General features: G+C 41.2%; 3 protein-coding genes across 10 annotated transcripts; 1 reads left to right on the top strand and 2 right to left on the bottom strand.

Moving 5' to 3' along the window:
• Positions 1 to 57,099: 57,099 nt before the first annotated feature.
• On the top strand, positions 57,100 to 104,725 carry BMAL1 (basic helix-loop-helix ARNT like 1). 5 transcript variants are annotated; one of them, XM_082283309.1, is made up of 19 exons: positions 57,100 to 57,123; positions 81,949 to 82,072; positions 82,758 to 82,905; positions 85,630 to 85,650; positions 86,546 to 86,584; positions 86,919 to 86,960; positions 87,520 to 87,677; positions 89,084 to 89,163; positions 90,171 to 90,263; positions 91,255 to 91,372; positions 93,426 to 93,575; positions 95,307 to 95,553; positions 98,629 to 98,735; positions 99,082 to 99,232; positions 99,813 to 99,901; positions 100,736 to 100,844; positions 102,491 to 102,584; positions 103,580 to 103,682; positions 104,199 to 104,725. In XM_082283309.1, exons 3-19 carry the CDS (start codon positions 82,766 to 82,768, stop codon positions 104,357 to 104,359), a joined length of 1,902 nt encoding a protein of 633 aa, XP_082139435.1. In that variant the 5' UTR covers positions 57,100 to 57,123; positions 81,949 to 82,072; positions 82,758 to 82,765; the 3' UTR covers positions 104,360 to 104,725. The 5 variants fall into 5 exon arrangements, with proteins under 5 accessions (XP_082139435.1, XP_082139437.1, XP_082139434.1 ...); XM_082283311.1 differs by having other exon boundaries at positions 57,105 to 57,127; positions 95,310 to 95,553; XM_082283308.1 differs by having other exon boundaries at positions 57,105 to 57,127.
• A 528-nt stretch (positions 104,726 to 105,253) lies between these two features.
• BTBD10 (BTB domain containing 10) lies at positions 105,254 to 134,024 on the bottom strand (the record flags this gene model as incomplete). 4 transcript variants are annotated; one of them, XM_082283905.1, is made up of 8 exons in its annotated part: positions 105,254 to 106,263; positions 108,729 to 108,839; positions 109,467 to 109,664; positions 110,664 to 110,784; positions 111,507 to 111,609; positions 113,234 to 113,519; positions 114,182 to 114,375; positions 133,953 to 134,024. In XM_082283905.1, 7 exons carry the CDS (start codon positions 114,333 to 114,335, stop codon positions 105,953 to 105,955), a joined length of 1,284 nt encoding a protein of 427 aa, XP_082140031.1. In that variant the 3' UTR covers positions 105,254 to 105,952. The 4 variants fall into 4 exon arrangements, with proteins under 4 accessions (XP_082140031.1, XP_082140032.1, XP_082140030.1 ...); XM_082283906.1 differs by lacking the exon at positions 133,953 to 134,024 and adding an exon at positions 133,744 to 133,877; XM_082283904.1 differs by lacking the exon at positions 133,953 to 134,024 and adding an exon at positions 126,703 to 126,803.
• A 4,388-nt stretch (positions 134,025 to 138,412) lies between these two features.
• On the bottom strand, positions 138,413 to 139,506 carry PTH (parathyroid hormone; the record flags this gene model as incomplete). The annotated part of the gene is made up of 2 exons (XM_082283018.1): positions 138,413 to 138,674; positions 139,421 to 139,506. 2 exons carry the CDS (start codon positions 139,504 to 139,506, stop codon positions 138,413 to 138,415), a joined length of 348 nt encoding a protein of 115 aa, XP_082139144.1.
• Between the last annotated feature and the right edge of the window lie 4,673 nt (positions 139,507 to 144,179).

Genomic DNA, 144,179 nt, shown 5'->3' with positions numbered 1-144,179 from the left:
CAGCGTTGTTGCCAAAAATTCACAGTTGCTTCAGATACTCAAGCCATGTGTTTGTCTGGTGGAGAATAACCATCCAAAGGGCAGAGCATGAATACAGCTGGAAACACAACAAACAAAAAGGATTCAAAATCACCCTCATAAAAAAAATAAAAATTATATGTTGCAGTAGTTACTACCATAGTAAAACACCCTTTCAGAGCTATAAAAACCTGTCTTCTGCATCTCTGCTCAAGTGAGAGTGTCCAAGTTTGCAAGTACAAGGCTCAAATAGGACTATCAGATGAAAGAGCACTTTTTCCCACTTGCTGTTAATTGCTCTGTACCTCCTCAGAACACAAATTTTGGAAGCATTTGATAAACAGCAGATGTTTTTTGTTTAAATTCACTTCGCTTCTATAAATCGAATTACATGATCCATTTTAACATAGAACTTTAGAAATATTTAGGTTGGAAAAGACCTCCAAGATAAGCAAGTCCAACCTTTAGCACCAACAGGTAGAAGTACATTTGTCTGTGGGCTATGAACAGTAAGATAATGCAATAGTGCTTCATCTCGTCGCACTCGTATTTATTTTTTAGCAGCAATTGTAGCCAGTGATTTAATCTTTCTATACCTTGTGTACACCCTCCTGAAAGAAAACACTTACTTTTCACTCATGTAAGAATCAGGACATGAATACCTGACTCATGTAGCATGAAGCTGTTGGCATTTGTCTCAGATGACTGGGTACAATCATGCTTCTGTGTACCTCCCTCTTCCCCCCGTACTTTTAAGATAATTTCTGCCCTGGCCTTCAAGGCAGTGCTGAAACCCACTGAGAACTTCAGTGAATATATTCTTTGAAAAGCTAGGGGTTTCCCTATGTGGTTCATGTTACGAATGGTTTGAGTGATACCCAAACACAAACCCCCAGGAGATTGCCTGGCATGGTTTCTTATACAGTATATAGCTCAAAAGTGCAGGAGCCCATATTGATTTCAGCTCAGCCAGGACTAATGAAATGGTGTGCATTGAAATTCCTGTGTACTGTACAGAGACAGGGTTATTGACCTGAAACTGGGGTTCTCAGGGAATGTCACAGCTGCTGCTCAGCACAGTGGCAGCTACACATTGCACAGCTCACCCCAAACCAGGGGAAATCCAAGCAGGGTTATGTGCTTTAATTGTACTCATCTCAGTGATGAGGGTGATTTCTTTTAATTCAGTAGGTACTGAGCACACTTCGAGCTGTTCCTCCTTTTCCCAACCTCCTGCAAGATCAACAGGAGCAAAAAATGAGACTGTATTGATAAACTCAACCCAGAGAGCAGTAACCTGGCATTTACAGCCCACAGCTCTCTGAAAATAACGCCACAGAAAGTCTACTCCAGAGTCCAAGAGGAAGGACAGGTTAGAAAAGGCAAGGCTACTAAATGTCAGGGACAAAACTCCACCAGAATGCTTAAAAAATGAACAAGGTAAACATTCAGACATTCTCTCACTATTAGTTCACTGTATGAAGCCAAAGCTAAGTCAACTTGTTAATAATTATGAATGTATTCAGAAATCTATTATTTAAAAGATATTTCTGGTGCCTTTTCATTCACTTATGAATTTTTATTCACTCAAAATCAAATAAATACAAAATTCACCAGAATTTCTTTTAGGAATGAAGACTTCTCATATTCAAATTCCCCATACTGCAGGAAGGAAAATAATTGTCAGCAACACAGATGTAATGAGAATTCTGAAATCCTTTCAGCTTTGTGACTGGGGCTGGAGGAGTATCATCTTCTATCTCTAAGATTCTGGAAAGTAAAGTGATATTTTGCCTTAAGGCTGGTGTAGGTATTTGTGTGCGAGGTGACACTTCCTTGAACAGGCCAAAGTAAAAACCCATATTTTGCAGAAAATGAAACTATAACCACCGAGGCGGAAAAGAATCTCACTGAGGGATGAAGTTGAGTAGTTCTTAAAAAAAAAAAAAATCTCCAAACAGTATGATCTCTCCAACAAATCCTAAAAAAAATGCAACTATAAGAACAACTTTTTCCAAACATCTCTAATCAAAATGAACTGAAAATCTGCTCTATCCAACAGAGATTTACAAGTGGAAGCCAGTTCCCCATCAGCGATCACTCACGTGCCCCCAGTGGTTTGGAGCACATCTGAAACCTGGCCTTTTTATTAATTCTAGAAAAAAAGTAAAGGGGAATAGAGCATATGCTTTCTCTTCAACTCTAATGACCCTTTAACAGACATATAAAGATACTAAAAGTTTGTAGGAGAAAGAGGAATAAATAACTTTAATTAAATTTATTCCATCGCAAGTGCAAAATTATCTCCGTATTCAACTTCTCACAGTCAACTCTCTCTATGTACAAAGAGCCTGGAACTGAGGACAAGCTAAAACATTTACTTACTCTCTTCTAATTTGCTCTCTGTTTAACAACCCTTCAGACAAGGTCTCCCCACATTTACACAATAGTCACCTGGATCTGCTTTCCTTCCAACAAGTTTCCACTTGTGGAGTTTTTACCAGTAAGCAACTTCGTCAAGGCCTGAAAGGTGCTGGAAGCCTTTCTCAAAAGGTCTTGGAACTCCATGGAGGTCTTGTCCTGAATCCCTTGGGTGAGCTCTGCTGTGCACACCAACAGGCCTGGTATCAATAAATCCATAAACACCACCACAAAAACCAACATTCTTTGCAGAAAGACAGGAGCGAGGCTCTCATAACCACATCTGTCAGCATTTGGCTTGTAAACAGCGACCAATTCAAATGAAAAATGAACACTGGCACCTTTCTGAAACCAACAGGCTGTGAGCTTATGAGAAATGCAGAGCAAATTAAGGATGAGCTCAAGCCCAATAATATTTCCAAAGAGAAATGAATCACTGAAAAACCCCACAGCAGGAAGAAAAAACAGAGCAACACTTTTTCATGAGAGTGAGTAACTGAGGCAAGTTTTGATAGTGTTACCAACTTCTGCAGCAAGAAATGCTAGGCCATGTTTGGAGAGCCCACTAAAGAAGCAACTGTATGCTGAAGCAGCAAAGTTATTTGTCTTAAAAAAAATTAACTGTAAGAGAAGGATGAGTACAATTTCCAAGAAAAATACTATGAGATCTACTACTGAAAAATAAGCCAGTTTGGTTTATGTATCCCTGTCACATCCTTCCATGATGTTCAGCAAAAATGACAGCAGCAGTGTTTTTCATTACACAAAACGTTGGGTTATTGGTGGTTTATTGTAAGAATTTGGAGGATTTTTGTTTCTCAGTTCCTCATAGGTCTGACTTCTTTTTCTCCTTGCTCATGAAGAGATTTGTTTCCTGAAAAGTCTTCAGAAAGCAGGCTAACTGAAAAGAGCTTGCATAAGTCCTAGGAAAACTACAGGCAATTACAGAAAATTGTAGCTGGTCATTCAGTCCATAACAAAAAAAGATATCAAAGCAGTCAGCCTAAACCAGTTATTATCCCTCTTATTGAAATATCCTGCAGCAAAGTCTATGAAATAATATCACATGGAGATATCCCTAGTGGTGCCAGCACTTTCTGATGCCATCTATAGACCAAGGAGGTTGGATGTTGTATTTTTTCACCGCCTGCATGCTCTGGAGACCAAGGTGTGAGGCTGCTCACCCCAGCTTCTGAAGCAGAGGGAAAGACAAAAAACCCCCTGTTCCCACACACTGGCTACATCACCCTGGGCTGAGCCACAAGCTCATGGAGTTTTCCTGCTCCCTCCCTCCATTCCTAGAGCTCCCAGCTATTTTATTTACACAGTTCATGCCAGCTGGGAAGTGACCGCTGCCTCGAAGGAAGCAGAAAGGTCAGGAACTCATTTCACATGAACCTCTGAGCCAGCACAGAGCAGAATCTTCTCAGTAGACACAAAGGAATGACAAGAGTTGGGGGAGAAAGAATGAGGCAGAAAGATTGGGGGGGGGGCATTAAAAATTAAGACACAACAGAGATAAAACAGCAGCGCAAATGAAGAAAAAAATTCACAGTTCAAAGGACAGCATGAATTAGAAAATGAATTGTGCTACAAGTAAACCCAGCTAGTCCGTGAAAATACGAGTTGTATGTGCTCACATCATAACAATGAAGAGATTGACTGACTCTAAGCTACTGAACACAGTAAACCACCATTATTCTAATTTTCTTCCAAGTTTTGACCAGCTTCTATCACTCTCAGAGGGATTTCTCCAGCAGCATCTTTACCTCCTATTTATGAATAGATGAACTTGTTCATGGAGCTCAGTATGTAAAAAACTAGATTGAACATGTTAGAGATCAACTCGAACTATATTTCCACTTACACAAGCAATGTATTTACTGAGTTTAAATGTGGGTATTTCCAGTCTTTCAGGATTGCAAGATGAAGGAGACAGGATTGTACATATTTATGCTTGTATTTATTAACCCTGCTTAAAAACAGTGTCCTAAGAGCCTGACAGATTTATTAGCTGTTTCTAGGAGCCTTACCACAGCCAAAGTGCTTCATGGCAGGCAGAGAGTCTACCTGTAGGCGGAGGGTTGTTTTGAGGAAGGTGTTGAACAGGTTAAGAGTGATACTGCTGTCTCTGTACAAACAGAACTAACCCTTGAAACCAAAGACACTTGTCTTTTCCTCACAAGGCCAGTATTTTAAGCCACAAATGCAACCATGGGACAAACCTCATAAGAGCCATCACCATTCAAACTGGCCCATGAAATAAAACTCATCCCACAGCAACAGTCCACAAAGTGGGAGTTTACGTGGGACTTGACGAAACACTTACAATCCTCTGCTTGACAACTCTTAAGAAGTTACTTTGAAAACCTCCCTTGCCCGTGCCTAAAAAGGAACAAAACCCCCCAAAACACCAAACCAAGACCAAAATAAACCCCAGCCCTTTTTTAAGCAGTACTAACACTATTATTTCCCACATCAGTGTGACTTGCCCAGAGATCACGAGGCAGCAGCTACATGAGAATGTAACGGAAGCGAAGAGAAGCTGTGCACAAAGCAAGATTAGGGAGAGTGACTAAAACCCGTGAGCTGTGCAATTAAAACGTTGACAGAGAGCTAAATCCCCCTAGCACCTTTCTCTTTTCCCATATCGCTCTTTCTCAGCAGAAAGCATTTCATTTAATCATCAAAGAGATTTTGGTGTTAAGACTTCAGCTGTCATTTTAGAAGTTAAGCCTTTTCAACTTACTTCATGATGTCAGTGATATTCCAAAAGAAACCTGCAATGCCATAAATGCTAAGTGTAATCTCATCACAAAACACACAAAGTAATCCTTGTTCCTACAATTGCTTTGCTGCCAAATAAAAAACACAGTCACAAAGAGTACAAGTGAATTAAATAATCTGAAAGATTCCCATTGAAGTTAGTACTGAAATTCCAGATATCACTTGTCCAGTTAAGGAAAAGGAATTTTCAGCCTCAAAACTTGATCAGAGAAGTGTGAGACTGCCTCTCTTTTAGCCAGTGATCTTAGAAACTAATGTTTTATGTCATTGACATGTGTCCTTTATCAATAGGGCAGAAGAATGCTACTGTTATATACAACAAATACACTTAATTTTCACATCTCTCTTTCAGGCTTGATTTCCTCCATGCAGATTCTGCTGCAAAGGCAGTTAGAGAGGAGAACGTCAGGAAACCTATTACTACTAGCTCTAAGTCTATCTCATTGAGGACCTCTTAAGTACTTCATACTAAAACTTCCTGACTGGTCTTGCATGACTTATTTTCTGCAGCTGGTGCTAAAATCCAGAACAGTCAGATCTGCATCCCTTCAAATATTTTTTGTCAAATACAGATCAGCCCAGTAAGCTCAGGCTTTCTAAGGCAGAATGTTTCTACAGAGGCACTTCAGCATCAGATTGTTCCTCACAGTATTGCAACTTCTCAAAAGTTTATTCTAAGCCTTATGGAATAACCTCTCTGTGCTACCAGACATGCTGCACTTACTGTAGGAGTGGGTTACTGTCACCCAGAGGTTTCAGTAGCTTTGTTGTGATGAGAAGCAGAGCTCTGTGAGGTGAGTGAGACTCAGAAATGAGTGTTCACTAACAAACTCCAGAATAGTATTTAGAGAGTAGAAAATTGTCCTGGTTTCAGCTAGGATAAATACAAGGTAAGGGGGAGAAGATGAGATTTTAAATGGAATTGTTAGCTACCAGAGCACACAAAGGATATTTCTCAGTGGTATCTGGTCTGTTTAGGAAGAAGGTGCTACTCAGCACCACGTTTGCAGAATCACACGTTGGAGCACAGATAGCCCAAGTAAATTTGCCATTTGCACGGACCCTTCTTCCTAAGGGGAGGAGTATTTTACAAACCCTGCAAGGGGGTTCAGGGTTTCAGCTTTTTGTATTACAATCTTAGCACAAACTAGCAAAAAGGAGAATCACCTCTGATTAGAGATACAGAATCTGTGATTTTTCCAAATTATAGAAAATTGCTTTAGCTGTCTACTGATCTTTCAATGCCCAAATACATAATTTAATGTATTATTCCCAAGAGGTATCATACTTGGCACACGACCATACTAGAGTGGAAATTTCCCAACATACTAGATTGTATCAACACAATTTGTCATTGAGCAATAATTCTTTGCATGCAAATACCTGGATAGACTCCAATCAAAACTGTGTAAAACTCTAAACTACAAACATTTTAATCTTGCAGGCTGATGTGGAATGTTAGACTCCTGGCCTAGGCCTCCCTCGTCAGCATGTGCATTGCAACCAGTTTGCCTGTTACTGTGTGACATTCATCATTAATGTTGTAAAGAGAGAAGAAAACCTCAGAAGGTTTTATTAAGATCTGCTTATCTAAAAGGAATAAACCAAAAACAACCACCACCATCAAAACCCAAACCAAAAATACTACAAGTTTTCATGGCCACGGCCCTAAATATATGGCAAATGCACAGCTGTTGAATTTATCCCAGCATTCTCTCCCAATGAACATGTGTTTTCAATCTGAGTTTTAAACATTTCCTTTTTCTTTACAGCTGTAAAACAATACTTTCTAATCAGAAGACGGTGGTAGAAAAGATATTCTATTTTTAAGACACGCTGGGAAAGTGAACTGGCTCAATCATCTGTGAGGACTGCCAGTGGTGCAATCCAAGATGACAACTTCAGTGTCAAAGTGTAAAAATGCTCACAATAACATTTAGCTAAGAATCTGGTTTATACCATCATCTCAAAATTTTTCCGTCTTTTTTAGATGCTGGAGCATCAATCATGACAACTTACTATTTAGAAAATGTTGAAGTTAGAACATTCAAAACTCCATAAGTGTGGGAACATCATCCAAAAAAAATTTTTTAGATAATATAAAACTAGAGCATCAATTGCTTTATTTACCACTGCATCTTCTCATTAGAACCTTCATCTGAAACTACAACACAGCTGGCTTCATCCAAAGTCCTGAAAATGTGTAATTCATTGCCTGTGAACTGGGGATTGGCTCACTGGGGACTCTTTCCACTGCAGCTTTTAAATAAGGATGTTAACTTTGTGGGCATTGAATGGCATCAGTGCCAAAGGGGAGCTGAGGTGCTCTCTGCTGCACCTGGAACTGACTCATGTTAACATAGACAAAACTTAATTTTTCAGCCTCAACTAGAACTGGCAAAATTCAGTGCTGCTCTACCAGCAGTAGGAAGCAGAGCAGGCAGGGGCAGTGTCACAGGGTGAAGAGAGAGGTGACGTGAAGCAGGGAGGGAAAAGACTCTTATGGGGCTTCTGGAGATCTGTGGGAAAGTAGAGGTGGAAGCAGCACCTGAACACTTCATGGGCACGAGAGCAAGGACAGACTTGACTGAAGATCCAAGTATGTATGTGGGTGGGGAAGGCAGCTGGGTGAAAGGAGGAGAGGGTTCCTAACAGAAAGGAGTCAGAAAGAAGAGCTGCCAGGTTGGCAGAAGAAGTGGTAGACAGGGAGGAAAGAATCTCTCTTCCTCTAGCTTACTGTTTCATGGGATACTATCAAAGCAAGGAGAGAAAGAAGAATACTGAAACTGTTGAGTCCTTCCCCAATTAATACACTTTCTTACACCACTTAAATATGTATATTTTTCATTCAGAAGTTAAAGATCAGATTCTTTATTATTCATAGTAATGGACATTTACAGTAATGAGGATGAACATTTATTGCAACTAAATTTTAAAAATACATGAAGTGTGTGTTTAAATTGTGGGGATTTTTTTTTTCTCATGTTTATCACATCATCTCACCCAAAGCCTTCCCAAGAAGAAAGCAAGAAAGCCCCCGCAAAGTTCATTCTCTTTCCTCAGCCGAGAACTTCCTGAGATAAAATGTATGTTACCTTCTCCTCTAATACATACACGAAAATTCCCTTTTCTTCCTCCCGGAAAAAGATCTCAGGTAAGCATTATTCTCTGCCAGCATTCCTGCACCCCTTGCTGTCCCCTGTCCGAGCTGTGCCAACATCCCTGGCACTGCCATCACCCCCAGGGCTGCGTGACAGCCGGCATGTCTGGCAGGGCACATGTCCCCAGCTCTGGCAGGCACAGCTATCTGATGGGGAACAGATTTTGTGTTCTGGGAGTATTTTTGGCCTGGATTTCCAGGGGCTGGGGAGTCTCTGGAGGGCTGGTGGGTTTTTTGTCTTTTGTGTTTGTTTTTTCTGGTTGTTTTTGTTTTTCAAACCTATCAGTATTTAGTATAAGCTCTAAATTGCTTCACCCCCCTCTCCTCCCCTTTCCAGTATGCCTCTAGAGGCAACAAGCCAGAAAAGAATGATCGTTAGCTGCGCAACAATGTCATGCCTTAACATGCTTCTCTGTAATTTATAGTTTAACCAGCAGTCCTGTAGCCTATATTTTTAAATCAGCCTTTCCTCTGCCAAATTAAAAAAAAAAAATTAAAAAAAAAATTTGTACATTTAAATTTTTAAATTTTGAACTAGTTTTTAATATCTGCCCAGGAATTTTATTAGATTTAACTTTATCAAAATAAAAAGGATTACAGGAACAAAGATGCTTATAAATACTTCCCTTACATAATTATGTAGGACAAAATTTATAAAAATAACTTTGCTCCTATTTTCAAGTGAACAGTCACAGGGTCAATAAAGAAAAAGAAATTCTAACTTCCTTGTCACTTTAGCTTAAAAGACAGAAGAGCTATTCTGAACTCAGTGAGAATCTGAGCAGCACCACTCCATGAGTTATTACAGCCAGATTCAGAACTAAATACTCCAGAACTCTGCCCACAATTATAATCTCCATTAATTCATATTTCTTGCATTAAAATAAACATGATTTCCCTGTAGGGGAGTCTAACATCTTTCATGTGGAAACTTCAGTATTTTGTTAGAGGATGGATCATTGAAGAGGAGACAATCTCTTAGGGTATCGTGTCTCTTAGTTTTACCCACCTAGTTCAAATTAATTACCTAGACTCCTTCTCAGGACATCCAGCAAGCTGTCAGACAAAGAGAATGCTAAACAAAAGCCACTCTTCCACTTTTCCTACAGTGCAGCCTTGCAGGTCTCCAGGACTGGAAAGCTCCCAAAGCTGGCAGAAGATGCTGCTTCCATGCTGACAATATAAGGCCTGATAATTGAATGAAGGGACCTGCCAGCCAGCTGATGGCAAGGGAAACTGTGCCATGTGACTCTCTCAGGGCAGCTTGATGACAGTAAGAGCTGGCCAGAGATGGCCATGCAGCTTAGGAGGAAAGACTTGATTTTGCTAAAATGCTAATGCAATAAAGTCCTCAAGATACCAGAAATTTATAACTCCCCTCTGCCAAGGTTTATATATTACGATTACTTTAACTGGCTCTTATTAGTCACAAATTTAATGAGTGACAGGACCCTCAAACTAAAAGCCCAGAAAGCTTTACCTTTTGCAGAAAACCCCAATGAAACCAAACAAAAACCCCCCCAAAAAGCCCAAACAAAATGAACACCACGTTTTAGCTCCCTACACTTCTCATGGAGAGCTGTCAGCTCTGTTTAGGCACTGAGACTCACCCCAAGACAAGGTAATGGCTTTCTTCTTAAAACTCTTCCATGACAAGAAAAATGTATTTACACACATAATTAAGGAAGAAGAAACAAGGTTTCTGGTAGATTTAATACACAGCAAAGCATGGCAAGATACAAATTCTCCATAGGAAAGCAGCTATTTGAACCGTCCTCTCCTTATTGATACGTTTGAAACAAATACAAGGAAGCATCAGACCTAAACTATGCCAGGCAAGAATAAAACTGCTTGTTACTTGTTTCTCAGAAAAGCATTTTGCTTGAAGCCTTGAACACAAGACTTCTTTGGGGTTTACGGGCATCACGTCATGGTCTCACCAGCGCAGTCTGTTTCTGGTGATGTCAGTGTTTTTGCAAGTGCTTATTAGGCAGGTTTTATCAATGGATTAAGAAGCAGCTCAGCTGCCAAGAGGAGCAAAATGAATTTTAGATCAAAGCACATAATCAACAGACATAACAGGTGACTAAGTACCATCTGTCAGCATCTCATTCTATGACACAGAAGGGGTACGTATATAAAAACAACGGTGCAGACATTATATACTTCCTCCCTCTTTTATTTTTTTTACTAGTATAATCACCTAGTGTCAGAGTTGAGCATGTGCCAGACAAATTAAGCCAGCCAGGGGCTAATACACAATACAGGCCAGGTCTGGAAGAATTTTCTTTTAAAATATTTGCGTTCCTGAACTGGCGTATCTTCTCTCAGAACATGGTGATGCTGACTTTTCTGAAATCCCCTGGTTTAGGCTTGTGCTGAAGGAATTGCCATTCCACCCTGAGACAGTCAGTTTGATTACTACAGATGCCAAATTGTTCTCTTTTATTTAAACTAGTGAGAGAAGAGCAATTCAGTATATTTTCCAAAATAAATAACATGAAAAATAAGTGCAAATTTTCAGGCTTTAGTGGGTAATAAAGATAAATCACTCAGCACAGGGTTGACATAAAAAAATGCTGCAGTTGCATAAAATCTTCTATTTATCTCATCTTGCAGATTAGAAAAGAAAATGGATTGGAAATGAGAAACAATAACAACTGTGTAAGTGTGAGTTTGGACGTTGCCACAAACAGTTCACTCATTCTCTTACAGCAGGGCATTCCCACACTGGAGATTTCTCCTATGACAGGTTTCTCAGCAATATCAGCCCTTAAACTCCAGTCTGCACCAGCAGCTCTCCAGACTGGGCAAGACTCCAAGGCAGTTTTGTTCCTGAAAGCCCTCAATTTCATCCCAAGGCGGGGGAGCACAGTGCTTTTCTAGCCCAAATATGCACTGACTTACAGCCTCCTCCTGAACAAACCCTGCTCCCTGCTCTCCAGGCCGAGCAGGACACCTCTGAAAACCCTGCTCAGAAGACCTTGCCTTAGGGGATTCTAGAGCATGTTATGGCAGAGATCTAATGGGAAGTCTAGACTCAGGCAACACTAGGAAAAATCCGACTAACTTCACCCAAGATTGTACTTTATGAGATGCTCAAACAAGAAAATGCAAGTCCAAGTTTACCACAGCAAAATGTTAAACTCCAAAAAGGAAAACTAAACAGGAGAAAGCAATGCTAGCTTGTACTTCCCAGTGAGATCCCCTTTTCCCCCAGGATCTTGTTCAGCCCAAGCTCTTAGCTGTGTAGCTCCACCTGTGAGGGTTTTCCTGAGCCACCTCTGTCCTTTGTTCTTATCCCTCACCCTCCTCTCCAGCTTGACATCCAAAGCAGGAGCCCCATTTTGTTGGTATTCCTGTTGCTGTACTTTGATGACGCAGAGGTCTTCTCTGGAAGCAGCTCTGATGATCACACCTCCATCTCCATTCCCATCTCCCACACCCTTCCACTCCACCTGCAGTTAAATGCCTTCTCCCCCTTCCCCTTCCAAAGAGTCAAAGTTGTCAGTGTCTAATGCAATGATACATCCGTGCCTGTCCAGTGAAACTGTTCAAAACAGCCTCAACTTTGTTCTCTCCCTGCCATACAGGTTGAGAGGGATTCCTAGCAGGAGCACACTGTCCTGCCCCTGGTCTGACATCACACAGCAAGGCTTAGTAAAACCCACTTCAGACACATGAACTCAAGTGTTTTCTCCCAGCCACCTTTCCTCGATTTTCTGTTGTCATTAGAGGCTCTTGCCATTACAGACAAGTATGCAAAAATTCATATTTTTGTATGAGTAATACTACAGACAAGCAGGCAAAATTTCATCAAGGTGCAGGAGACTTTTACAAAAGTACACATCCAGCTCGAAAAAGACACCTGAAATTTGTGTGGGAAGGCAAAGATTGAGCAGCTTTTGGTCTGCAGGGGGAAGCTGTCAGAGGATTCAGTTCCCTCTGCTTAAGAGCTTCACTTTGGGTTTCTGAGGGGAGGAAGGAAGATGGTGAAAAGGGCAAAGACAGCAGTAGGCATTTCATTGTAAGACAAAAAATCATCATGGAAAAGGCAAAGAGCCTCTTACAAACAGTGGCAAACACTGAGAACAGAATATTCCCATCAAAATGCAAAGCCACAGCAGGAGGACTGGAGGATGTTTCCTACTCAAATGTGAAAATCTCACTACAGATTTTGTAGCTCAGACCAGTCAAATTAAAAAATATAATCTTTTCCATATTGCTGGTAATTTACTGTGGTTGATATTATAATATACATTACTGTCTCAATTAACTTTTTTGAGTTTAATAAAACACCTTTTTGCAGTCTTATTTCCAGAAAAAATAAAATTAATATTCAGAAATTTGCAACAATTTTACCAATACACCTGCAGGTCAGTTTCCAAGATCTACTCTATAGTGAACAGAATATTCTGCTCATAAATACTTCCCCAATCCCCAAGAATTCCTTTCAAAACTAATTTACCTATTTTCCAAGCTAAAATAGAGTCAAATTGTAAAAGAATACTAGAAGAGTTTTAAGTTCTTCAGGCTGTTGGTCTACTTAAGAAATCTTGATTACTACAGGTAGAAAACCTCAGACTTCTGGATCTGGCAATAACTGTAAAAAATCAAGCAATTTACATTTCTTATAGTCTATACTAGTCTAAGATTATCTGTGATATTTTTCACTCCTTATTCACTCAGGCTACTGATCTACTACAGAAGATTGAGATGTAAAAGTCCAGCCTGCAAATTCAAAAAACCAGATTTCACACCCCTAACTTAACTCCCACTCTTACAAACCAGCTCCCTACCCCATTCATGAGCACTTTACACAGGTCCCTCCTCAGGCATGGAGGATGTTTTACACTCCAAATTAATCCTCTCCTGATCTGGATTAATTGCTGTGGGAGCTTGCAAGTCTTTCTGAACACATTTGGCCAGCTGTTCAGGCCCCAACAGTTTCCTTTATTTATTACTTAAAATTAAAAAGGAATGCCTGTCATGAATTAACCCTTTCCCTACTAAATCACAGTTTTCCCTGCTGTGTTCATTCTGTTTGTATCCTGCATATAGGTATTGCTAAGCAGACAAGCAGACGCTTGCATACATGCTGGGGGGCACACTGCATCAAATCAACTGTAAAATGAGGTTTATGTTTATGTAAACTTGGAATTTTAGATGGAAAGATGCCTTAGTAACGCATAGAAGAAGTGTCAAATCTAAGAAATAATCGTATTGAAAGTGGTTGAAACACTGAAAGAAGTCAAGATGTTTAACATTACCCATCTGCCTTTGAATCAACATTATTACACCATAGAAGAGCTCAAAGCTCTGGTTTCTGAAGTAGTTTTATGATTATTTGGGAATACTTAAGCTTAATGTGTCAAGAGGCCCCATTTTCCCAGTTGATGAAAAGCTAAGGATGTGTGACTGGCCTGTAGCCTCAGGCTGCAGGCACATGGCCTCTCCTGCCTCCAGACCACTCCTGATGCTGGAAAGGCTTTGCCTCTTAAGTTTTCCCTCACTGTTCCTCAGTGTTTTAATAGAGATTATGCCTTCCTCTCCCACTCTCCAATCACTGCAAGGTACTCAGTAAGAAAAAGCAACATGAAAACCTCAAAATTGAGTTAGATGGGTTCTCTTCCATCACACTGAGGTGACTTCTGGGTAATGGAAGTCTCAGTGATGTTAGACAAAAAGGAACTTGTTCAGTTAATATCTGTACTTTGTTCAGATATTTTTGAAAGTACTTTTTATATGATAGCAGAGGTGTCAGCAATTTGGGGAGCTGGCATAGGCAGCTACAGAGCAACTGTGTTGTAGCCTGATCATTGCTGCTCTTAAGGACAAAAGCCACAAGCCACTGGCCAAAAGTACATGAGGATTTCAAACCCAGAGCTGGAGCTGGACTCAGCTTCACATCATCACCACCATCCCCGAGGAGCAGTGGGGAGATACAAACAGTGGTAGAGAAAACCACAGAAAAGCTCTTTTGTCACATCACAAAAGACCAGGTACAGACATTCCCACTTTTCTACAGACTGCATGAAAACTCCTGCTTTATGAAAGACTTCCAGGAATAAAAACTGCACACACAAATGTATTTAATTCCCAGCTATTTTGAGGTGACTGAGCTCCTTCATGTTACGACAAGACAAGGATTGTGGTTTGTTTGTTTGTTTCAAAAAATTACTTTTGTCAGTTTCTGTCTGTAGGTCTCAAGCAGTAATTTTACATTTTTAGGTATCTAATCTTACATTTTCTCTCTTTCAAAAATCATCCCAGGTAAACATCAGCTGAAAGGGGACAGCAGAATGCCAAACTATCTCAAAAGTACTACAACATCCTTCTGCCAAGAATTAGCACTTCCATCACCATTCAATTGCAAAATCACTCCCTTAAAATGACCAGAGTCTCAGAAATTATGTTTTAATGGCCTTTTCTTCCATTGTAGCCACGTGTATTTTATCTGCCCTCCTACCACACATACTGTCTCACCCCCTGCAGTATCCTGGTTCCTGGCCAGCACATACATAGCTATGGAACTTATCACTGTTTGATATTAGAGCATTATAATTTAATTTTAAGAGCAGGCAACAATGCAAATATTTGCAAAGCAAACCAAGAACAGCTACAAATAAAATCAGAACATTTCAAAGAGGTGAACTTCTCTGTTCCATTCTAATCACAGAGAAGGCAGTAATTACAATAACTTTTTCACACCAAAGCAGTAACTGTTCAGAAAATCAGATATCCTTGCTATAATCTGAATTTTCTGGAGGCATTTTGGGCATCCCTCTGCTCTCAAACAATCCTTTTGTACCAGCAGTTCTCAAGCTGGTTCAGGTGAAGACACACAAGTGCTCTTGTCACCATTTTCCCATGTTTCACTCTTTTCTACAATACTCAAAGTAATACAAAAGTACTCAGTAGGTATGTCATCTTTCAGCGAAAATCTTGTTTTCATTCTCAGAACACTTCCAGAGCAGCTTCCAAGTACCAAAATAAAAAAAAAAAATCTTGTGTAAGAAAAATTGCAAATAACTTTATATGAATAAACCTACTAGAAAGGAACATTTTAAGCCAAAACCATGTTGCTGCAATATGATTGCAAAACAAAGCCAGCACACAGAATAATTGCAAGGCACTTACAAGGCTTCCAGGTGATGTAAATACAACTTTAAAAAAATCAAAATAGAGCACACATTCTTAAAAAATCAATAATATTATTATAGAAATTAATGATTTCCAAGTGCCAGCATTTTAAGCAAATGCTCATCTCTGCTGAATTTTCAGAGCTTGTATTGCAAACTGCTACTTCAAAATCAGAGTGTCTTTGTAAGGTTTGTTTGCCTGGATGGTACAGTGCCTACAGCTACTGTGCCATGGAACTGATGCTTTAAATAAAAAAATATGCAAGATCTCACATGGCCTTTTTGTTCTTGCAAATGTCACACTTCAGGGCTGTGTGTTTTATCACCCTACAATTATAATTTAGTTGAGGTTTTAATATTAGTTATCAGTTAAGCAGTGGAAACCCGATCACAATTATGTTCTCAGCAGTACTATCTCGACATTGTGTGCTCTAACTACTGCTTCCATTGTCTGCAAAACCACAATTCTTCCAAAATTTGTAACATCATCTGCCAGCTTCCTTGACTGGGTAACAACAAACGCACTGGCTCCAAGTACCTCAAATTCCTGCTTCCATTAAAGCCATGGAGCATTCTAAGTACATCTGCATGCTCCTAACCTAGCCAAGAAATTGGCCAGAATTATAAAAATGAAACACTTTAAAATGAAATTTTAAGCAGACAACTTTATTCTAAAAGGGGCCAAAAAGAACGTTTTAGGTTTTTTAAAACAAGGTCAGCACACTTTGTTTTTTAGCCTGCAAGTCAAATTACATGTATTCCCAATCAAGAATGTTTTAATTTTGTATTCTGACCTAGCCCTTGAGTGAGTATTAGTCCATAAATCAGAAGACACTGTCCAAAAAGAAGCACACCAGACAAGAGTGTATCTGGTATTCTCGGCAGCGCTGACCCTGAGGACTCTCACTGCTGAGTTACCCCAGGATCCTATTTGGCTGCTGCCCTTTCTCACCCACAAACACAAAATTTCTTCCTTTCATATTTAAAAGGACTAAAAACCTGGGGCTAAACATGGTTGTTGTTTGACCTCTCACACAATTTCCCCAATGAACTCACAAGGAAACAAACTTTCCCCACAATTCAGTGGGAAAAAAATAGAAGGAAGCTTTGATTTTATTTTTCCTGTGCAAAAGAAAAGAGTTACATTTCCAGAAGCACCAGTGGTACAGGCAGGATCACCACTGAGGACTCAATAAGTCAAATAAATCTCTGTAATATAATGATTAAGACATAGGATTGGGCTATCCTGACTGAGACACGTTGCTCCCTCCTGGCAGCAGTAAAGGGAAAGGGCTGGGTTCAAGTCCTGTGATCTAGAATTTGTACTTTCTTTCATAGATGAAGGGCTTGATTCCTTTACTCTTATTCACACTGAGCAGTACTCTTATTCTTCCAGGGGTTATTTGTAAACCAAGAAGGACAAAGGAATTAGAGTCACTAGGTGGCATAGACAAAAAAAGACACTTCAAAATGCTAGTTTTCTATGAGTAGATAAATTCAAACAAGGATTTTTGCCTTAAAGACAGTCCAGACAATACCTTTGGTAATTATTAATTGTGTCTTTCATGTGGAAGTGAACTCTGAAAACCAAACAGCAATTTAAATGCAAAAATTAAGTATTCCACTCTAGATAAGATCTTACTAGAGGGGGACTGGTTGACTTCTTACTATAATTTTTTTCTGTTTAACGAAGCCAGCCAAAGCCTCTTAAGTGCTCCCACTGTTGCTTTTTATAAAAATAAACCAGTCTGTTATCAGCACAGCAATGCTCCCAAGACAAATTGCACCACTAATCATCCTGTGCCAGGAAAACTTCCTGCTGCAGATGTACAATTAATCAGAGCAGAAGTTCTACCCAATCTTCAAGGAAAGGTATTTCATGTGTGGTTACCCTGTGCAGAGCAGCTCTGGCACGTACCCACAGGGCTGAGCACCAAAACCAGGAGTATTTGCCTTAACAGGGAGCTCTGTCCCAGATATTTAGCCCTGTTGGAATTATCTCCCTCTACAGGACATTCACTACAAACCACTTCTCAGAAAGGAGTAGGAACAAGGGAATTAACAGGGTTTAAAACCTTGATAGGAAATGGGTCTCACATACACGGCAGGATCAGGGGAATAAATGAAAAGGAAAAAAAAAAAATCTTAGTCTCCTTTATACCTTGTTAAGAATTATTTCCTTCCACAATAAATATTTTCTAACAATATAAGCAACTGAGTTGTTTGTAGTTTGGGGGTTTTCTTGTTTTATTTATTGGTAACTTTGACTTGGAATAATATTCAGCATACACCTTCTGAAAAGTCACAGATTTCTTAAGAACGTCCCAGGAAATCAAGGAGATTTCATTTTGTCCACGGAGTGATCTCAAACTGTAAAAAACTACGCATTTTCTCCAAAGCTGATCTGCTCTCTAGCACTTAGAAATAAGTAAGCACTCAGGCTCTTCAGTTCCAGTCAAGAAGCAAATCACAAAGAATGCAGCAAGCCCAAAACAAACACACATCCTAAGAGCTGAGTACACACACTGACTGCTCAACATACCTTGCAAGCACCCTAACAATTGTATTTTCTGGCACTGGCAGAATACACAGCGATGTTTCTGCGTGACTGTTGTAACTTGCTCTGTAGCTCTGTGCCAAAACCAGAAACGTGGTAATGACATTGAATAGGTAATTAGTAACTATTAAAGCAGTATACAAACTAGGGCGTAGCCGAGGTGCGAGCATCTGTCTAAGCCACCTGGAGCGATTTGGCTTCCTAACAAAGCCCCAGAGATGGTGGTGTCTCTGTAAAATTTTGTGTAAATCACTCGGACGGGCTATCAAAGGGTGAAACAAACCAGAATTTCATGTCAAATCCTATCACTCCAAAAATGCGAAGTAGGAGAACAATTTTATAGCTTTACTGCCCCTTAAAAAAACACTAACAAAGTCACACAAAATATAACACCGCTGTGGATGGGGTTTCAAGGAAAATGGGCTTAGCACCTTCTTTTTAATGTCAGGGACTTGAGGTACTCTGTAGACTTCTCCACTTTCAATTGAGACAGGAGGGGTGGGTAAAGTGGTATTTGTGTGTCCCCAAAAAACACACAAAGTTTGCTACCCTAGCCAGCAGCAGCAGCCCGGCCCCAGAGCCATCAACTTTTTTTCACTCCTTGGTACCAGCAGCTGCTGCAGAAAGGGGAATTCCACTTTCTTCCTCCTCCTCAATAGCAGTGGAATTTTCTTTGCTTCTCCCCAGCTCAAAGAGGGAAGAGGTAGAGATGACAAACTTTTGTGAACGTAACTCAATGTTTATGTGATATTAGAAGGGATATTTGCCATGTTCCAAGGGGATCAGTAGAGGATTGGTAATTGATGAATTCGTCACTGGTTAAGTCTCATAACAAACATTACCAGAAAAGAAATTTCCAGAGCTTGTTCATACTGGAGAATCTTTCTGTGCTTGAAGTAAGTTTGGGGACATAGTACTGCTCAAGGAGTAATAACAAACCAAGATACATTCATTGTTTCAATCACATGAAGACAAACCCAGACAGCCCTTGGAGCCTGAACATTCCCCTTCCACAAAACTGGATTGCCAATTACAGATCACAGAGCCTATCCTTGATCCACAGGCACACAACTGCACATCAGAATAAGATCAAGTAAACCAGCAAGTCAGGCCTTCCCAGTTGTAAGTAGGTCTCTGGATTCAAAGGATCCAAAAATAAAATCAAGCAGAAAGCTTTATGTGGACAGGGTACAAGGGCAGGAGGCAGGACTGTACCAAGCCTGGCAGGGAGGTTATGGGTTACAGAGCGAAGCTGTGGCACCAACACAGAGAGGTCCCCAGCTTGCAGCTCTCACTGCAAAGAGAAACATCTAAAATGCTGATGCTGACTTATCACGCGTATGGAAAGCTGAGGAGGTTGGAAGGGTATAACAATCTGAGCAGGCAAAACATTCAGAGGTTTATTCTGCAATGACTCATGAACAAACACTGGAGAACTCTCAAACAAAGTCAGGACTCGTTACCCCATATAAACTTTTTAGCACTACTATTTCCTGCACAACAGATTTTAGAGTTTGTTTTGAACTCTTTACAGCCCAGAAGTTATTCTAAAATGTACCTGAACAATCACAGCTCTACTACAGATCAACTACTGGCTTCTCACAAACTGTTTAATTTTCCAGCCCACTTCTTATTTTAATATAGTGCAAGCAATTATTCCAAAGAGGATCTATCTATCCATGAACACTTAACACAGCCATATGTCTGTGCTTGCACCTGAGCTACCCCAGCCTGTAGCAGCAGGGAGGCCACTTCAATGGAGCAAAGGGAAGTAGACCAACACAGTTACTAAGGGTTAGCTCTCAAACACCTCAGCACCCACAAAGATCTCAAATGCCTCCAGGTCTTCTCAAGGGCAGACAGCACTGAGAACATTGAGCAGACCTGAGGGATTGGATATATGTGCTAAAGATATCAAAAGTATCTGCTTAGCAACTCATACCCAGTTAAAGTAAAATTCTACTGCTTTTGGTTATTTCTAGCTGCCTTCTTGACCTACTAGCTACAGAAAAGGGCAAGAGCACAGCCAAACTGCCCCTACCTAAAGAGCTCTGCTGTGATGCTGTCTCTGCAATGTCCATATAAATCTGTGCTTCTGGCACAGCTAATGCTGTGTGGCCACTGCACAGACAGACATCAGGCCCAATTCCCACCCAGGCTGAAGGAGAAGTTCCCTCTGGCTGTCTACTTGCTTTCCATTGTGTATCTGCTGTAATTCTTGGGCCCAGCTGTGAGAGCAAGACAGGGGCTTTACCTGACCTCTGCTGGGGAGTCATAATGGCCCAGGGCTGGGAAAAACAGTAGAAATGGAGCTGTTGAGTTGTCTGGTTATTGCTTGCACTGAAGAGCCTTTGGTAAGAGCAGTGTTAAAGCCTGTGCAGTGTGAGGTGCCTGCTCTAGGCAGGAATTCCACTTCCTGTTCTCCCTCCTGTTCTCCCTACCCTTCTTGCCCCTCTCTATCCTATAATAGTCTATGCCAGAATCATCAAAGGCAGCTAACAAAGCTTTATTGCATGATAAAACTATGAAAATGGTAGCACTGCCTAAACTATCTCTTACACTAGGTTTTCTGATAAAAAGGGTACATAATTAGTGGCAGTAAAATTATTGGCTGTAGAAAAGCAAATAAGGCAGATCTTAGGTATTGGCAGGATTTTATACTGAAGAGAAACATCCTTTGCCATATCAGAACTTAAAACAAGGCAAAAATAGAGGTAAAGATTTTTCAAATAAGTAAACAATATAAATCAACTCCTGATTTCCAAATAACAGTACCCCCTGATACAGATTATGTACTTACTAAATGTAAAACACAGAAAAGAGGCAGAACACTGTCAGTTTGACAAGAAAGTTTCAGCAATGCTTAGAAGGAAATTGGTAGCTAAATCCATCTTGTATTCTACTCCTCATAGGTATGTCCAAGTCCATCAGAACAAACTGATGGCTTCTGAAGATCAGTCTGCATGAGGTACTACAATGCTGGATAACCATTTAAGCTGCTTGTGGCTCCAATTATAAAATGTTAGTTAGCTGTAATGGTTGGAGAGAATTTTACAGAAATATCTTTAACAGAATGTCAGGGAAAATGGACTCTTAGAATACTAACAATTTCCAGTTCACTGTGCCTTAAGAGAGTTCCTTCTCTGGTCCAGCTGAGAGAAAAACAGGCAGCACACCCCAGGTTTGGGTGTGCAGGAAGGTGAAGGGATAGTCTGTGCTAGGGAAGCCAGCACATTGCTTTTATTCTGTGCCAAATCCTCAAGGGCTTCTTTAAAATTCACCAACACAAAAAAAGCAGAGGGACATGAGTTCACAGCAAAAAGCCCCTCTCTCTGCTATCCCCACAGAGTCTTCTCTCTCTGCCAAATACATTATCACCCAAGATAACCACACGGCATTAAGTGCACCACAACACCTCAGCAAGAAGCAAGGTGTGTGTTTGCTTCACAGACAGCTCCTCTGGCACATTTCATTAGGGTTGTGGAGCTCTGAGCTACAAAGAGATATCATCAGTGCCAGGTGAAGAATCTCAAAGCCTTGAACTGCAGTCTAAATACCAACTGCTCTAAAGCAGTTCTCTGCTCTCTGCAGGTTTCTGTGGGAAAGCAGTGCTGTTTGAGGGAAGGGGCTGTTAGAAATTGCTGTTGGAGAGCCCACATGGAAGGCAGTGCCCTTTGTTTCACTCTCTTCTAACACAGAGCTCAGCAATATTGACTGACCATAAAAGCAGGCAGAGTCACAGTCAACATTGCTGTCAATGATGATAGGAACTAAATGATAAGCAGGAATATTGTCAAGATCCCCTTTCCCTTATAAGTGAGGCTCACTTCAGGTTGAAGTTTTGAAGATGCAATTGAATTTTTCTACAAGGGCATTAATTGTTTTAGTTCATAGGCAGCTTTTTATCACAGCAGTTTTTACACAGACATACAGCTTTTTTTTTCCCCCACCAGAGGATGACAAAGCAGTACAAAATTATTCAGATTACACACTGTAAGAAGTCAGTAGGCCAGACAGCTTAAGCCAATTTCCCAGCACTGCACAAAACAGCAGCAGTCAGGATCAGACCATGAGTCCTATTTCTGTTCCCTGCCCTATCTGCAAGGTTTGCTGCCTACAATATTAATAAGAAATGCCAGTTACAAAACACATTATCATCTTTGGCAGATGGCAGATGTACAGGGATCTTTCTCTAGCCAGCTGTGATGCAAACAGTAGGTCTATCTGAAACATCTTCAGTGTTGCTTCAAATGGGCATTATATTTCCTCAACAGTCCATAAAGGTTTGGGAAAACATGCTTTTCGAGCACCATGGCAGGTATAAAATGCAATGTGTCAGTAGTCTGTTGCTGTGTAAGACTTAGGGGCATTTTCCAAAGTCAGGGTAGCTGGGATCCCATATGGCACAGCCTTTGTAAGACACAAAAGCTTCTGCCAAAACACCCTGATCTAATGAACCACCAGCAGATAAGCTCCAGCACCTATTACAAACCTGTGAGAAAAATAAACTGTGATCCTGTTTTCCCTAATTGCCTTTAGTCCATGGAGTGAACTAGAAAAAGAAATCCATGCCAATCCAGCTAATAGTCAGAAAGTCTCCTCACACATTAAGACTGTAATATCAGTTTTTATGTTATTTCCCATGCTGCAGAGCCATGACGCATGGAAAACAAATGGTTTAGCACACACAGAGGATAACATGCTTAGACAGTGACAAGTAACATCAAAAAGAAGCAGCCTCTCCTTCTTTTCATGTGGCTCTGAGTAAAGCCCAGCAGATTTTCCCTCTTCTTCAACAGCAAAGTGTCTCCTTGCTTGCTGCTGCCCACACACTTAAGGAGTGGAATTAGCAGGACTGAAGGGATCCAGGAGACTTAAGGCCCCTGATGGCTTTGACTCACACAGTGGGGACACCAAAATTCCATCTGCCAGGGAATACCTGCACCCTGCTCTGCCTTTATCCCGCCCTCTCCTTCTGTGAGGTTCTTCCCACCCCTACTCGTTTTCTGTCAGGCAGATTTTCAAATGGCAAAATTGTCATGCCTAATTAAACTAGTAAGACTAAAATGGAAATGCAGTCAGAGAAGTGTTTCTGTGGAAGTAGTGCACTCCTACCATAAACTTCTGCTCTCTGTGCATTTAGTCTCATCTATTTACCTGGCTGCTTTGTCTCGTGTATCATTAACAGAACTGTTAATTAGTGCCCCAGGTCTGCAAGCAGTGTGAAGCAATTTTTGTGACTGGTACCTCCATCCTGTCTGATGTGTCTTTACTGCTGAAGGCTGCCCAACCTTGACTCCAGGTAACCAGAGCAAGTTTGCAGAGCTGGTAGATAAAGAACTTTTATGTGAAAATTGTAATCTGAAAGCAACACCCGGCATTGACAGAGGGCCTTTTAAAAAGTCACTTTTCTAAAATGGAATCTAGCCTACCACCACACATATTCAAAAGGAAAAGGAATGGTTCAGTGGGAACTTCTCCTAGAATAAGACCATGGATCACAGGAGTACTGAAAGAAGTTTATGGACACAAGTAAGCCACAACTTATCAGCTGTCTGCTGTTTCTACTGCATAGGCAACATAAAAACAATTACACCCAAGAGCACAAATTGAGGGGTTTTTTTGCAGGTGTTCATGAAAATATTTTATTTGCTACCTCTTCTGGAGTATTTCAAACAGAATGTAAACTTACGACCAGAATTACAAATTTTGCCTCAAGATTTCGAGGGCACACACAGCAGTTTTACTGATTACATGTGCTTTTTCAGAATGTCAAGAATGCATAGCAACACCTATCCTGCAATCTATTCATATCTCCCTGAAAAGATAATTGATTCATGTCTTGGAAAACATTTACAGACTGTAAACTATATGACAGCTGCAAGTTATTAAACACCAGAGCAGATGTGTCCTTCTCAAAGATGTATGACTGCAAATCAGATCTCTCTTGCTTTCCTGTGTCTAACACAGAGCTGAAAAGTGCTTGTGGAGTAAAACACAGCATACAACAGCTCCTATACACACCAGCAGATGACTTATTGTTGACTGAAATGAAACACAATCTAGGTCATACTGATGTGCCATGAACCACTCAAATACAGTGTTTCATATTGGCTTCAAATTTCTCACCTGCCAACTCAATAATTTAAGATGAAGCATAAGTCAATGTGGTCAGTGAAATAAGGAAAGAAATGAGGCAGTTGGGTATGGCATATTGACCAGAACCTATTTAGATGGGGGAGAAATAAGGGAGATTGGTTGGCAATGGATGAGGAGCCAGTAGCAAGAATGTGTTCTTGATGATAGGAAGACAGATGGACAGATGAAATGTGGTTAATTATTGCAGGTTCCAGGATTGAATCATAAAAGATGACCACAATTAAGTACTTAAGGGTAGGACAACAGTACCAATTGCAGGCAAGTTCCACAAACAATTTCAAATTAATACAAATTGAGGCATTTCCTCCAAGCAATATATACATTCATAAACAGGCATGTGTCTACATAGCTTCTTTGCTTCTCTACAGCTACAAAGAGCAGCATGGTTCAAAAATTCACCTTTCTGGCACGCAAAAAGTTCGTGTTTCAACATGTAGAATTCCAACTTTCAGAAAACAAATTTATGATTAATCTGAAAATACATGCACAAGACATAATATCTATATTAAATCAACTATGCTTATATTGAAAAGCTTTACATTTAAAATTTAATTAAAATGCTGATTTGTAAGGGATTTCCCCTAAATTAGTCAATAGGAATGAAAAACATCCAGAGTAGTAGTTCCTGTTTACTTAGACTTCTGGTATCATAGCACAGAATGGGGATGGCTACTCACTACATCAAACTTAAGTTTTTCCTCATAATTTACTGCCTAACATACCTTGGACTTAACGCTTTTCTTTTCTATGCCTACACCTAAATTACCAAATGGTCCAGGCTCATTTACTATTTGTATATTTGTCATTTTGTTTACCACAATGCAGGAGACCAGGATGACTCTTCCTCTGTGATTAGAAAGGAGTAGAATATGTTGAGACTGGACAGCACATTACACACAGGTACAATAGGCACACCAGCAAGCTGACTAATAAACAAGGAGGTTTAAAGATATAAGCAGTCAGAAATGTTTCTAGTGCTTTCTCAGCTTCAAAATACATCCTGTCTGAAGATGTCACATTTCCAGTTGTCCTTGCTCCGTGCAGGAAGGCCAGCCAGGCCCGGGGGGTGACAGCACAGCAGGCAGGGCAGTGGCCTCGCCAACACTGTCCCCACTGCTCAAACAGGGACAGCAAAGCAGGGCCAGCAGTGGGGACAGAGTTGGGCAAGAGTCCAGCTTGCCTGACAAGGTTGTAGCAGTGAGGCAGGTGCCAAGCCAGGAATCCAAAGCCCTGGTTTAAATGCAGCTCCTGAGCCAGCAGGCAGAGGTGTGAGGCTGGAGGCTACAGGTGAGGCTTCTCACAGCTCACAACGTGAGTGTTTCACAGCAGTCTAACTAAGAGTTATGTGGCAGTGCCACACCAGAGCTGACCTCAAACACAGGCATCTGAATGCATGGCATGGCAAGAAGTGGCTGCAGAGGAGTTGTATATCTAGGCCAGGTAACTCCCTGTGAGATGAACAGCACTTTGGGGGACAGAAACAGAAGAGAAGAAAATTTAAGATCCACTATGATGTGTTTTCCTTCTGTTACAGATACTCAAAAAAACCCCCACCAAAATATAACCACTAACCTAGATTTCATTTACCCAAATATAAAACTAATCCAATTCTATCCCTTTAGCCCTGCACTCTACTCTGAGAGCTTCTCTCTTTCTTTGCACTCATTTTTCCTCCCTCCCCAACTTCTTTCAGCTTATGAAGTCTCTGTTTTTGCCATGAAATGTAAGAGTGACAGAAAAAAAATAGAAAAAAGAGAACATTTCAGTTTAGTTCTGTAATGTCAGAAATTTTCTTCAAAAAGCCTGCACATGGCACTCAGTGCCATGGTGTGGTTGACACGCTGGTGATGGGTCATAGGTTGGCCTCAATGACTTCACAGGTCTTTGCCAACCTCATCGATCCTGTGGTTCTCTGATTTTGTGATTCTGCAACATAATCAAGAACAAGGCCCCATCTCTGTACATAAAGAGCATGCAGAGAGTTTGTCATGTGTGCCCCCAACAGAAGAATTTTCTCACTTTGCTAACCCCAACTTCAGTGCTAGCCAGGAAATAATGTTGTTTGAAATGGAATTAAGATGCACATAACATTCATAAAAGGATTTTCCTGCTGATTCTTTGGCATGATAGAAACTTTTTCCCAAATCACACTTGTAAACCCAGTGTCTTCCTGTAGAATCAATAACTTCTAAAATGGCTGCATCTCTTAACATATTTATCATTAGGGTATAAAAACCTTGCCTCCTTGCAATGCTATAGCATGCAAAACTGAGAATCAAATTATATTCTCATTTCTCTTCAAATACCTCACCTTGGCAGAAGTAAGTTGAACAGACATGGAATGTTAAACAGTGAATTAACCTGTAATTCCAGAAAAAGTGCTAGGGCAAAATTACATGTGCATTTGAGAAAAATAACATAAAATATCATTAAAAAAAAAAGGAAAATAAACTGAAAATTATTCTTTCAGTTAAAGATTTCAGTTGTTAAAATATATATTAGGAATTTAATGGAAAATCTTCATAATAGGACAAATGAAAAAACTAATAATAAAAAAAATAAATATGCAGAATTATGAGGCCAAGAAAAAAACATGTCTGAGTGTTTAAAATAATAAATAAGAGAGAATAATAAAGAGAGAAGAGGTAAAAAGTATCAGAAGTTTGATGTTTTTGAATATATTTACTCCATCTTGATTTACATTGAGAGAAATTAGCATATTTTATTTATTTAAAATACATTTCAAAAGATCGACAGAAAGAAAGAGATAACATTTTTCCTTAAGTTCTCTCCAAGGTAGTAATTAGTTACAATTACTAATTGTAACTAATTGCAGAACTAAATGTAACTAAATGCAGAAAGTTAGTCACAAAATTAACCTAAACTAAAATTGTGATGGGAGCTTTTCTAAAATGTTTGCCCTATTTTACCAAGCATCATTTCTGTGCTTGAAGCACTTCTTTCCAGTTTTAAAATTAGATCCAGCCCCTCCTACTACAAGCTTGCTATAGGAGTTCCAGTTGAAATAAACAATTATTAAATCAAATGAGCTTTAAAACTCTGGGAGTATGAAGAAAGAACACTTTCACTACCTGTAAATACCTTACATTGCAAAAAAAGGTTTCAAGGAAGGTATTAATGTGCTTTAGTCTAAATAAGGTACAGTTCAGTGCACTTTTATGTGCTGTAATACGATCACACATTTGGCAGCTACTGCATGAGGTTTTTATTCCCAGTCTAATTCAGCTCTCAGGTGCTCAGGAAGGCAGGATAGCAAACAGTACTCTTAGTAAATATTTTAATATTACAAGTACGTCACATGTGCTTGCAGGACACTTGGAATTGCTTTGGAGCCCAAAGGATAAGGCATCAGGGGTTGAGAGACACAGAAACATTGGAGCTTTACTCTTTCTCTAAATGTCTTAGGTGACAAATGTTGACAAAGATGAAGGCATCTATATTCTTATCTTCTATTCCCCTTCCCAAAACAATTATGTTTTCTTTATATACAGTCCTAAACCACTTTTTCTCCCAAAGGACAAAATTTTCTGCTGGCTTCTGTTTAACTCTTATTTCATCTAATACTTACTCTTAATATCCACTGCATAAAGTGCATTTGTACCATTACATGTGTTGAGCACAGTAGCTTTACATATATTCAAAGAATAGATTAAAAACTTACTGAGCTTTATAACAGGGCTTTTTAAAAAAAGCAGATTATACAGAAAGCCTCTCACCAGGGAACCCAGAAGAGACCCTGTGGTGTTTCCACACCCAGTCAATTAAAGGATTACTACTATTAAAAAACAAGTCTTTCTTCAGGACTATAGGTTTAAGCGCATTATCTGAAATTGGTAGGGATCATCTTTGCTTGTAAAATGCCAGTAGGCCTACTGACAGCAAATTCTGAGCTAGGCATCTTGGAGACCAGCACAAAAAGTCTGAGCAGCTTCTAAAATAAGACAAAACAGATTTTATACCAGCTTTTACTAGCACAGAAATGCAATTCCTGTATTTTGAGTTTTCTTTTGATAGGATCATTTTCCAGCAAACCCCTTCCATTTTCTCTTCAATGACTAAGAACTTGTGTCCAAATTGGAAAATAGATCTCATTTGCTGTGTCTAAGGCAATTGTTCCTAAAAAACCCCCCATTTATTTGGCTATCAAAACTGTGTGTGCACCACACAAAATATATTTATTTTTGCAGCTTTGATTTTACATAGGTCCAATCTGACACGAATTAAATGCCAGCAAGGTGTCCACTGTTTTTATATTATAGAATGTTGTGTGTGTTTTGCTAGCTAGAGGCCAATGGGTTAATAAAAATCAATCAGGCATGTTCAGAACAGAACAAATAATGTGTGTGTTACAAGGTGTGATTTAAGGCCTGCATGGCTGTTACCATGGCTGAGGACTGGGAAAAGGCAGAAAATAGGTGAATACATTAGGACAGACTGTTAGACAGAAAACATGTAACAGATAAATAGCAGAGATACATGCATACACACACTTCAGGCCCAGCCTCTGCCCTTAGTGATGTTAACCCAGCCCACAACAACACTTTTGGATTCATTGTGGCTCATAGACTGCCCAACCACAAACCAGAATTGCTATGGAATATGGTGCAATTTCTGTCTACAGCCACCTCTGGATTAAGTACTGTTTTAGGGCTCTCACAAACTTAATTGACTTAAGCAGTATTGCAAAAGGTAACAAATATGGTTGGCATTTGGCCTCTAACTGTCTACCATTCATTATTTCCTCACAAAGGTCAGAACTGAGGCTTTATACCTAAGAACAGCTGCAAGCAACACATTTTTGGGGGTGGGAAAGCTTCAGAGACAGGTTCTACAGCTTTATCTGAATGAATGAGTCCTGCACTGCCTCTTGATTTCATCAACTTGAGTGGAGACACTCAGCAATAGGGTTGTCCTAAAGATACTCCCTTTATATCAAGAAGGTAAGAGGAAAGTAGAACAAAACATACAAAAATAGATACACTTCAGGCAAAGAAATCAAGGTTCAAGCATTATTCATGGACATACCTCTCTCTCTGTTAAATGTGGTTCAGTAGCTGACAGGATCAAAAGTAGCTGTGATCTGGATGTGCCTGCATTTTGAGAAGAAAAGGAAAAAAAAGAGCAGACGGATGAAACAAAGTATTTAAGCAGCTTACTTTACAATAATACTAAATTTTTTCACTTGATGAGCAAATAGTGGATTAGTTATGAGTCCTGCCGTGGCAGGCAGCACCTACAGTCTTGACTAGCACAGAAAACATATTTAACTATACCTGAAAAGGTTAGATGAATTAAAGAAGTCAATTACAAAGGCTGGGACATACTTAGAGCCACCTTTGAAATAATATAACTACAGAAGTTTAAAAAAAAGAGGGAAAAAATGGGGTGCATGTAGGCTTAATTAATATCATTAAAAATTAGAATGATTTGCTCAGAAAGGCATTGATTTTATATACAGAGGTGAAGTATCTCAATGTTTATTATCATGCATAAGTTCCTTGTAGAATATATTTTATCATCCTTTATCCCCATAGCAGGGTCCTTCTACTTGTGCTTTTGAAGTCCTTTTATCTTGATTACAGAATACAGAATCACACAGCAAGCTCTTTGCTCCAGAAATACACAGTGTTAATGTAAGCTAAAGCAGTTAAAGTTCTTTAGTAAAGCTCACTGAAGTGAAGGGGATGTAAGACAAGAGGTGGGATTTAAAATTCTTCCATGACATACATAGTCCTAATACCTTTAATTTTCCTGATCAGCTTCAGACAGAGAACATCTGAATAACATTCAGGAGAGTTACTGGTCCTGATCATGCTGAACACAGCTGCTCACACAAAATACACAGGATCAAAGATTTCTGCGATGAGAATGTCTCATACTTTTAGAAATGGGGCAATTTTGGAACCTTTTCATCTGCAAATCGAAGAGCTATTTACATGACTTATCAATCTGCAGGGGCAAAGCTCAGCACTTTAGAAAGCACTACAATACCACATTTTTACCTTCACCTAACCCAGGCTGAGCTCTAAACCAATGTCTTTGGTTTTGTCAGCAGCCTCATTAGTGCAGCCACAGTAACAGAGTGGGCCATGAGCAGATCCTGTGATTCCAGGCCATCTGAAGCCATCTAATCACCACTCAACCTTGTTCCTAATTAATTCTCTCTGAACTTACACATTTACAACCTGCTTTTCTTGGTTAAGGATTTGTTACAAGAATCTGAACGCTTACCTGAAAAAAATGAATTAAATAAACTGTATCTACCTCTGTTTGTACAAAATTAATTCAGCAGGTTTTCAGTAGAAAACACTCTCCAATTAAGCAATGCAAGAGCTACCTCTGCTCCATCACACGAAACCTTATGCTATGCACACTAATATAATCTCTGGGACAAAATGGTTTAGTGCTTATGGTCACTTTTGGCTGCTAGAAAAAAGGTAATTTCTTACCTCAGGGTAAGAAATACACCTCCCCAACTCCAGGCATTTTCAGAAACAAGGGGGAATGCAGTGTCACTATCTAGAAAGAAAGAATGTGTTTATACCTTTACGCTAAACTGACCTACAAGCATTGTTTCCACTGCTTTTATCCAGTTTGCTCATGTTCCTGGCAAAAATGCAATCTAAAATGATTTCTAACTTCTCTACTCCACCCCCTGCAAAGTATCCACTTTATCTGAAAAATTAACTTATCATTAGATCTGTGGCAAATTCCCTCACAGATGGTCTTTCTTTATCTTTTCAATGCCTTAATTGGATTTTTATTTTGTGGTGATTAAGCTTAATAAGGTCCATTTCACAAGACGTCCTTCTTACAGGTATCCCATTGTCTAGAAATTTTGTTCTGAATTCCAAATATTCCTTCAGGAATGTTTCTTTAAATATGCTAAATTTGTATCCAAACGCTTTCTAATGCAGTTTTGCATACTCTCAGAATACAATAAAAACTTTGCAGATTATTAACAGACCTCATTTCTTAGTAATTAAACACATGGGAATGTTTATAGACAGCCTTTATCCCACCATTTTTATTGCCATGTTTTCCTTAATTTCTGCTTTCCATACTAACTCTTCATCCAATACTTATCTGCATATTTAAATTTCCAATTAATTTTTCTCTAGGCTTTTTCACAATTACAAGTTATCAGAAAACACTGACATACAGTAGTTTTACACTTGCAAATTAAATGCATCAAAATTTGCTCTGCCATACTAGTGATTAACCAAAATCAGTTTCTAGGATTATTTCATCCAGATTAAACAGAAATCTCAACTAAATTGCTTAAGAGAAGTTCAATGCAATTCCCTTTTCAAAATTAAATCAGAAGGGAAAGTTTAAGTTTATGCATCTGGGAAATAATTTCCTGAATCATGCAGTCATTGGTTAGAAAAAGAAATACATACTTAGGAATCACAGAATCACAGGATGGGTAAGGTTGGAAGGAATCACTGTGGGGCATCTGGTCCAATCTCCCTGGTCCTGCAGGATGAAAACTGAAACAATCTAGGAAGTTGCCATGACCCTATTTGGGAAATTTACTTCTACACATTGCTGTTTTGTGGTAGTACATGTGCTTCTAACAAAAATACTGTTGTTTTCTGTAATAATGCAATCTCCTTCATGATCCCTAGGACACCATGGCTTCCTTCTCCCAGCTTGCAATGAAGATAGTAAGAAATCTTCCACAGCAATCTAGGGCCACAAACTACTCCTTCCAGAAGCCTCCCACATTATCCCTTCCAAAGCTGTGTAACATACCAAATTCTAATAGGATTAGCTTGGTATCAACTGTAACATGAACTAATGAACATCTAATGAAGTAGCCCAAAGCCCCTGTGATACATAAGAAGATAATTAGGTAAGTTTCCCTTCCACTTGCTCATCACCCAAATACTTTGCCTCTTACAAAATTGTGGGATTTCACAGGCAAGCAGAAACTGAGGAGAGGGAGCTAGAAATAAAGGAAATCTGCAAATTATATAGAAACTATAGAAGCTGCTCATACTTCCTTGAAAATACTAATATTTGCCTATTTTAATCATTGGACACTTCCAGATCCTTGAAAATATAAACCTAATTCTCTTTCTCAGGTGAGATTTATGCCAGAATCCCCAAAAGGGCTTCAGTATTGTTCCATTCAATGCTGCAATGCCTAGTTGTACGTGTCCTGCAATGTAATGGAAATCAGCACTCGGAGACAGAGGAAATTGCATTAGGTGGACTGATATGGATGGGACATTCAGCTGCAGCACTCTCCTGGTAAGTTTTAGCACACAATACTGCAAGGGATGAGTTTCACCTAAGCCATAGGAGTACGGTGTATTTAACAAGAGCCACGTGACTTTAGTGCTGGTTGAATTCAGTGCCCTTTGGTAGTAGCCAAGAATTCTTTGGGAAGTGTTGTGTCAGGTTAGCACTGTTATTATCTAGTCAAACTGCAGCACAATTTAGAGGTTCCAATTAAGAAGGAATGAAAGGACAATGAAATAGCACTCGGGATTTTCAGTTAATACTCCATGTTAAATACCACAGGGGGAAATGTAAAGCTGCTTGCTGGAGACACTTGAAAGGGCCATAAAGATTGGCACTGCAGATGCCATATAGTCAGCAGTGCAAACAAATAGGAGATGGTAAGGTGCGGTCTAGAATGTTAAAGAAAATAATCCACAGTACAAGAGAGGGAACAATGGAACACCAGCATAACAAGATGAAAAATATTTTCAAAGATACATATGTTGCAAGCCAGTATTTGTTGAGACTAGAAGGAAGATGACTGGAGCTGTCAAGACATGAAATGATAAGGGCCTGAGTGAGAGTTCTGGTCATGTGAAGGGAAAACAAAGGCTGAATCAGACTGAGATTGAGCAGGAAGGAGCAAATGTACCATGTTAGCAACAGCAGAAAGAGAAAGAAAAATGAAAAGGCAGTGAAGTCTAGTGTGGAATAACGTGTATGGACATGTATGTACTGCCCTGATACCGTGGCATTTGAGGTAACAACATTTTAGAGTTCTCATTGGACTGGTAGTTTCATTTTCCTAAGCAGATACCCTTGGCAAAGCCAGGCTGAGAAGACAAATGAGGTGCTGGAAGGAGGCCGTGCAGCTGGTGCTGCAGGCACGAGATATCTCCTCAAGTGTTGTGAGGCGGGTTATTTTTTCTTCAGCAAATAATTTCATATTTTATGCAACTAAACAAAATTTAATACTTTTATTAAAAAAATGTTAGTAGAAGACAATTAGCCTGTATTTAATTTTCAAAAGTCTATCTTCTTTTCTGACTAGAAAGCTGTGTGCAGTTCAAAATAGTACTTTAATTCTTGACCCACTCTTTAATGATTCAGCGTTATCCCACTGATCAACTGTTTCATAACAATATGTTAAAACTTGGAGGAACGAAAACCTTAATGTTAAAAAACACTCACTCCAAAGGCTGTCTGGTCATTAAAGACTATTCTTCTGAAAGGAGAGGTCTTTGGCATTTTTCATTTAAAAAACCCCAAACATAAAATCAGTTCAGGGTCATTTGTAAAATCTGACTGAGGCTGAATGCATTAGGATCAACTTTTCCCCAGATGCTCCTGCATCAAGAAATGTGAAGGTACATCCATGTTTTCTTTGCATCTTTACTGATGATGACCCTAAACTCAAGTTTTGAGATGACTTTCAGATATAACATCTTTACAGAATCTGTGCAAGGATTATATTGACTAATGTGACAACGTGCTGGTCTTTGAAAGATTGGTGGGATAACTTTGGCAACCATGAAGCTTGTTGTTAATGAGAAATTAGAGGTTGTGAAATTTTAAAAAGGATGGTGAGCCCCAAACTGTTATTCATCAGCTACACCAGCTGGACAGGCAGTGGTGAGATAAATTTTTTAAGCAAAAAGCAAGCTGCAGCACATTCTGAGTCAAGAATTCATGGAGCAGTTGCACAATTCAGTTATACAGTATACAGTCAAGAGAAAATAAAATCAGAAGAAAGAAATACATAAATCCACCCAGGCAGAAACTGACTGGCTCTTTAATTGTCTTATGTTTAAAAGTTTTCTTACTGAAATTAATAGCTTCATACTCTCCACTAGTAAAAATATAATGCACAGAAGTGACAGGAAAAAGGCATGTCTTAAACTAGCCAGGATTATTCTACACAAATGTAACTAATCAAAAAAAAAAAAAAAAAAAAAAAAAAAAATCTGAGTTTTGTTCATTGCTCAAAATTTTGAACAAAAATAAAATGAAAATTTCAACCTGCCAAACACTATGACAGTGGGAATTTAGAAGTCACAGCATAAAATAGAGCTAGTGGCAGTAGCTGCCACCACTAAGACACTTTGGTGTTTTCCTAGCGGGCTAAGCTATTTTTTTTCATTATGAAACAATAGAATTGACATCACGTTGAACACACAAAACCCCCAGCACTTTCATAGAATCACTGACGGACAGGCTTCCAAGGACTGCAACGTTTTCCAGCAGCCTCCTCGTACTGACAGGAACAAGTGTGTAGACCGAGGAGCGGGTCTGATACAATTCAGAGACACTGTATGAGAACAGGCATTTAATTTAATCTGCAGACAATTACTGGCAAAGCTGCTTTTGTGCGTTGGGTTTAATTCCTGGGCTGTGAAGTCATGAAATGGTGCTCAGCAGAGCAGAAAGGTGAACACCATCCTGTTAAGTGAAAGCAAAGAGGCCATTTTACGGATGGCTCCATAAGCTGGCTAAAGCAGAGCCTGTGTCCCGAACAAAGGACACTGATTCCCAGCCACATTCCCTCCCAAACAACCCCAATCGCCAGCTGAAAAGTAACTTCACACAAACAATGGTTAAGCCTCTGACTTGTGGCTTGAAGCAATTTCTTTGTCAGACTTTGTCTGTGGACATAATTAGTTGTTTGCCAGGGAATTCCTTGGCACAGTCCATAGCCTAACATTTTTAAAACCAGAATGGATTTCCACTCATTGGGAAAGGGGGTCTAAAATACTTTATTGTCAGAAGCCATTAATTTAAGGATATAATTAATTGGAGAGAAAGTGCTCCTTGAAGGTATCGGGAACCAACTGGGTATGTGCCATTTCTGGGATGCTCACCAAGGGTTTCTATAAAAACAGAAAGAGGAAGTAGAATGTTAGCTATTTACTTGTACATTACACACCATTTATCAAGGTTGCTCTAAGCCCTAGATTTGCATAATGATGTGTGGCACTGGGCCATGCCTGGTACCTGGAAAACCTTGGTGACTTTCCTTAGCTTGCAGAAACAGGAAAACGGGCCCTTGATTGCAGCGAGTATGTCTGGATCTGAAGCACACGTCGAGCAGTTCTTTTTTATTTTGGGCTTGTGCAGGTATAACCTGAGAACGTGGCAAAACATATGGCAGAAATTTCAGGGACATTTGTGGCTGAAATTTGGAGCAGGGCAGAGGGGAGTTTTGGAGTTTTGCCCCAGGGGATGCTGCTGCAGTCCCTGTGCTGGTCTCAGGGGCAGGATGCAGATCTGTGCTGCTGTCAGGGCTGTGACTGTTCACCTGCCGACACAAACTTCCCAGAGCAGTCACCTGAAAACCCACGGGTTCTTGTGGAATAAGAGCGCACCAGAAACTCCAGACTAGCAGCAGAGCCTGCACTTGTCTTTAGGATCTCGTCCTTGGTAATCACACCTGCAAACGACTGTGAAACTGAAGATACTGCCCAGGTGGTCTGCTGGGTAAATGGGACACAGAACCACAGAATCACAGAGTCACAGAATCACAGAGTCACAGAGTCACAGAGTCACAGAATGCATTGAGTTGGAAGAGACATTTAAGGGCCCATGGGCACGGACACTTCCCACCATCCCAAGTTTCTCCAAGCCCCATCCAACTGGCCTTGAACACTTCCAGGGATGGGGCAGCCACAGCTCCTCTGGAGAAACTCTTCCAGGGCCTCACCACTCTCACAGGGAAGAATTTCTTCCTAATATCTCATCTAAACCTACTCTCTTTCAGTTTAAAGCCATTCCCCCGCGTCCTGTCACCACAGTTCCTGATACCTACATGTGGTGCCAGCTACACCCATTGACAGTGTATTAGTAGCTGATAAATATATTCAAATGAAGAGAGAAAAAAATTGAAAATACAGAAAATAATAAAACCAGGAACATAAGATATGAACAGATTTCAAGCATAAGACATCGAGATAATTATTATGGCAAAACATAAATAATTTTATTATGACTCATATTTTTAACTTTCTGTTAAAAAAAAAAAAAAGCTGGAGAATTACCCTTTTAGCTAAATGTTTTAAAATAATTCCATATAATTATTTTTCAGTAAATGTTACTAATCAGGAACATGTGTGCCAATATTCAAGGTCTGCATCTGGCAGTAAAATCAGATGTAAAGGCTGACTACGAAACTCCTGATTTCACAAAACCAGTGAAGAAGTTGCTTTCTGCATTTCTCGAGATAAAATCAAAAAAATTGTACATGCAAGCATAGAGCCTTCAACACAACACAGTTGCATACAGAATGCTTACATTCACTAAGCATTAAAAGCAATTTAATACTTCCCTCCAATCACTAGACCAGACAGAACTGAACATTCCCAAAGAGTTAAAAAAAATCACGTTATTCTGATAATGACAGATACAATTTTTAAAGATCAAATACAAAAATTACAATGTAAATCATACTTAATCAACTTTCTAAATAAAAGTCATCAAAAAGTAAAAGCAAGGTCATTAATTTTTAAATCATATTTGAATAAGTAAAACCAGAGACAAGGCAACATCTTCAGCAGTTTGGAATCCAGCATCCATAAAATACACAATCCATACTTATAGCAATAATTACATTTGGCTTTTATTAAAGTAAGTAATACTTGGTATAAAAATGCTAGAGAATCCAGATGAAAAATTTATTATAAAAAATTAATGGAATTATTTAGGTTTGTAAAAGCATCAAACTCAGAAAAGCTATTTACTGTTCATAGCATGAATGTTTTATATATTATGTAGTGCACATACTATATAATTGAGTTTCAGTTTTTATTTTATTCATAGCCTTTAAAAATATGCTTAAACATTAAAGTAAATATGAACTGTATGATTCATTGAGAATCATCTAAATAACTAAAAAACATTGCATAACTATTTCTAAGATTTGGCCATCCCCAATCAGATGACAACACAATTTGGTTCTATTGTTTTACCCTTACTTTGAATGCCTGTACTTTCAAAGACAAAGAATTGACTCAAGGAAGTTACCCCAAAATAAAGAGAAGAACAACTTGAAGGCAATTATATGAAACTATTAATTCTTCAAATATTGGTACATAGGATTTTCAGAACAAATTGAGTGACTTGGAGCAAAAATCTCCACTATTTAGGTAAGTTAGATTTGAAAGGTAGAAACTTTCTATACGATTTCATACGACTCCACAATACTATTTCATGCAGCTTAGATGGGAAGTTAAATTCTAACCTTCTGTCTCTGTGTAAAACATAAAGATCACATTTTATTCCAGTTTATCAGTCTGAAAATGGACTCTACCATCCAGACAGTGAAGCTGGAAAAGTTTCTAAGTGCTACCATTTTTCCCCAGTAAAGACAGTGTAAAATTATTCAGCAGTGGAGAAATTAATGTACAATGCTCCAGTACCAATTCCAGATAGATTTCAGCATTCCTGCTCAGTTCTTGAGTACAAAAGTAACTCCCCAGTATTCAGGCAGGCAGAGGCCAAAATAAGACATACTGCTGGTAAACAGCTAGCATAAATATTAATCACAGAAACAACAAGATTAAAACCAAAAAGATTTAGCATCTGTCTGTTGCTGACAAAAAGAACAACAGTTCATGACTTTTAAAAATTGAAATCAACATTTCATTTACAAGTACTTACATAGAGCTCTAAATTGAGCACATTAACCAGATTGCAAAGTGCTAACTTACTTCTCCAGTGAATAAACAATGGAGTTAGTCAAGCTGCCAATCCTTTTCCCTAAAACAGGAATATCATATATGAGGCACCACACTCCTTACAAGCTTTCATTTCTCTCCTGCCAGGTTCATTTTGTCATTATCTATTTTGTTAACTGGCTCCATGCAGTGTCCTGGATGGAGCAGCAGCAGCAGAAGAAAGAATGTCAAAGTAGAATTGACCAACCTAAGTTTCCAACAAACAACAGAAAGTGCAACTTAACAGAATTGGTCCATTTTACGTTCACATCTCATCCCATCCATAAGCTCCAGCCCAGCAGAAACTGGTGGATCTGCCCAAAAATGGACAAACACTGCAGAGCAGAGGAGTGTGAGCACACAAACAATGAGAGAGGGGGAGTCAACAAGACTGGAGAAAGTGGAAACAAAGGCTAAGTGAAGAAGGAAACAGAATGAACTACCTTCCTCTACCACTGCAGACCAACAGAATTCTCCATCGTGGGCTTCACCTACTCCATGCAAATTAACCTGGGAACTCCAAAAACCTCTTGGCTTTTTTTTTTTTTTTTTGTAGCTGGTAAGGCGTTGCCAGTTGGGCACAATAATTTCCTTTTGTTTCATAAACATCACACTATCAGCGCCCTTCAAAAGCTTTATATTTTTACCTTAACTTCCATGAAACCAGAGCTGTCCTAAACCAGCAAACCTCTAAGCAGCTTACCCCTCAAAAATGCATGCATGAATACTGTCTCAAGCTGGAAACAATGCCAGCTTGGAAATCAGAACACCTGATCTCCACTGGAGAGATGGTGTGGATGAGTATAAATTGTGAGAGGTGATACTTCAGCAGGCAGAATTACAGATAGTCATGAGCAAATGATGACAGAAGGTGCAGCACCCAAGGGTTTTCGAGCTCCTTTAAACTCTTAGAAAATTTTCATCCTTGCAACTCTTAATGAATTGGGAACTGAACAGGGCATCTTGCCTTTGAAAATGCAAGGCTAAGAACCGTCCACAAAATTAAGATATAAATAATTTCCCAGTTCATGTCAAAAATGTAGCACTTCAAGAAGCAACATATCAAGTTACATATAATCCACAGCTTCAGAAATTCAACTCAAGTAAAACTCAGTAAGCCAAAAAAAGGAAGCTCTTAAAGGAAAGTTTTCTAGATACAGTAGATATGGATTCTTTGTTTAGCTACAGAATAATACAGAAATTTCCTAGAACTCCAGCAGAACAAACTATTGTTTTTAGAAGTAGCAGAAATACGTAGGTAGAATTCTGATCTTTCTTAAACATGCTAGAAGTTCATAAACAGGGAGATGCAAACAATGATCTCTAGCAGTAGTACATCTATTTGTTTTCAAGATACGAGAATAAAGGGTCCTATTACAGAAACATTCTTTTCCTCCCAAAGAAGAAAATAATTGATATTTTCCTGTGACAACGGACAACACCAGCTACTGTCTATTGTCCACTTATTTGAATCAGTTCTTGAGAGTCCCTGATGGAAATTCAGGAAGAAAAATCCTCTCTAAATATAACCTGCATTAGGTTTGCAGCAGTATTGAATATGGTCCCTGTATTTGAGAATAAGCCCTGCAATTTCCATTCAGTCAAGAAGCCTTTCCAGGCTATTTTGCAGAAGTGACAGAAAATTGGCAAGGGAATTGATAGTGACTAGTAATGAAGTTTTTACCCTAGTGGAGAGACCAGAGAGTTTTATAATTCATTGGAGTACAAATCTTGAGAATTGTGAAAGGAACAAGGTCTCAGCAAGTTAATTTCTCTAAACTTTATTAGTTTATATGGCAATTTACCTGACAAAGGAGAACATGAGAAGAAATGCTTGAGGCAGTTCATATGATTGTAAAATTCCAAACAGGTAATATAAAATATTCCAGATTACAGGCAAAAGTAATTGAATAAACCTACCATAATTCTTCATAGCTTCAAACATTATTCATTCATTAACCATTTATATTAGAAGAGCATTTTGAATTAGAAATCATGAACAAAAGGATTTACATAGGGATATCTTTACTTGTATATTACTAACATTATATTCAGACTGAAGGAAACTAAAAAACCAAGAGAAACTTGTATCTTTTGTTTTTTTCACTAAGAAAAGTGAAGCAGTATGTAGAAGATAAGGCTCTAAAACATTAATCAGATTCAATTCTCAAAATAATATTTTCAGGGAATTACTGCCTTGGCTTCATCAGTTGATCCAAATCATCCAGCAAGTTCGTACTGACAAGTAAAGCTTGTGTTTATTTCCATTTCAAACAGCTAAAAATTAGCTCAAGATGCTATATTTATCTGGATCCTTACATACAGATTTTAGTACAGGGCTATTTTGGCCTTCAGAACACAACTCCCTGTTGTAAATGTTAAACAGGAAGTTGGAAGTTTCGTCAGATGAAATTGCCAAAGAACAGAGTTAATATTAGAAGCACTTTTAAACTCTAGTTTGATGCTTTTGTTAAAGTGAGTTAAGTGAAAATGAATGTGGGCATAGGAATAGTCAGGTTTGGGTTGCCAAGTTCTCATGCTGAGAACCAGGGGAGGATGTCCTTTCAAAATATTTGGCTTCCAGACACAGAAACATAAATTGCATCAATTTACACTCAGTGCAGGTTTTGAAGATTTGTCTCCCACACAATAACACCATTGGAATGAGCAGCTGGATCCTGAGGCACGGTTCTACAGGAAAATGGGCATTCTGTGCCTGCAATATATGAAAGATCCAGATTGTTTCACATCAGACAGGTGCTGGGCTTGTGTCTCACAGCCACAGATGTTCTGTAATGGGGTTAGTATAGAAATACTGCACAACTATATGAGTTAATCACATGAACTTCAACAACAGAGGTCACATAACTCATAAAAAGTCAATTTCTATTAGAAGGATGTAAGTCACAATGCCTCCAATATTTTTATAGGTGGGAATTATGGCATTTGTCTAACTCCAAATTAATAGATGATATCTAGTAAAACAGCAAGGCAGTCAGAATTGCTCATACAGATGACATAAAACCAGTCCAATAAGCCCAGATGAGAGGATCTGAACTGACAACACTTTGGGGACAGAGATTCTGGGAGATCAAACTACCTTCCAGCTTGATGCAGAGACAGCTGTTGGGCTGAGACAGCCCCATATGATCTGCAAAGTGTGTTTCATATCAGAGATTGCATTCCTGATGCACAATTTTAAACAAAACCCCCAATCCTCTCTTAGTTCAAGAGAAGTCAATATTGATCATAGTTCCTAAAACAGCACTTCTGCAATAATATTGGTATTTTTTGCCTGCAAAGGACTGTTTTGCTTTTACTGTGAGTGATTTAAATATCCCCCAAACCCTTCAGCCTACTTACCTTCAGACTACGATGACACCATTTTAGCCATTCCATTTTGATGATATATTGAGCCAACTACACTTTATAGCTCTCAAGAACTTGCTTAAGCACACTCCTGTCATTTTTTAAATAAACAAAAAAGGCTCAATCCCAATACTTGTAGATTCATTGTAAAATAAAGTTTATTACACCCACTTACCATTAGCATGAGTAATTTTATTACAGCATAAATATTAGGATTCTCTGATTATATCTTTCTATCTAATTCCCAGAGGAAAAAAAAAACCAGTCGAGCTTTTGCTAGAAGCACCCTACAATAATAAGGCAAAAACTGCACCAAAACAAACAGTGAAGGTCACTGTCACCTCAGTTGTCCTTCACCCACTCATTCTTCTCTTTCCCAAGTCCTGCTCTGGGACTGTCACCACTTCTCTTTACTCAAGCTGCAAACCACTGGGGAAGAAGCTTGGCTTTTGTTCTGAAAAAACCTCACTTTATCAACAGCCCAGTTTACCCAAAGTACCTTGATTGATTTAAATCACTCTGAGTGAGTGGCCTTCAAATCAGGCTCTCTACAGAAAATAAAAATAAATGTCACCTTCCATTCCATGCAGGTTTTCAAGAGAAACACTGATTTTAATCTGGTTTACAGCTCATGTGGCTAATATCTTACAATATATATTAAAAACAGGCACTTTGGTTTAGAACCTTTTATTCTAAACCTGAAGAAAGGAAAAAATAACACCTTGCAAAATAATTAAATGAGAAACCGGACTATAGTTAGAAAAAAAAAAAAGGGGTGGGGGAAGCAAAATAAACTAGATTTACAGTAACCTTCAACAGTGAAAATGATAACTCTGTTGCAAGTGGACACTGAATAATCCAGTTAAATGCTGGACATCCCCTCACAGTGCTATTAAAACCCAGAAATCTTTTCTTTCAGAAGAGTTTCTTGGTAGCAGAGCAGCGACGAAACACTTACGTAGAAAATACATAATTTCTGAATATCCGAGGACCTGATTTTAGGTGAACATTAAATGACAACCGCCAGCAAATCTTTTCATAGAGGAGTTTTCCACTTCCACACACAGCACAGAGCCCGGGTAAGCGACTACACCTGTGTAGTTCTGCCCTCTCCTGGTGCGTCCAACACATGCAGGAGACACTGCAAACACACCGAACAAATAAATTCTTGTGCAGCAGCAACAAAGCTGCCAGACTGACCACAGGCTAATTTGCTGGAGGTTACATGCTCTGCACTGTCTTACAATCACTTCTCTGGGTTCTGATCTGTGTTAAGTGTTTATGGATAGAAAAGGATCTTTTCAAACACAAGATAAATTTAATCATGTATTTACACAATAAAACGCCATTCTGTTTTTGCTATTGCTTTATTTGTAGAAAGATCTTAAATAATGCTTTATTTTATAATTGCTAAATATTTTTCTCTTACTCTGATCTAAGTTCTCTGTGTAAACTCAATAAATACTTCAATAATGAGAGAGTTTTGAGAGATAACCACATGCTCAGATATCTGAGTGGCAACTCCTGGTTAGCTGAGTTCAAAATCTGAAGTTTCATTTCATTTTATATTTTCTTTTATCCCAGCACTGTGATACTACTTTCCCATGTCCTTTCCTTTAACATACTTCTTGTACACATTTGACAAACACCAGGCTTGCTACCCTAAAGTGCAAGCATACAAATAAACATATAAAATGTTCCTCATGAGTTAAAAACCTTAACAAAATTTGATAAAACCCTCCCTCGTGGCTTCTGTGATAGCCTTTCCACCTTCATCACCAGAACCAGAGTGCATGGAAAAGGAAGAATTGCAAATTGTTTTGCACAACTGGGTCCTGGGAAGCTCAGAATCTGCTTTAGCAAACAAGGTGAAACTCTTGGATAAGCACTGCTAAGATGCAACCTGCTTTAAGTGTTTTTAGGACCTGAACAATGATAATGGAAACTTGTAAAAATATTGCAGAATAACAAGAAAGCTCCTACTTTTAATTTTTTTTTTCTATAAGGAAAAGAATTCCTTATTTTCTGCTCCTGCTTCCCTGAAAGCAACACAACAAAGGGATCATCCTCGAGCCTTGGCCTCTCACAGTGATCCGAGGGTTGCAGCTGAGTTTAGAACCTTAACAAGACTTTAAAATAAAATAAACATCTGACCCCCCTCAAAAGTTTGCTTTCCAAACAGTAACAGCTGGACTAGTGAAGACAGATGTTCTTGTAGGCACCAAAGAACAAATTTCTTCCAGTTTGTAATGAAGGTACTCTAGTGAAAGGCTTATAAACTACTAAACAGCTGTTCATAGAGGGACTTACCCCAAAGTGTTGGTGGAATTAGAAACTCCAAGACTGAAGAATCCAGGAAAGAATCAGCTCTAATCTCCCATCCCTAATAGGAGTATCTTTGTTTTTCTATAAGGCAGTTTTTGTCTCATCCTTGCCAGAAAATTTTTCTAGAAAATGATTTTTGTCATATAGAGAGGTCAAAGATCTTTTCCAGGCAAATGGCAAAACTATTGCTCTGAGAGGAAAATGTATATTTATACACACAGAGTTCCACAAGTTCTACTGCAGTCAAGAATAGTTTTAGAAGCACTGATGTAACAATATGTTATAAAATAGTAGAACCAAATATTAGGATATTCTAGTTTCCTGATAGTAAATTTATAATGAATTCATTTCCCATTGAAATTCCAAAGGAGTGATTTTCTTACTCTGGAGACAGAAGAATTGGTTTGACATATAATTTGAATTTATCATGCCAATTTCCAGGATTCCAGAATGATTTTCCACTAATTATGCACCTACCAAATATTTTCCTTTTCTAACTTTGTTACCTTGGCAATTACTGCCTGGAACATTCTGAGTATCCTGCACTGCTGTTCCTACAGACACACTCACAAAGAGTTTGAACCAAACTGCTCTGTTCCAACAAAAACACAGTCACAGAAAAAGTGAGAAAACATTCTCATCTCTTTGTAACTGCACTACCAGGAGAAAACTTAGTGATGAAGGGAGCTTAAAACATGTAACCCTTACTTGAAAAAGGCCCAAACATTCATTGGGAGCAAGCAAGGTCATATATTCACAGTTCTAAGAGCTTTAAACCTGGCAGAGAGAAAATCCCAAGATCTAAGAGATGCCATTTCTTGGCACCTGATTAACTTGGGAAAGTCACAGCTGGATCTGAAATGGGCTGTCAAAATTCTCACCAGCAAACCCGGTTCTTCGTGCTGTCATGCTCCTTTCTAGATGTTTGGTGGCACTCGTGGCATCCTGCCACAGCCTTGTCAGGCAGGCTCAGATCCACAAACCCTGCTCCCTGGGCTCACAGCTGGCCTGACTGTCAGGTTGGAAGCATGATCTTGGCGTTTGCTCTGCAAACAGTGTATGAAATGGCCACTGGCACCTGAAACACCCCAGACACGCACACTTGCCTCACAATCCGACACCTGAAGACTACAACAGCTAGGTACCAATGGGGAGTAGCCAGCTCCATCACCATTCCAGAGGTTTTTTTACTCCATTTCTCTTGTTCATACATGGACTGGGACTATGCTTCTGCTTGCAAGTGTTTAGATACATTGTATAATAAAACATTTAGCATCTCTCACGCATTATGTCTGAGTATAATCAGTGTACCCAGGCACTCCACTGGGAATCTAAACAGTCATTAACACAATTCACTTTGAGCATGAAGACTGTTGTGTTTTACTATTAGCTGTCTTTCAGGTGAATATCTAGAATATGATAGGTGCTTTCTGGTCCATTTCCCACATTAATATACTTTTCCCTATGGCTGTATTATTTAAACAACTTGTTGTTTTACAGTATTACCTGCTAGTTCACCATAAAATCAGCTTATGCCTCTACTGGCTTGGAGACTCAGCAAATGTAGTACCTCCAGCTAAAAAGAAAACTGCCAGAAAGAAAGGAAAAGGAGGCATTTTCTCCTCTTCAATTAGGCAGATTCTGGTGCTTTTGCTGTATGCACTGAAGCAGTAACACTGTATAGGTGGTAACAGACTCTCAGTCTCCTCCCCTGGCAGAGCTTTGTTTCACCCTTTCTGCAGGTCCAGCCAATGCTTCTATCACTGTACAAAGCCTTTTCAGCAGACAAGATAGTCTCTTCCTATTAGACACTTTTCTCCAGCTTTCATTTATCACTCCCTCTCACTTCTCTGCCCTCAGCAAGAGCTCACTATCTGTTCTGTCCAGGGAAGATCCAGAAACCTCTCTTTGATTCAGAGTGCTTCATCACAGGATACTGTAACGAGTCACAGCTACCTAAGTCTATTCTACAAAAGAAACCTGCTACTGCTCCAGTCTGAGAAAGCCTCTCAGAAAAAACACTGTTCCTTCCAGCAGCCTTCTCCTATTAAGGTTCTCTAATATCTCTTATCCACTCACAGAAGGTGCAACTCTCTGCACTTAATTCATGGGGAAGAATCTAGGCTTTGGCAAGAGGTGAGATCTGAAAGTCAGAAGGGACTTTCTTTCAGTCTCTTTTTAGAAAGAAATACAGCAATTTGAGATCTGAAATCCTGATGTGGATGTGTCTACACCTGTTCTCTTCAGCAAGTTAATGTTCTTTTTACCTCCATTTGTTCTATCTTTGACAATAAGCAATAGTACAGATAGTAATGCACTATTGATTATTTAATCACAGGATAGCTCTGAACCTGCATTGTTTGCTCTAAATCCACTGCCTGCAAAACCGATTGTAAATCTCAATCAAAATTAAAAGGGAAAGAAAAAAGATCCTTCAGGTTTTTGGGTAAAAGCTCATCTTTACAAAAAGTGTGACATAGCCATAATTGTGGCAAAAACTCCAACACTTCTTGAGTGAAAATTAGAAGTTTGAGTTTAAATGTTTTAAACAATCTTTTCACATCTATAGTCTAATTTGTTCATTTTATGCTTCTTATAACAAAAAAAGAGAGACATAATCACTTTACCTTTGGGGGTTAACAGAACCCTTGTGACTACTTGTAACCATGGAAATATGAAGAGCTACTCAGAGCCCAACATCAAACTAACAGAGGTGCCAGGAGACAGAAAATAGATATATGATGAATTTGCTACATATGAAAACCCATTGAATCTGTACCAAGTGCATTAACAACATAAAAAACCAAAGTCACAAAGCCTTTTAATTGCTTAAAAGTGCATGGCATTTACCATGGCTTCCCACAGAAAATAAAGGGAAATGCCTTTAAAGGCTTGTTTTTAAAGCACTGAGTGCATCAGAACTAGTTTAAAAGCAGAGAAAAATAGGAGGTAAAAATGGTTACTACGTGAATAGGAAGAGTAACAATATGCATTTCAAGACTAAAAAAGGCCCCTTTGAAGAAGAAGGGTTTTCATGGACTAGGATTGTAGTTATGGAGATTATGCAACCATTGGCCAGTGACATCTGAGTTAGTCTGCACCAAGCACCATTAGGAATGTTTTTTCATCCTCTGCTAGCAGCCCTGAGTTTAACAGACACAGAAATACCTAAGACAAGCAAACACTCATGTGATAATTTGTTGACATATCTGCCTTATAATAATAAGGCATGTGCATATTTAACTGCCTTTCCTGTGACAGCCCAAGCCACAAAACACTGTTTAACCAACCACAAGTTCAATCCTCAAACACCATCATCCTCAAAAAGAGATACTTCTGGAAAAAAAGGAAAACACCTGCATTCCTTGCTCTGCTAAGAAAGAAATGACCCACAACAGAAGAAAAATCTTTGAAATAATACATCTCAGCAAATGATATCTACTTGGAAGATAAAATAATGAATACAATAGAAAAACACTACAATGTATGTGCACACTTCATACATTACACAGGTGCAGGACGACTCAAAGAGCCAAAATGTGCCAGCACAATCAAACTGATACTTTCTCACTCTTGTACCTTTGGTACCGTCAGACAAACTGTGTGACCACCTTCTTTTCTTTAGCCCACTGCTAACTACAGAATCAGAACTGTCCTCCAGGACTAATTGTAGGTCAAGAGTGAGACCTTCTGGGCCTGTGTTAGCTGAAGGAAATACACATTTACTACCTCTCACAGGTATGATTTGCTGGTTCATCATGCCACCATCTATTTTGCCCGTTTGCCAGAATTGTTTTTCAGGTCTTCATTAAATTTTAAGCTCAGGGTCAGGTTAATGCCATGAAAAATGAAGATACCATCTGGACAAAATTTTCTTGCAATTTCTCATCTCATTTGTACTTCCAGTTTCAGGGCTACCTTGCATACCTTTGCAGATATGCTGAGTTAGGGTACATTCATTACACAAACCCACAGATTATTACACAATCCAAATGGATTCCATAGGGTTGCATGAGGTATACAAAATGCATTTCTAGTGTGCCAAGAGAATCTTGGCTGCCCTTCTTGTTTACAGTAAGTGTACGATTTCTTTTTAGTCATATTTGGGGATTCAATATTCATGAGAAATACCAAATGCAAGAGGTAGAAATGTCTGAATACAGGCCAAGTAATAGAAGTCTGAGGTTTTTATTAGTGGCAAAATCTTCATATAGACCAATTAATATAATTATTGATTGACTTACATTATTGTGGCATTTGAGCCTTTTACACTCTGAACCTCAAGTTAATACCTAAAATCACAAACAAAAAGATAATGTGAAAAAAGAATTAGGTGTACCACAACAGAACACCAGCAAAAAGAGCAATGATTTTCATTTTCATCTTGTATTTCAGTGGAGAATCTTGAAAGACTTCAAAAATATTAAAAAGAATGCTTTGAAATTTTATGCTGTTTTATGCCATCAACATAATTAAGTACGACAACAGCATAAGGATTATGGAAGCAAATCTAAGGAAATTCAAAATACTTGGCTACCCCAAGCTGATACTTCCACCTTGGAATTTGAATTAATTAAAAGATCAAGTGTAAAACAACAGTAGGAAACCACATACCTAAAAGGACTACCCTCCTAAGAAGGCAGGAAAGACTTTTAGCATAGATTTTCTTTCCATAGAAGGAAGGGAGTTGTAGGTATCCCACCAAGGCTGGGCTCTCTGGCATAGGAGCCTGCAGGAGGAGTATGTGAGGAAGCACTGACCAGGATTTTATTTTGTTGGGTGTTGCTAGTTTGTGTGTCATTAAGTTGTTAAGACTCCCCTGTAATCTCATGCATCGCCTCTTGATCTGTGTTGCAAACACTGGTTCATAGACACCTGAAGATGGCACAAAGCTTATAAATAGGCAACTTCCTGGAAGCACATTCAAGGAAGCAAAGAAATGGACAGGGAAATAAACACAGCAAGGGCATACACAGAGTATCTTGAATTTCATTAGCATTATGTGAAAATCATTGAAGTAATACCGGACAAGAAGTGCAAGTGCCCACTGGCATTTTTTATTAAAAAAACTGCATTGTTTTGGTGGTTAAAATGTGTTGATCAACATATCCTAAAGAAATATGTAGCATTCAGAGCAAGCCATAACCATCTGCTTAGACTGTACCACCTGCCCTGCCCTGGGCTCCTGGGGCAGCCTTATGGCCCCTCATTTATCTGGCAACAATGAACATTTTAGTCATGCCCCCTCCTCTCCCTCTGACTCCATGGTCAAGCTGCTGTATCACACTTTGAAGAAACACCAGCAGGACTGACTCAAGAACAGTATGGCTGTTATCCAGACTAGTCCTTCTATGCCCTTCTTGCCTCCAAACACATGTTCATAGTGAGTGGATAGGTCTGTGTTATGTTTAAGATAAACAGTGTAACAGGTCACTTTGATGATCATCTTTTTGCTCATCACACTTAGAACTACTGGGGTTTTTTTCAGAAGTAAAAAGCAAAACTAATTCATCAGCAAGCATAGAATAATAAATTATATGAGTCTAAATCATTATTATATGAGTCTAAATCATTCTATAAAGGCCCTAATTTTCATATGTGGTCACATATGGAAATGGAAACACCACATTGATATCAAAGAAGTGCAATATACAAGAATAGTTAAAATTTATGCCACTCCCAGTGACATGCACACAATTAATAAGCAGATACATGAAGTCATGGAGTGGGTGTGGAGAGGGTGGGGCCTGTATCAGATGTGGGAGGGAGCTTTGTAGGTTTGCTTTGAGTTCAAACTGTTGGGGCAACTGCAGGAGAAATGAGTGGTGGGTACGAGTACAGCACGAAAGTGGAGCTGAAGGACTGTGAGCCACATGGTGCAGAACCTCCTGGCCACCAGTCACGGGGAACAACGGAGGGTAAAGTCCCCTTGTTTTCCTTTGTTAAATCCCTCCCTTCAAACCCAAGGGATTGTAGCAGCAGTCTGGGTGAGAATACATTTAGTATGACATTGCTGCTTAAGAGTTCAACAAGCAAGGCCAGCTAAACACACAAAACACCTTGGATGCCAGGTCACTCACGTGGGAAATAAAATGTGCAAAGAAAAGTAGCTTTCCACCTTTCCTAGGCAGGTTTTGCTGCTGAGAAAAGAGTCAAATTACCCTTCCAGCACCTGACCTCATCAGTGGGACATCCTGACACCTCTCAGCTTCAGTTTCCAATTCACATCCCCCAGAGCACAGCTCCTGAGCATGCAGGTCCTGCGGCTACATCAGGGCCCAAGGACTGGTGGGGCCAAGGGAGGGTTTAAAAAGTGTGAGATTCAGGGAAAACATAGCAAGGGAGCTCCACTGCACACTGTGCTCGAGAGCCCGATGCATGCCATCCCTCCACAGTGCCTTATTTTGTCCTTTCTCCTCATCAGTCTTTTTCCTAAGCATCTCCAGGAACAGGTAACTTTAGCTTCTGTCAGGACTATGTTGTCATTTGTTTAGAGCTGAGTGGGATTTAAAATCCATGAAGATGGAGAAGACTTTTCTTTTTGCATGAACAAACAGGTGAAGTCCTAGGACTTTATGGCAAGAGGGAAACTACTTGATAATTGCTGGATTTTGGAATTAGTTTGCAACTTGGTGTCCATTTCATCCTTCCACGACATAAACATTTCCAAGTGCAATTAAATCAGGCAAGTAGCTCATCTTTGTATAAAATTATTAATACATACCATCTTTTCTATTATTTGTGCTAGTTGCTGGAATTTACCCCGAACATATGTTACTATGGATTCCTTTTGATTGCCTTTTGCAGTCACTGAAATGGCACATCCATTTTATGACATATGCTGTATATACATTTTTTGATCACATCACATCACCACAAAACATCACTTTAATGCTGCTCATACATTGACCATTTTTTAACATGAACTAGACAGAAAATATACAAGGGGAACGACAAGACACTGAGATGGCATGAGTGACTGAGCACAAATATGAGAATAGGTTTTACAGGATTATGTTAAGTATCCTTTAGATTGTAAAGATGTCAGCTAACGTAAAACTCTAATGTACCAGCTGCTGTCCAAATAGATCACAAAATGAAAGTCCTCATGCTGAGCAGGGCTTAAAATAGAGCAGCTGATGAGTAAGACACTCTTTCTTATATAAACTTCACATTTCATGCACTAAGACATTTCATTGTCAGATATCTGTGGGGTTGCTATTTTCCATGAGAAATCTGCAGCAGAACAAAAGCATCGAATAGTTTCACTTCCCAGGCTCTAAGATTGTTATTTTCATGCCACACAGAAACTCCCTTCTAGTCTGCTTTGTGATTCATGTGTTTGGCTGAATAACTTTCCTGGAACTCAGAACAAGAGGGAAACCTTCCCTAAGTACTTCCTGTCTTTCTAGATGTACTAATAACATGACGGAGTCCTCCCACCTTTCCCATTTACAACACTCCAGGCACACCTACTGGTTGATATACTCATAAGCCTCAGAATTAGTCTGCTTTTGCTCTGGTTTTTAAATAGCAGCTTTTTCTCTAGCAACAAAACTGGTTTTTTTGTCTAACATTAGTATGTACCAAAGCAGTATTAATAGACTGCTTAATTAATAGACAACGGAGATGTTGTAGCTTAGCATACAACATGAAAGATGCATTGCTCTTTCCCTTTTTCCTGTCTGCAGCCACTCACAGCTTTGAAAGCATCTTAATCTTAAAAGCCTGCCCAGAAAGATGTAATGTTGAGGGGAAGAACAACCTATGTCATGTGTTTAACCCTGAGAGCTTGCAGGCCTCACTCCAGAGGCCTAATGGAACAGGTATGAAACCAATGCTGAATTTTGACTGCGTAAGAATTAAGTCAAAACTCCAGAATAAGGTCTAGTATATTTACAAGATGAAACACCAAAAAAAAATAGAGTCACTGCCCCACTGTTCTGTTAAAGCCTGTCAATCTGGAAATCCTTCCTCCCACCATGGATTGTTAAACTCCTACTAGAGTTATCAGCACTAACTAAAAAGGGAATCAAGCCCCCAACTTTTATAGATTGCAAAACTTCTTTTCAAATTATGTGTCTGAAGAATCCTGATTTCCTTGTATTTGGAAAACAAGTAAAATGTTTTGTGTAATTGATATGAAAAACCAACTGGAGGTGCTGAGTGACTCCCCGAACTCTTTAGAAGGGCTGCCATGAGTTGCTCCAGTTCTAATTGTGGCTTTGCATCTGACTTAATATGTGGGTGTAATCCTGACCAACTCATTAATCTCCAGGCCTGTTTTTCCAAACTGCAAAAGGGAGGATATTACACTTATTTAATTAATACAGTCTGTGGCTGTTCATTAGTTAAAAAACCCCACTATTTAAATGACATTTTCAATTCCAGCTATACTTTTCTGTTCAGCTGTTTCTGCTTCTCATTTACCCTTTTGAACAAGCAAATCAAGGCTGGTTGAAATTAATTCTCTGTTCATTTCAGTCCCAAAAGGAAAAGTTTTGGTGCTTAATGGGACATAAAAAATTGTAAGACCCCTTCCAAGAAAAGGCAGCAAAACTCTACCCTGAATCTTAGCGTCCTCAGTAAATCTTGAAGAAATACTGTCAGCAATTTCAAGAGTGGTTTTGGCCCAATTCTCTTCTAACAAAACAGCTTCTAGAATTCTTTATTATTTTTTGTGGAGGGAGGCAAGAATCTCACACTAGCTAACTCTAGGTTTATACATGATGTGTAAAAAAAAGTAAGTACTAAATAAAGTGTTGACTCAAAATTACTCCAAGAATGAATACTGATTTCTTATAAAAAAAAAAAAAGGATAAATAAAACTCTAGGAAACATTTTAATAAAATCCTAGGAAAAAAGAAAAAAAGAAATGCTGTTATTTGAAAAGGCTGTAGCCTTTTAGAATTTTCAGCTTAAAATATTTTACTCACTAAAATTTTCTTAACATATTTACAGTTTACCATGTCTCCTCCAAGTTCAGACTTCCAGCCTCTGAAATACAAACTCAATTCCACATATTTTAATGAAGTAAAAGCTCTGATGTGCTTTAACCTTCATTAAGGTCAAATTCAAATAAAGATAGAAATTTTTTGTCCTAAACCTTCTGTAAAGATTGAAAATATATTGCAAAGAAGTACTTAGAATTTCTTAATTCCCTGGTTTTAGCCTGATTTTCCTCCTCAGATTCTTCTTCTTGTTCCTGTTACGCTGCCAGACAGTGGATTGCCAACTCTTGGGAGTTCCTTTTGAGTCTCAAAAAAAAAAAAAAAAAAATCAATTGGTGTTCTCAGAGACCACAGGGTTGAAATCAATGGATTGTATAAGAATCTCCTATTTTTGCCTGAAACAAGCTTTTAGCCCTTGAAATTATGATAAAGGCTGGGAGGAAGAAGAATGGGTTTAAAAAAGCTCAGGAAGAAGAAGGCACATGAAAAAGTCAACATTTCTTGCTTTATATTTATGGGTTTTGATGCTCAAATCTGGAAACATCATGGTAGGCGGTGCAGCCTTTAAAGCAATAAGTGTTTATACAAACAAAACCAGAAAAACCTAATATTTCCCTGGCTTAGGTGTTGTAATAACTCAAGAATTTGATGAACTGGGAAAAGAATGAGTCTGCAATAGCTTATTATGATAAAACCTTTATTTTGAAGAGGTCTGAGCCAGCCACACACGAGTTGTGACAGACTACAGTAAACAGGTCACCACTGTGAGATTTTTTCCATCAGTCTGCAAACAATCTAAGCCATAGGCTGCTGTTTCTTCTGCCCTCATAACTGGGTTGAACCAAGGCACCAACTCTGTGTAACAGGGTCAGAAATATGGCTCAGCAATCTCTGGAGTTTTTAGTGTATAGACAGAACAAGAAATCCAGACATTCAAATTATTAAATCTCGATAATTTTCTGTGAGCTTTGACTTCTCCTGCTGTAGGTTAGATCATAGCTTGTATGTCTACAGACAAATGGAGGAAGAGATTGGATAAAAGGGTAAGACATGTTAATTAATATTGCATGGCTGAAAACCTATAAACAAACAGCAGCTGTTTAAAATGCTCTAAAGCAGTTGGATCCACAGCTAGGTGCTAAAACAGATATCACATCTTGGGCATATTTTGGAAGACATTAAAAAATAAATGCATAAAATTCTATCTCCAAACTATTGCACAAAAATTCACCCTCCAAAGACTCAAGAGATCTGGGTCCTCTGTATCTCTAACTAGGGTCACGAATCATGTTTCAGAGAAAACACAACTAAAAAATCAAAGGACTAATTTGGCTGGTTACTTCTGAACATCTGTGGGTGTTCCAGAGACATATCAAGTCTGCTTGAAGGCAACCCCTGTCCAAAAAAAAAGAAACAAAAAACCCCACTATCAGTTTTCGGGTTATCAGTTGAGAAACGAGATTCCTTTCTTCTGCATGGAAATAGTTGTCTAGATTTAAAAACTTGCAGATTCTGAAGTGAAACCACTGACATGGCCTTATCATACCTTAGGTAGGCTGCATTTAATGGAGGTCATATCGGCCACCCTTCTTGACACAAAGTCCAAACTCAAAGACCAGGAAAGTTTTTACTGTAACATTCAAATGTGAATACAGAAAAGAAAATCAGCTGGAACATGGGCTACTTGTTCCAATATTCTATTAATAAAACACAATTTTCAGTACAATTGCCACATAGCACACCCTCTTCCTGTTTTTAAATTATAACTCTAAGCCAAAAATGAGTCTAAATTTCGGTGTTTAAACATGGTGTAACCATTAACACATTAACATAGCTGAGGAGGCAATTAAAATTCTGCTTAAGATCTAGTTTACTACATTCTTATAAAGAGAAAGCTTAAAATCTGAAAATTAATCAGGTGGGAGTTGTCTGGACGAGGAAATGCTTTTGCTTTTTATCAGACACACCAGTGCACAGTGCCCTGAGCCGAGCACACAGCTGAGCTGGTCTGCCCAGCAGTTCCCATGATTTGTGGGGTGCGCTGCTTCAAGAGCTCCCTCAAGTACCCTGCAAGGAGAAAATGATCTACCTTTGGTCAAGCCTCACCTCTCCTGTTTGCCTTCTGTCTGTAGAAATGCGTAGTAGAAGGGTGGTGCAAACTTTTTTGGCGTCAAGAGCTGAACTCGGGTCTTGTCAAATTTAAAATTGTCATTTCTTAGCTCTTCACCTTTAAAATTTTAAGGTGTAAGATCCCTGACTCACCTACAGATAGAAATTCCCTGCACTGACCTGACAATCTATTTCAAGGGAAGTCACAGAATAGGACTGATATATATCATCATATGGTGAAATTTGGAATTTGATTAACCAGATGCTGTTATTTTCTTTAATATCTCATGAATAGAAACTATGGTATAAAAACAATTCAAAACAATCGTTCACTGGGAAATCTGACATACGGCCTGCTAAGCTGCTCTCCTACAGAAATAGCTAAAGATCATTACTCTTGGCATCATTCCCTACAACAGGCACTGCGCTCATTAAAACAGACAGGATGTGATTGAGTCCATAAGGAAGATTATTTCTACAGATGGGTAGAAACAATGAGCAAAACTACAAAGACTTCGTTGAAAGAAGTAGTCAAGGAGACTTCTCCACCTCCAGAACTTCTGTGCACTAAAGCAAATCAAAGCAGCACCATTTTGCTGGAAATAAAAGGATGCTTTTTCTCCTTTTCCTTCATGGTATACATTTCCATTCTGCTAATGCAGGGTACTTCATTTAACTTGTCCTGCTGGAGGCTTTCTCCCGAGTAGGAATATCCTGATGTGAGCAGAGTTTGTATCCAGCAGGGGCCACTTGTTGCCTGTGTTTAGTCCCCATTCAATTAGGTGGAAACGAGCTGTTAATGCTGTCCCGGGCTGAGCCCACGTCCTGCAATAGTGAATTGGGATAACCACAACCACGCCGTGACGCAATCCAGCTGCAATCCACACTTCCCTGGCGATGTTACACTACGAAACGTAAACCAAACCTCTGGCATGCGGCATCACGGGGCAGGAAGTGTTAAGACAATTAGGATGTGACAATGATAATCTGATGCAGCTATCACGCAATCACGTTTAGCAAATGTTTGCATTTGAAAGCAGCTATGCTGTGATTATGTTCTTGCAACACATCCCCTTTACACTGCTGCGTGGATTGTCTAAATTTAGACTAGAAGATGGTGCAGTAGATGGCTTTACCACATTCCATCGCTGGCCTTTTGCACATGCTGAACACAACTGATGCCGTGAGCAGCTCCGGCATCGTGTGACCGCGCTGGGAGGCGATGGAGCATCAGCGATAGAGAGGCTAAGCCAGCATCACACACGTGCCTCCGAGACAAGCTGGAGGCTGAGGGCTCAGAGATGAGGAGTGTGACACCACACAGACTCCGTGACAGGCTACTGTGACCCACGCACACACCTGGCGGGGTGACGTGGGGCTGCCACGGGGCTCCAGAGCACCGGGAACCTGCGGATGGATGCAGCCGAGGCGGCGGTGGGCTGAAGGACACGATGGAGACCCTCTGGCAGGGCGGGTCGAGGGCAAAGCGCCCGTGCGCTGAGGCCCAGAGAAGGTGACCCTAAGGGCGGATGGGTCGTCACACCACGACACCGGTTCCGTGAGGCACAGGGGGGGCATCCAGGGCCAGGCCGAGGCCTCGCCGCCGAGGGAAGGAAGGAGACGAGGCCCAGGCACAGCGGCCACGCTGGGGCAGCGCCGCCATGACCTTCACACCTCGGCGCGTGACGTCACGGCCGCGGCTGACGTCACAGGGCAGTGACGCAACGGCACGGGCGAGCCCCAGAGGCGGGGCGGGGAGCGGGCGGGAGGCGCGGGCGGCACCGCTGCGGAAGAAGCGTGGGCGAGGCAAAGCCCTCCCCGCCACCCCGGGCACACTCGCCACGAATCCTCGCCGACCCGGCCGCCATCACCACATCCGGGTCCCCGCGGCACCTCCCCGCCGTCGCTCAGCCCCGCCCCTGAGCGGGGGGCGGGACCGAGGCCCGCAGCCGCGCTTCCGATTGGCCGACGCCGCGGGGCCGCCCGGGGATTTGCCGGCGCTCGGGAGGGCGGGCGTTGCCCGCTCGCCGGCCGCCCATTGGGCGAGGCCGCCGCGGAGCCGCTCTCCCGTTGGCGGGCGGGCGCGTCCGGTGCGGGGCCGGGGGAGGGTGCCATTGGCTGGAAAGTAGGTTAGTGGTGCGCCGTCGGGTGGCAAGCCAGGCGGAAAGTAGGTCAGGGACGGGGGCTGCCTGCGCCGGGCGTGCGGCGCTGCCGGGGGGCCGCGACCCCCGCCCGCCCTCCCTTCGGCCGGGCGCGGCGCGGCGAGGGGCGCGCGGAGCCGCGGTGAGCGCGAGGGGCGGCGGGCGGGGGGCGCCGAGGGGCGGGGGGGGTGCGGGGGGGAGCGCGGCCCCGGCGGAGCCGCCGCCCCCGGGGGCCGCGGGAGCCCCGGGAGAGGCCGGGGGGCGGCGGGGGGAGCCCGGACCGGGGGATGGCGGCGGTGGGACCCCCCCGGCGGCAGTGCCGGGCTGTGTCTCCGGGAGCCGGGACCGCGGCGGGGGCCCCGTTACGGAGCGGCCCCGGGGCGGGCTGGCCCGGCGGTGGGGCAGCTCCGTGGGGCACGGGACTGACAGACGGGCCCGGGCCCGGAGCCGGACCCCGCGGGCAGAGCCGGGCCGGGGTCCCGCGGAGGGCACGGGCGGTCCCGGGGCTCCGGGGGGGCGTGCCGGGCTGTGCCCCCTCCCCGGTGTGAGTCGCCCCCAGGGACGGGGAGGCTCGGGTGGGTCTCACAGAGGGGCCGGTGCCCCTTCCCCGCCACGGGAGCGGCCCTGTCCGAGCGGGTCCCCGGGATCTCCGCCGGTCACTCCAGGATCGGGGAGGCCCCGTGTGAAAGCCCAGAAGGATGGCGGTACTTGGGAATTCCCTGTTCGTGTCGCACGGCGGCCGGTCCCACCTGCGGGCAGGTGCCAGCCCCACGGCCGGGGGCTCCTCGCGTCCGCCCGGAGCATCCCGGGCACCCGCCGGGGGTTTTTCCGTGGGGATCCCCCTAGTCCCGAGCAGCTTTCCCGGTGCCCTGTCGGACACCTGTGTGCGCCTTTCCTGTCGCGAGGAGAGGAAGCTTTTCCTTCAGCAGTGAACGTAACACACCGGGAGCACGAAGGTGGCTTCCCAGGATCAGGATTTTGCGCTTGGGGAGGCAAGGGAATCACTTTGCATTTTTAATTGCTGAGGTTTCTGTTACTCCAGTGCCTCGATTATAACAGTTTTGGGAAGATTTTCGTACTTGAAAAATAACGGTGAAGAACAAGTGGGTGTGTTTTCTTGCCTTGGAAGCAAATATGCCTACTGGAATTTTAAAGTATTTCCTTAGTATGTGAGGTAGAAAGGGTCAGCTGCAGAGCGTGATCGTCTGCTTGAATAATTTTGAATCTAATCTCTTTTCAAAATTCAATCTCTTAAGTAGAATTTTTTTTTTTAAATTCTGGAACTTCAACATTCAAAATACTATATTTCTTTTTTTAACGTGTTTGTATTAAAAGTACCTGTCCTGCCTGTTTATCTTTTCTTTTATCAAAAGGACTTTTTAAATGTGAGTGACTGATAATACACAGGCTGCAGCTAAGTCTGCAAGGGAGAAAATAAAGGATGTTTGTTCCAATTAAGTATTAATTCTGGCTAACTGTCTCTGTAAATGGTCTTGCAGAAGGCTGAGGTTAAACTCTGCCCTCTTCAGAAGGTATGTTTTGTATCCTCCAGGAATATGCAAATGTAAATAGCTCTTTGAAACATCAGGAACTACAGACCTCTCTCTGGTTACTCTAAACCACAGCTGCTTATTAAGGGAAAGGCTTTACTCCTCCTGCCTTCTGTGGGTTTGTGCTTCTCATGACCATTCTTGGGTTTTTATGCCTGCTTGTAGAAATTGAGTGTGTAAAATACTCTACAGCCACAGCATTTCACTGGGGTTTTATGCTGTTTTATCCCATATTCTCTTCTGTGCTGTGCATTTGCATTGTCTGCTTGGATGCCAGCTGTGGTGCGTGGGCCTGTGTAGGCTCAAGCTCTGTAAAAGAAGTTCCTTGGGAGAGTAGACAAGAGAGAAGCACCACAGAGAACGTGAGGAAAGCTGTGTGGTTTGGGTGTCAGGAAGCTTGGGTGGCTGGAGCTGGGATTCCACAGAGCCAGAGCTGGAACTGGGGCCTGCTGCCATGTCACTGTCACCACGTGCTCCCAAGAGACCTGCTGTGTTTGGGGACCCTTGCTAGGGATGTATTAGGAAGGTGATGTTTGTAGGGGGACTTCATAGGAGATTTGGTTTTTTTTCCTTTAAATACCTGCTCTCAAGGATTCTTTTGAGAAACCAGGAGTACGAACAGAGAGCATTCATTGGATTTATTTGGTGGAGCTAAAAGTTGCACACAGTTCTTTGATGCAGTGCAAGACTGATGGCAAAGCTGAGACCTGTGAGAGCTGCGGTCTGTGAGCTGCAGGTGAGGAAGGCAGGTTTTTCCAAGGGAATTGATATCAAGCACGCTGGAAATACCAGGAGGCCTGCAGGTTAATTTGTTTACAGGAGTACAGAATCATGCTCAAATACAGTATTTTAAGCTGTTTTCAGCATGAGGCCCATTGCCTGTGTTGTTACACTTTGACAGGAGCTACAGGAATCCTGAAGGAATCCATTATTGTTAAGTAAAACAAAGTAAACTTGCTGCATCCTATAGTGACTTTGTTTCAGTTCTGTAACCTGCATGCTTCTCATTTTTAACCTTTATCATCACTTTTGTCCATAGTTCCCTTTCTAATAAAGGGCAGAAAAGTAGTAAAAAGCAGCTGCCTGTATCCCCAATTGTTAGGAAGTTCTCTGAAGTTAGTGGTCTTCAACAAAAGCTGTATAAAGGTGTATCATACACAAATGACTGCAAAGAGAAGCCCAAAATAAATACATATTGTTAATCTTGTGTAGCTTTTTGGTTCTCACAAAGTTTACAGAATGCAATATTTAAGCTTTCTCTGTTTACTCTGATACATTAAACATGTTTTGAAACTTTAATTTTTGGCTGTCATCATATTTTGAGAGCTTCAGCTTGCAATAATTGATTTTGATAAATGCAGTAGCTGACTGGATGATGCTGACTGGAACTCAGTTACCAGCTTTTGAAATTTGGTTATTGAAAGTTCTGCTTGATCAACCCACAGAAATTACAGTCTATGTTTTGGAGGTGCTTGAGGATGCAAATAAGGTGGTTTATGGCATTTTCAAACCTGGTGAAAGAGCTTTCAGTCTGGGTCTTTCAGTTTCTTTAAGAGTGGCTGTAGATGGATTTTAGGTAGTAAATTGATGATGGATGAAGCAAAGCAAAGGTGTGCTCTGCCTGTGGGGTGTGTGTATATCTGTGTGTATGTGCTGGTCTTGCACTGCGGTAGGAAATATGTTCCAGGTTTAGTCAGATCAAATCCCAGCTGATGCTCAGGTGTTACACAGTTGGAACTCAAGACATTGAAGGAGAAAAATTTTGCACTTAAAAAATCAGAAGGCTTTTCTTTCTAAGAGTTGGTGTATTGAGTTATTCAGAAAGCCTGTTTAAGTTTTGAGGATTTTTTTGTGTGAGGAGGAAATCTCAGTTGTGATTATCCATTTGGTTTTACCTGTGTTTAATCACTTTGTACATTGTCACATAACCTGTGATGTCTATTTAATTGAGCTGCACATTGAATAGGGTGGATATTGAGGTAACTCACTGCCATTAACTGCACATTGCACCTGCCTTTTTTACCTCAATTTGTTGGAAAAATGCAGTAAGGCTACTTATCCAAGGCCCAGGCTTCATCTCCTTGGAAACCTGATCTTTCACCAGATGTTGAGAAATGTAATTTCTTTTTTAATCCGTTCCACAGAAGAACACAGATCAAAACAGCATCTTCAGGCTTTGTTAGTCTAGAATATTCATTAACTAAAAAAATAGTCTGACATTTCAGTCTTTGCCCCAAAGAAGATTGATAGTTTCTGTTGTGTTTGGTATTATTTCAAATTTATTTTAGCTGATGCTTAAGTTCCTGGTTTATAGTTTAGTTCAATTCAGGAACTTGCTGATAATAGGTTCTTCATGTGTAAGGTACAGGATTGTTTGAGGACCCAGCTCCTTCCATGCCTGCAAGGATTCATCTTTCTGCTCTCTGTTCAGGTCACACTTTCTCCTTTGCAGCTGCAAAAAGATATTTCTTAGGCAGCACATTGAGAATTTGTAACCTTTTCAGTCTGCTGCCATTTGAGAAGCTGTTATTCAATGTCTGCTGTGTCAGATGCACTTCTGGGTCAGCTGCTGATGTCAGAACAGCTTGTGACCCCACACTGAAGCTGTGCTGGAGTTTAGTAGGTTGGTCTTGAGTAGGAATGGTGGCAGTAGGCTACTTAGAGAGCAGGAGATCTCCTTGGCAGGAGTTTAGAGGGGAGAATTAACAAGCCATGTCTCTTGGGGCCCAAGGTGTTGACATTCTCTGCTGACTTTCAAGAGGCCCATTCATGAGTCCAAGCAGCTGAGGCAGATGGTTATAGTTTTTGGGGTTGTTTTGGCAGGGTTTTCCTTGCAGATGTTGGTGGGCTCTGTTTTCCAGAGGTACAAGGCAGTTTAGGGGCACCTGGGAAGGGCAGCAAACACATTGCTAAATCCTTAACAGCTCCTCCCTGTGTGGCTGGGATGGAAATCCATCTTCCCATGGGTAGTTGCTGTAGCACTGGGAAGGACGTTTGGTGATTCCTAGGCAGCATCTTTTGGCACCATGTCTCTGAAATCACCTTCTTAGGAAGGCACTTTATAGTAATTCTTAGGTGCTCATTAAGTTGCAGTCTTTTGCCTTAATTCCTTTCTGTATCAGCTAAAAATAAGTTAATTGAATCCATGTCTTTTTTAAAGATTAGATGTATTCTTGATACAGGGCTACTCAGAAAACTCTGAAGTTTTTATAATTCATTTGGGATTGATGTAGGTTTTGAAGGGTGAATGGAGTAAGACTACCAGAGAACTCAGAAATTACTATTATTCTTGATCTCAAGTTAGTTTTATCATGAAAACTTCCCTAAAGTGCCTTTTCCTTTTATAATTTGCCTAACCAAAAAGAAAAAAATCAGAAAGACTGGTAGTTATTGCTAAATAATGCTGTACTGCAGAATATTTGTCACGTGAAGTGAGAAGGAAAAGTTACTTCCTAGAAAAAACAGGAGAAAATAAACCTAATAAACTTTTATTTTAACTTTTCTCCTTTTTTTTTTTTTTTTTTTTTTGTAAGAATGGTTTTTTCTGTCTTTAAAGCAGTTAGTTTTATAGTTTCCTTGAAGTGGTTTGGTTGGGTTTTCTTTTCCTTAACTTGTGATGAATGGATTTCTTTGTTGTCTGTGGATTTTTCTTGGAGTGTTATGAAATTTAGGACTTCTGCTCCAATTTGAAGCAAAATGATCTATTAAAATATTAAAACTTTTATCTTTTATATTGTGTATATGCATTATAGTTGTTAAGAGTGGCAGCAAGTTGGCTTTGGTTTGAGTTCTACTGATATTTTTATCTTTCACTCAAGGACCTCTGATAATTGTATTTTCAATCTCCTTGAGTTTTGGGCCTTCTGCTGCACTTTGGCTACTGGCTTATTAGTTTTCATATAACCTTGTAAAATAATATTTGTTTTGCCCATAGGTTTGAATGGCCTGCTCATTTTTCAGGGATAGAATCTGTGGTCCAGAATAGATTGCAAAAAAATCAGATGTTTGTTTTGGAGGTTTGTTTTTTTAACCTTGTCTTGACCATGTTGTCGTTTCCAGTTTGAGGTTCTAGAATTGTTGACTAAGAAACAGGATGTCTTTGTATTCCTGTGTTGCCTTTCCCAATGTGCTTTGTTGCCAACACATTTCATGTAATCTTGGCATTTGCATTTGCAAATTGGTTTGTTATTGATGAAATTAATTCAATAGGTTGATGGAAAAAAGTCAGTATCAATACTGTGCCCTCAACATACTTAAGAATATTTTTGTGTTATACTCAGGATGTGGCCCAAATTCATAAATCCAGAAATTTACTTATGTGGTCTTAGAGGGCTCTGATACCTGAAATTGGTTTTTTTCCTTATCAACCTGATAAAGCCCCAGAATATTAGGCAAATTTTGCTGCCCTAGAATAACATTTTACTGTGGTTTTAATCTATACCCAGTTTACTATGGCTTGGAAGTTTCTATTACAAATAGTGTTGTTTTCTTCCTATTTGTAGAGTTTCTTCTTTTTTTTCTTACTTTAAAATATATTTTTGCTGCAATGACCAAACCAGCCTCTGAATGTTGTAGTTTATTTTAGAAACCTGTCAAGTCAGGTTCAGTGACTTCTTAGAGGGACTTGTCATATAAAAACATTAGAATTGCCATAAGTGTGCTGTAATTAAAGAACAATCTGTTCAAAATGTTGTCAAATGCTTGCTATGCAGTTTGGGTCCAAATTCTAGAAGTAATTCATATTTTAGAAATACAAGGCCAGCGATTGGATATTCCTATTTTAAATAGAAAGACAGATATAAGAATTTATGCTAGTTTGGATTTGTGTTGGGATTTTCTGTTTCACTTCTGTTAGAAATGTTAGGAGCTTTATATAAATACATTTTTCTCTATCTGAGACATGTGCAACTTGGTCAGCTTGTCTGGCCAGGAAATAGTCTGAAGAAGGATGGGTATTTCCCTATTAGAGCACTTTAAAATCTAGTTCGGTCTGTTTAAGATATCCCAGCTGGCAATAACGAGATCTCAATTACTGTACTTGGCGTTATTTGTTGAATGAGGTAATTCCTGTCCTCGTTTATCTGACTTGACTATGAGACTCTTCCATAGAAAATGCCTGCTTTATTTTCTTAGCTGGAGTGGCTCTTTATTTGGCTTACTCTAATGCTTTTGTTATTATCAAGAATCAGATGATGAGGGGAAAAAAAACCAGCAGAGGAGAAGGTGACTGCAGTCAGCTGTTGGAGAAACTGTATATTCCCATTCCTGGTGGAGATTATCAACTCACCATCTTAGAGCAAATTTTAACAGTTAGGTACAGCTGATGCCATTGTGCAAGTTTTCTGACTGTGTCCTTTCTCTGTGTGCTCCTCCCAAGAATTCTGGTCTGACTGATGGTTTTTTGCAGATTTTCAAGGAACATGTAGGAAATTCCAGTGTTCAGGGCAGGATCATCAGGGCTCTGCTCGGCTACTTGGACAGGACAAAATCCTATGGCCAAAGAGAATTACCTGGTTTCAGTGCCCAGCAGTTTGGTTTATAATGACTCATGAATCCTTTGCATCATCCATGGGCAGCTGGTTGAGTTGGGACAACAGTTTTGATGATCATTTGAACTGGGTTGCCATGGACAATGTAGCCTCCATCAATGCTCCAACTCTTTCCTGGCTAAGAATTTCCATCCGTGTATCCAGTTCCTCTGCTCCATGGTGGCATTTGTGTTCAGGCAAAGATCTGGGCCTGGGGAATCTGCTGGGTCTCAACACTAAGTATTTGCTTCAGAAGAGTGTTTTAAGATTACTGATCCCATACAACTTGTGGCTTCATAAACATTTCTGCTTTTGTAGGTTAGGAAACAGCACAGCTCACAAACTGAGTAGTGCTGAAGGAGAGGTGGGAGAGGCAGAAGTGTGAAGAGTGCTGTTTTAAATGTGTTACACTGCAACCTTCATGTGGAAGAAGAGGCTTTGTGACAGAGTATTTTTGGATTAAGCTGTGTTGGGTCATTTCTTTCATAAATCTGCATAAAAATTTGTTGAAAAAATCTGGCTTTGACACTGAGATGCAGAAGCCAGAAAAATAAGCAACTTTTTACTCTCATCTCTGAAGCTATACAGTGGAGCTTTTCAGTATTTATTGTGCCATTTAAAAAAAATTCTCTTTTATAACAAGGAATAGTAACTCAGGTAGACCTCTGACTCTTTTTCCCTTTCCCCTCACTGGCCCATGTGCCTCTGGGTTTCCAGATGAACAAATATAGAAGTGTTTCAGATACTCAAATCTCTCAGGAGCTCATTCACCACCATCACCTGACTTTGCCAGAGCTGAACGCTTATGTGTCCAACTTGTTGTCAAACTGATAATTTATGTAAAATTGGCAGAGACCCAGCAATGTCTCCAGTTAAACTTGCCAGGAAGTCTGGAGGAAATGGAATATTGGAAGGAGACTGGGTGGAAGAAGATTTTTTTTTTTTTTTTTCCAAGATAATACGTGGTTTGAAGTTCACTAATTGTTCACACCTCTGCTGCCTTTGAGGAGGGGACGTGTCTGTTTAAAAAAAAAAAAAACAACAACAAAAAAATGAAAATCTTGAATTGCTGCTTAAGAATGATTCTCAAACTTGGCATAGATCCCATCTTGCTGCCAGTTCATTTAAATATTCTGTTTTCTAGAAGCAAAGCTCTCTAAAATCTATCCAGACTTCCATTTAGAGAAATATTGGCACCATAGTTTGTTCTTGATGTTCCTATCAAATAGCTATTCAGGAGAATTGTTCTTGTGTTCAGTGGCATGAAAAACTTTGTAAGACTGTAATGCACCCTTATTATTTATTAAAAATTTTCAACTTTATGGGGAATATAAATGGAATGTAAGACAAAGTTTAACTCAGCAGATAAAATGCCTTCTACTTAAAGTGAATTGGCTTATTTTTTTCCTAGAGCATGTGAACACTAATAAGGACCAAATAGTTGCACATCTTGGGTAGAAGCAGAACAAAAAAACCAAACAAACCCTCTTCCATGTAACAAAACAGTGAGCAAAAAGTGCCTATTGGTATCTCAGTAGAGACCCAGGTAGTGCTGTAGTGTATTGATGATCATTCTTCAACATTTTATGATTTTTAAAGTTCCTTTAAGTGCTTAAATTAGTGTTGGGGAGTTCTGGGTGCTTTTTAGACAAAATGAGCATTCCTTTTAGAAGGATTTGCTCAGGCAAGTGCCTAAGCCTCCATGGATTCATTCATGGTGTGCTGTAACACTTGAGTAATCTACTTTCTTTGGCACACGTTTCAGATGCATGCTTCTTATTTTTTAAAACAAATATTTGGTCACTCATCCGATTCATCCTCTAGTTTTAGGATATTTCTGTGGTTTGCTAGTTTCCTGTAGCCCCAAACATACTGGAATGATGGTGTCCCTTGACAAGCCTGGAAAAGTACTGGTTTCTGTTATTTGTCAATGAAACCTGTTTTTTCTGTTGGATTTTGTGTGGCATTTGGAAAACCTGGTAGCTGGTGTCTTAGCTGGCCTCTGACTTTATTTACAGACACCCACACTCAAGAATTCACCCTTAGAATTGCCTGTGTGTAGCTTTCTGTCCTTTGGTCTCAGTTCTGTGAGCGCTTTGTTTGCTCTTTTGTGTGTGTGTGTTGTGTGGCAGTGACGATGTTTTGGAGCGATGCTGTGTTGGCAACCAGGTCACAGAATAATATTGGTGCAAGTTCTCAGGCTTGCCTGGAGGAGTGGCTGGCAAGTGGATTTCAAAGATTTTCAGGAAGCAGAAAAAGAAACTCCCCTGCCCTTCAAACACCTGGAAGAATCTTGATGCACTAGCTTAAAGGAGAAACGTTAGGGATAAGTACGGCTAACTTTGACTGCCCTTTCTAGCAAACCTCATTGCATGCTGTAGTGAAGGATTACAGTTTTTCACCTCCAAATAGAACCCAGCACATCCCCTTTAACTCCTCCCTATGACAGAATTTGGCTGAGTCTTTGTTTGGCAGCAGCGAGTGAGGTTCTCTTCAATCATGGAGTTCTGTATTTTCCACACATCCTTCCAGAAGTGTACTCATCACAATGATTTCCACATGCGAGCTTGTCCTTGTTTTCCACCCTTCAAAGGGCTGGTCACTCAGTTCCTGGTGGCTCCTTGTGTTGTTGTGTTCTGCTTTTATTTTCATAGTTTTCACATTCCCACTGCTCAGCTGTAGGCATCAGTCATCTCAGTGCAGTAAGATTTGATGGTTTCATGTGCCATCCCCACACAGAGCAATGTTTCTTAAACCTAACCTGAGTAACATTCATCCAGGAGTAACATTCATCCAGGTGCTTTCTTGGCTGTGCTCCTGTGGTTTGCAGATGGATTTCACTTGGGTGTTGATAAAACAGCCTTCTAGAAAAGGAGCAAATTTATCCAAAGCAGCAGCTCACAAACAAAATAAATACATTTCAGTGTGTTTCTTGAATGCTTCTATTACTCTGGAGGCTTTGTAGGGTTACTTTGTTGTAATCTCCCTTTAGGAGTTTACCTGTGTGCTCCCACATTCAGGTGTGTGTTGGCAAGGGAAGTTACATGGACACTCACTGGTGAGCTGATCATCTCTCCCCTCCATTTCACAATGCTGGTACCTGTTTGACTTCCTGAACCACCTTACTGTCATCTACTCAGACTTGGAGTTTTTTTAAAAATTACTCCTTTACAGGATTAGTTTTAATCTATTTTGGATCTTTGAACAGTTCACTGAGGGGTTAGGTACGCACCAGTGCTGTATGGAAGTACCCAGCTGAATGCTGAAGCCAGGAGGTTAAAAACTCTTGCAGTTACAGAGGGTTAAAAGGTTAGATTTTCAGCTTCTCAACTAATGAAATAGTGTGAATTCTGTCACCTGCATCTCCCAAAGAGGAGTCTGTGCTGCATGGTAAAAATCCACCTAGCCCTGTGTTAAATAAACTATCAAACGGATTCATAGTTACTGTGTGTGAGCTGAGCAAGGATTAGTCAGTAGCATTGGTTCTGGCAATTTCCACTTGGCTTGCTTGAGAAATAGATGTGCCCTTTCTAACTAGCAGCCAAGAGTCCTGTTTCTGTATGTCACACTTCCAAGAGGAAGTGACTAAGGGTGGAAGGACTTTATTGACTGGCAGTTCCCAGGGCAGCGTTAGAGAGGTGCACAAAAGAATCTGTGCCTTGGTAAACAAGGATATCAAGCTGAACTCAAAGGTAGGTTGATCTATGGAGGATGTTAAATATGTCATAATTTTAATACTTTGTCGGACTTGATAAAGTGTGAATAGAAAACTGAAAAGAGTTCAAGGAATGAACTGGTTTGCAAACATAAATTTACGGTGTCAGATGAAAGGAACACAACTAAACTTACTTAAAGGAGGAAGAAGCAATTCACTGGATTAGTCCTTCAGTTAATGAGCTGATAATGTTATCTAGTAGGAGAAAATGAAATGAGGTTTAATAGCAGATAGGTGACTTAGTGAAATTCAGGCTAGAAAAGTTGGAAGTTAGGAACAAGAAGAACTAAGCTTTGGAACAGAAAAGGTGGGAGGCAGGTAATGGATTCTTGCAACACATTGGTTCTTGCAGGATATCTTTGTAAAGTAAACTTTGGCCTGAGTTACAGCATATCAGTGTGTCCTATAAAATAGTAGATGAGGTTGCCTCCTGTTGCAGCAGAGGAGAGCAGAACACATGATTGTACAAGGGAACAGATATGAATGAAGCTGGTATCAGTGTTAAGATAAAACTTGCCTGCTTATCTGTATGATACTCTGTGTTTGAGTAGAAGGAAGTGAAAGGACATACAGCTTTTACCAGGCTGAGGAGGAGAGGGATGGCCAGAGAGACTTGGAGCAGAGAGGAGGGAGCTACGGAGACTTGCAGCAAAACAACTTAAGGTTAAAAATACTGCAGGGGGTTCTCATGTTGTTATTCTCTAAAGCGTAGATAAAATGTAATATCCACGAGTTTTGGTCAGCAAAACTAAAAAGTGAAGCAAACGTCACTTTTGATGTGTAATCTTAATAATTAAAGGGAGAAAAATATAAGACTTCTTTATTTTGAAATAAGAATATGAAGTTTTAATACCTGCGATTAGGTGAAAATTTTGAGCTCTGATACTTGAGGGAGACAAAAGTGGGAGAGAAACCTGGGGAGCTATACTCATATTTAGGAAAACAAAGATGGAGTGATTTAACATGAATATAATGAAAGTGCCTTTACATTTATCAGTTAAGTTACTCAGAGTAAATATTTTGTGTTTAGTCAGTTACTTCAGAATTTATAGAATATAAATTTAAGCTTGTACCTTTAGGGACAACAAATAAGTTCAATGCATGAGGATGAGGAGACAGAGCCTTTGAAGACAGCTGAAGGGACTTTAGCAGATATCCTTAAAAAGCATTGCAGTTGAGCCTCAGATGAGTGACTGAAGAAAACACACGTACAGAAAGGGAATGCATTTCTCTATTAAAGTCAGGGCACAATAGTGCATGAGACTGACGTGAACACTGCAGAAAAATAGGACTCTGAAAAAAGCCAGAACTCTTTCTATCTATTGTTTAGTGCATGATCCTCTGAAATATGTGATTCTTTTCTGTTCTAAGCATGTTTGTCTGGTTGCGTTTTCCCCCTTGTGTAATCAAAGCTCAAAGGTTGGACTTGATGATCTTGGAGGCCTTTTCCTACCTTAATGATTCTATGATGAGTAACAGTTTGCCTGCTTTAGTCGCTCCTTTTGGCCTCTTTTAAAAAGTGAATTGAGAGCTCTACTCAATGATAGGAAAGATCTGATACTGTAGGAAAGACTTGAGGTGAGTGGGGAAGTGTGTATGGACTGAAGTGCTTGGCAAGGTGAGGCTTGGGACTGCCATTCTGAGTGTTTGTTTAGGGTGGTTTCTGCCTGCTGACTTTTATGTGGTTCCTTGCTCAGTTCAAGGGTGCTGCAGAGAAGTTCAGCTGTTCAAACTGGGTATGAAATTCCACTTACGAAAGCAGACACTGAGCATATAAACCTGGCTTCCTGTATTAGACTGGTTTTTTTCTGATAAGCTAAGCTTTTGCAAACTGCTTTGCTAAACTCGTAATGTGTATTGATTCAGTTCAAATGTTCCACCTGGTGCTGAGTGATGGGATGGTGGTAATTGTGGGTGAGTTAACTTAAAACAAAGTTGACCCGGAAAGGTTTTTTGAGGATGTTGTATATTTCACCATTTCCCTATGAGTATTCCATGTATATCATACTTGTAAATAGAAGTTTCTCTGAATACTTAGACATGGAGATAATGTCCTTTTGCTGATACCAAAAGAAGGCAAGAGAGACCATTGTGTGCCATAATGAAGACCCAGTTCCTGTAGAGTCCTGCCTCCAGCAGGGCTGTGAGTTGCTCCTGATGAAGAGTAGGATGAGGGCCCACAGTTATTTTCAGCTCAAGGACTTCACAGGGCACATGTGGTGGTACCCCTCAGCAGAATTCCTTTCCAGGAACTGGTCCTACCTCTCTGTGCAAACCACATGAGCTTCTAGCCCTCCTGTTATCTGGCAGAGAGCTTCCACAGCCTTCCACCTTATGTGAAGAGCTGTGTTGTTTTTGGCCTTTCAGCCAAGCTTTGTTTGATGTCCCCATGACATTTGATGATTTTGTAGACCTTGGTCCTGCCAGTTTTCTAAGATGAAGAGGACCAGTTTATTTCATTGTTCCTTAAGCAGAACTCACTGCCTCTCTTGTTCTACTAAGTAGAAAGTTCTCTATTTTCTAATAAATTTAATTGCTGTGGACTTGTTGGATCATATCCAAGCCATCCTCTGTTCAGGAGCTGTAAATAATTATGAGCATTTGTAAGTGTTAACTAAGGGACTGCATTATTAATATTTGGCAGAAGTCTGCTACTTGCAGAAATAAAATCATCTAAACCTACTTAAGCTTTTTTGAGGAGGAATGTGAACTGTCTAGTGATCCTTCCTAGGTCCACTGGGATCAGACTGCGTAGGTCGTGGAATGTTGTCTTTTGGAATAAAACAATGGGTTGGAAAAACTTCTGGTTGCAACTGTTAGTCAGATGTCCCTTTGCTCTGTGTTGCATCCGTTCTTGATTAGGAGAGGAAAGGAGGGTGTTGCGTGGATGGATCTTTGAGTCAAGGACAAGAAATCATTCAAGCACGCAGCCTTCAGTTTTATGAAGAGTACTTTTTTGGGGTGGGTGGCTGTGGTTTGTTGTGTTGGGTTTTTTTCTGAACTGGCTTTCTTCCTCAGCTGCCCATGTTTGGTCTTGGCAGGATTTTTTATCTCTTTTTTTTTTTCTTTGTATGTGTTTGTATTACACACTGTTCTTCCCCACCTGCATTTCCATTATTTTTAATTTTTGTAATGGTTGAGATGTCTACATAGCATAAGAATCCCATTAAGTGAACTGCTGGTGTTCCCTGATCGTTCCTCTGCCTTTATAAAGGCTGTCATGATTTGGGAACATGAGTCTTTGTTCCAAATACAGCAGCAATTTTCAAATGTCTTCGGTTTCAGTCGTAATGTAAAAGTATGCGTTCAAACTTGACTGATGGTTTAAATTAGAAATCATAGATTTAAAAGCCTGTCTGGAAAATGCAGGTCTGAGGCTTCTATCCAGCTGTATCTCTGGCTGCTGAGTGTCACAGGTTTGGCAATTTGGTGGTTTTCAGCATCAGCGTGAATGTACAGAGGCACAAAAAAGGATTCTGTTGTATCAGCCATTTCTCTAAAGGGCTGTCCTGTTGCTGAAGGCCTTTCTCAAGAAAATAAAGCTCATGCTCCCACTGCAGCAGTGACTGCAGAGTGGATAGAAATACTCCTCTACGGTGTCTGTATATTTATAATTTGTCATTCACAAAAGAGCAAGGAAAATGTCACAGTGCAGATGTGGATCAGTAGAAAGGTTTCAGCACACCTTGTCTTGCTCAAACCAAGGAGTTATTTACGTGTTGAAAACAAATCCTGTGGGAGTGCTGTAAATATCTTGAAAGTGCGGAAAGGCTGTAACAGGGATATTTTAACCACTTACTGTAGTTGAATGGGACATTTCTTCCTTTCCCCTTTTCTGACACCTCTCCTTCCCTTGCTTTGAGCTGCTTCTGGTTATCATCTGACCTTTCAGCAAGACAGCTGAGATTTCTAACTCCCTGGAAGACTGTGCTTTCCCTTTAAGTTATTATTCAGTCTGATGAATTCAACACACTCCACAGGCTCTGGGGACTTTATAAAAGTCTATGCTGGAGTACTGGAAGGGAAATCTGGGGGAAGAGTGACAGGAGAATAAAAAGGAAGTAAAGCCATCCCTTTGGCACTAAGATGTTCTATCAGCTTTCTGTGAAACTTTGCTGCAAGGTTTTCATTGGTATCCTATGCTTATCCTGAACTAGACAAATACAGCTTTCTCCAAGCCATACTCTTGATGGTTTTTCCCTAAACTGTCACTTAATTTGCTCCATCAAGCCTTGCTTTGAATGCTGTAATTCAAAAACAAAGCCTCAAAACCAAAGCTGTTCAAAATGCTGGCGTTAATGATGTGCACGTTGTAGGGTGTTTGGGGCTCACCTTGAACATGTGTCACATTGCACAGAAATTCTAGTTTATCCAAGGAAGAGAGAAGGAAGCATAAAAAGTAGCTAGTGCTGTAGTAGAAGCCAAGAGCATTCACTTAAGTGTTCAGTATATGGTACAATGAGCCATCTAACTTGACTTTTAATGTCCTGCTAAAGGACTTCTTTGGGTTGTCATTGTGGTTTCACTGTCCCTCAGAACTGGAGGACGCTGTGCTGCCCTCCTGCCTTGTTCCGTCGCAGTCCTTAGCACTGCTTTGGCTGGACAGGGAGTTGTCAGCTACAGCAATTCTGCTCCTAATGTGCTGTGTCAATATTAGTGCTGGCCCGGGGGGCCTTGGGAGCTTGCCCTACTTCTCAGTGTTCTCTATGGCTGTGCTTCCAACTGCTTTATGTGGCTCTCTCCGAAGGGCAGAGTGTGGGATAATGCCCCAGTGTGAGCTGTCGTCGCTCGGAGAGGCTGCCTTTCCCAACCTTAGCAGCAAATGCCTCCTTTAAAAACCTGGATTTCAGGAATAGGTGGTGTTGTTACCTTTGAAGCATTGGCTGAGGCTGCAAATGACATGTGTATCTTTTTTTGATGTTTGTTTCTTTACGTGTTTTCCATAAAACAATTTAGCAAGTGCTAAATTGTTGCAGTGTTAGGGTTTCACTAGTTTGATTTGGATTTAATGGGCAAATAGTGTTACTTCAGGAAAGGAACCTGCTGAGCTTATTTATGTCAGTGTTTATTGTTGCTCCACCAACCGAGGGACTCCAGGTGCACAGGGAGGTAGCTGCAGCTATTTATCAGGTCCATGTGTGGGGAGAGGTTTTCTTACAACTGGAAATTTGTCAATAATTTTAAATTGTAAATTTCTGTTTCCACACAAACTTGGTTCATGTATACAGTAGCTATACCATCATTGTATGTTCTCTGGAATTTTATTTTTTTAGCAGATTCCTGCTTGTACGCTTAACAAAAAGCTGTGATGCCCTCCTATCCAAAAACCACTGGTATTGCAGGAGAACAAAAATCAAGTTGAGCCTCTAAGATAGTCTGAAGGAAGAAATATGGATGTTCATATGGACGTGATACATTTGTGTTTGACAGCTGATTTTGTGTGAAGTCAAGAAGAGATTTTAAGAAACCAGTGGGGGAAAATGAACCTGTTGAGGATATGTGAGGTAGAGGAAATGGTAGAGAGGCAGTCAAAGTGAGGAGTACCCCAGTTTGGTTCCAGGCAGGGTGAGAGTTTCTTCCTTTTCCCAGGGCTTACTTTGGGATGGAAGGGAAAGTGACAGCATGTTGGCTTTGCTTTGTCAGGCTGGCAGAGTGCTGAGAGCAGGGGTGGCTTCTTCCAGCCAGAGATGAAATCCAGCAGGACCAGAGGGAAAATGCAAAAGCTGCAAATGAAAGTATCAGCTATAAATAGAACCACCTGTCTTTGCTCCTTCTTGTGATATTTTTGCTCTCTTGTTCCAATGCTTTGTTCCCTGAAGATATAAAGTATTCAGCTGTAGTTTGGCAATAGATCTCTGAATGAAAGGTCTTGCACATGCCAAATGTGTTTGGGTTTGTCGTAGTAGTAATGTGACTGGAAAACAGAATCAGCTCTGTGCAATATCTCTAAAAGTATTTGGACCAGGTGATTCAACTCAAAAGAAAATATAGGAAACTAGGATTTTCACCTTAATAGATGCACTTCAGAGGCTGAAAGAAGTATGTAGTGGTTCAATCTATTCAGCTGAAAAATGGTTAACTTTCTATAATGCATAAACTTTAAAAGTCAAGTGAGAAAATATTACTTGGGTAGTATTATTCATGCCATGGCTTGAATGTATTGTCTGGTTTGGATGCCTACAATGCTGCAGTAAGAGGAGGGAAGAAAATCAGAACCTGACAAAAGCCCAGAAGGCTTGGTGGCTGGAAGCTGGAGTAACTAATGGAGTACTAAGGTAGTGCTGTGCCAGTGAGAAGAGTGAATTGAGTTAAAGTTTGTACTTACTTGAAATGTTAGTCAGGTGATCCTGTTACAAGAGGTATTAAAGTACAAGCAGTAGTTCTGAGCTTGAGGAAGAAGCCCTGGAAGGGGTTCCATGGTGTGCCAAGTCACTGATCAGACAGGGTGGGTATTAGAGAGGGAGCTGACATAGCTTCTACTTTTGACATAAATGAGGAAGTGTTTTGCTAGGCTGCTGTTTCATTTAAAAGACATATTTGTTAGAACTTCCGAGAGGATTTTGCCTTCCTGCCACTGAAAGACAACTTTTGAGATTATGAACTACAAGAAGAATATTTGTTGTGTTCCAGGAGCTTCATTGAGCTGCAGTAAGAAAATTAAAGTTGCCCAGATCATATCATAGTCATAATAATACTTACCGTGTACAGTTGGGCTTTATTCATCATCTCTAGATTAGAAGATGTGCATTTAACAATATGAAACTTACTTGTTCTGTTTGGCTAATTGAAGTCTTTAAGACCTGTATCTGAAACATCTGTCTGCTGTAAACTGGTGCTCATATTTAGGAGCTGGATGAAATCTTGAAACAAGAAGCGGCATCTTTTGGACTGCAAGTGCAAAAAGGAGGCATTCCCAGCTGTGAGTTACAGAGGCACTGATTGCAAATTCCCCCTGTTTGTATAACATGGGGAGTGCGTTAAGTAGCTTACCTACTTGTTATCTTGTGTGCTTTTCCTGCTCCAGAAATGTCAGTCCAGGTTGTGTACAGTCCTCTTACAGACTAATTTCTAATCTTCTAAAAATTTTGTCTTTGAAGTTGACTCTACAGTGCATCTTACGTTGTTGACAGATCAGAAGTAATGTGTACTACTTGGGAGACTTCACAGAACCACTGCCTCCTCAGTTGAGAAGGTTTTTGTTGTTTTGTGGGTTTGGGTGTGTATTTCTGATCAAAGCATGCTGGAAGCTATTAAAGAAATCAACTTCGATTAGGTTTTTCCTTGAAGTCCATTAATGTTGGATAATTGATTTACCCACATGGTAGGATGGATTTTCCTGTCTTTCACACACCCTGCTCTGCCCCCCACCCCCTCCAAATCCTTTGGCTGGCTTAGGGTTGGTGAGCAAGGATTGCACTCAGTGGCTGTGAAACAGTATGTCCCTCACACATCGGAGGCTGGACCTGGCTTGGAAACTCAGGACTTCAGCTAAGTTTATATTGCAGTAATTGAGGGAGTGGATTTCTTCTGTTGTGTCTGGGTTTGTTTCTTTTAACTCTGTCATTACTACAAGAACAATTGATGTTGATTTCAAATGAGTAGATTGAAATAACTGGCCCAAAGGACTTAGTTGTCTATTAATTTTAAGTCTTCTTATCCTCCCCAGTCTTGAAAATACACCTTGTTTCTTCTCCCATGTATGCAAAATCTTCTGAAGGACTGGAATAAATGAATATTAAATATCACATCCTAGCATAAATTTTGTGAACTTACTTTACCAACATTTAACATGAATGGACCTTATTTTTAATGCTATTTTGTTCTGTATCTTATATTACAGAAATTCTGGGGTGCTGTGCTGAACAACATTTCTGAAGCATTGTTTTAAATTAGGTTGGCTTGGGTTTCTTGGGTTTAAATAATTAAAACATTTCTGACATTGAGCTCACTTCTTTTTCTACAAGCAGCTGGATTTCTCAGGATGACTGATTTTTATTCCAGTTTATGGAATAATGGCTGTATCCATTTCCAGTGAAATCAGTCTGATTGTCTTTGATCAGCAGGATCTGTTGAGATCCAAAGACATCCAAAGGCATGAAGGAGTGTGCTGATTGAGAGTGGATGTTTCATTTACAGTTAGACCTGGGTGTAATTCTTAGTGTAACTTTTCTTACCCCTTGTAGGAGATCCTTACAGATGTTGTGTGGCAGCTACACTTTTTTGGTAAAACCCTCCTTAATGTATCCATGTTGACATTTGAGATGAAATATGAACATGTGTTCCTAGAATATCTGTGGTGATCTCAATGTGTCTATAGAATGTCGTAAGGCACTCAGTAAAACACGGAGTTTGTAGAGCTCTGAGGCAGAAGTCAATGGTTCCTGCTCTAAGTGGAGACAGCTGAAGTGCTGGTTCAGTCTCATTCTGTGTGCTGGGGCTGGGTTTAGGAATTACTGCAGCACTGAGAGCTATACCCAGTATCTGGTGATGTGAGGACTTGTTGGTTCCAGTAGCCTGTAGAGGCTACAGTTTGTTTCACGTGTAGAGGTTTCATAAATCCCTTGAAATGTGGCCTTCCAAGAAAGGCAGGTCCCTTTCTGTTTTCCCTGTGGAAGCAGTTTCTTGAAACCTGAGGAGTGCATGCTGGCAGATTGATTATCGAAGCAGGCCAAATTCCTTTGGTAGCAGCAGCATGTTAGTACTGATTTCCAAGAGTGTGCATCACCACCTTTTCACAAGGGCTTGATTTGTTCCCTTGTGATGTTTCCTTTTGATGGCTGCCCAGAATGAAATATGCAAACGGGCCATAAGCTCACTTCAAAGAATAAGAGCTCAAAGAGTCTAATCTTGGCTGACGAGAAGCTTATACTAGATCAAGCTTTCAGTAATGGTTGCAAACCAGCAAGCTTTGTTGAAACACTCTTGCAGCTGGGATTCAGTGGGTAGGCAGGGAGGCAGAAACTCTTGAGATGTGAGGGGAAATGGAATCTCCTGTGGCCGAGGGTCAGCTGGATAATCAGGATGCTGGTTCTGATGATGTCTCCAGTGGCTGTTCTGTAGAATTGTAAGCTAGACCTTGAGCTCTATCACAACAGGTATATCCCAGTCCCCTGCTAAGGAGGGAAATACTTAATCTGTAGCACAGCTGGTCTGAACAGGTTTGATTTCTGGAGCTGCCATGGGTTGGCTTTGGTTTTGATCCATTTTTCCTTTTCTACTGTGAAGGTGATCCATACTTCTATCCATAAGGTCTTCCTGTGTGACTACACACCCTTGAAACACATATTTATCTGCTTCACTGAGAGAAGAGCACGAGCTAGGATTTTTGGAGGTTGTTTAATTCTGTTGGGCTCTCTTTCCAGAGCTAGCCTGTTTTCCTTTCCTTTCATGCTGTCTGAATCTTTCTACTTAGAGCTGCAGACAAATCCAAACCTGGAAGGAGTGTCTGAGATAGCACATGAGTGTGCTACCAAGAGGGGGATCTCTACAGACCAGAGAAAAGGGTCACCAAAAACCTTATGAAGAACCCTAGGAAGTTAGTGAAGGGAAATGCCAAGTCCTACACCTGGAGAGGAAAAGCCCCATGTCTGAGTACAGATTAGGGACTGAGCAGCTGGGAAACAGCTTGGCAGAAAAGATAATTGATGGTTCATGAGCCAGCAGTGGTGCCCTTGCAGCAAAGAAGGCCAAGAGCCTCCTGGATTGCGTTAGGAGTTGTCCTGCCAGCAGGCTGAGGGAAGTGATCCTTCCCATTTATTGAGCACTGCTGAGACACTTCTGTGTTCTGGGTCTAGTTTTGAGCTTCTCCATGCAAGAGAATGTTATTTTAGTTACCACTGACTCTTTGAGGCAACAGAGAAGTCCTTTGATAAAGTAGCTGGAATTAAAGACTGTAGGTGCTTTCCCTCATAAACAAGGAGAGATAGGAACCACCACCTCTCTTGATCTCAGTGTTCTGTGAACAACATAAAATGCATTGTTCTGTGTCTCCATCTCCACTATGAGAGTCTGCAAAGCTGTGAGGTGATGCCATGATCTGACCTGTTCTGCTTTCTCAGAGGCTCTACTGATGAATAGATGGTTTTGGTGTGGGAGTGTACCTGGTCAGATTGATCTATTGAGAAACTGCACATGGAGTTTTTCTTCTGTTTATTGGAGACTTTTTTCCTACATGTCAAAATTGTTTATCTTGTAGCTTTGTGGCTGGTTAAAATCCATGGGCTGCTTCCCTCCGGCCTGCTACTTTTTCCTTAGGAAAGATGTGGAGCAGCTGTTGGAAGAGGGGGTCTCTTGGGCAGCTGAGGGCTGTGCCTTTGCCTTCCACAGAGCAGGGCATCCCTGTGCCCTGTTGTGAGGGGCTGGAGGAGCTGCAGGAGGCTGGAGCAGCTCTGGGTGTGTGGTCAGGGTCAAAACATGAACTGCTGATGTCAGGAGGAGTTCCAAAACTCAGATGGGGATCACAGGCTGCCAGGGGCTGGTGGACATGCTGAGGACTCAGCGGTAAGAGAGTGACCTCAACAAACAAACCAGGGTAAAAATCCCTTCTTTGCACCAGAGAGTGTGGTGAGATGGATCTGCATGTGAGAGAAAGTCACACAGCTTTTTGTCTTCTGGGAGATTAGAGTACTTGCAAATAGTGTTAGGGAGCCATTAAAACCAAACAGTATCAATATATTGGGAAGGTATGAAGTATTCTGACAGCTGCTCCCTAAGTACTGAGGGCAAAGGAAACTACCCTGCTATAGTTCAAAGATCTTCCTGTGATTCCTATGGAGTATTCCATAATAAAGGTTCTGATGTAGGAACTGCTTGTTACTTGCAGCATTGTGCCCATGGATGCTGGTCTGCATGTTGAAATCATCCCAGGGACACTTGGAGTCCTCGTGCTGCTGAGCTGAAATCTCCCCATGACCAAGTGTGTGTGCGTCGGGAGCCTCCAGCAGCAGCACACTGCTGCTAGGGAAGATAAAGAACCTCTTTTTCTGTTTTGTACCACTTTGTACTGTGACACTTAACTCCAGCAATGGAATACTGCTGCGAAGGGAAGTAGATTATTTCCTTTTTGGAGCTGTTTTTGGTTCAGTCATTACCCATGAGTATCTTTTCAATGGCTTCTTCAGGAAACCACACCACAGTTTTCCTCTGTCATTGCGAAACTGTGCTTTTGAGATACGAGACACTCGTGATTCATAAAGTTATGAATTGCATTTCTTTCAGAATAAATCCATGTGTGTGTTGGACATAGCTGCCTCTTGCCTGGGGGTAACCAGAACTGATGGGGCTTGTGCAAAGAGGTCCTGACTCCCGGGTGGGTGCTCAGCTCATGGAGCTGACCTACTTTAGCTGACCTTGATTTGCTCAGAGGTGTTTGTGTACTCGTGATCAGCTTTGCTGCATGGTTAAGCTGGTCACGTGTCATCTCACTTTTTTTAAAGGGATAAACAGTAAGATTTCTTTTTACTGTCTCATTAGCCTTGTTTCAGGAGATCAGAGAAAGATGGAATGCAAGGAGGGGGAATCCTGAAGGAAGTAGTCCCAAACAGGCTGTAAAGACAAACTGTCATGGATACAGTGACAAAATATCATTTGATTCTCCTCTGCAGGAGAATCCTATCAGGAAGTAGACTCCATGGCATTTTTTTCAAGTAGGTCCTTAGAGTACTTTGGCAACAGGTTTGGCATCATAAATGGAAGATTTGAACTTTGCTTATTATATACATGGGTAACTTTTGTGTTCCTTTTCAGTGAGAATTTTTTTTAGGCACTGAGCATCCAGCAGATGGAGGCTTAAAAGACAGTAAAATATTCAATTTCCCAGAATTTTAAGAAAACCTTGTGAAAAAAACATTTCTCTGAACTGTTCACTATTTAGTGGGGCATGCTGATTTTTGCTCTGATCATTGAGTTGACATTTTCTTAACTTTAAAACTCATTTCAAGAGACATGCATGGTTCTTAACTCCTGTAATGCTAAAATGTAGGACTGTGATTGTTAGAACTGGATGAGCATTTGGGACATGGTAGAGAAAGGGCTGACTGGAAAAGAAATTGAGAATAATGCTCTTGATGTGTTTTTTTCTGCTTAAATGGTCAAGACACTTAAAATAGCTGCTTTGAAACTATCAAATATAGGCAGGTATAAAATGGCACAGCTGAATGGATACTTGATTTCAAGATTTTTTTTCTATAAAACTGATATGAAATTTTTGCTTGAGATGAGCAACAATTTGTTTTTTGCATTACTGAACAGTGACTTGTGTGGTGTTCTGATTCTGAAGCTAAAATGTTGGCTATTGCAGGCATTCTTAAAGGGAAAGGACAGTGGTAAACTTACAAACCCTTTTTCTTCCACCCTCTGTTTTCTTTATTCATTCCAGCTCATCTCAGCCTTCTGTCTGAGGTCATCATAGATGGTCCATGACATTATCTAATGCAGTAAAATGTGAGTTCAGCAAGCACCCTTACATAGAGATGTGTTCAGAAACACACTAAGTTTAGCTATAACTAATTTCTGCACATCACATGGGTTTGGGTCTGAACCAAGCACAGAGAAATGGCCGGTGACTGGTTTGACTGGTAAATTGAGATGCAGTAGTCTCATACACCACAGTAACACAATCGAGTGTGTAGCTGTTGGACTGCTTGGGGTAAGAGAGACAAAGCAGAGAACTGGGAAAAGGCTGGCATAGGGAGACAGTAGGGCCTGACCTACAAAGAGCTATGGGTGTGAATGAAACCCTTGCAAAGCAAATGTGGTTGTGGATTCAATGGCATTTCATAATTTGACTTAAATTTGTACTGATTTAGCTTTGGTCAGTTTCGGTGCCAGCTGGCTTGTTAATGTGCCTGTACCAGTATGTCACACATTCTCAAAAATGGAAAAGGGGTCTGGTTATTTGGGAAAGGACCACAGAGAAGTTGGGTAAGATGGGCAATGAGCCCTCAGCAACAGTTTGGATGCTCTGCTTCAGGAGCAGCACTGATCCTCTGTTCAGAAGTTGGTGGTACTGAGGCAATGGCTTGCCTGACCTTACACTGCAGAGCTGCAATCCTGACTGTTATTACCATAAAATTAGATAATTTAAGCATGTGAAATTCTGAATTTGCTATTCTGGCAGAGCTGAAGAAAATGATAACAAATAACTTTGGATTTTTTTTGTCTAATAACTCAAAACATGTCTACATATGTGCTTCAGCAGAATTGGTTACAGTATGATCATGTTGACAGGATATTTGGTTGTTTGAGTTGTAAACTTCTGAGAGTGTCACGGGAGCTGCTTGTTCTGTGTACTTGGGAAGTTCTGCCATCACAGGTTAGAAAGGCAGTCAGGACATTCACAGGTGCATCAACCAGAAAATTGCATCCAATAGAATTTGGAAGTTTTCTTGCAGGAGGAAAATGTCGAACAGCTTCTAAATCTTCCATAGTAAGTTTTGCTGAAAAAATTGTTTTGTGACAGCAGTGTGGAAGCAAAGGACATCCACATGTTTATAGTATGGTTGGGAGACACATTTGAGGGTGTGAGTTGTAGTATGGGGATGTGGATTTTATATCAAACTTGAAGCTTGCAGAATAAAACCCATGTTTAACCCCTGTCCTTCAAAGATGCCAACTGCTGTTAGAGTGGAAAACAAAACAGTAAGCCAAGCCCAAACTTATGACCATCCTTAGAGGAAAGCAGTCAGGAGTGAAGGGTAAGTCTGTCTTTTGCACTGTGACAGCAATTTAACTCATTCTGGCAGCATCTGACAGCAAATGGCTCATGATTGTCATTGTGTGATCATTATGAGCAGAGGGGCTTTATGTAATGACCAGAGAATGGTAAAAAGGGCCCATAAGGAAGTGGTGCCAAAGAGATTCCTTCTGCCCAAACCTTGGTCCATTGGAGATGCACATCCCAACATCTAACTCTTTTGATGGATGGATAACTCCTACACTTTGTAAGAAATGAAATTTGATCCCTGAGTTGGAAACATCTATTGCTTTTGTAAACTGTGTCTAAAACAATTGGTTTTGAGGTGTTTTTTAACAAAACCTGCTGGTTTTCCTCCCATTCAGGTTTTTGAAAGTATTTGACCAACAGAACATGAGGCATGGAAGAGTTCTAAGATTATCAGCTGCTTTGGGCTGAGCATCATCATCTTTGCCCAAGTGGATTTAGGCTTCCAAGACAGGCCTTCAGGTAAAACCTCTTCTCTTTCACGGTTGATGCTATTTAGCAGTGAACTTTTCACAGGGTTTCTTCCAACAGTGTAATTATCTGCAGTCTAGAGAATTAAAAAGTGTATGTTTTGGCTGAAAAAGCCAATTAGATTCATTTGTACCTTTAACCTTCTTAGACCATCATTGGGTTATTAGGTTTTTATTTGTGGGATCTGCTGTGGTGGAGGTATTTATTTCTATGGAAATCATCTTAATTCTGTTCCATGAAATTCAGTGAATCAGAACTTCTAAAGTTTATGAACTGTTCTGATATGATCTTCAAATGCAGAGGCACACTAAAGTAAGTGTTCCCTGTCAGAAATATTTCTGTTAGGTAGAAGCAATTGGCTGGCCAGGTAACATAAGAATAAACCTGGTTCAGTTCAAGATCATGCTGACAAATCTTTAAAAGCAATTGTGCTACATAATGTGTTTTGAGAGTGGTCATGGTTTGTGTGCAATACTCAATGCAGCAGTAACTGGAAAAGGAGAAATTACCTGGTTTTTTTACAGCAAGAGGAAATAATAGAAACTGATTGTTGCAGTTTTTTAATAATGCTAAGTTCAAGGTAACTTTTTGGGTTAAAAATATGTAAGTGTCTGCTTATATTAATGCAGTGGTTTTTTGGTTGGCGGGTTGTTTTTTCTTTCTTCCCTAATGTTAGACAGTCCAATGGCAGACCAAAGGATGGACATATCTTCTACAATTAGTGACTTTATGTCACCAGACCCTGCTGACTTGATCTCCAGTTCCCTTAGCACTTCAGGAATGGACTGTAATAGGAAAAGAAAGGGAAGCTCAACCGATTATCAGTAAGTTGGATTTCTCTTGACTTAGCACTGCTAAAAGGAGGTGGTAACACAACAATACAGTGGGGAAGACTATAGAAATATTTATAGCAATTTTTAAATAACCTCTTCTTTATAACCTGCTTTAAGGGTTTTAATAAAGAAGAAAGCTACTCTGCACTAAGAGGCAAGTTCATGATTTAATAATAAAAATAAATATAAAGCTTTCATCTCAGTGCAGCTAGAATTGAGGGCTATCACTTGGGGTAAGGCTGAGGAGAAAAACTTCTGGCTGGTGGAGAAGTGGAATTAGGACTGATGAAATGTACAGTGTGAAGGTTGATTATATTGACCATTTACATAGGAAATAGTGTCTGACTAACAGAGGGAGAAGATAATAAATTTATTGAAAAACGGAAGCAAAACTAGGAATAGTTCCTTTTCTTCACCTATTTTTTGCCTATTTAGTCACTTCCTATCAATGTGCTGCCAACCTTTGCCTGATGAAGCTGTTTTGGGCTCTCATTTGAATATGAATCTGAACAGTCTCTGGTTTGAGGTATTAGAGCTGCCTTTCTTTTAGTCAACTGGTTTAATCTTGTATTGGTTCTCAGCTGTACAAGGAGATCCCACCAACTCTGCTTTAGAAGAGCAGTGAAGGGCACAGCAGAGTTTGCCAATCTCCCAGACCTGTAATGTCTCCTTCACTGGGCACACCAAGAGCAACACCAAGAGCAACCTACTTACTGCAAGTCCCTGTGCAAGCCTCCTCTGCATTGTAACTTCACAAAGTGTGGCTGCAGGGGAGCTTGTGAGTGGCCACATCCATTATTCATCCAGCCACTGAGTCCACTTTTATGTAACTTAGCACAGATTTTATTGCTGGGGGCCTCTGGATTCTTGGCAGCTCTTTTTAAGAGGAGGGGCAGAATTTTTAATCCATGCTGAGCATGATAATTAAGAATTAGAGTCTTTTTAGGAGAACTTATGCACAAAACTTTAAATTCTTCTCTGAACTGCCTTTAGTCTCCCTGAAAAGCACACGTGTCCCTCTAGTTGAATTGACTACTACAAAATTGAGTGAACAGCCTCAATCTTACCAACTTCCTCTTCTCTAGAAAGGATTTCTCCATCTTTATTCCTCTGGGTAGGAAGGATTACTCAAGTCCTCTTTTCCAAAAGACAGCTTGTTCTTGTAAGTTATAATTCTGCCCTTTAGGTTCTGTGTGCATTTTTTAAAAATGTGTGAAAACACTGTTTCCTTGAATCCTTAGTGAAATAAGTTTACAACAGCTCTAGTCATACTGCAGTTCATGTTGTGTTGCAAAGTAAATGGTGACTAGTAAGTGTTCCTCTTTGGAAGTAGAACTTAAGGTAGACTGCCTTGATCCCTCCTTATATCTATGTATATATGGGAAAATGGTCAGAAACGCTACTGTTCCAACTTCTGCTGCCTGTTAATGATTTCATTACATAACAAGTGTCCAGTTTGGTGCTTCACATACCAGGCAGAACCAGTGTTTTAGGGGGGTTCTTTGTTCACCTCTTGAGTACAAGCAAGAGGAGTCATCAGCTGCACTTTCAGCTCTCCACAACAATTTTTTAGTTCTTTCTCCTGAAACTCCTCCAGGAAAATTCCTGCCCAGCCTATTGATGTCACTTCAGCAAGGGCTGGTCAAATGCTGTAATCCAAGACTTCATGCACAGGACTATGAACAGTAAATTTCTTTTCTTGGGAGTAATGTTTCCAATTGAAATGTTACATGATGAGAAAACAAACTACCCTGATGCATTAGTAACTTCCCTTTTACCTCTTTTAGATTTTGCTTTCTGGGGGTGTTTAACAACAAACATCCCAGAGCTAAAGGTGCTGTCACAAGTGCTGTTTAATTGTGAGCATCAGGAGTCAGTGGTTAAGACAATAACTCAGGTGTGCAGATGGGGAGATGAAGAAAACATTTAGCTTTATTATTATTATTTTAAAACTGATCACAAAGATAATTTATCAAGGAGTGCAGTGAATAATACCTGAAAGACTACCATGTTTATTTTTAAGAAGATTTGTGTCCATTGTTGAACAGGAATAACTAATATGTTAATGAGATGAGAAGACTTTTTCATAAGGCTTTTACAAAACACAGCCTCTTATCATGGTAAAGCTCAGTGGTATTTCAGGTCGCTTTACAGTCTTGAAGTGATGCCAGGAGTTAGTTTGCATGTAGAAATTCTGTTTAATTTCCTTATGGTATGATAAAGTCTGTATAAAGTTCAGCCTGGGACTTTAGACTAAAGCCAAGTGTGCATCTGTCCTGCTGGGCAAGAATCGAAAACTGAGAAGCTTGGGATACTTTTATTTTTATTTTTTATTTCTGGCCTTAGAGTCCTCTGAAATCCCATTTATCTAACCACAAGGACAACATGCATAAAGCACAGATCTTTCCTTTCTGAAGATGAAACAATATCTCAGTGATTTGCATAACATAATTTAGGTTAGTTATTTTATTAGTTTTTCACGTTAAGTGTAATGAACTATGCTCTCTTTCCTTAAAAAGCAGAATTATTCTTTCAGAAAGTAGATTAATTTGAACAAACTTGTTTCTTTAGAAAATGCTCACTGCTATTGCCCTGTTTTCATTGTGTTTTTTCATTTCAAATAGAATAGGAATTAGCTTGAGAATTTCAGCAGAAAATGTAAGATATTATTCTTATTTCCTATATATGGTGTACTTTATTTTTCTTTTTTTTCAGACTCGATGGCTTTCCTTTTGAGTAAGTATAAATATTTTAGTAATTAGTTTCTCTTGAAAAAGATGCCCAGTGTTTTTTCCCCTGCCTTTTGCTTCCATGTACCTAAAATTTACAGGTAGAAATTAAACTAGAATGAGCAGGCCTAGGAATGTCCATTTAAGCACAGTTGTATAGATTTACATAAATCAAAACATTGTCTTCCTAATTATTGTGTCTAAAAAATGAAGTGTAGTTGTAGGCATTTAGCTCTTTTTAGCAAGTACAGCTGTGAAAACTTTTGTTCTCCTCTCCTGCTTAGTTGTGCACATATGGCTACAATATTAACTGTATTAAGGGGGATTATTTCTATTTTTCATGCCTCCCTTCTTACTTTTTTCCTTCATGCTGAAACAAAAACTACCCATGTATCTACACTGAAAGTTGTACTAATTTCCAATGTGCCTGGTTAGTTTCATACAGACTTGCCTTCTCTCCATGCATTTGGCCATCTCCAGTGGTGTGTTGGTTTAAGTTATTACCATCTTCTACCCCAAAACCAACTACCATAAGGCAAACTGAGCTATAGAACATACAGGCATCTGCACAAAGTTGGGTTTCCCCCCCCCTTCTAGTTAACTGAAAAACACTTTTGTAACAGATGATATCTTTGAACTGCAGCATGTTTTACTGTCAAACACATCAAACTGTGCCATTTAGTGAGTTCTGAAGGAGACACAACTAATTTAAGAAAATGTTTTAATGTTACAAAAACCACACAGCTTCCTTAGTCCTTCCAGTTTCTTGTTTTTATACTCCTATTTTTGTATTTATGATTTAGAGGTGGCAGGAATACTTCATTCTGACTTTATGGTAGTTGGATACCAGTTCTGCCAGCCCTGCTGAATTTGTGATGTGTTGCTTTGTTCTGTTTCTGCAGGGAAGGTATGGATACAGATAAAGATGACCAACATGGAAGGTACTGTTGATACAGTCGCTGAAATCTCAGTTCCACAGTTCTGACACAGGATCCTGACTGTGGATGCCTGTTCTCAGTGTCACTGTGGTCCCAAATTATTGCTTTGCTGGGATGAAGGCATAAGATTGTTTAAACAACATGAAACAGACAAGCTAAAAAACCCCACAGTCTGAGGTGCAATATTATAAATATTGATCTTTCCTGTAGAAAGGTTAAATAAACATTCAAATTCTAAAAAAACTGATCTTAATGAGGATCACTAGGATGTGAGATGCAGTGAAAGGATTGGGTTGGGTGCTTTCAACACTAACTTTGTGATGTCATTTCTCAACAGATTGGAGTATGCAGACCAACAAGGCAGGATAAAAAATGCAAGGTATTGCTCTAAACAAATATATTTAAAAGAATTATCTCTTGCTTTTTGCCATGTATGAATTATTTGTGTATGTTTCTTCTGAAAATATCTCTTTCCAGCATTGATCTTCCCTTATTTTTCCATATCTTTGCACTGTTCGCATTTTTAATTAGGTTTGCATAGAGTTTTGTGAAAACACTAATATGGTGGGTAACTTGGTTTTAGTCACTTCATTGATGTTGAAATTGAAGCCAGATATATTTCTGGTAATGTTACATTCTTCATCTTTCTTCTTTCAGACTCAACAGTGGGTTGTGGAAGTGTTAACAGTGAATTTTAATATGGGAAGATACAAAGCTGTGCTGTGTGGCCAACACTGGGTGTGGTTTTCTGCTAAACCAGAGCCTTGTGCTGCAACCTTTCCTGTTGCTTAGAACTGTTCTTTACCCAGATAATTAACACCAAATGCTGAAGAATGTCTGCTGTCCTTTTCACAAGGACAAGAGGGTAGCTTACTTCTCCTGAGGAGGTTGCTTTTGGGCATTGTTTGACGTGCTTTGTGTTGTCCTTGTGTGTGCAGGGAGGCTCACAGTCAGATCGAGAAGCGGCGGAGGGATAAGATGAACAGTTTCATAGACGAGCTGGCCTCGCTGGTGCCGACGTGCAACGCCATGTCCCGCAAGCTGGACAAGCTCACCGTGCTCAGGATGGCTGTCCAGCATATGAAAACACTTCGTGGTGAGTTGCCTGGGGCTGCAGGGCCATGCCAAATGGCATTTCCCCTAAGCAACGCTTTTTCTCTCCTTTTCTTGCCCAAAAAGGAGGAAGTTAATTCATTTTGGGAGGGCTCCTCCCCTTTTCTTAGCATCTAATGCTCAATGTTCATTCAGGGCTTACTAGTTCATGGTCCAGTAAATACCCTGATCTCACTGGGGCAACTTGGGGATGAGAAGATAATAATTTTCCATCATCTGACCTATTGATCAGTACTGCCAGATTCCACAGCACCAAGGCAGCTGGGGCAGGTGGGGAAAGGGAACAAAGGGCTTAAGGGCAGTGCATGGTTGATGCTGGTGCAGTACTGAGCCATGCTCTAAGCAGGCAATGTCCCAACTTGTTGGATAGAAAGGTTAGATTTTAAGTATAATATTCCTACAGGACTTCTAAGTTTTTGTGTTTGTACCTTTAGCTCTGTGTGAAAGAATGGAGAATATTTTGAAAACTCAGCTTTGGTCTTTTTGACCAGTTTCTGTTGCAAGCACTTGGAGGGAAACACAGGTTTGGAAGAGTTGAGATTGTTAAAAATTGCTGTGTGTTCCTAAAGCTTCACATAGCAGTGAATCAGTGCTTGGGTGCAAGTGGTGCTGGTGCTAAAAGCTTAAGCCTTCAAGAAATGCACTACTGAGAAAAAAAAGGGATGCAGCTAATTGTAAAAAAGATCCTGGTGATTGTTCTCATTTGTAGGAGAGCTGGTGCCTTCAGTCATATTTAACCTCGTGGTTTTGAAAGGCTTGACTTTCCTGCCACTGTCATTTGATGAGGTTAATACTTCATAACACTTCAGTGGTTACTAATTTGACTCTCTTCTGCCTTTATGAAGGGAATAGAATGAGAAGAATTACTCCTTAATAAGTAGCTGCCTCTTTTGTTGCCAATTTTGGGGTTTTGGCATCGTAAGATGATGTCATTGTAATGCTGGGTTTTGTCTTTGGCTTGGAATGAGAGAACTGATGTGTAAATTCCTAAGTGATCATTTGTTTACATGAACTTGTCATGGTTTACTGAGTTATAAGGAGAAGAAATAGTTGGAATGTTTTTACTTTTTAATCTCTTATTTTTGTAATTTCTAATTCTGAGACTAGACCATAAATCAAGGACAGCCTTTGGTTCCAAAATATATCAATTTATATCTCTGAGGCATTTAATTTGAATTTGTACCTAGTGCAGTACATGTTTCTTAGCAAAAAAGCTTCATCCTTTTTTAAGTTAGTACCAACAGAGCTCATGTTGATAGTAAAACAAAACCAAAAAAGTAACTTTCATTTTAAAGAGCACTGAACAACAGTCTAAGAAGGAGCCAAAGGAAACTTGCTCACTTGAGTGTGTAATGTTGGTGATCTGTGAATTGTTTTTGTTTTCTTTAGGTGCTACAAACCCATATACAGAAGCAAACTACAAGCCTGCTTTTCTATCAGATGATGAATTAAAACATCTTATTCTCAGGGTATGTTCCAACTTTTAATTAAGAGATATTAATATCTATGACTATAACTCTCCCAAAGCACACCAGTATTTTTCTGCCATTCATCTCAGCTTAAAAATGTTTTGATTATGGAGAAAAACAAAGAAATCTGCAGAGTGCTTCATAGAGTCAGTGAGTTTAATGATGACTAGCATTTCTTAATTCAAGCAGAAAGATTGAAGAGGGGGGATCTGAGGAAACCTGTATTTAGATGGTAACTGTCAGTATCTTCAGTTATTACATGAATGAACCAAAATTACATGAATTGTTTCCTTGCAGACTTGCTGCCCTGGGTTACCTTGCCATGATTTTCAGTGTGCAGTGATGCAATGAACACCTTTGTGGTTTTTTTGAGGTCACTGATGTAACATGACTTAGTATGTTTGGCTGCCTGCTGTTACACTGCTTTTATAGCGTGGAGAGCTTATCTCATTAGTCAGTAGTTAGGCTTGTGTAATTGTTGAAGCACTGCAGTGTCCAGATGCAGCATATGCAGAATTTAATTTCTGCAGCATTGTGACTCTGAGGATACATAATTGGGGCCTATTCCTGCATGCTTGTGTGTGACTGAAAGACTGTACTTTGCAAATACGAATTAGTTGCCTCCAGGCACAGAAATAAATATCCATGTTATGTTTGGTTTCTAAAAGAGGAGCTTTTTTAAATAGTTAAAATAACATTTTAATTTGAAGGCATTATTAAACATAATCATAATATTATTGGACAAGACATGGGTTCTTTCTTCTCATAAAAGTTATTTTACATTCTGGGCACAATGCCCAGAGTGATGCCAAAAATGTTTGCAGATGCAGAAAAGCCCCTTCATTGTAATTTCACATTTTGCCTGTTGACTCAGTTATCTCTAAATGTTAAGACAGCTCTCCTAGTGTAGAAATTCTGTACTACTGTACACGAAGTGTTTTTAAAGGTTATAGCGATACAATGAGGATGTATAACTTAGGATTTGACTTTTTCCCCCCCTTAATTAGGCAGCAGATGGATTTCTTTTTGTTGTGGGCTGTGACAGAGGAAAGATACTGTTTGTTTCAGAATCTGTCTTCAAGATCCTCAACTACAGTCAGGTATTCTTTTCCATTTTAAGTATGTTAGATCTTAAAAGATTGGAGAGCTTTTTGATGGCTATGCCTTTATCTGGGGGTAGGTATGAGAACAGCCTGTCTTGAAAGCTGAGAGGTGTTGCAAAGAGAGAGCTCTTCTCTGCCTTGTCATTAGAGAAGATTGTTTCTGGTTTCCATTCAAAGCAAAGAGGTGAAAAGGAACTAAATTTAATTCACTGATTGATGCATTCTGCTCAGGGATTTACCCTCAGGATTGCAAAAGCATTACCTAACTGGGAATGGAAGCAAATATTGAAACATCAGTCTGGGGTTCTTCCAGTAGCTTCACATGGATTTTTCAGCTTAGTTTTCTTTCTCTCTGTTCTGGTTTTGCTTGCATGCTTACTGATGGAAACTGGAAAGCAGTTATACCAAAGCCAGGTTTTTAATATATGATCAACATAAGGCTTAACTTGGACCATATATTGTGCAAATAATCTTCATTCTTTCTGTCATCTGCACCCCTCATCAAATTTAAAAGTTGTATTAGTTTCAAAAGTTTTCCTCAGCCAGCCTTTAGTTAGGTATATACTAAATACCTATTCATATGTAAATAATGAAAGAGAACATTTGCAATTAAGATTTTTTTCATTTAAATGTGTGGTAGAATAAGTGAGACTGAGGAGAAACCAGAATATCTGGTTGGTGGGGAATTGAGCATGCCAGTTCTGCTAAACTCTTACTGAAAATGGTGACAGAAATTACTGGGTAATGTACATAACTTCCAATACACAGAGAAAACCTTCCATCAAATCACAGGATCAGAATAGTTGATTGGAAGGGACCCTTTAAAGGTCATGCAGTCCAAACCCCCTGCAATAAGGCTGGATCTGAATGTTTGATATTCCTTGGTTACACCTATATATATAAAAGGATTGTTCATACTGGATGCTAAAATGAAGAAAATATACTGAGCCATTATTTTACTTTTTGACTGAATGTTCAATCTCTACAGAATGATTTGATTGGTCAAAGTTTGTTTGATTATCTCCATCCTAAAGACATTGCCAAAGTGAAGGAGCAGCTCTCTTCTTCTGACACGGCGCCACGAGAAAGACTCATAGATGCAAAGAGTGAGTGTTACCACCTTTGGGAGAAGTGTTACCTAGCCAGAGTCACTGCTGCTGGGGCTTTGCCTCCTGTCAGAAGTGGGGTTGAGGGGGGATGCTGGATTGTCCCATGCCAAGGAAGTTTTAGCTTAAAAGACAAGAAGAAACAACAAAAGAAAAAAAAAAAGTGAAACAGGTGCCTGGAAGCTGTTGGGTTTGGCATGCACTGTGGCACAGATGCATTACTGGAACTGGCTTCAGCTGTGAGATACCCTCTCTTTTCCAGGCATCAAAGCTTTAACCTCTTCCATTAGAACATATGAAGCATTTGTTCTAATCCATCATTCTAAATGGTCAGAATACACTCAGTATTATCTTGGTAGGCCTTAGCTGTCACCCAAGATAGAGGATTCATTTTATTTATCTATTTATTTATTGCTTTCTGCCACTTCCATCAATGACCCAGCCTTTCTCTTAGAAGGTTTTTAACCTTGGAATCATTTGCTGCTATGTCTCTTAGCTCTGTTGCACTCTGGTATTTTGAAGTAGTTCTGTATCTCTGCTGTTCTTGAGGTGAGTGGGTGTTTAATTCCCTCTCATAACAGGAGTCTGCATTGCTTAAGTGGAAGGTGGTATCTTACAACTGCAGATTTCCAGGTCATTAAGTCCCATGCTTGTCAGGAGCAGAAATCTCCTGGATCTCAGCTCACAGAAGCCACCAGCTCAACTTCAGAAACTGAAGTTGAGAGAGATCATTCAAGGGCAGGGAGCCTGGAGGCTTCAGCAGAATCAGCTGAAGTTTTTTCTGGCTCCTGTTTTCATCGGTTGTCAAGCATGAATATCTAGTGCTGCCTCCTGGGTTTTTTTTTGTATGCCTCTGACAAAGTTAGGGCAAAAATAAATACTATGAATTACAGTCTTCCCATCTGCTATGATAGACGGATTGGTAGAATTTCAAGAACTCATCCTGGTGAAGAGTACGAGGATGTATGCACGTATTTATTTCTGTGTTGGCATGAGTAACTCAGCACAGCTTGTACTCTCACCACGGTGCAGCAGTTTGGAGGGCATGTGGTGCAGGGCAGCCTGACCTCCTGGAGATCACCTCACTCCAGTGGAATTGTGAGGGAGGCACACTTTCCACTAAAATACTGGAATTGCTGTCTTCTTCCTTATGTTAAAAGCCCACAAGGCCTGAGGAGTTTTTGTTTGTGTTGACAGCTGTTTGATTTTACATATCCCCGTGCAGAAATGGTTGGAGTGGATGGCAGGCTGGGGAAAAGTTGCTGTGTGATTTAAATCCTCCATCAGCCCTTGGAGCAGTGGCCTTGCTGATACCTGTGGTCCTGATGCCTGCCATGGAAGCATCTCTTCCCAGAGCCCTGGTGGTACCAGCACTCTGCTCAGAGTGATATGTTTAGGTTGTTTTCCCACAGAAAAGAATCTCCTGTGAGAATATGATAAAGGTCAGGATTTATTGTTAGGGCATGTCCATGTGCACTTATTTCTGCAAGGCAAGGGAGACTTCTTAGACATAACTGGAGGTCTTGGGGATCTGCAGTCCCTGTGTAGCTCCCAGCTACCTTTTTTCCTTCTCCTATCCCTGAAGTGTCATTGGGGCTCTTCTGCTCTGTAGGCACATGTGTTTTTTGAGTGGGTGCTGTGATAGAAAAGTGCCAGTCTGAAGGGTCAGGAGCCTCCTGAGTGACTGTGTTTGAAATTCTGCTCTGGCTATGGAGAAATAATCTCTCTATTTTTAATCAGTTCAGAGACATTACAGTGTTCATTACAGGACTTGTGTGGATTTGTCCAATTTCTTGCTAATCATTGGACTCAGAGCCCTGTGTTCTCGAACTCGCCTCAGTGTTTCCACAGCAGGAAGCAGAGTCAGAACTTGCAGTGTTGGTATGGTCAGCTGGGTGTGCTGCACAGTCACATACATAAAAACCTCAGAAACAGGACTTCTGTGCAGGGCCCAGTGAGGCTGAAGCATTGTAGGGTGGGGTTTTTGGGGTAGCCACGTGTGTGGTTCACTCTGCACCTGACAGACTCTCCCCCACCCCCCGTGTTTGCGCAGCCGGACTCCCGGTAAAGACGGACATAACGCCCGGGCCCTCGCGGCTCTGCTCCGGAGCACGGCGCTCCTTCTTCTGCAGGATGAAGTGCAACAGACCCTCCGTCAAAGTAGAAGACAAGGATTTCCCTTCTACCTGCTCAAAGAAGAAAGGTAACCATTATGCTTTTATTACCAAGGCTGTCAGGATTTTTTTCACACGATCTCTCGTTTGCAGTGGTTAAATTTTTTACATTTATCGATGTTTCTTATTAAGATTCTGAACCATGTCTAGGTCTGTTATTTCTTCAAACTCCCCCTCACTCCCCTCGAGTATCTCTTACACACCTGCATTAGTATTTAAAGCCAAATTCTCCACTCTGCTCTCTTGAAACTTTTTCAGGCAGTTTGTGCCAACAGTTCTGGGGTGGTTATTGCATCATCTTCAGACATTGGTCAGATCACATTCGGTCTTCACCATTTGGCCAGTGTCTCCAGTAAAGGGGAGCTGTTCCTTGTCCTCTGCTTCTATTTGCCCAGTGATGTTTGGGTGGGTATCCACCTCAAAAAAAAGTGTATTCTAAGTTCATCTGTGGGTTTGGTACATTCTGAGGACTGGAAACCTGGCATTTCTATGCCTGTAATATTTGGTCATAGCATTAGCAGTGTTGATAATATTTTTTCCTCTGCAGGATATTAGTCTAGGCATGTTGGAATATATATTTAGCCCAAATGTGAAGGTTTCTTCTTTGAGTACTGTGAATGACAGATTTGGTGTTAGTTAGTTAAAGTGAAAAGACAAACAGCAAGAGAACAGAGGCCATTTTGGTGTATTCTCTGGCTGTGGCAGCTGCCCCGGCTCCCTGTGAGGTTCAGACGCAGCTTCAGCCTTGGATCCTGCTTTTGTGCTCATTGCTGAGGAAGCCAGTTTGTATAGCGTGGCATAAGCCTTTTACTCTACCTCCCTGTGAAAGTCATCTTCCTTGGAGTTTTCAGGCCTGCTCAGTGCTGAGGAATAGGAATTCTCCTTTTGGATACTGACTTTTACTGGCCGTTGCAAATGTTCATCACCCCTGTCTACAGCTGTCCCCTGTACACCCCAAACAGTGTATGTTCTGCCAAACGTGTTCCTGGGTTTTGTAGGAGCCCCAGGTTAAGTTGAAAGAGGCGGCGTATTTATTAATCTAATTTCTTCAAACATTCCTTTGGATTGTTTGCGTCCTTTGCTGAAATAATAAAATGTGATGCAATTTCTGCTCAAAATTACCAAAAGCAACCTTGGTCTGAGCTATGTGATGTTTCAGCATAAACAGGGGTTTTGCCAAGATAAATTGTTTATTGGATTATCTCAGATTAGCTGCATTACAGCAGGAGTGCTGAAAAATCCCTTAGAATCACAGAGTCCTTACGGTTGGAAAAGATTTCCAAGACTGAGTCCCAGCCTTTGACCAAACATCACCTTGTCAGCCAGGCCATGGCACTGAGTGCTGTGTCACTTCTTGAACACCTCCAGGGATGGGGACTCCATCACCTCCCTGGGCAGCCCCTTCCATGCCTGACAGTCTTTTCAGTGAGGAAATTCTTCCTGAATCCTGACCTGACCCTCCCCTGTCGCAGCTTCAGGCTGTATGCCCTTGTCCTGTTTCTTGTTTCCTGGGAGAAGAGGCCGATCCCCACCTGGCTGCCCCCTCCTTTCTGGCAGTCCTAGAGAGTGATAAGGTCACCCCTGAGCCTCCTTTTCTCCAGGCTAAACACCCCCAGCCCCCCGAATTTCCTGCATAAGAGAGGAGATGCATTATTAGCAGAACTGAGTTGAAGTTCTCCAAAGCTGCATCCATGACCTAACTGCTTTCTTGGGTTTTGTTGGTTTGTTTTTTGGGTTCTTTTTTTGTTTTCTTTTTACAGCAGACCGCAAAAGCTTTTGCACTATTCATAGCACAGGCTATTTAAAAAGCTGGCCTCCAACAAAGATGGGCCTAGATGAAGATAACGAGCCAGATAACGAGGGTTGTAATTTAAGCTGCCTTGTTGCCATTGGAAGGCTCCATCCGCACGTGGTCCCGCAGCCGGTGAACGGCGAGATCCGGGTGAAGCCCACGGAGTACGTGTCCCGGCACGCCATCGACGGGAAATTCGTCTTTGTAGATCAGAGGTGAGAATTCCTCCAACACCTTCTGCTGTCCAGCACTGCCTCACGGATAGCTTTCCTTGCAGCAGTGTAAATACCATGGGGAAAATAAATTGCTGCCCCTTTTAGCTTTTTACTGCGAGCTGGGTTGGGTTTTAAGGTGGAGCTCAAAGCTGTTACTATGCGTATTTTCAGTATGACTGGTTAAAGTTTCAAAAAATCCCCCAAACTTCCAAAAATACGGGAGAATAACGCCAGGATCATTTCTGCCGGTTCGTTAAGGGGGTTTTGTACATGTGAAATCTACAGAAGAAAATGTTTTGAAACTGGACCCTAATTGCTACCTGTGTTACTGAAACCCTTTTGCAAACACCACACAGTTAAGTGGCTGCAGAGGCTGGGTTAGGCTTTGCTAGCATGTACACTTACATAACTGTTTACTGGGGCACATTCTGCTGGGTTAATGCTTCTCTATGGGATCTTTTGTGTCTGTAAGCAAAGCTTTTCATAGGGTTATCTCTTGGAAACGGGTTGAGAACTTGTGCCTGTGTGGTATCTGCTTTCAAACATCAATTTATTATCTAAAAGGCTAATTCTTTCCTTTTCCAAAAGAAATTACTTGAATTTGCTTAAGTAGCAGGCACATATGACCTGAATCTTCCTTGAAAATTACTGGATCATGGAGGGAAAAGTAGGAGGTCGAAGGATGTTAATGGAGAGGTTATGCTGGGTTGGTTGGAGAGGGGTTGCTTGGTTCCTTTCCTTGTCAACAGGGATTGAGACTGCCCAGGTGAGGCTGTTGCAGTTTCCCTGTGGCTTTGGCTCAGCTGCTAGAAAAGCCCAAACCCCGAACTCTGACAGAATCTGCTTGCTGGAATTGCTTTTCAGAGGAGACTCAGCTGATCTTTAGTGCCCTTTGAGAGGAAGTAGAGGATAGTCATGGGAGGAAGTGCAGTAAGGAGACTGGTTTGGTTTTTTTTATGTTACCTATCTGGTTTGGGGTGGTTAGGCTGTGACTTTTGGTTAGGTTGTTTGGGTGTTTTTGGTTTTAATTTGATAGAAAGCTTTGGAAAGTACCAACTCTCGAGTGCTCGCCCTGGGAGCTGTGGGAGCATTCATAGCTTTCTGTTGCCCAGAAAATGCCATTCTGTCTTGTTTATAAGCAAGTTTTATTTTCAAAAGATCAGACATATTCCCCTGATGAGTAGTTTTGAGGCATTTCTAAAATAATGAGACTCAGAAAATGTTGACCCATTGGATTTAAACACATATGCTTTTATTTAATTGTTTTCCAGCTGTTGTTTGCAGTCCTTGGAATGTGTTTGCTACTTCAAAGGGCTCTTTGAAGGGGAATTTATTTAGAAGACAACCTGATCTCTAGGCCTGAAGTTGACATCCAGTGATCCTTGCTTCTACTGGAGAATATTTAGGCACCTGTAAAAGTTGGAAGCAATTTCTTTCCAAGTCAGGTTTTTTTGTTAATATAGACTTGCACTGTTCCTTTAGCATTTGTCCAAGGAACTCAGGCAAGAAACACTTCTTAAACTCCCTGTGACCCTTTGTGTCCTTATGGATTGGATGGTCCCTGGAGAAGCTCTGCTGTGTGTCAGGTACCAATTAGCTGGGCTGCCACAGCCAGGGAACTGCTTAACAATTCACTGTTGGAACGCTGCACTGAACAGGGTTTTAAAGAGAATGTCTCTCCTCTTCTTTATTCAGTACTTCTAATTGGTCTGCATGGTGAATTTGAGAGTAAAATTAAGTTTCTTATCTATGCAGATGACATCAGACACAGCTTCAGAATTCAGAGCTGCTTTGTTTTGTCGGAGAAGTGAGCTGAGGAAAAGAGGAAATACAGGATGAAATTCCAGAAGGACACAAACAATTTCCTTCCTTGCATAATAGGACAGGGTCAGATATTGGATTCACCAAGTCCATTGCCATCTGTCACTTGGTGCAGATTCTCCTTTCCACAACACCTGTACATCCTGCTGTGAAAAGAAAAGAGTTGACAAATCACCTGTTGATGCTCATGCTGGTTGTTCCTCATCTATGTCAGGTGTCCCACCACAGCAGTGCTGCTAAAAGCCTTGGTTGCTAAAGTTCTTGGAAGAGTACTGGAATAAGGTTGACTTGGTTGCCAGCTCTTCCATTTTAAAGATAGACTTTGTTTTGCTGCTTTGTGGTTCTCTTAGAGATTGCTTTGATGAGTTATCTTGGGGTTTAAGTGTCCTGGGATAAGGCTCACCAGACAAAAGTCAGTTTAAATTCTTGTTTCCTTCACCAAGACTGAGGTGTTTGATCTCCCTGTCAAGGAGGAGTTGAGGTGTAAAGCACCCGATTGGTGCTGAATTCTCTTGGTGTGTTTGGGAACATACAAAAAGTGCCCCACATTTAAATACTATGGATTTTTGTGCTTCAGCTTTTTTCCTTCTGTTCTTATTCATGATTATTAATATGTACCAATTTCTACATTTTATAATATTTAATTTGGGCTTTTTTGAGTTTGCAGAAGAGGTGTTGATCTACCCAGCTTTGTTCCTTATTGCCCTTCATGTTTAATTTGCATTGGAATAGTCTGGAATTGTGAAACTTACTTCAGTTTCTTCAAGGAACTGTCACTTCTCCCTCAGTAATTTTCTTCTAAGAAACGTACAAAATCCAAGTTGAGTTTGGTGGGGTGTTGTTTTGTCCCACTCTTGAGTTCTCCAAACCTTTGATGTCTGTTTTGCAGTGGCATTTTATGCAGAAAGCTTGGTGTTATCTTGTGGCTGCTACAGGGCAGCTTTTTTCAGGCTTAAATTCCCAAAATTACAGTGTATCTTCAAAGCTATTTAGAAACTCTTACATCCCCTCTGGTGGTGGTAGGTCAGATATAATACCTGAGGGCTCTGGGTGTTAGGTACTTTTTTAATTACCTGAGAATTAAAAATAGTATTCTTAAGGAATTACTTTTACCTTCTAAGCTGAAAATTCCTTTCCGCATTACTTGAGCCTTACCCAGCCTCGGTGTGAGATTTAGGAATCTCTGACTAATACTTCAACTTGAAAAGATTTTTTTTGTTTTCTTTATTTTCTTCCTCTCCCTCCCTTCCCCAGGGCAACAGCCATCCTGGCATACTTACCCCAGGAACTTCTAGGTACTTCATGTTATGAATATTTTCATCAAGATGATATAGCACATCTTGCAGAATGTCACAGACAAGGTACAATTACTAATAATTCAGGAAAGAAATTTTGTTCAAAATATTGGGGACAGTTGTTGTGTATTAAGGAAACCCAACAGACTTGAAAAGATTTGGGTATTGCTGTTTGCAAGTGCTTTAGTGGAGAACATTGTGCTGTATGTGCCAAACACTGTGATTATCTTAGACTTGCATGGATTTGTAGGGAATATTTGAGGTTCGGGATAGGTGAGGGGGATGAGGGAGGAACAGCATTTTTCTTGAGGGGTGAGGGGAGGAATTAACTGGGTTTTCCCTGACAAGGGCTCTATTTATGTTGGTGTGGTGCCTGTTTGACACAAATCACTTGCTTTCTGCCTGTCTTCAGTTTTGCAGACAAGAGAAAAAATTACAACTAACTGCTACAAGTTTAAAATAAAAGATGGCTCTTTTATTACGTTGCGGAGTCGCTGGTTCAGTTTCATGAACCCTTGGACCAAAGAAGTAGAATACATTGTCTCCACAAACACAGTCGTTTCGTAAGTGCTTTTCCCTCAGCAGGTGCCTGGAAATGCCCATTGTTCTGCCCTTTTCTCATGTGAGATTTGACCTAAATATGTGCACACCTTCTGTATGACAATAGGTGTCTCCTCCAGATCACACCCTGGGGAGAGGGGCTTTGGTTTAACAGCTGCAGTAATTTCATTTCTGGTTGTTAAAGCCTGCAGAAAATAGAGATATTTTCTTTCTTTGAGAAAACCTGGGATTCGGTCTTTGTAGGGTCTTACAGGACATGCATTTCTTTGCTTTGGCAGGTACTTCTTCCCCCCTTTTCCTTTTCCTTGAGGTGACTTCTCTCAGCAGAATAACTGCTGTAGAGGAATCCTCTGATGAGAGAAGCTGTTGGGGTCCTGCCCTGCATGCTGAGCTGTGTGAATGAGCAGGGTGGTTCATTTCTGTTGTTTACCCAGCCCTGGTGTCAGGCACAGAGGTGACACTGACTCACAGACTACTGAAACCCTGAAGCATTCCATACTGAAGCTCTGGCTTGCATGACTTGGGTTTTAGTCACTGATAGGGCTTTCTCTTACTGATTCATCTAATCCTTGACCTCCACAGCACCACGGTCCTGGACAGCGGGGACGCGGCCTTTCCCCAGCTGGCGGCGTCCCCACACAGCATGGACAGCGTGCTCCAGGCTGGAGAAGGTAATTCCTGTGCTCTGGGAGTTATTGGCTGTCGTGCCTTGGGAGCAGCTCATCCTGCCTGCCCAGATTTGCTGCACTTCTGCACTGAGATGTGTTAATATGCTAAGGAAAATAAGGTTTAGTTTTGGGACTGAGCCGCAGCTGCTGAGGGTTGCTGTTGTTAAATATGCATTTCCAAAAGCAGGCAATTATCCACTCTGGATAAGCAGTGCTGTGGCCTTTCCTGCCCCTCTCAGTGTGGTCTTTTCTCTGCTGTGGAGTATATTGGGCTCCTCCCTGACAACCTCCCAAGTGCTGTGCAAATGTGAATTACATTACAGCAACAGCTCCTGACTGTTCAGCACTCACTTTTCCCTCCACTTTTCAATTCCTGCAGTTACCTGCCAGGAGCTTTATTTGCAGTCATCAGGAACCTTGGGCTTTTCCCATATTGAATGGAATATGCACTGGCAAGTTCTTCACACAAAGCAGAGAACAAACATGTTTGGAAAAGAGCCTGTTTGGGCACAGAGAAGAGCAGGTCTGACAAGGCCATTCTGTACAGCTCTGGACAAGAGGTAGCACCAGATGCTTGGTTTTAAAAGAGGACAACAGCCAGATTCTGAAGGAGTTGGGATCTGTTCTGTCCCTGCTGGCACTGAGGGACGTCTGAGACCCAGCACAGCTCAGGGCGAGCCAGAGCTTTTCATACATTCGAAGGCACTCACCAGTTGGTGGAACTGTAAATAAATCCAGTTCAGAAGGTCCTGCAGCTGCTCAAAGCCTAAACACAGATGCTCTGTGGAGAAGCTTTGCAAGCTTTTATCTGACCTTAAGACAATCTACTCATTTCAGGTGGCCCCAAAAGGACCCATCCTACTGTGCCTGGAATTCCAGGTGGAACAAGAGCTGGGGCAGGTAAAATAGGGAGGATGATTGCTGAAGAAATCATGGAGATTCACAGGTGAGAGAAAATGGTGTGAATTTAAGTTATTTTATTATTGTTCTTTAAGAGGAAATTAAGGAAGTCTAATTCCTCTTAAAGAACAACTTACTCAAGATAAGGAATGATCCAGCTGTATTTCACAGACAGCTACAGATTCCTGTTCAGCATCCCTGAGGCAGTCAACCCCCACAATGAAAGCATGAAGTTACAGACTCCCAGCTTTCTCTTGCAAAAGGCTGATACTGGAACTTTTTTGCAGGGTGATGATGATGATGATGATGATGACCTGTTTACCAGAAACAGGAGTTAAAAAGAGCAGCTAACTAGAAACAAATCCATTCCTGACTGTTCTTTTCCCAGTGACTTGAAGCTGTGAGTGGCACAACCTTCAAATGCCAAAGCTATTGACTGTGTGCCAGAACAGCAGTGTTTGTTTTCGTGCAGTCCATTCACTCAGATGCTTTTGGAGTTGTTAGATGTGCATGAGGAGCTTGTGCAGTTCCCCTGCAGCTCTTGGAGCAAGGACACCATGCTGGGGACTTCCCATGGTACTCAGGATGTGGGCCTGGGTCAAACACAGGGTCCCTAGGGGACTGTGGGGATCCACAGCTGCTTCTTGTGTTCTCACCTGTGTGAGCAGCTGCTTTCAGTGGGTACCACTTAATTTCTGTTGGCTAAAAATCCCTGTTCTTCATGGATTTCCTTTTGGGAACTGTGTTCCCTTTCCTATAAAAGTGGTCTCACCCAGCAGATGTTTAGTGGTAGCAATTTAACCAGACTGAGCTGCAGCCCAGGAGCACATTCAGTCTGTTTCCATAGTTCTGTTCCTGCTGCAGGCAGGAGACTCCTTCCCATCCTCACTTAAGGCAACAGCAGACCTATGCCTAAGACTTTGTTCCTTGCTGTAGGAAGAAGAGGAAAAAGGCAGAGCCAATACTTTGAAGCTTAACCATCCCTTTCAGTAGCTGTAAAACACTTAATTAGCCAAGTGAGTGTAGTAGTGCAGTTACCACCCATGCTTGCATTTCAGTTCCGACCCTGGGTTAGTTCCAGTCCTTTTTCAGCAGCTGTTACTATTTTCCAAAGCTGCCTTCTGTTCAGCTTTCCCAGGGGAACTCTGCCAAGGAAAAGATTCCCATTTCCATTGCTTTTCCCTGTAACTACCCCTCCTCCCTTTGGTCTAGAGATTTGTTGGTTCTACAGTCAATACATTATTCATTATTAAAGATGTTTGATCAAGCTGTGGAAAATGGAAATGAACAATGTGGCTTTAAGCAGTTAAAAACAATCCAGTGGCCAGAGTACTTCTGTAGCAGTAGCTCACTGAAGGAGTCTGGGTTATGTGATTGAGGCAGCTGGATTTCTTAGCTGATGGACATTGCAGTAAAATACACAAAAATGAGGCTTTCCATAGCAGCCTTTGACTCAGGGAAGGCTGTCCAGGAACAAAGACAGGGAGGGAGGTAAAGCATGCAGACCAAGCAGGCTGGATTTACACACATCGCTGCTCCTGCTGGTTTGAGGAACACTGGAAGAGGGAGGAAATTACAAAAATGAAGCTCATGCTTTCAGCACCTTATGGCATCTGGTACTGAAGTCAGCATTTGAAACTCCCAGTCTCTGAGTTGCTTGTAAATCCATGCCTGGTTTTATCCATGTTTTAGGATAAGAGGATCATCACCTTCCAGCTGTGGCTCAAGTCCCCTGAACATCACCAGCACCCCCCCGCCCGACACATCCTCGCCGGGAGGGAAGAAGGTAAGAACAGCTTCCCCCACAGGCCATGGCAAGGGATGTGGGATTTGCTTGTGGGAACAACTCCTGGCTGCTGGGCTGGAAAGGCCTGACCCAGCCAAAGTGCTGCAGTGGTCACAACCCCTGTACAGCACTGCCTGCAGGGCAGGGAGCAGCACTTCCCAAACACCAGCAGCGTTTGAAATCCACCTGCCCTTTAGGTTGTATTTTTCCAGCGGAGCTGCAAGGAACAGCTCTCTCCCCACCCTCCAAAAACTCTCTAACACCCCGTGCTGGTGAACGCTGGAAGTGCTGGCACGGGAGCACTGGCTGTGCTTGAGTGGATCCCACCAGTTGTGCTACAGAGCTGCTGCAGGACATACCAGGACAATTCGGAGCTTTCCTGGCACTGGGAGGGTGTTGCTAAGCCAACGCTGTGCACCTGCCCCGCTCTAAGATGGCTTGAGTAGCACTCAGGTGCCATTACCAGCACTGAGCCACCTGAACACTTGTCCTGGCTGCTTGCAGCAATCTCTAAACGCTTATGGAAGTTTTATCCGAAGCAAGAAGAACACTTACCCAGATCCTTATGCACTGCTTCAGACTTACTTAACCCTTTTATTCAGAAATTATGATGACTACACATAAGAATTGCTTGTACTGGAGCAGACAGTAAATGTTTCTGTCTATTTCCAACTCTCTTTGTTCTTGAAATAAAACTTCAAGTTGGAACAGTTACAATTCCAGTAATAGTTATTCTTGCTGCTTCTGCCCTACAGTATTCAACATCTACACACAGAATAGGGGCTGCTGGCATGGCATAAAGGAAAAAACAGGTGGAGGATTGGGTGTTTTCAGCATCCCTTGATATTTCTCTTTGTTTAGAAGAGTGTTTGTTATAAACCACAGGGCTTTTTTGGGAAGTCCATCTACCCTATATAAAAAATCCCAGTTTAGGACAGTTTAAGACTCCATGCACCATTTCATGCTGCTTTATAGCTTCTGTTTTGTCTTTCAAGATCTTGAATGGTGGCACTCCAGACATTTCTTCAGCTGGGCTGCTGTCTGGGCAAATCCAGGATAATTCTGGGTACCCATATTCCGACAACTCCTCTATCCTGGGTAAGTGAAGTCACGCACGAACATCCTCAATGCTGCTGAACACACATGGACACTGTAACAAGGTGGTTGGTTTTAGCAGTAACTTGCTTTTACCATCTGCAGGCTCCAGCTGGGGCACAAAGCCCACAGCCAACCACCCACTCTGTGTGCCCAAAAGGCACCTGCAGCCTATTTTGTAAACTTTCCTTGCACTGGCAAGTTCCTTAGGTAGTGCTTTGAAGCCTCTTGGCTCTTGCTGAGTCAGTGTGGGTTAGCTCAGCTCCCCCTGCCTGCTGCCTCCCAGATGTCGATGTGGGGCTGTGTTTGAAGTCTGGCTCTCAGCTTGTCCCTGAGGTGTGGTGGTCACTGCTGCGGTGACCCAGTGTCCCTCCTCTCACACGCAGCTGCCAGGGCCGTCCCTGGCACTGCAGCCTGGGCCTGGAACCCCTGGCTATTCCCCACATGCACCATCCCAGCCGGAGGCAGTGAGGTGAGCAGCCACACTGAGCAGCTGGCTCATGCTGTGCTCCCTTGCAGGGGAGAACTCCCACATCGGCATCGACATGATCGACACGGAGCAGGGCTCGAGCAGCCCCAGCAACGACGAGGCGGCCATGGCGGTCATCATGAGCCTGCTGGAGGCCGACGCGGGGCTCGGCGGCCCCGTGGACTTCAGCGACCTGCCCTGGCCCTTGTAAATGAAGCACCCAGCACCCACTATCAAAGTGCATTTACTGGTGGAGCTCTGCAGTCTGTGAAACCTGTGAGACTGAGAGGCTTTTATGTAGGAATTTCATAAAAGCTATGTCAGAACGCAACTCATCCTACCATGTGTAACTTCAGACAAAGTGGAATAACCTGCTACAGTGTTCTGTGTTGATTTGGTTAGCTGTGTATAGCTTGCAACACTTGTATATTTTGGATTCTGTTGTTTGAAATTTTTTTTAAATCACTGTGCAACTCACTGGCATCAGTGGTAGCTTTTATATGCAAATGACCATTTCAGATGTATGGTGTGTTTTTACACTGCAAAACAGTCCCCATGTGGATATTTCTTATACTAATTGTACCATAAAGCTGTTTATTCTTTCTTGTAAGAATCCTTTACTATAAATATTGTTAAAGTGTAATGTATTAGACAGTTAAATATTTTTAAAATAAATGTTTCCCTTGTTCTACGATGGAGCATTTACTTTGATAAATAAATTTGATAAAACCCTGCTGAAGGTGCATGCTGGAAGCACTTGGTATTTATCATTTCTTTAGCCTTGGGGGAGAAGGGAGGAAAACCAATGCCTTACATACACTTACACCACTTTGTCATGACAATAAATTCCCAGGAAAGCTATTATTACTTACATCCAGGGTTATCCTGAGAAAAGCACAATAGGCGGGTGGGTTGAAATAGGCTGATTATCTTTAAGAAATACTTGTTTTTCACTTAATATTAACCATCCTTCCCCTGAGAAAAGCAGCTACTTGCAAAATTCGTAATTCACAGATAATTCAAGCCCATTAAAATAATGGAAACTTTATTTGCATGAAAAACTTGTTTACAATCATTAATAAATGAAGAATGATCCATTTGCATTTTCCTATTCCATGACACTTATGAAAAATGTATTAAATAAATATTTGTGAACAGCTTAAGGTAAGGCAGAATTTAAGATAAAGCCCCTATCCGTTGTTCACAATTTTTGAACATGGCTCACGCTGCAAACAAGTGAAAAAATTCACTAAAGAACTTGAACAAGATGTTACATGGGTCATTGAATCACATCCTCAATCCAAAAACCCAAGAGTAAGTAGTTTTGTGCTCAACCATATACAATAACTTTAAAAGGGTCAATCTATTCAGAGCAAAACTATGTACAGTTAATACCTTTGATAGAAGCACTTTGTTAGTATTGTGCAATACATTTATAAAAAATGGCTTCAAATTCCATTTCTCAACCATTTGTAAAGTGCTACTATCAATTCCCACTCTGCTTCCTAACCCCGTGTCACAACAGCATTCCCAGCCCGCCCTGGCACGCAGGGGCCGCAGAGGGGGGGCCAGGCCAGCTCACGAGTCACCAACGTCACAAACCTACTGGTAAACACAGACACGTACGTCACTGAGCCCAGTGCTGGATCTGTACTCCTCCCAGAGCAACCAGGCATCCCTGGGGCCATGCCGAGGGCCCTACTGCAACATCCTAAACACCGGTACACAATGGAAAACTGGCATTGCAGTGTGGTATGAGCTGAGTACAGTCACTGTAGGGAGCATGCTTGTGGGGGCATCGGGATCAGAGCGGGGGGTTCTGGCCCTCGGCCTCCAGCTCGCTGTTGCTGGGGGCAGGGTGCATGGGCAGGATGTCCAGCTCGTCCACCTGCGGTGTGGGGTGCATCACCACCAGCTGGTCCTGGGGGATGTCTGCTGCTGCCGCCGCCAAGTTGGTGATGGATTTGCTCTTCACACACTGGAAGTCAACGTGCCGGCTCTTCCCTTCCTCCTTCTCCCACGACATGCGGATGAACGGCCTCTGCACGTAGTTGTATATCACCTCCGGCCGCCCACCCGGCCGCTTCTTCACCTTCTCCTTGTACGTGGGGTAACCTGGCAAAGGCAGGGAGTACAGCACCATCAGCGCTGCTGGGACACTGCACAGCACCATCAGCGCTGCTGGGACACTGCACAGCACCGGCAGCACTGCTGGGACACTGCACAGCACCATCAGCGCTGCTGGGACACGGCACAGCACCATCAGCGCTGCTGGGACACTGCACAGCACCATCAGCGCTGCTGAGACACACGGCACAGCACCATCAGCGCTGCTGGGACACTGCACAGCACCAGCAGCGCTGCTGGGACACTGCACAGCACCATCAGCGCTGCTGAGACACACGGCACAGCACCATCAGCGCTGCTGGGACACTGCACAGCACCAGCAGCGCTGCTGGGACACTGCACAGCACCGGCAGCGCTGCTGGGACACTGCACAGCACCATCAGCGCTGCTGGGACACTGCACAGCACCATCAGCGCTGCTGGGACACACTGCACAGCACCATCAGCGCTGCTGGGACACTGCACAGCACCAGCAGCGCTGCTGGGACACGGCACAGCACCATCAGCGCTGCTGGGACACTGCACAGCACCAGCAGCGCTGCTGGGACACTGCACAGCACCATCAGCGCTGCTGGGACACTGCACAGCACCATCAGCGCTGCTGGGACACTGCACAGCACCAGCAGCGCTGCTGGGACACTGCACAGCACAATCAGCGCTGCTGGGACACTGCACAGCACCAGCAGCGCTGCTGGGACACTGCACAGCACCAGCAGCGCTGCTGGGACACACTGCACAGCACCAGCAGCGCTGCTGGGACACTGCACAGCACAATCAGCGCTGCTGGGACACTGCACAGCACCAGCAGCGCTGCTGGGACACTGCACAGCACCAGCAGCGCTGCTGGGACACACTGCACAGCACCAGCAGCGCTGCTGGGACACACTGCACAGCACCAGCAGCGCTGCTGGGATACGGCACAGCACCATCAGCGCTGCTGGGACACGGCACAGCACCGGCAGCGCTGCTGGGACACACTGCACAGCACCAGCAGCGCTGCTGGGACACGGCACAGCACCAGCAGCGCTGCTGGGACACGGCACAGCACCAGCAGCGCTGCTGGGACACTGCACAGCACCATCAGCGCTGCTGGGACACTGCACAGCACCATCAGCGCTGCTGGGACACTGCACAGCACCAGCAGCGCTGCTGGGACACTGCACAGCACCAGCAGCGCTGCTGGGACACTGCACAGCACCAGCAGCGCTGCTGGGATACGGCACAGCACCATCAGCGCTGCTGGGACACGGCACAGCACCGGCAGCGCTGCTGGGACACACTGCACAGCACCATCAGCGCTGCTGGGACACTGCACAGCACCGGCAGCGCTGCTGGGACACGGCACAGCACCATCAGCGCTGCTGGGACACTGCACAGCACCAGCAGCGCTGCTGGGACACGGCACAGCACCAGCAGCGCTGCTGGGATACGGCACAGCACCATCAGCGCTGCTGGGACACGGCACAGCACCGGCAGCGCTGCTGGGACACACAGGAAGCACCAGCACCAGCAGCACTGCCAGTGCAGATGGTTATGCTGTGTTCGAGTCACCTCCTCCCTGTGCCCCAACAACACTGTCCATTTCACACAGTGTACAGGGCACCAGCACTGCAGTTTGATGCCACAGTTGTTCCTTGCCCAAACCAAGAAACGCCAGCAGAAATAATCCAGTATAAGCCAGCATTACAGGCAGGGCCAGTTCTTCTTTAGCTAAAAGGCTCCCAACCTTATTCAACTGAAATTAGTTATTTTAGAGCTCACCAGTTAAAAGCATTTGCTTTTTCTTGGCAAATTACAAACGTAACTATGACAACTTAGTAAGTGAATGATAGAAATCCTGCTAATTATAAAGGCTGGATTCTAAAATATAATCAGAAGAAAAATGCAATGCAAAGAAACCCAGTTCTTACATTCACGATAAAAATCGGACCACTCAGTGAGATTTTACAGACCAGCCTCCTAACTGGAGGATAACAAGATGCTTATTTCACAGATCAGGATTTCTTTGCACTTCACCGATCCACTGGAGAGTTTTGTATTTCCTGAAAGAAAATGTTTGTCTGCCACTTAACATGACATTTTTCATTTCACACCCTGAAAAGGACAGCAATCCAAGAACACAACATCCAAAGCTATACAAATATTACTTTAAACAAAGCACAGAGAAGATTTTGTGTGGAAACTAAAGGGCAACAGGTATGAGATGCAAGTCATGAAGCCAGTAGAAACCACCTAAGTTGTCTGCACAGAGCCCAGCAGCCAGACACAGCTTGGACACCAGTCTGGAGCCTGTTGCTTGTTGGGTACCATTCCCCTCTGTTGCCCATTCTGTCACCCAGCTTCAGTAGGCAAGACAACACCAACCCCTTTCTTTTCCAGCTACAGAGAAAAACATAAAGCAGAGGAGTGCAGCAGGCCCTGAAGCCCCAAGAGTACAAGCAATGCTTCCCTCACCTTCGATGCCCAGGCGGATCTTCTTGAGCCCCCTTTCCTTCAGAACCGATTTGGCCACGTCTCGATTTTCAATGTATTTGAAGAATCTATACAACTTCGTGCTGTAAATAACTAAAAATACATTTTAATGAGAAAAAAACCCCATATATTCAAATAGTAACCTTCTAGCCTTAAAACACGAAGGTTTATCTTTTCCACTGTTTTGCTTTACTCCAGTATTTCTATTTCAGAAGAGGGGGAGACTCAAGAACTTGAGAAAACAGCCGAAGACACTGGGGAATGGGTTGGTTGCATGTCTTGCAGGGAAGTACAGTCCATTTACAGGTGCTTAAACTCATCATACACACAACTTTAATACTTCAAAAAATAACAACACTTGTTTTCTTCCCAAAAAAACCCTTCTAGTTGTTCTCCCACAGTAAGCATGACTCCTACCCATTTTGCTCCTCAAGCTCTTTCTGAAGAAGTATTTTCTTCCCCCTCACTAGCTGACAATACCTTAATAATAAAAATTAGCTTCTCTTTTTAATTAGATTTGAACATAACAAGCAACATACGCTTCTGTGAAACAAAGTATTAAGCAGAGCTACCCAAACAAAGAGGTGTTTATTATGTGAGGCAGCAGGGATATTGTAAAGACTTTACTAATGGTGCTTCTGTACAACAACTTTAAATCAGCACTTTCACTGCTACCTCTACCATGGCGTGGCTTGCTGGGAACAATGAGGATAAACTTACTTTGTGAATACTCCTCTCCCATTTGTGGGGGATACTCTTCATCCCAGTCAACAACATCATCATCTGTCAGCACAACGATGTGGCACTCCCTCTCCCCACTTTGGGCACTGGCTACCATTAATGGGAGAATCATTTCTTCCAGGTAAAACTCAAATTGCTTGCGAGCACCATCATTTGACAGTTCATGCATGAGAGCACCTAGAAGAAAATTTTAAGCACAGGCACATTTGAGAGCTTGGTAAAGAGATGAAGGCTGCAATAAGAAACAGAAGATCTGTTTATCTTGTAATATTTACTGCAGACAGGTGTAAAGACACTTAGTCTATGAGCTTATGTAGGTTCAGACCTTATTTGAATATTTACCAGAAGCTGAAACTAACAGGGCCATCTTGCAGATATTAACATGGTGTTGGGCAGACAGAGGAGTGACTTTGAGACCCCTTTTATGTTTTACTACTGCTAAACACTTGGTAATTGTGCAAGACTGCTCTCGGTTTTCCTAAAAGAAACATTATTTAAGCCAGTTGCTGGAAGAGCAGAGCACACAGCCCATGTTTCATAAGCAGTAGCTTAAAACCAAAGCCTCTCAAAGCCCTCACAGCAGGAGCTGCTAAATCCCTCTAAGGACAGAGAGCTCCGGGCGCGTGGCAGGGTGGGTGGCCCTGCTGGGGAAGGCACAGGTGTCCTGCACAGCATTCCCAGCAGGAATGCCATGGGTTGCCCCTGCACTGCACACAAGGGGACAGCACAGGGACCAGAGGCACAGGCAAGACTGGGGCTGTGCTCAGGGATGAAGGAGCTGGAGAGAACAGCATATGCTGGGAACCCTGGAGCACCCCACTCCATCAGCAAAGCTGGGCTACTTCCACCAGGGAGACAGCCTCATCCCCCTAAGCAAGAAAAAAAATGTACCACTGAATGTTACTGTATCTGTACTGCTCATGCAATCATAGAGTGAAATATTCCCCAGGGTGACCACAGCAGAGAATCAGATACTGAAATATCAGACATTATTTTTCAAAGAACATAAATCCATTGGTTTTAGGGCTTTATTGCACGAGAGACAAAAAGGGATGGATTTCGTTCATGTAGTGCCAGCCATCTTCTTTATCTCTATTAAGGATATGATTTACAATTAACACACACACTTAAATCAATCTGTATAATTCAAATTATTTTAATAAACTCTGTACTTACTCAGATCTCTGCATTTTATAGTACTATACTCAAAGGAGATACAGAGATAGTCACATGCTTCTCTCAATTCAGGAATAGATATCCCATCAGGACAGCGTATCACCCCAGTCTTGTAGTAATCCTGCAGGAATGCACCAAGAAAAAACACAATGCACAACACTTGCCAACAGAAACATTTCAGCATTTTATTTACGATAGCTTCTCCACAAAGAAAGCCCCCAAAATGTAAGACAGCAACAAATGTTAAACTTTCTGAATCTTCCTGTCCTCAAATTTATCAGTTTTCAGAGCTGCATTCAGAGCAGTGAGTTCTGGGTAAAACTGTTATTTAAGTGACAACTATTAATACTGATAATTTTGCTGTCTTTTATCTATACTTCACTGAGCTCTTCCCATTCCAAGTCTACTGACAAAGCAGTACAGGAGCTCTACATCCTTGTGTGGATATGAAATACATAAGGGGCCGATTCCATCTCAGACTGAAGTTTGCTTTACTCCTGTCAGCTGCAGGAAATTAACTTCCAGTACTCTGTGTCACCTAATTTCAGCTCTAGAAGGGCAGAATATACCTGAATTTGGTGAACTAAATGCATAGGAAAAGGTAAACTAATGTCTGTCAGGAAGTAATCTTTGGTTTCCTTCATGTGTACTTTCTCTCTCCCCGACTGTTACATGCTCATGTCTAGGAAAAGGGGGTTCCTGTCAAGCATTTTCCCCCCTGTACTAAACAAAAGAGCAGTATCTATGCCATCCACAAAATGTAGATATGCAAGTTAGATTAAACCAGGAAGTTTTACTTCTTAATAGTGCTTGTCCTAATAGTAATTGCCCCTAAAAACTCACCAGAATAGCACGAAACACAGTGGAACCAATTCCTTCAGCAACTTCATACTCTCCTTTTTCATTGGGACGAGTAAAGTTGTGTTCTCTGCCTGATCCAAACATCCTGCTCAAGAATCAAAGTAATTTGGGTTAAAATTCCTTACTATGGTTTTCTTGTTTGTAAATAAGAAAAATAAAATGCAAAAAAATTGTACAGAAACTGCAGGGAAAAAGCAGTGTCTTCTGTTCAGTTGGGTTTAGGCTTTTCACTTAATGATCTGACATGTCTTTTCTGACCACTCTTCAGCACAAGAAATAATACTCAGGAAAATGCAGTCTAACAGGATACAGGCTTAAGGCAAATAATACATTCTTACTATAGTTACTTTTACCTCCCAAGCTGTTCCTGCTTAGTGTCCTGCAGACTGACATTGAGGGAAAGTGGGTTTATAAATAACCTGCGTGTTAGAGTGGTATTTCCGTATCCTTATTAACCTACTTTTCAATTAGCAGAAGATAAAATAAGCTTCTTCCTTGAACCCATCCCAAAGGGAGAATAACTCAGCATCACACACACACAAAAAATCCAGTGCATTAGGCAGCACCACTTACTCTGAGGCTGGGCATGGAAAAGGAAACTATTTCATTGCTTTATTTCAGCTGATACACTTCCAGTCTGTCTGGATGGATATTTACATGTGTGCATGTATCATATAATATACAAGCACTTTTAATCAATTATTTAATTCTATTGATTCTTACTTCCATTTATTTCTTTTGACAGTTTAGACAGAGAAGCAGTTTTTGCCTTCTCTGTGACTCACCCAACTTCTCAAAACAGGGATCCAAGGTACTATTTATCCCACACTGTGGTGACTTAAACAGAGCAGAAATTGTTTAATCACATTTATTACCTGTACCATGGCAAAGAGATTTATATATATGTATTTTAAGTATGATTATATCCTTGTGTGCTGAGAAACAACCATATTTTAATGAAAAAGCCAAATCCAAAGTGACACAGACAAACCTTCATTTCTTTTCTTTCCTGATGCAAGATTTTAAGTGGTGCCCTCTGCATTTGGACACGGCAAAACCAACCAGAATTTGAGCAGGTCAAGTACTGAATCTTTTCCCATCAAGCAAAAACGTTGCTCATTATAGTTGCTACAGAAAACATTACACACGTATTTTGGACTTGCATTCAAGTGTTGACCATTTTGAGCATTCGGTGTCTCTGCTGAGTGGCTCTGTTACACTGATTATTTGACATTTCAGAAGATAAATGGGCTGAGCTTGAAGGTTGTCAGGGTAGGCCCACTAAGCAAAATAAATTCCTTCAAGGTTTTCCTCCTTGCTGTTTTGAAAGAGACTGTCTACACTCACTATGCCACTTTGTTTTATGAAGCACCTAGCTTTAAAAACCAGAGGAAGAATGAGGCAGACTGAACGCAGAGGCAATGCCCAGGAAGACAGAAAGAAATGGGAACATCATGAAATGTTAATTTATTAGCTGTCATCTCTAGATAATAGACATCTCTTGGCCTCCCTGCCAAAACAAGAGGAGAACTTGCATGTGATTTTTACTTAAAGACATTTGCAAACTGTTAATATTAAACTAGCAAGCTCGGCTGCAGCAATACAAGTCCAACAGCTATTTAAACAGTGTAAATACCCACAAAGTATTTATGCCTCTCTGTAACAGCTGGGGACTAAGGAAAAAAACCAAAACCAAAAAAGATACAAACCTGCCCAACATTGTATTAGGTTGTGCAGTGAAGATGGAAGGATCTACAACAAATCTGGTGTTGTCCACAATGAGCGTCACTCGTTCAGAAGTTCTGACATTCCGAGCTCCCTCTTTGCCATTTTCATACACAAACACCATTTCCCCACCAGCCTTGCAGCTGCCATCTGAGCTTGACTGGCTGCTGTTCCTGCTGCTGGTGCCCATGCTGACAACAGAACCATTTGGGGATGTCTTCTGGGGCCGGGGGCTGCTGGGCCGAGATGAACTGTGATCCTTCTCACGATCTTTAGTGGCCACGAGGCGGAAGGAGAGAAACCAGGAAATTAGAGATTTACATGAGTCTTATGCAGTTGGTGTCTTTCCAGGCACAAAACACATCAATTTGAGAAGTTCAGTAGAAATTATTTTGGTTAAACCTGTTCTGGTTAAAGAAACCTTCAAAAATAACTGCCCATTTATGAGATTCTGAAGTTTGTGTCACATAGACATCAAAGCCACCTCACCTTCCCCAAAAGTCTTTACAAAGAAAATTTACTATTCTAGTACTGAAAAAGGAACTCTACACAATACAGAAGCTCTTGCATCACAGTTGGTGCTATAGCTCAAAGAAATAAACCATGTTTTGTCACTTACACAAAATCTCTTTTTCCTCTATTTCCAAATATCTAGACCCTATCCAGTAAAGGGAAGTGTTTACTCCATTATCTTAGCAAAAATTAGATTGTTCTTGTGCTTTGAACTAAATAAGAGCATCATGTAGGAATACACACTGCAGACTGAAGAAAAAGTTACAGCCTATCAAAGAAGGGTATTCCCAGCCCAGGGTACATGTAAGAAATGGTATGTTGTGTCATCAACAAATAACACTTTTTATTCTATTCCTTTAACAAAATAGTACTCAAGTTTAGAGAATTTTAATCCTGAAATGGCAGAGATCTGCACACACCAGAATGATACTGTCTTGTTGGCGAAGTGACATTCCTGATGCATGGAGTGAGCTGAGATTCTGCTCTTTCATGGGATGAGTCTCGAGATCTGTCACTTGATCTGCGCCTGTCCCTGGATCTCTCGTGTCCACCACTCGCACCATGGAGGCTCATTTTGGTGTAGTCTATTCCTTTAGCAACACGGGATGAGGTGCTGAAAACAGAAATAAGTGAAATGCTCAGCATTTCAAAATCTCAGGGACATTACACATCTAAATTTTCAAGGCATTCACACTCTGTGGACATGTTTCCAAGATTAGGATTATCCAGCTCCATTTTCTTTGTTGTAGTCATGTTTATTTTTACAAACAGGAACAATTACTTGGAACATTAAGTAGACAGCAGGAATTACCTGTTTGCTGCTGTGTGATCTACAGAGACAGCACCTGATCAGCTGAGCCTGCATGTGAACTTGCATTCACACAAATCTCTTCCAGAATGGGTGAGTCAAACACAAATGAGCATGTTATTTTGATTCTTACTGTTAAATTAGATTTTCTAATCAAACAATGAAATTAGAAGTTGGGCCTAATTTTTTTCCAATGAAACCTATTTTGCTGAGCCCTTCTCAGACCACAGGCTGACTTCACACTTTTCCGGCAACTTGCCCTTTGCAAAGGTAGTCAGCCATCAACTAGGGGATCAAGACACACCAGTCAAGAATTTATTTCTGCACATTCTGTTTTAAATTTTCACTTCTTCTCATAAAGAACAATAATAAACCACCACAACCCAGGCAGCAAACATGAACTATACTATCAAAGCCACAGCCCACCAGACTGTCAGTAACAAGTAGGATATTTGCTCCAAACCAGCAAATTTCAATATAATAGTTTAAGATGTTTCAGACTGTGATTAAGTTACATTACTCAATTAAAGATATCAATTACATTTTGAAATTATTAAACCAACCAACAAAACTGGTCAGTTTTGAGATCCACCACTCTCAGAAACTATCTAAAATTTAAATACCAACTTGCAACAGCTATTGTTGAATTTACCAAAAATCCTTATATCTTCTATTTATACTCTTTAAAAGAGAAAAATTTATGTCTGGACAGCACAAACATGTCTGTGTCCTTGCACCCCACCAGAATTCCCAAAGCAGTTCTTCTGCTATTTAACTTTCAAGTGTGGGCATGACAACACTCCTTATTTATGGGTTTAACTGAAGAAATTCCCAAAGCCTCAGGTAGTGGATAACCCAGACACACATCTGCACAGCTGCAAGATCTGACAGAAAGCAGAGTCAGAATTTCCCAGAGGAACCTCAATGCCCCACTTGCTTGCAGCCTGCAAATCCCATAACTCCTACCAAGAGACCTGAAATAATGACTGCAGGAATGCTGTAGCAGAACACAGAGAGCTAAGAATGATGACCTAGCTAAGACAAGCACAACAAATACAAAAGCATTCACTGGACAAGCAGGTTGAGCAGTGTCCTCTTTTTAGGTTGCTTAGAAGTAACAACAACAAAAAAATAAGGCTGTTCCATCAGCATGAGATGTTGCAGTTTCAGGTTTCAGTGACTGATAAGAAGAGAGCTTAGAGAACAAAAAGGCTGCGATAAATGAGCGTTTAGGACAATGCAAGGAATCAGAAATGTACCTCTCCCTAAGGCACACAAGCTTCTCCCCACCCTGCCCGAATGAGGGCAGGATCTCCTGTCGACAAAGCTCAAGTTTGGTGCAGAGGGAATCTACTGCAATCCTGTTTCCTGCCAAGCTTAAAATATGCTGCAGTAAGAAATGCATCTTTGGGATGTGGAGTCAGCCAAAGGTCTATTGAATAAGGGAAAAGAACTGCAAGCCTTGCTTCTGGTTGAAAACGCTCAGATTTACAGTCCAAGAATAGTAATCCAAGCACTTCCATTAAAAGGAAATTTCCTGAGGACTTCCAGTGCAATTCTGAAGGTATTAATATTTATAACATTTCAGCATGGTTAACATGTCTCCTTACTTGTTTTACCTCTCTATTAGAGAAAGGTAAATTCTTTATTTTTAAAATGAAATGTGCAAAAGTTTGCAAGAGTGACATCTGAAAACCTCCTTTTCAAAAACATCAACAATTTAGGAAAACGTTTGCACCTTCCTTTGAGACAGACATATACATACATAATTTAACCATTTTAATAGATATAAAATATGCCCATACATTATCAGAAATATGGAAGAAATATGGATTACAGTCTCAAACTCAAGACCAAAGTCTAACCCCAGTTTAAACGTGACAATATCCATTGCTACTACAGCTAAACTTCAAAAAAAAGGTCAATTTTTTTTTAAAGAACCTCTGTATCTCATCTGTGCATTTATATTTGCATGCTATGGTATCATCAAGGATGCCACAAAACGGGGTGTGTGTATGTACACCTAATAGCAGTCTGGTGACAAAACATCTCTGCAAATCCCAATAAAGCCTCATGTGATCAGGCCTCTGTTGAAGCAGAGCTTTGATCCTAGACCTGATAACATTTCCAACCATGCTGTGAGAAAACAGAGTTTTGCAGGTGTCACATTTTATAGTATCAAAATGCATGACTCACTGTTTCTCAGTAACTAAAGAGCTCTATTTGCTTTAAATAAGGGAAACATGCTAGAAAATGAAACTGAGCCACTGTAATGGGATGCAGGCTTATCACACTTTTTGGCAGAGCAAACATGAATTCCCCTTTAACAGAGAAGGCAATTAAAACGTGATTCTTAATCCAGAAAACCATCTAAAGCCACATTACCCTCCAAGCAGTGATTCAGAGTTCCCAGTGAAGCAGGGCAAACCCTAGTTAATAATCCCTACCTAAGAGCTGATAAAAACAGGTGCTACGGGAAGCAACACTGACTCAGCTGGCACCACACTTCCTCCTGAGCCATGCCCAAAGGAAGGACCATGTCAGGCACGGCTGGACCTCCCAGAATGGGAACTGAGGCTACTTCTGCTTTTGGTGCCAGCAAGCCTGGAGGAGAGGGGCAGTGTTTAGGGATTATCTATCCTGCTCCTGCTGCCAGCTACGGCCATCCCTGCAGAGCCTGGGCCATCGGTTCAGCTCAGCACACCACACCAGAGAGGCAGAGGCTGCCAGCTGGAGGAGGACACGATTCTTGAATAGTAAATCAGCTGGTTCTGAAACAGACAGATTAGTAAATAATTTCAAAGGGCTGTTCAAATTGCAGCTGGCCACAGCACTCCTTTGCTCGCTTCTATGTTGTACTTTCCTCCTTTAATGCACAGATTAATGCTAACTGTGAGACTGACACATCATCTATTAGCCACAAGATGCAAGCCAAAATTGCAAGATTTTTGAGAATTCAAGCAGTTTGGCTTGAGAAAGCACTTGGCTGAATCATGAATCTTTATTCATCTTAGTAACAGCCATCTAAAATGTCAATCTTAAATCTCATCACTGTTGAGTCACAGTTCACAAAAAATATTTCTTTGATCTGTTGGATATATAGCCAACAAACTTGAAGTTCCATGTGTTCAACAGCATGAGCACTCAGATCAATGCTACCCCTTAATACCACTTAGCTCTACAATGAACAAGACAACTAATATGAGTTTAAATCTGAACAAAGGGAAAAAATAGAGGCGGAGCTTAGCACATCAAAAGAGATAGGCACTGGCTTTACCCTGTGATACCTGACTGGGAAAGTTGTGTCACTCAGCTTCTCTACCATTACTCTGAAAAAGGAGATACATCTGTGGCCAGTACATATGAAAGAAGACCTGTGACTTCTATTTTCCTGTAAAGAGGCTTCAGAAGAAGTTGCAAGTGTTCAAAGAAAAAGGAAGACATCAGAACTACCAAGTAATTTTGATTTCTTTCATAGAAGGATTTGTTGATCACATCCCCTTTCTCCTGCTAACAAAGCCAGTGGGGCCAGGAGGTTGCTTCTGCAGGGAATGCACAAACCCTTCACTGCACACCAGTGCAGTACAAGCCTGGCCCCAGCGATGAAGGCAAGACAAATTGGCATTCACTGGGGAGTTCCACAGCTGTGTTGTTGTAGCTTCCTACCAACCTACACCAGTGGACATGGGACTGACCAAGGCAGAGCTGCCCCATTTGAAGAACAGGCAAACAGGAACTCTTCTGGTCCACAGAAGCACCGCGCAGACCAGACACCACCAGGACTCCTCAACAGCAGTGAGATGCTGAGAGTTCCAAGTGCCAGGAAGCCATGGTTGCCACACTGCATTCACCTGTAATCTCAGCCCACAGCACCCAGTGGAGCCGGCACAGAGCCTCAGTTCAAGCCTCCAAGAAAGAGATCTGAAGCTACAATGACCATATCACCCTGAAAAGAAGTGTTTGCAAAGTCAGCTTTCACCTGATTCCCCAGCTGATGACCACCAGCTGCGCTCTGGGCTGTGAAAGCCATAATGCACAGCACCAACCCATAAGCAGAATTTTCTCCTGTGTGCCTAGTGACACCTTGCCTTTCATTTAAAAGCATAAGAAAGGAAAGAACAAAGAAAACACCATTTTAAACCCTCATTCCTTCACTCACAAAAGTTGGAAAAAGCCCCATATATGTGAGAACACCCAGTACCCAAAAGTTTATAAAAGGGAAGAAAATCTTGCTTTATCAAATATTTTCCTACAGGGAAAAAAAAGAAACAAACAAAAAAAACCCCCAAATAAACAAACCCAAACTAAAACAACCAAACAACTTCATGAATATTCATGTATTTTGGCAATATTCACAAATTCAATACACATTTTTCCCTGGCTCCAAAGGAACACTGGAACATGTGCACTACACCCATTCAAGAACTTTAAGTCAATGACAGAAATTATGTTCCCCCTCAGACAGGGATCAAGGAAGCTCTCCCTTTGTAAGGGAATAAGGCATTTTCTATAAAAGCAGCTGCCTCATGAAGAAAACCAAATAAGCTCAAGGTTTTATTTAAGCAAATCTATTTAATATATGTGAAGGAGGAAAAAAAGTACCATCAAAATGGCAACTTGTCATACTGGTAATGCTTCCTATTTTTGTAGTAAGGGAAGAGCTGTTTTTAAAAAATGTAAATGCTCTTCAATTTAATGATGCTTTGGAATAATCTGTAGAAGGAGAGCTTCAGTTTGTCTTTATACATAACAACAGATTGCTTTGAATATATTACTAATTATTAAAAGAAGTCATTAGACCGAATTAATTCTACTGCCAAAACAATTAGCATGTATTCCAACATAAAAACTCCATGTGCATCCTACTGAATACTGCCAATAAACATACTTGTTTCATAAAACCAGCTCTTGTCTACACAGAATTATGGTGCTTAACCAATATGCTTATTACTCTCAAACCCAGCCTGAGACCTTAAATAAATAAAAAGGACATAGCAGTGGAATATTAACCACGATTTTTACCCCTTTTTTCCCCTATGTTCTAAAACTTATATTAACTCTCCTTAAAATACAAACTTAGATCCATCCTTTGCTAGGATGATTGCCATAATCAACACTTGTAGAATCAGGCTATAGAGCTTTATCTACACACTAAGTTACAGCTGCCTTGCTCTGAGGCTTTAGAAAAAATCCCTTCTGCTCATCCTGCCAGGACTTACACAACGACAGCGCTTATGCCCCTCTTCCTCCCCCTCAAGCTTGTTCTTTGTCAGCAGACATTTCAATTGACCTGTGCACACAAAGGACAGTACTTTTCCTTTTCCTCATCCTTCTCCTGAATACTGCCCACACATGATTCCTGTTACCAAATACGCACCTTCCTCTTGTGTCTATCAGGGAGGAAACACAGAAGCATGGGAACAATTTCGGAATCAGAGCACAAAGGAGTTCTGTTCCTTCCAATAAGGCAGCTTTGAAAGCCAGATCAGCATCCTTTGGCATTACTTGTTAAGTTCAGCATATTAGATATTTCCATCATTTCTTCAGTACTTCACTGCACCATCAGCGAGCCTTACTTTTTCCTCCATCATCTTCCCCTCCAGGACAAGCGACTGTAGCTCTCCAGTCCATTAAGCGCTGAGAGCGGCGAGCCCCTCTGGATATGAACTGGATTCGGTTCCTCGCCGTGCCTGACTCAGCCATGCGTGGTGCACCGCTGACGTGTGACCCCGCAGCTCCGCGGGCCGGCCCCGCCGGCCGCCGCCATTGGGCCCCGCGGCTGACGGGCAGGGGAAGGCAGGGCCGGGCGGCGGAGCCGCGCCGCGGACCGGCTGCGGAGCTATTTCGGTCCCGCCGGCTGCCGGGCTCCGGCACACGCGCACCTCCGAGAAAGGTTACCGCAGCTTGCCCTGGCACAGCTCTCGCGTGTGCAATGATCAGCCCAGACAGGCAAAGCCACGAGAGTTTCAGGGGACGGTGCGTTTGTTCCTGTAAAGTCTGCCTGGATTAATATTTCAAATAAATTCACCTTTCACTGACTTCATAAGCAGGTACAGCAAGAGCCTTTTGAGAACGAGGCAGCACAACCTCAATTTTTTAATCTACAAGCATCCCTTTTCCAGCAAGTCTAAGCTAGGAAAAATGTACTATTCTTTGTGACAACTTAAGCATCATTAGTATTTAGCTACACTAATCAGTACATTTACCGATCACAAATCACTGTGCATTGGCACAGCAATAGGTCATCAAATGCTTGATAAGTCGAGCCCACCAAGCACAAAAATCAACAAAGCAAATTAATACACAAGTCGGTAAAATTTTCCAAAGATTTTTTGGCAGGAGGATAACCAGGCACTATGAGACAGCTTTATTTAAATAATTCTTTTTAGAATGTCTGCAGGCTGTTTTAAGGAGTCACAATACACTGGAGCAATAGTTTAAAAAAAAAAAGTCCTACAATAAATAACAATCAAGATGTCGTAGGGTGGAAATTAAAACATGATGCAAGCTGAAGAAATGAGGAGGATTGTTCAGCAAATGACTGCTGTAATAAAGAGGGAAGTCAAGAGGAAAAACAAGAGACTCGTGATCAGAAAGGCAGGAGAACATCGGCATTCCGGGCTGAAGAGTCAGCTCTTTACACATGGAAGGAAGATTTCTGCTCATACAATTTCAATTACCCAAACCAGTGAATCTTCTCCTGGTTTTAGGGTCTTGTGATGGTTCACACAAGCACCCTCCCCATGCCCCAGCGGAAGAATAACCATCAGCCTTGTAAGCCTTTTCTTCCCTTCAAAATAAGCCAAGGAAGACATGGCTATAATAAGCTGCATGAAAAGCATGCTGGAAAAACCTCTCTCAGGCATTTTTTGCCTCTAATAGAACAGTCCCCCAGCAGCAAGGAACAGTGCACTGGTTCCCTATATGGGGTCTCCTCCACAGCAGAATTAGGATGTGTTTTCTTCTTTACTCCTATGTCAGGTAGAAAGAACATGCCATGGATAGGTTATCTCCCAACTCCCACAAAACCACCCCTCAGGACAGGACACGCACCCATCAAAATCCTACAGAGAGTCCAGAAGCCACGCTTAACTTGGGGCTCCACGTAAGGAAGCCCTCAGAAAGAATTCTCACTGCTTAATTTGGGGACTGCTACAGGATCTTCCTTCAGCTTGAAGCAGAAACTCTGTCAACACTTTCCACCCTCCAAATTCTTTAATATTCACATAATTCTGGTCTCCAGTGGGTTCTCTCAACCATGAGTAATGTACTTCTTAGTAATTCAGTTCCATTTCAGGAAAAGATCTCACGAGTGGAGTGTTCAGTTGCCAAAGGAATTACTTAAAGCAGCAAGGACTTAACCTTTAGGAGGGAACACATTCACACTTTATGACTTCTGCCAAGCTACCCAAACACAAGACCTTCATAAAAGAATGCTGGTTGCCCTTATTTATATACCAATTTCTGCTCCATTTTCAACATGGATGTTAAGTAAAAATCAAACTTCAAGAAACTCAGAAGCATATTATCCTCCTTGGAACTAGAAAGTGCCTCCATTTATTAAAAATCAGCTTCAGAAGTTCAAATTCAAAAGAACTGGATCCAAACACTGAAACAGTATGTAGCCATTACAGTTTCTATTCTCAGAGATTAAAGGTACAAACAATGAAGAGTTGTCCATAAAAAATTCTGGTTCTGAGCATAATCACCCTAAAGTGCTGTGTTCTAATTACATGTGCCAAAGTCTACCACAAATAATATCTGATAATACTTGGGAAAGGCAGTCTGGGTGCTGAAGAAGTTCAGGAGGATTTAGTGTGTGCTTTTGCTCTGGAAGTTGCTACGTTTCCCTTCTCAGCAGTGTCAATAAGCTGTTGTTTCAGAATGATGAAGGATGTCAAAAAGGAAATAAAACCCCCACTCTCCACAACTCTAAGATCACTCACTATACCTTGGGTACCCTACAAAAGATTAATAGACTGGTGGTTTTGAAAGTTATCGCCAAGTGCAGCCCATTATTCTAGATTCCAAGAACAGCTCTTCCCAGCCCATCTCAGTTTCTCCTAATGGCTTTCCATCCTGGTGCCTACAAAGCCTGGATTAGGAGATTTTGATCTGCCAGTCCCAGGCTGCCATTAAGAGCAGGCATGTTAGCAGTGAACTTAAAGCAGGTGATGCACAGTATAACCCGAGCCCATAGCAAAAGCAGGCCTCATTATTTTCATGCCATACCTTGTGTAGGCCTGTCCCATGCTGCAGAATGTTCAATTGAAGAAATCCAATTTATAGGAAAAAAAATAAAACCTGTCCCACAGTGGAAAACAGATTATACATTCTGATATCATTCCACAGATGAGAAAGGGACTCTTCTGGGGATGCTTCATGCACTTTACAAAATGCTGAGAAAAGTGGCACTTCCATTCATAACCCATGAATGCATCCTCCCAGCATGCAAGAATAATATTGGGGGGAAAAATCCCAGCATTTAGCATCTGCACAATAACTTCTCATTTATGGACAAGATTTAAAAAGCAATTGAAGGTTTTCAAAGATTCAAGAGTCATGGCAACAGAGTCAAAGCAGAGTCACATTTTGTTCATAAATGCAGTAGTGCAGGCAAGACTTTGGATCTAATAATATCTAAACAGAATGAACAAATAAGAAACTGTCAAAAGGGACTAAAACAGAAGCGGATTTAGAAAATTAACTCCAGGACAAATCTTAAGGAAGAGGCAAATTTAAGCCAAAGGTTTTTCAGCACAACTCCAGTAAAAGCACTCAGTGCAAGAGAATTAGTATTGAAGTCTTACAACAACAACAAAAACTCCAACACTACAGAGAAATTACATGTGGGAAGCTAATAAGTGATGAAAAATTGAATAAAAAGTACAGAGCAGCAAGACCTAATAATGAGAATATGAATTCAGAGACCATTTACTTGAACCTTCACCACTGTTAAGTCAATATATGGTTCCTGAACACTTTCTTCCATCTTATTCAGGTACTTAAATAAAAAGCATCTTCAAAAATTTTCTGTAATAGCTTAGACAAACAAGACTGTTTGTATGATTACTTAGTCATCTTTTAAACCATACAAACCCATCCTGACAGGCTCTGCAGATTTATACCAGGGATCATATGCATTATATTTTTAGTCCTTATTTTCTGCATCTCTCCCTTCTGAGTTTTCCATTCCATTGCCCATCTCAGAACAAGTAAGAAACAGAAGGAGAGAAAACAACAGTACAGCTTGGAAGGTTTCAAAAACTGGACTCTCACCAAACTAGACAGAACAGGATTTAATGCTGACCTCTGTAAGTATTCAATACATTCCCCTCCCTTTGGTGTTCTGCCTCATGTCCTTGGCCCCAAACAGACCCGTGGCTTTCCTTGCTGCCACACAAGCCCTACACACAGGGCTGCTCACAGCCCTAGATTATGTTTTCTACGAGTCAAGAAAATTATCTAAGCTATTTTAAGAATGTTAAGGCTGGAGGATTAAACACTTCAAAGCACCAAGAAGTGACAAGCTAAGCATCTATCTCCTGTATTACTCCCTTGCTGAGATTATTTATTACAAAGCTCTTATTTCACCATTACGTTTTCCAAACCAGAAGTATTTTCTTCTTTATGATAACAAGGTGTATTTTGAGTAAGACAAACAAGACTGGAGCACTCAAACCTTTTAACCTAACAGTTCTAGTTATATTATAACAACTTATGCTTCCAAATGCATTTTTCCCCTCACACTGTATTTTTCACATAGACTTTCACTTGTCTGGAGGAAAAAGTGTCAATTAAGTCAGAAACTATAGTAATATGTCTACATTCAGACACACAAAATCCATCCTTTTGTTCATGCTTTTGAATAAAGCACACCATTTTCCAATAATTAGATTCTCTGAAGTAATCAAGTATCTCAAAGGATTAAGGTAACAAAATATTTATCCTTAATTTATCCCTTATTCTATTACAACATCAGACTATTATTTAGGTTCTCATTCTCAAAGATTTCCAAAATCACTTTATTTGGGGGGAAAAAAAGTTTAAATGATCAGATGTTAGCTTGAGTACTATATCCCTAGCATACACATTACGTTTCCATAAAAATGCTGTTCAGCATTGGAAACAAATCCAACAGCTGCAATTATCTTTGAGGCATAGATTTCCTACCTTTTGGTGAGTGACCCTTGAATTCAGGTTGCATGAAATGATCAACAGCAGCTTTTCTGAAAGGCACAGGCCATGGATGTCCTTGAGTTAACTCCTATCTGCATCGAATAATCTTTGCAGAAAGCAGCACAGCTTTTTACTGAAACATTTCCACATAATCCACCCCAGATCACACATGGTCAGAGGTGTCCTGTTCCTCTGGGCTGGATTTACCCAGCTGCAGCTTCCAGCTACCACACTATTACAAACTAGCCTGCTGACTACAGCTCATCACCATAATTTTTGTGACTGATCAATAAGTCACTGTTCAACCTTTGGGTTTTCCCTGTCTCAGAAGATATTTAGTAACTTTTGTATCTTCAGGGAAGATGTTGATTAGAGGCAATTCTGAACTGCTGACACCAGACTTCCAGTAACTTCACCACCCACCCAAGAGCCCTTTTGACCACATGATGTTGCTGGAGACTTGCGTTCCCCGCTCTCCCCGCTGTGTCAGTGCCCCTTTTGGTGCAATGTCCTTGACAGGTGACAAACACGGTGTCCTTGGCTCGCTGCTGTTAAACACTGTACTCTGTCACACGGAGAGCACCCGGTATTTGCACGTGTCAGACCACTCAGATCGCAGCTGTTAACGAGCCCTTTTCAGGCCCTAGCAGCCCCATCACGGGTAGTCTGTTCCAGTATCAGTTTGGGGTTTTATTCCAGATCCCCCATCATGGGAGGCAGCACGGGATCAGAAATGAACCACCTGGACTGGGCTCAGCAGGGAATCGTCCGGGGGCACTGCCCAGCCCTCACTCCCACACAATGCCCTGTCCTACCACCACTGGTCACTGCCAAGGCTGTGCCACACTGGGATCCTAAAAACGGAGCAGGATCAGCCACCCCCCAGACACCACCACCTTAATAAAAACATCAGCTGTACAAAGCTACACCCCACAAACCTACCCTGACCAGTAGCACCAGCTACCCTCTTCGGGTCTGTGTTAACCACTCCATTATTCACAGCACAGGCCTCTAATTACGTGGGTCTCCTCGAGAACCTTTTAATTACTGGTGCATTCTTCCTCCCTGCCCTCTTGGATTTCTCACAGTTATTCAAGAATTAATGGTGGAAAATAACCCACAATATTAATTACCTACAGAATACTTTGGACAACACTTGAGTCCAGTTTATCTGCATCAATACAATTAAAAAGTGAAACAAGTTGCTGGTATTGAATATGCTCCTTAGCTTTTTTCCTATCATCTTGCCAGTAGGAAAGCTTGAATAACTAACAATTTTAGCTCGTTAACAGAGATGTTTCAGTTATATTTAGCACTTCTCAAAGGGCAAAGTACTTGAAAGATACACACTTATTTGGATGCTTAAATATCTTTCCAGCAATATGCTTCTTCACATACATTTGCAAGGTGACTAACTGCTTTACTTAGCTCATTTTTGAACACTGTATGCTGGAAAAACACTAATTAATTTCATCACTTTGTCAAATCAAAAAGCATTTAAAAAAACATTCTTACTGTGAGGGATGCGGGCAAAAGCAAGATATGACACACAGCTTTACAAAAAGTGCTGCAGAGAGTGATACTTGCAGCAAGCAACTATTAGCTCTCACCATGGACAAGCTGCACATATTTTAAGGATGTAACTCCTAGCAAGCACCCCCAAAAAATTCATGTATTTAGTCACTCAACTAGTGTCTTGATATGCACACAAGGCATTCAGGTTCATTTTTTTTTAAAAAAGTACTAAAATGCAACCCATGGCAAAACAAATCTAACCACAGATTAGGGAAGCTGACAAATCAGGTCAGAAAACACCTTTTAAAATAATTAAGAATTCCTTGTAAGAAGAATTAAAACGTTTATGACAGGACTTGCCACAACCAGATACAGTAGCCTTTAGGATGGACTTTCAGTGTAGTTTTTGAGATGCAATAGATGGGACACAGCACCTACCTTGAGTGTTTACAAAGTTTACGAGGTCTATTATGCAATTTCCGATCCCAATTCTCTGGATCACTGGAGTTACTGTCATAAGGATGAGGCCGTCCTGCCATTCCACTGCCAGCTTCCTCACACTACTGCTCTGAAAAGCACACATGCAGCACTCACAACCTACATTAAGAGAGCAGTGTTTACCTTTAAGTAATGCCACACAGGAAAAAAAGTCAGACATGCAGAATTTAGTGTTGTTAGGTTTTGATTTTTTAAATGCAGATTACAGAAAAATAGGATACACTGAAGCAGAAATCGCATGACAATAATATTTTATACATTTTGCTGATACCTGCACTAGAAAGAGTATTTTGTTATAAGAAATATGGTTCTATAAATGCTGGCAGGCAACTTCAATTTTGCAACAATTAAATTCACTGTGTCCAAACAGAAAAGTCACTGGTTACAAAACACAAGACAAACACATCATGATTTTCTTTCAAATGTATAAAGTTAATTCAAAGGAAGATCCCAAGTGTAGAATAGAGACCAACAGTTTTACAATTTGAATGGCTGACCAAGAGGAAAACAGAATTAACAGTTATGTCTGTGTCCTCACTCCAAAACAGAATCAACAGCAATCCTTAGAAACACTCAATGTGGTCCAGTTTCACTGACTTTTGCAGAAAAGTCACCAAAACTTAATAAAAATAGATATGATAACTACCCTTGCTTAAGTGGGGTCTGATATTATGTCCAACTCCCTTTAAAATTCTCTCATAGATGAAACCACCCTATGACTGTCAGCAAAGACAGCCAATCTCAACAGACTGGTGTTCAATCATACCTCTAAGTGACACTTGTGGCAATAGAGTTGGATAATTCAGAACAGCCTGGTTACAAAAACGATAAAGTAGCCACAAGTGAGCAGCTGATGATTGCACAGCATCTGGAAAAAAAATTGAATTACAGATAGATAAACCTTCCAAGTAATGGGAAGTCTATTATGTTTCTTTAAAATTTTAAGCTACACATTGTAGAAATATTGTATCTTTACCTCACCCCACCCTTAATATATTTGCATTATATTCAATGAAACTTACCCTATGTGGAAGTGAGTCCCAAAGCAATTGAGACCTCTTTAAAACACAGTTATTTCTTAAATAAACATGGAGAATGGAATAGCTCTCCTGGCAAATTTAGATTCTCCTAGCTAAATTTAGACCCCAATGTTTTTATTACTGGGGAAGAAAAGAACAAGCTTCCTAAAAATGTTGGTTGCATCGGAGTTTTGCCTTCATGTTCAGTCCTACCCAAGAAAACAGGTTTAATACAAAGTATACAGTCTCCACCACAGGGTTGGGTCTTTTTCCTGTTACATTTTCTAAAATTAAATGCACTTTGATTGGAAGACTCCTATGGTCAGGTGTCCATATAGAGTCAAGAAAGGAAAAAGCATTTTATTTAAAATTACAGGAAATACTCAACTTTCTCATGCAAGGAAAAAAAAAAAATGAAAAAAGCCCCAATAAGCATTTCATTGTGTATTACCTGGAAATTCAGGTTAGCAAAGCACAGTCAGTATATGAGGGTATTACACAGAGAAGGTTATAGGATCTACACACATTTATCAGGAGAAACAAGGAGAAACCTACAACCTATGTCAGAACAGAAGAAGTATTATTAAGGAGACAAGGGGAAGGAAGGCTGGTTTATAAATCCAGTCAGGAGTTACTTCAGGAGCAGTCGTTCCCAACTGAGGTGCAATACCATGTACACAAACAATACAAGAATAAAGACACTCTGTATCTTGAGTTGAAACAAATTATGTTCATTAGATTGAGTGTGTTCAGCAGAGTACACAGAGAGCCTTGCTACTCACGGCAACAAGACCCTGTGGAACAGGGAGCCAGGAGCAGCAATGTCCCAGGGACACCACAGCTCCCACTGTGCCATCACACCCAGCTCCAGCCTCTGCTGGGCCCTGCTTCCATGCCAGGCTTTGCCAAAGCACCACAGCAACTCAGGGCTCCTGGAGCACCACACGTTTCTTCACAAGCTTTTGTTTCTATCTTCCCTTTAAAACCGTCTACGTGCTTTATAGACACCTCACCCTCTCAGGTACACACCAAAGCAGGTGCCTCAGGAGAAACAGGCACCCAGCACCCAGTTCTGAGTCTTTGCATAGAGACCAATATTTGAATTTAGCTTTTGTATTCAAAAGATGCTCAAAAGCAGCTGTTTTCATGAGAACTGCTGCTGAAAGGCCAATTTAAAGCCACTTCCTTAAATTGTCTCACACTCTGCCTTCTCCCCATCTTTCTTATAATGAACATTCAACAGGAGAGTGCAGGTCCACACACACTCCAAAGAAAAAGCCTGTTCAAAGTAGGATCAGCTCCTCAGTGTGCTTTGCTATGCTGCTCCTCACTTAAGCCATTACAAACAATAGGTGACACAGAAGGACAGAAACAAATGGAACTGCTTCCCCTGAACAACAGCATTCCCTTTTCCCAGCTTACAGCACACGAGGAACCCCAGCAGTGTCACTGATGAAGTGCCAGGCTGGCACCCAACTCAGAACCAGAGTACAGCTATGAAAAGAAGGGAAACAATCCCAAGTGTCCAAAGCTACATCTTGTGAAACTTCTTATTTAGCTCCAAACATGCCACACTATGAACAGTCTTCCCTCCATCCTAGACTCCACAGGATCTCAACAATTAACACTTCTCTAAAAAACAATTTGCTGTAACGCAGCCAATTTTTTCTCCTTGACCACTGCTGATAGTGCTTTTGTGCAGATTATAAACAAATGTATTTGTCAACTTTATTATGAGTTTTAACAAACCTTTAAGATTATAAATAAGGAACTCTTTTGTTTTTCTCTGTTGAAAATAATTTCTTTTTTCAATTAGAAAATGCTGTATAAATTCTGTGGAGTAACTAACCAGTCATCCTGATTAATTTTTAAACACTTCTGCAAACCCATTTTTTCCTGCGGTAGAAAAGAATGTTATAGCCGTGGTTTGTTTTTTGGGGTTTTTTTTTGCATGGATTCACACTGCAGGCAATAAACAAAGCATGCCTTGAGGAACATTCTGACCTTGTGTACAAGAAAAAAAAAAAAAAAAAACAACCAAAAAAGCCCTGCAAGAGCACCTGGCCCCAAATATTATTCAATGCCTTCCACGAAAACAAGGAACCACATCTGAAATGGCACCGGGATCACATGAAATAAAGAATCAAATCCAAATGCCCGCAGCAGATCACACAACACTGGTGTATTGGCCAAAGTGGTTGACATTCTAATTAGCTAATTACAATTCTCCAGGTGTAAAGAATGATTTCATACCCTTCTGCAGAAAGCAAATACTCCAGAGAATCATCACAGGGAATAATAGGAAATCAGGAAGCTGACTTTAATTTCAAAGCTTTCAGTACAGACAGCTAGAACACTTAAGATTTGCTAACATCAACTTGAAGCCAGAATCATTACTAATTTATGAATGTTGTAGGCTACTGAAATACAAGGGAATTGTAAAGACCTAGTGGGTTTGAGAAGCTAAAAGTCGATGTGGTAGAGCCACCCCAAACATTGCAAAATGCAGTAATTAATGTGTTTACAGCACTACTTGAAGAGCTCATGAAAGGATGTACCATACATCAACTTGTGATAGATGTTGAACAGATCATTTTAAATAATACTTAAAGCACATTCAGTTCTGTGCCATGACAAAATAGAATGCACAAAGGTTGCACGGCAGATCAAACAAGGGTCAGACAACATCAGGTGCTGGACAGGAGTGGACATGCACTTTTGTGAGATGCAGGACTTGCATTTTTCAAGGTACTACAGGCTAGCAGGGGGTGGAGAATGCTCTCTGGAAATCTTTCAGGAAAGAAGTAAAGCTAATCAAAACCAACATCAACGTGTTTCCAGCCAGCCAGTCACACTGTAATTGCTGAGAATACCTGTAAGCTGCAAAACTCTGGAGTCTCACTAAAAAAGATGATTACAACACCCTGAAATTCTGAGGCAGAGGGCCAAGATGTCTTCTGGCCACCAGCTCATCAGGTACAACAAAGATCTGATGGCTGTCAGTACTGAGGACAACAATCAAATAACTAACACGTAATACTTCAGGCATCTCCTCAGCTCTGAGCTTTGGTCAGAAGCATTTCCAAAAGTAGGACAGGTTTCAGAAGTTCCTCTGCTCTAACCTGCTCCCTCAGCAAAGTGCACAGGAAAGGTGAACCAGGATAATCAGGAAGCTCCAACAGACAAGTCACCAGCAAGGGCAAAACTTGGCATCAGTTGTGACAAAGAAACTCCAAGACTCAGATTAAATATTTAGACTTTCTGTAAGGGGTGACAGTCTGCTGTTCACTGCCTCTAGTCATCAAAGCACAAAAGCAGCAACAACAAAAAGGAACTTCCAAGTCAGATTTACTGGGAATGCAAGCACGGTGACATTACATCCTAATTAAGAAATACAGTTCAAAGGACACATGCTCATAATGCAAACACCACATACCATGGAAATCCATACCTGTCAAGTGAGTTCCTTGCAAACTAGTGCAGACATCAGTCACAATTCAGCCACATAAAATAGCTTTATAAATTATCATCACTGAAATGTTATCAAACTGATGCTGATTAAAGCACAGCTAAAGAGACATCCTTTGCAATACAGGCTCAACATTAACATAGCAGGTCAGGATTGAAGCTCCTCTAAATGAGCAAGTGGGAAAAAGAAAGAATGAAAAAAAACCTGAGCAGTCACAGGAAGCTGCTGATATTCCTATCTATAGCAGCATAAACAACAGATACCCAGGAACTATCCTGCAAGCTTTAACTCTGTAATTCCTAAAGGGAACACGATGATAAAACAGCTGTCTGACATTGGAAGCCTAAAAAGCAAGAGGCAGATGACTCCCAGCTCCCCCTCTGCATTAGGGCTCATGGTGTGAAACCTGCCCAGCTCTACCTGTAAAAAGCTCAGTGAATGGAGCAACTTCTCCCCCCAAAAGCAGAATCGTGGCTAGCAGTGCAGGAAAAAGGAGCAGAACCCAACTCCTTGCCACTACTACTGGCCCCATCCCTTGAGGCCTCCAACACACAGAGAGCAGATGGACACAGAGCTTCATCACACTCGGCACCAGGGATGAGATGAAGGGCACCAAAGCAGCAACCACATTTCTTGAAGTAACAAGCAAGGCCTGTACCCATGGCTCTACCCAGCAGTGACAACACATCTCAGCGAGCAAGAAAATTCACACACAGATTTTCACACCTGAAATGAATTCTAAATTACCTTCTGCTTTAATACATATTTTAAGAGATACATACTTTCATTGATAAGCAACAACACCAGGCCAAGATTTAAGCAACATTGCTAAAGGAAAGCTGTGCTGAAAGGAACTGGCACGCAATGAGGTTCTGATTTTTGTGTATGAATACAGGACAAAGCAGCCCCAGCCTGAAGCACACAAGCTGCAAAAACACACAGTTTATAACAAAGTGACAGAAAACCCAACAGTGATGACATCTGTTACTAATTTAACACACAATGTCATCCACACATCAGCTGTTCACCATTTTCAAACGCAATTGTGCCTAGAAGAAAAAGTGGGCTTCAGGAAGGAATTTCATGTGGGATATGAAAGCTGCTTTAGCTTGCTGCCTTTCTTAACCCCCGGGTTCCCTGGCATTAACACACAAACGTGCTGAAAACACTTCCAAGAGCAGCCTCAAACAGCACCATCTCCACAGAGGGCAACGATGAGCACAGGCAGGATGCATGATGAGTTTTGGAGACAGGAATGGTACAAATCGAGGGGTCATACTCAAAGGCTTTTGGCAATCTGCATCTTAATAGGAAAAGAAAATCTCTGTCATGTTTTGCAAGACATCCAGTCGAAGACACATTGACAGACTTGCCAAACATGGTGGAACAGTCTTCCTTAGCTACAGGGCAATGGATAAAAAAAAACGGGGGAAAAAAAATCAGCCAGTTCCTTTTGACTGTACTTGTGTTCAAGCTATAGGAATTCCAGGTAACCGACACCAGATGATGCAGAGACACATTTTGTAGCTCAGAAAAAAGATAACAAGTGTGAACCATCAGGTTATGAACTCTGAACAGTGTGAGGTTGGTAACTGGAATTGTTTCTCTGGGACACCTAATTCAATAGCAAACCTAGGAGGGAAAGAGAGCATCTTTCAGGGAAAGGATCAACAAAGCTGAAGCAACAACAGAGCTAAGTACTCTTTAAATGAATCACTGAAGGTGATTCATGAAGAATATAGGCAAACAAAAGTAAGGAGAACAGTGTCAACAGTCAAAAGGCTACTGAGAAGTCAGCTTTTAAGCATGTATTCGAATTTGTAAGAGGCAGGCAACAATAAAGACCAAAAAGATAAAAGGCTCAACCACTCCTTTGGACAAAGAAGCCAGACAAGTGACAGGAACAAACCTGGAAGAGGTCTATGATGGAGCTGCATCCAAATTCTGAAAGAAAAGGGTTCTATAGTGACACACTGGACGGGACCAGAGATAAAGAGGAAAAAAATGCACACACAATAGCTACAGACAAAAGTGAACTTAAAGAAAAAAACTAATGACAAACAACCGCAACACGTAATAGTATTATGACAGAGTTATCATACAAACAGCTGATATTTTCTGCAAATAAAATACGGTTACATAGAAACAAATTATAAAGATACTGAACTCATTATGAAATCGTTTGAGTGCGTAAGCGACTGCTCAGGAATTACACGACGGCTGTCAAGCAGACCTGAGCAACACCACTGTCTCTGTACAGGCCTCACAGCGACTGCTGGTGCTACCAATAAACAATACACGATGAAAACCAGGAATTTAAGTCGTGCCCAGCCTGCTCGTGACACCTCCCGTCCCAGAGCTGTCGGGGCAGGGCGGCAGGCGCAGGTAAATCTGTCTGCGGGGCTTTGGGGGTGAGAAAGCTGCAGCACGCGGCCGCCGGCAGCAGGCGGGGAGCTCCCGGAGCCTCCCCCCCAGGAGACATTCCCAACCCACCTGGACGCGCTCCGGTGCCACCTGCTCCGCGTGACCCCGCCGCCGCGAGGGGGTCGGACTGGGGGATCTCCGGAGATCCCTTCCGATCCTAAAGGCTCTGTATCAAGGGAACCGGCACCGGCCCGGCCGGCCGAAGCCCCGAGACCCCGGGCTAGAAGGGTGCCAAAGGCCGCGAGCCGCCGCGGCCGCCCCCGGCCACCCTCACTCACCGGCTCAGCCGCCGCCGCCTCCCGCCGCCGCTCCGCCAGGCCCGGCACCCGCCGCCACCTCTCGCGAGAGCCGCCCCCGCGCAGCAGAGGAGGCGGCGGCACAGCCCGGGTCTCGCGAGACTCGCGGGGCGGGGCGGGGCGCGCGCGGGACGCCGTTGCCAGGGAGCGCCCGGGGGCTCCCTGAGGGGCGCGGCCGCCGCGGGGAGGGGGGTGAAAAACTGCAGCCTGTGAATAAAAAAACCCAACGGAAAAACACCACAGCGAATTAAATAAGTTAACAAAAGAGAAATCACAACATGTCACATAGAAACAAGATAAATCCCCCGCACAACCCTCCGCCGAGGGTGGGGGCGGCCAGTCTGAGGGGCCGGGGAGGTGCTGGAGAGCGAGCGCCGCCCGACGGCCACGGGGAACGGCGGGGCTGGGGAGCCGGGATAGCCCTGAGCAGTCGGGATCCCCCTTGTGGAGCCGGGATCTCCTCCGTGGAGCCGAGATCTCCCTCGTGGAGACGGACTCTGCCCGGTGGAGACGGGCTCTGCCCTGTGGAGCTGTGCTCTGCCCTGGGGAGCCGGGATCTCTGCTCAGGAGCCGGGCTCTGCCCTGGGGAGCCGGGATCTCCCCTCAGGAGCCGGGCTCTCCCTGGAAAGCCGGGATCTCCCCTCAGGAGCCGGGCTCTCCCTGGAAAGCCGGGATCTCCCCTCAGGAGCCGGGCTCTCCCTGGAAAGCCGGGATCTCCCCTCAGGAGCCGGGCTCTCCCTGAAAAGCTGGGGTCTCCCCTCAGGAGCCGGCATCTCCCCTGAAGAGCAGCATTGAGGGGATGATAGCGGGCCAGCTGCCACATAATACAGTTTATCTAGGTGAGCTGATGTCTCCGATATCTCAAGATTAATCCTAGAACTGATTCTGATTTAAATTACAACTCTGTGTTTGTACAGCCCTATAGGTTATATAGAGTCTGTGTAATCCGCTGTCTGTTTAGGAATACAATTCGTGGACGTGCCTCTCATTCCATAATACTCCAGCAGAACTATCCTGTCCCGCAGTTTAGGTACCCACAGTGAGCTGAAGTGCCACAGGTGGCACTAAACCCTTCCCACTCCTCTTGGGTCAGAGGAGGGAGAATAAACCCATACTGAGCCGCAGATACTCGGACCTAAAGAAAACATTTGTCCTTTTTCTAAAATATTCTGTGATGCATCATTATTAAATACAAGCAGGGCTTGACGTCCATATCAGGAGAAAGAACTCCTTATGCACATTGGGGACAAGAGGGGAAGAGGGGGCAAAAGAGCGAGGACTTGTGCCTTTGCTATGCCCAAATGCCCCATAAAGGATGGCAGCTTTGCTGCAATAGACAGCAAACCATGAATCTGTTAAATTAATTCTCTCTTCCATCATTTAACAATGGCCAGAGAGATAAACCACACAGTTCTAGAAACCCAGCAGCAGAATGAGGGGCAAGCAGCTCGCACAAAAGCTGTCAGAATGTGCTAACAAGGCGAGGAGTCAGATGCCACACGTTCAGTGGTGAACTGAGCAACACGAAACAGGAGCATTTACAGCGGCGAAGTCAGGAGCAGCGGCTTAGAAAGCCAATCAGTCAAATAGCCAGCAGTAGGATTTACCTATAGATCTCACATCTTCTCTTGTTTCTGTTTGACTTCTTGTGGTTTTGGCTTTGATAAATTTTCATGAGCTTGTTGGGTTTTTTTTTTCATATGCTACTGTTTGGCTTCCCCTGAGGATCAATACTGATATTGGTATTTTTGTTTCAATGAGTCACCAGTGAGAGACATGATTAATCTTCTTTTCACTGAGAATTGTATTAAAACCATGTGGGTGCAGTCAATATGCATCTGCACAGGATAGGTCTTCAAGGACAGAGGTCCAGGTAAAAAAGCCTTTTTTCAGATTATAAAAGCAAGGTGATCTTTCGCCTCTGCTTGCCCCTAGTGAGGCCACATCTGGAGTGATCATTTGACATACATTTATCATGACTCTTTTATTTCTTTTCTGACTCCTGTTGTTACAATTTATTATGATGATGATTTGTTATATATAAGTGTTTCAGTAGCTCTATAATTTCTCACCATCCTCTTTCTGGTGCCCTCAATCTGTTAAAAAGAGAGATGACCAAAACTGCACATTTGTCCAGATGAAGATGAATCTTTGCATTTCTTTGTATCAAAATGTTTTTGATAACATCCTCTGCCCCACACTGAGCCTTTTGCTGTTTTAGCTGCTCCTACACTGATCAGAGGTTTAAGCTGAAACGCCGTTAACAAATCTACTTTCTAGATAATCAGTAAGTAATTATATTCAAAATACATCTTATTTTCATTGGGCGTTACCTAGCGCTAATTAATCTGCCACTGTGCTGTCTTTAGTCCTGAAAAGTCATACTGTAAGTGTACAGAAAGTTTAAATATTTGTGTAATCATCATTCATGTACTGGATAGCTGGAGATTAGGAGGAATAAGTTGTTTGGAGAATAGAATTTTTTGTTTAGATCAAAATGAAACAGGTTATGATTCTGGCACTTGAAGATTATATAGTTTTTGCATGTGTCATTATTGTAAGAAGACATAAATAGCTTTGTGCTATTGGTAAACACCTTTTGTTTGACCACCAATATGATTTTCTGTGCAGGAAGAATGAAAGGAAAAATAAAAATTGCTCTCATCATTGCTTTTGTGCTTATTTTGCTGCCATAAAATTAAATGGCTTAATAGTATTACCCCAAATGTGAAATTATATCTAAACAGTCACAGGTGAGTCCATTCTTATGCTTTAAAATAATGTCCAAGAGCTTTTGGTCCACTTTATTTGGTAATATATAAGTGAGACATAGGTACAAAAATGCAGTTTTATTTATTGAAGTTAGCACAGATGTCTGATTAAGGAATAAATAGAAAGTGCACCCTAAGGCCTTGATCCTACAACCAGACAAGTGGCACGGAACCCTTGTGCCATCTGCTCCCAGCATCAGGGCCTTTGCATTGCTAAAAGGATGGCCAAGAGGATGGGCTACAGTTCACTAGTTACAAACACATCTCTAGCCTTCAGCAGACTGCATTTATATCTGTAGTGAGTTAGGAGGGGTTTATGAGGCTCCCCAAGGTGTGCCAGACATCAAACAAACAAATAAGAGCCAGCATGGGAACATCCATGCAGCCACTTTGGCTTAGAGCAGCAATTCATCTGGGTTTGAGCTCCGGCAGTGGCACATTTGGAGGCACCCACCTCCAGTATTCCTACTGGGAAAACCTCCTTATTCATCAGAAATGACTGAGGCTCCTGAGCACATGTGTGCATGTACCATGCAAAATAATTTTGTGTGTGGCACTTTTTAAAATTATTGTCATAATTGATTTTTTTCCTATACAATTCTTTCCGAGTCTTGCTTGGAGTTTGAATGTATTAGAGCTAATGCTTCCTCTCCCATTCCATCCTCTCTGATTTCTGCATGTTAATGGTTCTCATTCTGGAGGTCTGGAAAAATGAGATCCCAATTCTACAATAAATTGCATATGGAAATGAGTAATTTTATTTATGAGAGCCACTGGTCTCACAAAAAAAATTACTTACACATGAGGCCCAACACAACATACAGAAATTCAGGGACAGATAGTTTACAGAAAAAGTGAGGAACAAAAAATATGTATCACAAGATTTTTGCTTCAATTGTAATTGTCTGGTGTAGAATCATTTCCCAGTTCTATAGTTAGGGCCATGCTTACATAAGTGCTACCATCTCTGCCCCCACTGTTTCTGCAGTTAATTACAGGGTTTCATCTTTTGGAGGAGAGGAAGGTAATCAAACCTTCCCTTCATTTCTGTATTTTGCAAAATTCTTCAGATTTTTTTAAAATTTTATCCCTTTGTACTTTAATCTTAAGATTTGCCTTCCTATCGTATTTCTTTTATGTTTGCACTCTTTAATCCTAAATTATTATCATGCAGCTTTTGCTATGTAATTAATGTTCATCTGATTTTAGGTCTTCTGCAGATAGAGGTGGGTTTAAGATTACATATTTCCATTAGTACAAAGTTAAACAAAGTTTAACCCTAGGGCCTGTTGTTGAGACAGGCTCCCTTGCATTTATTCCTTGCTGGTTAACAATACAAGCAGGCCTAGTGATTACATACAAATGTTGCCCACATAAGAGCTGTAGAACTGGTCTTAAATGGTTTTCCAGTTTTCTTACTGGTTCGGGTTTCTTTTTCCTTTTATGCTGGCAATTTACAAGATACATCAGCCAAAATATACCCATCAATTGTCCTAGACTGTAAATACACTTTATTATTTGGTAGTGAAATGTCTCACTCAGAGGGGCTACAACCTTGAACAGAGCCTTTAATCCTTACTGCAGCTTGAATAAATATTAATGAAATGCCCTACTTGATCAATGCTATGCAGACATGTGCTTACATGGACAGACATGCTCTGGCTTTTCTCATTATGGCTTTGTTTTAAAGAGGACATCCATGTAAGCCTTGTCCAGATCCATGGATTTCTTCTGCATTGCTGCCCGCAAATGCTCCGGCAGCAGCCTCCGGCCCAGGACAACGTCATCCTTGCTCCGAGGCCTCTGGGTCCGAGCGTCCTCCAGGGCGCTGTGCACATCCTGCAGCTTCATCTGCAGCCAGTCCTGTCTCTCCACAGTGTGTCGATGCTCGCCGAGGTTATGCATTAACTGCATCTCACTCACTGACCTTTTCCTGCAGCAAGGGAAAGCAAAGAAAGAGGCCCATGGTGGCCCTTCTTGGATTCCAGAACTTGGCTCAAAGGGCTGGGTTTGGGAACTTTTGTGAGGTATCACAATACAGAGCTGTAGAACCTGCCTGGCTGATTTGTAAAGGGTTGAATGACATCTGGAGAAGAGAGGGAGAGTGGGTGGTGATTTGTTATTGGTAATGGATATATCAGTGAGAAGACATCAAAAATGGGAAGTAGTTCCGTTTTGTGACAATATTATTTGACCCTATAATTTAGTTCAGCTATATAGAGGAGCTTAGGCCTTATACAATATTAGGTCAGGGATCAATAAAACTATGGCATTTATTTAGAGGCAGTTTTCTGTGAATGCTAGAGTTAAGGAAGCATGATTCCCGGTGGATTTGTGTCTCATCTGGTTGATGTTAGTGTCTAAGTGTGAGTTCCAGCTAGATTCTGGCACAGTACAAAAGATGCTCACATGTATAGATCCCCAAGAAATGAAGCTTGCCCAATTTGAATACTAAGAGAAGATTTATACAATTTTTTTCCCTCTACTCAGCTGCCTATTTTAAAAAAATATGTGAGAACTCAGAGTGTCTGCGATCTTTATAGCTGTTTCTAGAGGACAGAGTTTGGCCAGCTTGGCCAAGGGGTTCAAAAGCAGAGACAGAACTCACACACATACACAGACAAACCACCACGTTCTCAAGAGCAGCAAAAGCCATCCAGCATGTAATAATGTACTTACATCATTGGTCTTCCGTCAGAGGTTGTAAAAAAGCATATGGCACATAAAATGATGGCAGCCCGGGCCAGGTGTCTTATGGAAGTCATTTTGTCTACAAAGGTAGAAATGAATACATGTAACGTCTGTGATTCAAGTTGTTTCTGTTCATTCCAAAGAAATTTAAATTAGAGAAAAAGTTGAAAAACATCAGAGAAGAGTTTTTTTGAAAATGTTTTTTTCAAAAGGGTTAGAGCAAGGCACGCAAATGAAGGATTTACTTCTAATACTAATTTTGTGAGCAACTTATTGCTGTTTTGTCGGCAACTCCACGAATTTCGGTCAGCCTTAGCAGCCATGAATCATCATCATCATCATCATCGTCATCGTCATCTCATCATCATCATCATCTCATCATCATCATCATCATCAACTAGGTACCTATCTCTTGCATAATTGGGTGAAAAGTACCATGTTCTTTCAATATTATTATTATTATTGTCATCATCATCATCATTATGACTTTGTAGCCTTCAAGTCCAATGAAATACTTGTGTACAGCTATTCAAATGAAAAGTTTTATTGTTTTCTCTATTTCTTTCACATAATCTTTAGAATAAAGAGGCTGACACTTTTCCTGACAATTTTGCATAGAGGCATAACTCAATAGAGTTATGCCAGTTCCTGTTGAGTTACAGAACGGAATTCAGAAATAAGCTCCTCATTTTTCCAGGGATAATCCTGCATTTTCTGTATGAATTCCTCTCTGATTTTTACATCATCATCAGAACTGCCATTTGGAATATATTTAGAAAGTATTTACCACTGATGATGCTAGAACAGGCAGAAACGACACAGTTCCAATATCAGTTTCTAGTTTGGATTTTCTGTATTGGCAGTCAGAAAAGGCATCTTTTTGTTACCACTTAAGAAATTGGATACAGAGTAACTGAAACCTAAGAGATACAAAACTCCGCAGTGCCATTTTTTGAGATAGTTTCTGCAGCTTTATCTAGGTCAGAAAAGCATTTATAACATGGTCTCTTTCATGACAGTATCAATGAGGTCCTAGCAGTCCATCTAACCAAGTATTACAAATCCAGGGTTTGAATTCACTTCTAGACATTTCTTGTTCACTGTCTGACTTTTTCATTTCGCAAATTTAGTTCAGATAACATAGCAGGTTGATCTTACTAATATTTACTTGTTTTTTCAGATAGTCTGAAAAGACACTAACACAAAAATGGGTAAAGAATCAATGATAAAATATTCTAATAAGTCTTTCAGAGAGCTTGGAAAAAAGTAGAGTGTACTTACCAGATAGAATGTTAAAGAGATTTCTGGCTTGGGTATGTCAGCAGATGACTGTCTCTTGATGTCAAGTATATTTAAAGACCACTGAATTGGTTTAGTGGACCCCTTAAATGTAACTTTAAAATAGAGCTTCTAAGTAACTTGGAAGCCCTTTTATTGTCTCAGTTGATGTCACTGTCACACACACCCTCCTGACCCTCATGTACCCACCCTCAGATGCTTTTGTTGATTTGACATTTCATTTACAGGGTAAAGAGGCCTCAACAGAAAGAAAGTCCTGGGAAGCTGTGAGGAAGTTTGACTAATAAATTCAGAATTGTGCCCAAGATAACATGAGCTCTGGAGCTATTGGAAGGATTTGCAAAGAAAATTTGAGTTGTTAAAAGCACGCAGGTAAAACTTAAATGAGTCAGTAAGGTTAGTGATCTATAAGTGCAAGATTAAAACAAAATATTTTTGCAAAATATTGGAAAGATAACATCTATAATACTTGTGGGAAATAAGAATAGTCTCTTCAGGTCAGAGACAAGGTTTCTTTCTGAAAGAACATACTGGAAAGGAGCAGAAGCCCCAAGAATGATAGAGGATCATGTTTTAAATGAGAAGCTGGTGCCACTGAAAAGTTGTTGAAATGGTGTTAGACCCTCACTGCTCTGTTCTACCTGTACCTGTGAATAGCCCTGAATGTCCCAAATGTGCTAACTAGAATGAAGGCATTTGAAGCAGCTGAGATATAAATTAGTACTTCATAAATTTTGGGAAAGAAATATAGAATTCTGCCTGCTTTCTAAGAAGTGAAATGTGTAAATCAGCAATACTTTCTCATATGCATGAATAATGATTATTTTTGCTGCAAGATGTTTTTCCTGTGTTAGATGCTTCTTCTGACTTCCAGTGTATTTCTCTGGAAAAAAACCCAAGTAAATAATCCACAAACAAAAACCAGTTTGCATCTGCACATTTTAACCCAGAATTTGCAAGATATTATTGCTTTTACAATGAATGCTTTTTGCTTATGTTATATTCCTGTTGTATTTCATAAAGAGTTATAAAATTACATGGGGGAAGGGAGGGAAGGACCAGAAATTCCAAAAAGCTCTAGAGATCTCATGGTTCCCTCAGTCTATAAGGGAGCAAACTGAGAAGTAATGAAGCAATTTATTGAACAAGTTCAGGAAAACAGAGTAAAGATAGCTTTCAGCATTACATTGTCAGCTGTCAATATCCTTCCCCCTAAATGCAGCATACAGGGGTTTATGGGAATATGTTTTATTAGGAGATTTGTATCTCCTGTAAACACCAGGATATTAACCTGAAGGCTAAAACACGGCTAAACTATTATTAAAGGATATTCCTAGGTATAATGTGACTAAAAATGTACAGTGGGATGGCATTACAGGCGAGGATTTTTAAGTCTCCACACAGTTGGTAATGAAAAGCTCCCTTTTTTAGATTTTACTGTAACATATGTAAAACCTTTAATGAAAGTCTCAAGGTGATTTTTTTACAGAGACCTGGCATTCATACGGAACCTTTAGCATGTGACAGCAAAGGCTGAAGTAAAGGACATGTGTTAGAAAATCTAGTGTCATTTTTATTCAAAGGTAGTGATGGGTTTTACCTAAAATTTTAAGCAGAGATGAAAAAGATGCAGTTTATTTCAGGAGAGCGAAGATACAAAAAAAAAAAAAAAATTCAATATTTTCCCATTATTAGTAAACAAAAAGAGCCTGCGATGGTAATTTTGCATGGCAGCTCAAAATCTGCATCGCTTTATATGCAGAAAAAATAACTTGCTTCATTTGGATTATTCTCCCTGAAGTCCATAAATTATGTTATTTGAAAATACAGTTGCTAATAACTTATCCAATGTCATCCATATTTGCTAAACTTGGCATATCAAACGTAGGAATGACAGATAATGGACCAAGTGAATGTAGTTTTTTTACCACATACTGTAATTGTTTACACTTTTGTTTGGATACAGTGTATCCAGTGTCTAACGAGGAGCTGAAAACAGTACTGAGCTCTTTTAATGTTTCAGTCAGATGATGATTCATGTTCAGATTCAAAATTTTCCCTGTCTTAAGCATCTTTTTAAAAATTCAGATCTCTTTTGGGCACTGCTTAACTGATCCCAGGAAATCAGGGCTAACATCTGCTGAACTGCTGTTCAGTAAGAGGCTTAAGACTGCCCAAATTTATAGATACTACCACAAAAAAGAAACAACAGAAAGAAAAATTAAATATTATCTTCTCAATTAGAAGGCATTTCATGATCCTTTGTATGTATAAGATTGTGCACATAAATACAAAGGAAAAGTATGAGTGACAAAACCTGCAGTTTCTTAGGAATTTTTCTTGCCTACAAATGAGACCTGACCTACAGAAGACAACTTTTGCTCCTCTTGGAATAACAGGAGGGAAAACACAGTGGATTCTGAGTTTTCATATTCTGAAAGCAGCAGGCTAAGAATGAGCCAGTGCAGGAATCAGTGGGTACAAGTGAACAGAGCAGTCATGGATGTATAAACCATTAAATGTTTCAGGTACCTGCCAGACAAAGGCAACTGATTCAGAAATTGATTACAAAGTCTTGGTGTAGATGTTGCAGCAGCAATACTGACATTTCTTTTCCTTTGGAAGATGACAAAGGGAGAGTGGGCAACTTTTTACAAGACTTAGGCTGAAATACAATTACATTTAGAAAATTTTAGTTCAAATGTGTGTTTCTTCATGTACATCAGCAAACTTTCTCAGGCTAGATCTAATCTTGAGTCAAGCGTTCTCTTCTACCTTGATCAAAAGCTACAGAATGCTATATGGAAATGAGACAATGTAACAATATCACCTCAAAAGTTTGTTACTGTAAAGGCTTCTCTGTGCCAGGAGGCATTACAGACACCAGGCAAGGGCATGGCACTTCTGAAGAGAGGGCTGAAAAACTGAAGGTGCTGGAACCACAGTGAGGGAGGGAAGAGCTGACCACAGCCTTTTCCTCTGGCAAGAGTTTTTCTTGATCAGCCAGAACCCTACCCTTCCTTGACCTTTCCTTATAGATTGTACAGATACCTGAACCATTTGGGCATGAAGAAATCCCTGTTGCTTTGTTTGCAGGTGGTGTGCCACTGACGTTGAATTTGTGCCTTTGGATGTAATCAGACTCCAGGGTTGAAAACAAGGGGAAAGCAATTAGACAGATTTTACAGCCAGGTAGGTGAACAATGACCATATTGTGAAAATTCTGAATTCTTTTTAAACTTTTTTTGCATATTCTATTGATTTTGTCAAGGGAAAACGTTAACTGCATCTTGAAATTAAACACATCCTGAGGTACTGGAATATGGTTAGAGGACACAAAACTTTCTAGAACTGTACTGTTCAGTGACTAAAACATTTTTTTCACAAATTAATGGTGTCATCTGGTGTATTATTATTCCTACAAAATTCTTCATCCCCTAGATTTAAG

Source organism: Coloeus monedula, assembly GCF_965178545.1.
Source record: "Coloeus monedula genome assembly, chromosome: 6".
NCBI lineage: Eukaryota > Metazoa > Chordata > Aves > Passeriformes > Corvidae > Coloeus > Coloeus monedula.
The sequence above is the reverse complement of the archived record's forward strand: the minus strand, read 5'-3'. Positions and strand labels throughout refer to the sequence as shown.

What these genes read in the sequence shown, in the direction of transcription:
- BMAL1 (XM_082283309.1), top strand. Translation starts at nt 82,766, where the DNA reads ATGGCAGACCAAAGGATGGACATATCTTCTACAATTAGTGACTTTATG. An exon ending in TACCTGCTCAAAGAAGAAAG is followed by an intron (nt 93,576 to 95,306) that starts GTAACCATTATG and finishes TTCTTTTTACAG; the next exon opens with CAGACCGCAAAAGCTTTTGC. An exon ending in CGACAACTCCTCTATCCTGG is followed by an intron (nt 103,683 to 104,198) that starts GTAAGTGAAGTC and finishes GCTCCCTTGCAG; the next exon opens with GGGAGAACTCCCACATCGGC.